The following is a 144179-nucleotide window of genomic DNA, read 5'->3' on the forward strand; positions in this document are numbered from 1 at the left end:
CAACCATCTCATCCTCCGCCATCTCCTTCTCTTCCTGCCTTCAATCTTTCCCAGAATCAGGATCTTTTCAAATGAGTCAGTTCTTCCCATCAGGTTGCCAAAGTACTGGAGCTTCAGCTTCAGCATCAGTCCTTCCAATGAACATTCAGGATTGATTTCCTTTAGGACTGACTGGTTTGATCTCCTTGCAGCCCAAGGAACTCTCAAGAGACGAAAAGTCAAGTGGCTATTTAGAAAGAAAAATAATGAGTGACATTATATTTTGACAATGATGTACTTCTACTTTTTTAAGACATGCTTTTTCCTACATTTTTCTTTTTGCTTAGAAAAAAATCATATTGTATAAAGTCAGTATAACTGGCTTAAAATAGTTAAATAATCTTTAATATTTGACTTGCAGAGTACCAAATAATTGGGCAGAATTAAACAAAAAAAAGAGCTATTTTGCAGAAAGAGATGTATACTTTTTAATTCAACAAACATTTATTTAATGCCTCCTATTTCAAAATCGGAGAAGGCAATGGCAACCCACTCCAGTACTCTTGCCTGGAAAATCCCATGGAAAATACCAGGAGCCTGGTAGGCTGCAGTCCATGGGGTCGCTGAGTCGGACACAACTGAGCGACTTCACTTTCACTTTTCACTTTCATGCATTGGAGAAGGAAATGGCAGCTCACTCCAGTGTTCTTGCCTGGAGAATCCCAGGGACGGGGGAGTCTGGTGGGCTGCCATCTATGGGGTCGCACAGAGTTGGACACGACTGAAGTGACTTAGCAGCAGCAGCAGCATTTCAAAATAATTTTGTTAGGAGTTGTGGAGTTTTTGAAGGTAGAAAATTATAGTCTCAGTACTTCCCTGGTGGTCCAGTTACTAAGACTTGGTGCTTCCACTGTAGGGACTGTTGGTTCTATCCCTGGCTGTGGAATTAAGATTCTACATACTGAGGAGTGTGGCCAAATAATTTTTTTTTAATTATAGTTTCCATTCACTATCTAGTCATTTATATTTTTTGCTATTTTCTAGACTATTTCAGGAATAATTTAGAAGAATACCAGGCAATAAGGAGCAGATTATTTTATATTTTATGGTAAGCACAATTCTCTGTGTGGTCTATTATGTTATCTCCTTATGTCAGAAGGTATATTGTCAAAGATAATGACAAAATCATTTGGAGACTCAATCAAATGTATGCACCTCAGACTTTATTTATTTTTGGCTGTGCTGGGTCTTCATTATTGCACAAGGACTTTCTCTAGTTGCAGCAACTGGGGGCTACTCTTTAGTTGTGGTGCACGGGCTTCTCATTGCAGTGGCTTCGCTTGTCTTGGAACACAGGTTCTAGACACTCGGGCTTCAGTGGTTGTCGGTCATGGGCTCTACAGCATGGGCTCAATAGTTGTGGTACATGGGCTCAGTTGTTCCTGGCATTGTGGAATCTTCCCAGACCAGGGACCAAACCCGTGTCTCTTTCATTGGCAGGTGGATTCTTATCCACTGAACCACCAGGGAAGTCCTCCACAGACTTTTTTTAATCTTTTGGCCATGCCATGGCAGCATGTGAGATCTTAGCTCCCTGACCACAGATTAAACTCATGCCCCCTGAATTGGCAGGGTGAAGTCTTAACTACTAAATCGCCTGGGAAGTCTCGTCCTCAGACATTTTTGTGGGTCAGCCTTCAGGATAGCCTCAGATGATCCTTGCCTTCAGCAGTCTTCAAACCCTTGTGTAATTCCCCTCCCACAACGAAATCAAGCCATAAGTGATTATGTATTCTAATAGAATACAGTGGAAAGGACAGTGTGTGACTTCACAGGCTAGGCCTTTAAAGAGGTGGCAGCTTCCATCTTGGTCTCTTGGATTGTGTCTAGAGTAGGGACCAGCAAATTGGGGTTTATGGGCAAAATCCAGCTTGTAGGCAGTTTTTAAAAATTTTTATTGGTGTTAGATTTGGATTCTTTATATATATACATACAAATATATGTGTATGTATATATATATATATATATATACATATATATATATGTATATATATATATATATATATATATATATATATATCATTTGTTTATTTATTTACGTCTGTGCTGGGTCTTCGTTGCTTTGAGGGTTACTCTCTAGTCGCGCTGCAAGGGCTTCTCATTGTGGTGGCTTCCCTTATTGAGGAATACCGGCTCTAGCTGTGGGATTCAGTAGTTGTGGCTCCCAGGCTCTAGAGCACAAGCTCAATAGTGGTAGAACATGAGCTTAGTTGTTCTGCAGCATGTGGCATCTTCCTGGATCAGGGATCAAACCCATATCTCCTGCAATGGCAAATGTATTCTTTATCACTGAGCCACCAAGGAAGCCCTGCAGGCAGTTTTTTTATAAACTGAGCTAAGATTGGTTCTTTGCTATGAGCACACACACACACACACACACACATACACACACACCTCTGTGGAGAAGTCAGTATGGACACGATTGCATCTAATCACTCCACTGCAACCCACTCCAGTATTCTTGCCTGGAGAATCCCATGGACAGAGGAGCCTGGCAAGCGATGGTCCTCAGAGTCACAGAGTCAAGACACAACTGAAGCAACTTAGAACACGCCAGATAACTGGCCCACGGGAACCCTAAGGGATAATAAGCCTCTGTAGGGGAGGAAGACATTTCCCTCTTTCTTTCTAGGTTCTTTCTTCTGGCTGGTCTAGAATTGAACTGATATGAGACAAAATAACAAGAGGAAATCAAATAAAAGTGAAATAATGTGTACATAGGAGAAACCCAGGAAAATTGAGTAATTCACCAAAACAGCCCAAACTTTCACCTTAAATACCACCCTCAACTAAAGACTAAAGAGAGTGTTGAGGTGGGGTGAGTCAGTTATGGAAAGTTACAGGAAAAGCACAGCAAATGAGGGTAAGGTTGTTGTGCAGATTTAAGTCAGTGCCTTCTCTATTGATAAGAGTTTCTAGAGTTAAATATTTCTTTAAAAAGGGTAACTCCTACTTGGTTTTCAGAGTTTTCCCAAGTCTACTGTTTTCTAGAAAATAACCAGTTTAAAATAATTAATATGCCAGAGACATGTTTTGGAGTGACAAATTCTGCTCCCCTACACCTCTAAGTTTGGGGGTAATTTATTGTTGCAGCAATAGTAATTAGAATATACTATATGTTTTATGAAGTTCCCAAGTAAAATACTTATTCATGTCCTTTAATTATTCTTTGGCAGAATTTAAGCATATACAAATTATTACCATATTGTATATACTGATTTCTAAGCCTTGTAAGTAGTTCCTTATAAGACCTGAGGCATCACATCCACCAGGAATTCCTTGGGGTCCAGTGGTTAGGGCATAATGCTTTCACTGCCAAGGACCTAGTTTCAATCCCTGGTCAGGTAACTAAGATCCCACAAACTGCACAGTGTGGCGGGAAAAAAAGAAGAAGAAGCCTTGAGGCCTTACATTCCAATAAATGTGTAAGGGTCAAATTATTTCCTTAGTATTCAGAAACATATCAGTTTCTTCAAGTTGCATTTGTTTTCTGCTGACACGCAAAAGCATTCATTATATCTGGTAAGACCGAGACCTCCTAAAGACAAGTTCCCTTTCCAAACCTATGAGTAATCTATCCACAGCTTTACTCCCTTGCTTATTTTCTCTGACCTCAATCCCTTTTGTCCCTTCTGACCTCAGTCCTGTGGCAACTGGAGTCAGATGACTAAACTCGCTATTGTCACTAACATTATTAATGTACTAAAATTGCTATAATAGGCATAATCATTAACGTATAAACTCAGGTTGTTTCTCCAGGGCAAAATGAGCTCGTATATTCCCAAGCTATGGATGACCTGGCCAGAGAATCTTAAATCAGAGACATCCTGACTCCCGAAATTACAATTAAGAAATGTCTCAAAAATGTCACAAGACTATGATTAATATTCATTTCTCTCTTCTTCCCCTTAAAACCTTCCCAACTCAGAGACTAAGATGGCGTGGATCTTGCTTTGTGTGTTGCAAATAAACCCTTAATTTCTTGTAAATACTCACTTTCAGAGTTTGGCTTTTTGCTCCACACATGAACCTTAGCTTGGTTATACTGGTATTGCTCAAACCACTAATTTGAGAGAAAAGTGAATTTAGAATTGTTGGCCATCAGCCAGTCAATTACCCTATCAAGCAGTTTTTTTTTTCTTTTAATAGTCTTGGAAAGCATTTATTGTTCCCTTTTTAGAGAAGGGAAAATTAAGGCTCACAGAGGTTAATGGCTACAGTCATAGAATTGATGAGTAAGAGAGTTAAGATTGAAGCCTCTCCTGACTGCACATTTAGGTGCCTATGGCTCTATGCCTTAGGTCAGTCATATCTGTCCACCTCATCATGAAATCACATGTCATTCATTAAGCTTTCATAGGCTCAAGGTGCCAAAAATTGATGCTTTTTGTTAGTATCATGGAATGGCCAACAAGCAGTGTTTTTAAAGTCTTTACCACTTGCCTATTATTGTGCCAGTATTGATTTTTAGATCTTAAGGTCCAAGTTTATGTTCATTATATAACCTTCCCAAAAAGGTATTGAGTGACACATTGTTTGGTGCTGGGTATTCATTGGAAAATAAAACCCACACCTCCACCTTTATGGATATTCCAATCTAGTCAGGGAATTATCCATCTGATATTCTTTTCTTGGTTATCAACTTACTGCTTAATTATGGCTTTATAACATTGCATGACTGAAAAACAGTAAGATACCTTGCATTTCATCAATTACTTAACCCTTAAAGTAAGGTTTCCTTTCTTCTTTCTCCAGGGCAAGATGAGCTCTAGCTTAAAGCTAAATCCCCAGAAGGAAGAACAATTAGATCAAGGTTCAGAATGACAAGGAGAAATAAGATCATTGCAAATAATATTATTCTACTTTGAAAGACTTTCTGCTGAAAGAGATTTGGCTAAAGTAGCTTAGCTGATGGCAGAAAAATCAACTATGAAATATAAGAGTTTCATCAGACTGTGACATAAATCAATTTACCCAGTCATCATACTGTCAATGGCAAAACAACTTTTTCTTTTGGCCCTTTTGTAATGCAGTAAATTATTTTGCTACCTGTGCAGATTAAAGGTCTCAATTATTAGCTATTTTGTTTTGATGATGACTTTGATTAGTTTTCATTTCCTGTGCACTGACCAACTGAAAGTGATAAGAAAGGATGGCCTGAGCCATGCTATGTGGCAAAGAAATTCACACCAGACTTCAGAAATTTGCTCCAGGAAATCGCTCCCATTAGAAAGATAAATCTTGAACTTCCCTGGTAGCGCGGTAGATAAAAGAATATGTCTGCCAATGCAGGGGACGTGGGTTTGATCCTTGTCTGGGAACTGAGATCCCACATGCCTTGGAACAACTAAGCCTGTGTGCCACAATTACTGAAGCCCATGTGCCCAGCCCGTGCTCCACCCTGTGCTCCACCACTGCAATGAGAAGCCTACGCACTGCAACTAGAGAGTAGAGATAAATAAGAGTTAGTTTATAAGCGAACAAACTTGTTTTTCAGGGCGAGAGTGACAGTGACAAGAGGCTCCACGTGTCGTTTTACTGATAAAAGGTCAGAGAGAAGTCATGATTTTTAGACCTCTTGGAGGAGGTAAGGGTTAAGTGGGGGTGGCGTGGGGAGGGGAATGGAGGAGACTTGGGAAGAGACTTAGTTATTCCTGGATATAACAGCACTTTCTCGAGCACTTACATGTGAGTCATTAGGCCGGGGTCTGGACAAAAGTATGAAACAGACATGGTAGTATTGTATTTGCCCTCAAGGCACTTATAGTCTAGTGAGCGAAACATGAGGGTAAATGGAGGAAAGTGGGCTTTCTGAGAGGGATAACAAACTCACATTTGACAAGTCAGAGAAGGTTTCCTGAAAGAATTTCCTAACGCTGAACTCAGAAACATTATTGCTTTTGTTCAGTCACTAAGTCATGTCCAACTCTTTGTGACCCCATGGACTGCAGCATGCCAGGTTTGCCTGTCGTTCACTATCTCCTGGAGTTTGCTCAAACTCATGTCCATTGAGTTGGTGATGCCATCCAACCATCTCATCCTCTGTCGCCCCCTTCTCCTTCTGAACTCAGAAGCATGACAGAGACAAAAGGAGAGAAGAGTGTTCCCAAGGAGGAAACTGCATGGATATAAAAAGCTCAGAGGCAGGAGTGGCGTCCTTGGAGTCACAAAAAGTCAGACAGGACTTGGAGACTGAAGAACAAGAGAGAGCAAGCATAGAGTATTTAAGGAAAAGAAAATAGTGTATAGGTGGAGGGTTGGGGGATAGTAATGAAAGGTAAGACTTCCCAGGTGGCTGAGTCAGAAAAGAATCCACTTGCCAAGCAGGAGACCGCCTGCAGTGCAAGAGACCTGAGTTCAATCCTGGGTCAAGAAGATCCCCTAGAGAAGGAAATGGCAACCCACTTCTTAGCTGGGAAACCCCATGGACAGAGGAGCTGGCGGGCTACAGTTCATGGAGTCGCAATGAGTTGGACATGACTTAGTGACTAAACCACCACCACCAACAGGAGGTAAGGAATCCTCTAAGTCTGGTTAAGAAGTTTGAGTGATAGCCTGAAGGGAAGAGAGTGAGGTGATTAAAAGAAAAAACTGGGCTTTTAAAAAGAAAACTCTGGGCTTCCCTAGTCCAGTGGTTAAGAATCTGCCTGCCAATGTGAGGGACACAGGTTTGATCCCTGGTTGGGGAAGATCCCATGTGCCATAGGGCAACGAAGCCCTTTGCGCCACAACTACTGAGCCTAAGTCCCACAACTACTTGCTAGAGCCCACTTGCTAGAGCCCATGATCTGCAGCAGCAGAAGCCACTGCAATGAGAAGCCTACACACCACAACTAGAGAATATCTCCTGCTTGCCACAACTAGAGAAAGCCCATGAGCAGCAACAAAGACCCAGCACAGCCAGAAATAAACAGATATTGTTTAAAAAAGAAAAACAAAAATCTGGAGAATTCCCTGGCAGTCCTATGGTTAGGACTTGTGCTGTGCAGTACAGCCAAAAAAAGAAAAAACAAAAAAGAAAACAAGCTTCAGGGGAGATGGAAAGCTTTTGTCATACAGGTAGTGGATACTTCTCTGGTGACTCAGATGGTAAAGAACCCGCCTGCAATTCAGGAGATCTAGATTTGATGCCTGGGTTGGGAAAATCCCCCAGAGAAGGGAATGGCTACCCACTCCAGTATTCTTGCCTGGAGAATTCCATGGACAGAGGAGTCTGGTGGGCTAGAGTCCATGGGATCACAAAGAGTAGGACACGACTGATTGACTAATGCTACCACCATACAGGTGAGCTCTACTGAAAAAGTTGCAGTGAGAATGAAGAGAATTAAGATCTAGTCAATAGATCTTTAAGAGAAAGAATCTGCAAGATGCTTTGATTCCTGATGGATATGAAACATGTTGACAAAGAAGGAGAAAAATTTTCTGTCATTGGCAACTAAATGGTTTGACTCACTGAAACAGGAGATTCTGGTGTAGGTGTGTAGGCAGATAGGGTGTGTTTGTGTGTGTGTGTTAGTTGCTTAGTTGCGTCCAACTCTTTGCAACCCCATAGACTGTAGCCCACCAGGACCCTCCGTCCATGGGATTCTCCAAGCAAGAACACTGGAGTGGGTTGTGGTACCCAAACAGGGCTTTCTTAACACAAGAGAAGCCACTTTTAGCCTAAGCCATTTTGTGATCTAAGTCTGGATGAAAGCTTACCCTTGAACAAGCCTCAGAAATTAATGATCTTAAGGGGACAAAAGAATGCAGGAAAAATGATTATTACCAGTCAAGAAAAGTAACAATAACAAAGATAATACATCTGTTGTAAAGACTCTTAGTTCTGTTTCAATGTTAAAAATTAGCCTAAAGCAATTTCTTGAGCTATTTTGCAGAATTTACCCCTCTGCCCCAGCACTCAACCACCAGATCTATTGGAAACTAATGGATGAAGATATTGGTTTTTACTGACCTTCCTGACTTCAATCAATGAAAATTTGGGGGACTTCCTGGTGATCCAGTGGCTAAGACTCCGTGCTTCCAATGCAAGGGGCCCAGGTTCCATCTCTGAGCAGGGAACTAGATCCCATATGCTGCAACTAAGACCTAGGGCAGCCAAATAAACAAATAAATATTTTTTTAAAAAAGCAACTTGGGACCTTCTCCTCAATTCTATGTTGAATTCTCCTCTGCTCAAACCCCTTCATGAATACGCATGTACCCTTAACTTAAAAATTCCTTAATTTTGCTGTTCAGGGAGACACTACTTTGGGAAAGACCCCAGGTGTTCTCCTAACTCACTGAAAGTAATCAATCCTTCCTTCTGATTTTTGGCTTGGTTGTATCTTTTGGTTTGATATCCACCAAGAGACAAATCCAATTTTCGGGTAACAAGAGCAGGTTGTTTGGGAGGTGTTGGAGGCTGAGATAAAGGTGCTGGAGAACATGTTAACTGGAATCTCAGAACAAGACTGGCTTAGAGGTTTGGGAGTCATCTGCACAGGAGAGAAAAGAGGAGATTCAAGAACCCTGAGAGAGGTTCCACTGAAGAGAAAGAGTGTGTAAAGGAGATTCAGATGATTGAGAGAGGAAAGAGGAAACTGAGAGAAAGTGTTATCAGGGAAACTCGGAGACAAAGACTTTCCAGAGGACGGGAGTGATCAGCAATGTTCAGCGCCATTGAGAACAGGGTGGCAGCATCAGGAAAACTCAGATTGAGGGACAGTCAACAACACAACTGACCTGTACTCTTCAAAAATGTCAATGCCAGGCTTCCCTGGTGATCCAGTGGTTAAGAGTCCACCTTGCAATGTAGAGAACACCAGTTCAATTTCTGGTCTGGGAAGATTCCACACACTGAGGAGCAACTAAGCACTTGGGGCACAACTACTGAGCCTACACTCTAGAGCCAGCAAACTGCAGCTACTGAAGCCAGCACGCTTAGAGCCTGTGCTGTGCAACAAGAGAAGCCACTGCAGTGAGAAGGCTGTACATTGCAACTAGAGAGTAGCTCCTGATCTCCACTAGATTGCCAACTAGAGAAAGTCCACATGCAGCGATGAAGACCTAGCACGATCAAAAAAAAAAAAAAACAATGCCAAGAATACAAAGAAGATGCACAAACATCTGTGTACAGAGAAACAGAGGTTAAAGGAGACTAAAGAGACATGAAAAATGACAATGCAGTTCATGATCCAGAATTTCCTTTTGTTATTTTAAAAATAATATTTAATGGTTGCACAATCAGATAATACATTTCATTCAATTATATTTGAGTTTATCATTTCTAAAATGGAGAGGAGGGGAATTAAGGAATTTTTAAGTTAAGGGTACATGCATATTCAGGAAGGGGTTTGAGCATTCCAGGGTTTCTTGAATCACACTCTATCATGCTACTTTGGAAGAGTGGTTTTTATGAGCCATATTACACAGAAAAATGTGAAAATCAAAATTGTACACTGATTATCAAAGTACAAAGCTGGAAGTAAAAGTAAAATTACAGTTGCTATGTTAGATTTGCCTGAATGTGAAGGAAAGTTCACAATTAGTTTTACTTCTAATTGTATCTATAAATTTGCCTTCAAAAGGTCACTACATCAGCCAGCTTACTTGTGGTAAGCTCAAAGTATCTGACACTGATTAGACAGTGGTATTTAAATTTTTCACAAATCTAGGACTCCTAATTTACAGGGTTCTGTATGGATGTGAGAGTTGGACTGTGAAGAAGGCTGAGCACCGAAGAATTGATGCTTTTGAACTGTGGTGTTGGAGAAGACTCTTGAGAGTCCCTTGGACTGCAAGGAGATCCAACCAGTCCATTCTGAAGGAGATCAGCCCTGGGATTTCTTTGGAAGGAATGATGCTAAAGCTGAAACTCCAGTACTCTGGCCACCTCATGCGAAGAGTTGACTCATTGGAAAAGACTCTGATGCTGGGAGGGATTGGGGACAGGAGAAGGGGACGACAGAGGATGAGATGGCTGGATGGCATCACTGACTCGATGGACATGAGTCTGGGTGAACTCCGGGAGTTGGTGATGGACAGGGAGGCCTGGGGTGCTGAGATTCATGGGGTCGCAAAGAGTGGGACACGACTGAGCGACTGAATTGAACTGAACTGACTTGAATGCAACATGTTGAAATATTAACATTCTTTTTGTTAACTTCACTACACTTTTTTTAAACATAGATATTCAGGTTTTTAAACATTTAAAACATTTTTCCTATGCCATTTCCTGTCTACCAAGCACACCAGGCTTCCCTGATAGCTCATTTGGTAAAAAACTTGCCTGCATTGCATAAGACCTCAGTTTGATTCCTGGGTCGGGAAGATCTGAGGGAGAAGGGATAGGCTACCTACTCCAGTATTCTTGGGCTTCCCTTATAGCTCAGCTGGTAAACAATCCCCACTGCAATGCGGGAAACCGGGTTTGATCCCTGGGTTGGGAGGATCCCCTAGAGAAGGGAAAGGCTACCCACCTCAGTATTCTGGCCTGGAGAATTCCACGGACTGTATAGTCCATGGGGTCGCAAAGAGTCGGACACGACCGAGCGACTTTCACTTTTAAGCACACTGATCAATAAACCTCTAGAAATCGAACAAACTACTCCTTCCAGGAACGCATCATCGACAGGGCCAATGCCCTCAGTCAAGATGCCCGTAATTGCCTTTCCCCTTTCTTCCCTGCCCTAAGTAAAGATGGTTCTGGTGACTTCCTTTCAAACCTCGCTCTTCCCATAACAAACGTGGCGCAACCGCTTCCGGTTCCAGACTGCAGCTACTGCCCGGTGGTGAGTGCAACTGGGACCTGGCGACTTTTCTGGGCTTGTTTTCTCTGCGGACTCTCGATTGAGAGGAGGTAGGGAGGGAGGGGGCTCTCCGCGAGGCATCGCGGGGATTCTCTAGGCAATTAGGACACCGTTCTTTAATAATTGGGAAGTTATGGCCGCTTTCCCGGGCAAGTTTCCAAACCCCTCCTACCCCCACCTTGCACGGCCTCTGCAGGCAACCCTTTGCGCAAGCCCCAGAATTTGCGTGCAGTGTGTCTAGATGAGCTTCGGTTCTTTTTTAAAAATAACTTTTCCAAACTATAATTCACATATTATAAAATTTGCTTATTTAAAGTGTAAAATCTCGTGGTTTTTCGTATACCCCCAGGATTGTGCATCCATCATCACAGTCTAATTTTAGAATATTTTCATCACCTCTAAGAAAAACCCTGTTATCAGTTAGCAGTCACTCTCTCTTCAGAAGGGCCTCTTTCTGAGGCCCTAGAGTCCTAGGCAATTACTAGTCTACTTTTTGTCTCTATAGGTTTGTTTGCATATTTGATATAAATGCCATCATACAACGTGTGGTCTTTCTTGAGTAGCTTCTTTCACCAAGTATAAGTATAATGTTTTAAAAGTTTGTTCTTGTGCTAGCATGTATTGGAACTTGATTCCTTTACTGCAGAAAAATATTCCTTATATTCATATGTGTGTGTTCTTGCTAAGTTGCTTCAGTGCCACCCTATGTCCCATAACCCACTAGGCTTCTCTATCAATGGGATTCTGTAGGCAAGTATAGTGGAGTGGTTTGCCATGCCCTTCTCCAAGGGATCTTCCCCACCCAGGGATTGAGTCAGCATCTCTTACATCTCCTGCATTGGTAGGCGGGTTCTTTACCACTAGTTGTTGTCCTTCAGTCGCTCAGTTGTGTCTGACTGTTTGCAACCCCGTGAACCACAGGATGCGAGGCTTGCCTGTCCTTCACTATCTCCCAGAGTTTGCTCAAACTCAAATCCATTGAGTCAGTGATACCTTCCAACTATCTCCTCCTCTGTCCTCCCCTTCTCCTGCCTTCAATGTTTCCCAGCATCAGGGTCTTTTCTAATGAGTTAGCTGTTTGCATCAGGTGGCCAAAGTACTGGAGCTTCAGCTTCAGCATCAATCCTTCCAATGAATATTCAGGGTTGATTTCCTTTAGGATTGACTGGTTTGATCTCTTTGCAGTCCAAAGAACTCTCAAGAGTCTTCTCCGACACCACAGTTCAAAAGCATCAATGCTTTGGTGCTCAGCCTTCTTTATGGTCCAACTCTCACATCCATACATGACTACTGGAAAAACCGTAGCTTTGACTAGACGGACCTTTGCCGGCAAAGTAATGTCTCTACTTTTTAATATGCTGTCTAGGTTTGTCATAGCTTTTCTTCCAAGGAAGAATGAAATTTTAATTTCATGGCTGCAGTCATCCTCCACAGTGATTTTGGAGCCCAAGAAAATAAAGTCTGTCACTGTTTCCATTGTTTCCCCATCTGTTTGTCATGAAGTGATGGGACCAGATGCCATGACCTTTTTTTGAATGTTGAGTTTTAAGCCAGCTTTTTCCCTCTCCTCTTTCATCTTCATCAAGAGGCTCTTTAATTCCTCTTTTTTTTTTTTTTTCTGCCATAAGGCATTTTACCACTAGTGCCCCCCACATTTTATTCATCCATTCATCAGTTGATGGATATTTGGATCGTTTCCCCTTTTTAGCTCTTATAAATAAAGCTGCTATGAACATCTGTGGGGGCTTCTGAGGTGGCTCATTGGTAAAGAAATCGCCTGTCAATGCAGGCGACTTAAGAGACTCAGTTTTGTTCCCTGGGTAGGGAAGATCCCCTGGAGGAGGAAATAACAACTCACTCCAGTATTCGTGCTCGGAAAGTCCCATGAGTAGAGGAGCCTGGCGGGCTACAGTCCGTGGGGTCTCAAGAGTCAAATATGACTAAGCAACTGAGCATGCATGCACACATGAACATCTGTGTACAGTTTGTGCAGACACATGTTTTTATTTCTCTTGAACATATATATTGATACCTAGGAATGGAATTGCCTGATCCAAGTGTAACTCTAACAACTGAGGAACTGCTAAACTGTTTTCCAAAGTACTTGAGCTATTTTACCTTTTTTTGTATATGGATATCCAGTTGTCTCAGTGTTGAAAAGACTGTTTTTGTCCTGTGGAATTGTCTTGGATGCTGGAGAAAATCAGTTGACCATAAATATAAAATTTTATGTCAAAACTCTCAATTTTATTACATTGACCTTTATGACTGTCCTTATTTCGATACTACAGCCTTGATTACTGAAGCTTGTAGTTGGTGGTTTGTTTGTTTGTAGTTGGTTTTGAAATCGAAAAGTATGGATACTATAACTTCGTGTTCTTTGTTTTTAAGATTGTTCGGCTTTATGGACCCCTTGCATTTCCATATGAATCTTTAAAATAGTTTTGTCAGCATCTGCAAATTTTAAAAAAAGCCAACAGATTTTGTAAGAATTGTATTCATCCATACATCAATTTGGGCAATATTGTCATTTTAAAATAGTAAGTGTTCTATTCTGTGAACATAGGATGTCTTTCCATTCACTTAGATCTTTAGTTTCTTTCAACATTTTAAAATAGTTTTCAGTGTACATGCCTTACATATTTTTCATTAAATGTATGGTGGTTTAGTTGCTAAGTTGTGTCCAACTCTTGAGACCTCATGGACTCATGGAGCCCACCAGGCTCCTCTGTCCATGGGATTCTCCAGGCAAGAATACTGGAGTGGGTTGCCATTTCCTTCTCCAGGAGTTCTTCCCAACCCAGGAAGAGAACTCAGGTCTCCTGCATTGCAGGCAGAGTCTTTACTGACTGAGCTACAGTATTTTATTCTTTTTATGCTTTTATAAATGAAATTATATTATTATTTTATTTTTATCTTTTTTACAATTTATTTTTGTTTATTTTATTTATCTTTGGCTGCACTGGGTCTTTGTTGCTTTGTTTGGGCTTTCTCTAGTTGCAATGAGTTGGGGTTAGTCTCCAGTTGCAGTGCATGGGCTTCTCGTTGTGGTGACTTCTTTTGTTGTAGAACATGGGCTCTAGAGCACAGGCTAAGTAGTTGTTATGCAAAGGCTTAGTTGCCTCGAGGCATGTGGGATCTTCTTGGACCAGGGGTCAAAGCTGTATCGCTGCATTGGCAGACAAATTCTTAACCACTGGACCACCAGGGAAGTCCTAATTTCATTTTTAGATTGTTTACTGCTAGTGTATATACATACATATGATTTTTCTGTATTGATCTTTGTATCCTGCAACCTTGATTAACTTGTTTAGTTATTCCACTAGTTTTTTTTAAGTGGATTCATTGGGACTTTCTATACATAAGATCATGCTGCTACTGCTAAGTCACTTCAGTCGTATCCGACTCTGTGTGACCCCATAGACGGCAGCCCACCAGGCTCCGCCATCCCTGGGATTCTCCAGGCAAGAGCACTGGAGTGGGTTGCCATTTCCTTCTCCAATGCATGAAAGTGAAAAGTGAAAGGGAAGTCGCTCAGTCGTGTCCAACTCTTCGCGACCCCATGGACTGCAGCCTACCAGGCTACTCCGTCCATGGGATTCTCCAGGCAAGAGTACTGGAGTGGGGTGCCGTTGCCTTCTCCGATACATAGGATCACGTCTTCTGCTAATAGAAATAGTTTTACTTTTCTTTGTCCAAGCTGGAAAATTTTTATTTTATTTCCTTGCCTAATTGTGCAGCTAAAACCTTCAGTAGAATGTTGTATAGAAATGATGAAAGCAGTTAATATTGTTGCCAATCTTAACACAAAAGCATTCAGTCTTTCACCATTAAGTTCCATGCTAGCTACAGGTTTTTCAAAAATTCCCGTTAGGAAAAAAAAAAAAAATGCCCTTTAGGACTTCCCTGGTGGTCCAGTGGCTAGGGGGTATGGGTTTGGTCCCTTGTTAGGGGAAGTTGTGCATGCTGCAATGAGTGGCCAGAAAAAAAAAAATTGCTGTTTATCAGATTGAGGACGTTCCCTTCTATTCCTAGCTTATTGAGTGTTTTGATAGCAAGTGGGTATTTGACTTTGTCAAATTATTGTGTGTGTGTGTGTGTCTGTTGTGGTTTTTGTCCCTTATTCTATTATAGTGTATTACATTGATTTGCAGATGTTAAAGTGACTTTGTATTTCTGGGGTAAGTTCTGCTTGATCACAGAGTATAATCCTTTTTATATGTTGCTAGTTTTGTCTGTATTCATAATATTTGTCTATAGTTTTCTTGTGATGTGTTTGTCTAGTTTTGGTGTTAGGATAATACTGGGCTCATAGAGTAAACTTCGAAGTGTTCCCTCCTCTTCCATTTTTTAAAACAGTTATCTACAAGAAGGAAGGATAGGTTCAGTGGGAAGAAACAGGGCTTGTTGGAAAACCTGACAGAAAGAAAGGAGGTTGGGGAACTAGACTAGACATTTCTGAGTGGTAATTAATGTTTCAGAGGAGTAAAGAAGAGGAGAAAGCCTTGGACTGATCCTTGAAGAAGTCCAGTTGGAGATGGAAGATGAACCACAGAGCAGGCAGAGATGGGATGTCAGTCCCATGAGTGGCTTCCTGAAAAGTAAAGAAAGAATGTCAGAAGAAGGAGTTTCTAAAAGTTATGGTGGAGAGACTGAGTTGGTGGACATGAGGAAATGAGCCAATTCTAGAGTCCTAAGAAGTCTGTGGAAGTAAGAGGAGATTGGCTGTAAGGAAGGCAGTTGTCAAAGGTTTTCTTTTTGCTTTACTTTCTTGACAACTTTTCATATTGATATAATTATACCCTTTCAGAAAATTGCAAGACTAGTACAAGGAACTCTCAAATAACATTTTCCAGATTCACCAATTGTCTACAGTTGCCCCATTTACTTTATCATTCTCTCTCTTATACATGTACATATATCTGGAAGTTCTCAGTTCATATTTTGTTGAAGCCTAGCTTGAAGGATTTTGAGTATTACCTTGCTAGCATGCAAAATGAATGTAATTGTGGGTAGTTTGAACATTCTTTGGCATTGTTCTTCTTTGGGATTGGAATGAAAGCTGACTTTTCCAGTCCTGTGGCCACTGCTGAGTTTTCCAAATTTGCTGGCATATTGAGTACAACACTTCAACAACATAATCTTTTAGGATTTTAAACAGCTCAGCTTGAATTCCATCACTTCCACTAACTTTGTTCATATTAATGCTTCTTAAGGCCAACTTGACTTCACACTCCAGGATATCTGACTCTAGGTGAGTGACCACACCATTGTGGTTATCCAGGCCATTAAGATCTTTTTTGTATAGTTCTGTGTATTCTTGCCACCTCTTCTAAATACCTCCTGCTTCTGTTAGGTCCTTGCCATTTCTGTCCTTTATTTTGCCCATCTTTGCATGAAATGTTCCCTTGGTATCTCTTATTTTCTTGAAGAGATCACTAGTGTTTTCCATTCTATTACTTTCCTCTGTTTCTTTGCATTGTTCACTTAAGAAAGCTTTCTTATCTCTCCTTGCTATTCTTTGGAACTCTGCATTCAGATGGGTATATCTTTTCTTTTATCCTTTGCCTTTTTACTTTCTCTTCTTTTCTCAGCTATTTGTAAGGCTCTTGAGAGTCCCTTGGATAGGGGGAGATCAAGCAGTCAATCCTAAAGGAAAGGGAGATCAAGCAAAGAGATCAAGCTAGTCAATCCTAAAGGAAAAGGAACCCTGAATATTCATTGGAAGGACTGATGCTGAAGCTGAAGCTCCAGTACTTTGGCCTCCTGATGCAAAGAGTTGATTCATTGGAAAAGACTCTGATTCTGGGAAAGATTGAGGGCAGAAGGAGAAGAGGGCAACACAGGATGAGATGGTTGGATGGCATTATGGACTCAACGGACATGAGTTTGCAAACTCATGGAGCAAACTCCAGGAGTTGGTGATGGACAGGGAAGCCTGGCATGCTGCAGTCCATGGGGTCACAAAGAGTCAGACACGTCTGACCGACTGAACAACAACAAAAATATATATGAATATGTTGCAGACATCATATTTCTCTAAAACTAAAATATTTGGGTACCATTCCAAAGAATAAGGACATTCTTTTATATACCAGTTTTTATTGAAAATGAGAGTGATTTAAAAAGTGTAAGTGAAGATCCAGTGAAACAGAAGCCAGAGAAGGGATTATCATCACTTAAGGCTTCTGGAAAGGTCCAGAGAGTTGAATCTAAAACCCAGGTATAGTTGTTGGCCTTTGCCACACAAGGGACAGCTTGGCTCAGATGGTAAAGAATCTGTCTGCAATTTAGGGGACCCAGGTTCCATCCCTAGGTCAGGAAGATTCCCTGGAGAAGGGAATGGCAACCTGCTCTAGTATTCTTGCCTGGAAAAAATCCATGGACAGAAGAGCCTTGCAAGTCCATGGGGTTGCAAAGAGCTGGACATGACTGAGCACAGATATGGGAGCCTTTATTATGTTTTGATGGAGATGAAGTTCCTCTGCTGGATTCTGTTTCCTTGTCAGTTGGGAAGTAAGATGATCTATTGTAATGAAGAGGAAGTTGTGAGAGTGATGGGGAGGGTCCAATTGAAGAAGAGTAGAGAAAACACAAGGACTTCCCTGGTGGCTCAGATGGTAAAGCATCTGTCTAAAATGAGGGAGATCCGTGTTCGATCCCTGGGTCGGGAAGATACCCTGGAGAAGGAAATGGCGACCCACTCCAGTACTATTGCCTGGAAAATCCCGTGGACGGAGGAGCCTGATAGACTATAGGCCATGGGGTTGCAAAGAGTCAGACACGACTGAGCAACTTCACTCACTCACTCAGAGAAAACCTGAAAGTGTTGAGGGACTTTCCTTTGGTCCAGTGGCTAAGGTTCTGTGCTGACAATGCACAGGGCCTGGGTTTGATCACTGGTCAGGAAACTAGATTCCACATGCAGCAACTAAAACCTGGGGCATCCAAATAAATAAATATTTTTAAAAAGCAGGGGACTGAGAGGAAGTTATGAGATAAACATCTCAGGATTTATTTGGCCAGACAGCCCATTATATGTGGGTACTCAGATAGTTAGAGTGAGTCAGTCTGCCCCCACCTGTTTGATGACTCTCATGTCCAGTAGGTAGATAGTTGAGGAAAAGACAGGATGGGCAGGGTGGGGAAGATCAGGGTATTAATAAGATTGTGGACCGTAAAATATACTGGTAAAGAATGAAAGAAGCAAGATGGCTACAGAATGGGAAATAGAGGGGCAAATGGGCTGGTGATAGTCTGGAAAGAGAGGAGCTTATGATTTGTTTTTTAATTATTACTATTTTTACTTCTTGGAGCTAGCCATTATTGAATGCAGAGACTGTACTAAGTATTTTATGTGCATACATTTTGTATAATTCTTATGACAACCATTTTTATAGATGAAGAAACTGAGGTTAAGTGACTTGCCCAGGATGACAGCTAAAAAGTGAGATCTGTCTCTTCAACTCCAGAGCACCTGCATATCTTAGGACATTTCTGAAATCTTCCTAGCTGTGTTCCCTGCTTCATGTTTACTCTCCTCTGATTCGTGCTTCACTCAGCTGACAGAGCGAGCCTTTGAAAATGCAAACTGATTATATCTTTAGCATCCCCTCAGAAGCTTTCATTATTATCAATTTTTAAATGGAAATATGTATAAAAATAAGGTGAACTGATAGAGTAATAGAGGGTTGGATAGCTGTATCTGAAAAAGAGAATCATAGTAAAATGTTAATTGTGAAATCTAGGCAGAGACCATGTGTGACAAGCCCACAGCTAAGATCAGGAACAAGACAATGATGGCTACACGTGCCACTTGTATTCAACATAGGATGGAAGTTATAGCCAGAGCAATTAGGCAAGAGAAGAAGTGAAAGGCGTCTCAATTGGAAAAGAAGTAAAACTGTCACTATTTGCAAATGACATGATATTATGAATGGAAAACCCTAAAACCTCTATCAACAAACTGTTGGAACTAATAAATTCAGCAAAGTTGTGAGATATAAAATCAACACAAAAAAATCTGTTACATAGTGAACTATTGAAAAGAGAAATTAAGACTACAATCCCATTTACAGTTGCATCAAAAAGAATAAAATACCTTGGAATAAATTTTCTTCTTAAAATTTTTTTGTTTTTACCTAGGAATAAATTTAACCAAGAAAATGAAACATCTGTATAGTGAAAACTACAAGATATTAATGAAAGAAATTAAAGAAGACACAAATACATGGAAAGATTCTGTGCTCATGGATTGAAAGAATTAATATTAAAATGTCCATGCTACCCCAAACCATATGCTTATTCAGTGCAATATCTATCAAAATCCCAATGACATTTTTCACAGTAATAAAACAACAACAAAATACTAAAATTTGTGGAACTATGAAAGATGCTGAATAGCCATAGCAATCTTGAGAATGAAGCTTCAGGTATCATGCTCCCTGATTTATATTACAAAGCTATAATAATTAAAACAGTATGGTATTGGCATAAACACATAAATCAGTAGAACAGAATAGAGAGTTCAGAAATAAGCCTATACATATATGATCAGTTAGTTTATGATAAAGGAGACAAGCATATTCAATGGGGAAAGGATAGTCTTTTCAATACATAGTGCTGGGAAAATTGGCAGCCACATGCAAAAGAATGAAACTGGACCACTATACGCAAAAATTAACTCAAATGGATTAAAGACTTGAATTTAAGACCTAAAACAGTAAAATTCCTATACCATATAGGTCTTGGCAGTGATTTTTTTAATCCAAAACCAAAACCAACTGAGCTATCAGGGAAGCCACATGTGAATACATTACATATATACATATAAAGCTTTTTTGGATTCTACATATAAGAGAGATCATAAAGTATTTGTCTTTCTCTGACTCATTTCATTTATAATGCCCTCTAGGTTCATTCACATTGCTGCAAATGGCAAGATTTACTCTTTTATATGGCAGAATATTACATTGTATATATGTGGCTTCCCTGTTAGCTCAGTTGGTTAAGAATCTGCCTGCAATGCAGGAGACCCTTGGCTGATTCCAAGGCATCTTTGTAGGCAGGCAGGATACTTGGTTGTCATTCACTGACCTGCTTGTTCCCTTCCAGAAGCCTCTAGAGCAGTGTTTGGTAAAATGAGAGCAGAAGGAGGAGCCACAGATGCCTGCAGCAGATATGTTTGCTGAAATTTCAGGCTTAGTAGGCTAATTCAGCACCTGTGGAAAGACAGGATGTTCTTACTTCTTTGGGAACCTTGATCACTCCTTTCAGAAACAATTGGCTGATGTCTTGGCTCACTGTCTGCCTGAAGGAATGTCCACAATGGCATGTGACTGGGTGCCCTCAGACAAGAATGATCTCGCCATGTCTCTGTGTTTATTTGTTTTTATACCTCCCTATTTTTGCCTGATCAGGTGGTAGCTTGGGCTGCAGTCAGGAGGCTCTGAGGCACAGAAGGCTGGCAGGTCTTAGAGCTGGGTTCATCCTAGGTTGATACTTTCTACACAGGTTTCCTTGGGTGAGTTACTCTGCTTCTGCTGTGTTTGGAAACTGACTATCTGACTGTAAATGAGGGTGATATGTAATAAAATTACCTGCCTCATAGGACTGTTGTGGAGGAAGCTCTTAGCACAGTGCCTGGCATCCAATAAGCACTCAATAAATGTTAACTTCTCATATTAGTATACTGTTCATGTTATTCTGAAATTGCTTCTGTCATTCAGACATACATCTTTTAAGTTCTGACTGTCATTTTAACAGCTGGATAGTATTCCATAGTTTGGAATACTGCCTCCTTCCAAGCCTGTGTTTCTCCTGTCTGCTCTAAGTCAATTGATAATATAGCCCCATCACTGAAGCTGTCACTCCTTGTTGACTCCTGGTTCCTCCCTTTATCCATTTAGTTATTAAGTTTGACTCTCATCTCTGTTCCTAAATATGTTCTTAACCTGCCCTCTGCTCTTGGCTGCTAGTGTCCTGCCCTCATTCACATGCTCTTCCTCCCTGGGACCACAGCAGGTGATTGAATTCCTGTTGCTTCTGAAATTGCCTGCCACTGGGCTTACTTAGGTCCTGCAAATCCGTTGCTGTTCAGCTGCCAAATCTGCAGATCTGACCATGTGTCTTCTCTTCGTGGTCCTTGATGGCCCATGACAGTCACAAGGCATAATGTTGACCTTAGTAAGGTTTACTGATGACAGCTGATGAGGCAGAGAGTAGCAGAGGGTCCATGATCTTCCCAGGCCCATAATTACTTTACAGAGAGGTGGGCAGGGCTGACAAAGAGCCTTCCAGCCCTCAGGTAGACATCAACCAGGTGGGGTAAGGGACACCTAGTTTTTAACAAGAAATGTCCAAATGGTGAACCCAGTAAGCCTCCTTTGAGGTCTTCAGAGCTCAGCTAGAGGGTGTGTGTATCCACGTTGTTGACAAGTCCAGGCCTTGCTGTCCTTCCTAGAGGTGGTAAGGAAGAGCAGAGGTCCCATGGCCATCTATCTGCAACCACAGGTTTGTCCCTCCCCGGTTAACCAATATGTGACTGTCCTTGACTCTCACTTCACACTCCCGACACCCCTTGCTACTTGGAGTGGGCCAAGCTGGTTCTTCTGGGAGCCAGCCATGGCCTGCCCCATGCCTGGGGACAGTCTCCTCCAGAAGGCCCACTGCCCCTCTCTGGGTGTCTCTCCACCTTATCATGGTGTTAGCATTGTCTGTCTCTGTGTTTGGATCATCCAAATGTAAGCAACTCAAAGGAAGTATCTATCATACTCACCTTTGTATCCTCGAGGCCTGGCATGTTAACAGTTGTCTGAAGGTTACAGAAGAAGATGCAAGTCACCTGTAATCTCACTACCCAGGAATTCAGTTCAGTTCAGTTCAGTCGCTCAGTCGTGTCTGACTCTTTGCGACCCCATGAATTGCAGCACGCCAGGCCTCCCTGTCCATCACCAACTCCCAGAGTTCACTCAGACTCACGTCCATCGAGTCAGTGATGCCATCCAGCCATCTCATCCTCTATCGTCCCCTTCTCTTCCTGCCCCCAGTCCCTCCCAGCATCAGAGTCTTTTCCAATGAGTCAGCTCTTCGCATGAGGTGGCCAAAGTACTGGAGTTTCAGCTTTAGCATCATTCCTTCCAAAGAAATCCCAGGGCTGATCTCCTTCAGAATGGACTGGTTGGGTCTCCTTGCAGTCCAAGGGACTCTCAAGAGTCTTCTCCAACACCACAGTTCAAAAGCATCAATTTTTCGGCACTCAGCCTTCTTCACAGTCCAACTCTCACATCCATACATGACCACAGGAAAAACCATAGCCTTGACTAGGCGGACCTTTGTTGGCAAAGTAATGTCTCTGCTTTTGAATATGCTATCTAGGTTGGTCATAACTTTCCTTCCAAGGAGTAAGCGTCTTTTAATTTCATGGCTGCAATCACCATCTGCAGTGATTTTGGAGCCCAAAAAAATAAAGTCCGAGACTGTTTCCACTGTTTCCCCATCTATTTCCCATGAAGTGATGGGACCAGATGCCATGATCTTTGTTTTCTGAATGTTGAGCTTTAAGCCAACTTTTTCACTCTCCACTTTCACTTTCATCCAGGAATTAAACCACTGAATTAATTATCACTGGAATTAAGATGGAGTATACTGGAGAATTCCATGGACTGAGGAGCCTGGCAGGCTACAGTCCATGGGGTCACAAAGAGTTGGACATGACTGAGCTACTAACACTTTCACTTTTACTTTTCATACCCTTCCAGACTTGTTTTTTCTAGCTATGTGGGTGTGTACATACATGCTAAGTTGCTTCAGTCATGTACCCTTCTTTGCAATTCTATCGACTGTAGCCCTCCAGGCTCTTCTGTTCATGAGATTCTCCAGGCAAGAATACTGGAGTGGGTTGCCATGCCCTCCTCCAGGGAATCTTCCCATCCCAGGGGTTGAACTAGAGTCTCTTACGTCTCCTGCTTTGAAAGGTGGGTTCTTTACCACTAGTGCCACCTGGGAAGCCCTTTCTAGCTATAGGTCTGTATATTTCATACACACGTATCTCACACATGATATTTTATAAAATCTGTAGTTTTAAAATCTTTTTACATTTACTATATCATGGACAGTTTCCCATATTGTTAAATATTTATTCAGACCTTGGATTGTACTGCTGCACCGTATTTCATCCTTATCAGACATGCAGTTCATTTTCCAGTTGAAATTATTCATGGTTTCTTTCTGTACTGAGAATTATTTATTTCTCATAATGGAGAGACATAGTGAACAAATACTGGGTCTAAAATGAAGACAAAGAAAACCATTAATAACAGGAAAGTAAATTATTCTGATTCTACTGTTGTTTGGCCTTTAAGGTGCTTTGAGCCATGGCAGTAATGGAGGCTTCTTTCATGCAATGCCTTCTATATTGAATTGTCTCATTTTTTTTCATGCAGGACTATGGCAACCCAGGAGACCACTCCAGGTAGCCAGACAGAGGAGAGCAATGCTTTGGACCTGCCATCAGCTTATGACATAAGGGATTATGTGTTGCAGAGACCCAGCCAGCAGACCAACAGTGAAGCTTTTAGTTCTGAGGAAGCTTGTTCTATTCCTTGCTCTTCTGATGTTGATCCAGGTAAGAAGCAAAGTTTAAAGCAAACTAATATTAAACAAACAAAAAACTCCTGACATACCCATATGTGATAGTTTGTTTCTCTGCCTTCCAGTGGTGGATCTCTGAGGAATCATTCCTTGTCTTGGAGAGAAAAACATCTAAGTGAAACTGTTGGGAGAGACTTCAAAGGACAGCCTCCCTGGTGAAACCAGGGCTAGGAGTGGTTTCCTTGAGGCCCTTTTGTCTGAGTCTCTTTCTGATCTCCATCCAAATACATTTAGAGGCAGGGAACACTTGGTTCAATAGGGAGAGTGGAATTGTTTTTGTTTTGTTTTGTTTTGTTCTTTTAAAATTTCAGAAAGAGGGCAGTGGGAGGGGGGTTCAAGATGGGGAACACGTGTACACCCATGGCTGATTCATGTCAATGTGTGGCAAAAACAAGGACAATATTGTAAAGTAATTGGCCTCCAATTTAAAAAAAAAAAAATTTTCAGAAAATAGCCATGTGGGCCTGTTGTATGTCATGGAGACTTTGGTGTTTCTCTTACGAAGTATACTCTGAATTTAGGTACCAACCCTTTTGTAAGTTTCCCGGACTGAATTGCTTAAAAGTGTATTATTTAAGTTTAGTGACAGTTCCTTGACCCAGTTAGTGACTATTTCTGGTTGTATGCCTGTCTCCTCCCTGTTTATTGCCTAATCCAGGCCCAGATGTTCGCAGATTCAGAGTTCTGCCACTTACTGGTTATGTGACTTAGGTCATATTTCTTAACCCCTCTGAGCTCTAGAATTGTCTACAGAATGGGAATCAGAATGCTTGCCTTATGGAGTAGGTTTAACTCAGGAAACAGTATCAGGGACCCATCGTAGTGTTTGCCATACATAGTCAGTTGCTATTATTCTGGTGCTATTATTACTGTTGTTGTTAATATTAAGAAACCCAAATAGTATTTTTTTCTAATGTGGAAAATTGCATTTATTTCCAAATATGTATTTTTAAAGAGCACTCAGGCACTGAGAAAATGTTGGCAGTAAAGATGATGAGTTCATCATCTAGCAACATCGTCCACGTTGCCAGCAAGTAAGGTGTGTGCCTGTCATTGTCTTTAAGAATTCTGTGGGGAAAAAAATACTTTTAAACTCCTTTATGTTTCTGTTCTGATTTTTTTTTTAATTAATTTATTTTTTATTGAAGGATAATTACTTTACAGAATTTTGCAGTTTTCTGTCAAACCTCAACATGAATCAGCCATAGGTATACATATATCCCCTCCCTTTTGAAGCTCCCTCCCCATCCCACCCCTCTAGGTTGATACAGAGCCCCTGTTTGAGTTTCCTGAGACATACAGCAAATTCCCATTGGCTATCTGTTTTACATATGGTAATGTAACTTTCCATGTTACTCTTTCCATTCATCTCACCCTCTCCTCCCCTCTCCCCATGTCCATTTGTCTATTTTCTATGTCTGTTTCTCCATTGTTGCCCTGTAAATAAATTCTTCAGTACCATTTTTCTAGATTCTGTATATATGTGTTAGAATACAGTATTTATCTTTATCTTTCTGATTCACTTCACTCTGTATAATAGGTTCTAGGTTTATCCACTTCATTAGAATTGACTCAAATGCATTCCTTTTTATGGCTGAGTAATATTCCATTGTGTATATGTACCACAACTTCTTTATCCACTCATTTGTTGATGGACATCTAGGTTGCTTCCATGTTCTAGCTATTGTAAATAGTGCTGCAATGAACAATGGGATATATGTGTCTCTTTCAATTTTGGTTTCCTCAGGGTATATGCCTAGGAGTGGGATTGCTGGGTCCTATGGTGGTTTTATTCCTAGTTTTTTAAGGAATCTCCATACGTCTTCCATAGCGGCTATATAAATTTACATTCCCATCAACAGTGCAAGAGCGTTCCCTTTTCTCCACACCCTGTCCTCCACATCCTCTCCAGCATTTGTTGTTTGTAGACTTTTTGATGAGGGCCATTCTGACCAGTGTGAGGTGATATCTCATTGTAATTTTCATTTACATTTCTCTAATAATGAGTGATGTTGACCATCTTTTCATGTGTTTGTTAGCCATCTGTATGTCTTCTTTGGAGAAATGTCTGTTTATCCATTTAGGTCTTTTCCCCACTTTTTGATTGGGTTGTTTGTTTTTCTGGTATTGAGTTGTATGAGCTGCTTGTATATTTTGGAATTAATCCTTTGTCAGTTGTTTCATTTACTATTATTTTCTCCCGTTCTGAGGCTTGCCTTTTCACCTTGTTTATAGTTTCTTTGGCTGTGCAAAAGTTTTTAAGTTTAATCAGGTCCCACTTGTTTACTTTTGTTTTTATTTCTGTTACTCTAGGATATGGGTCATAGAGGATCTTACTTTGATTTATGTCATCGAGTGGTCTGCCTATGTTTTCCTCTAAGAGTTTTATAGTTTCTGCTCTTACATTTAGGTCTTTAATCCATTTTGAGTTTTCTTTGTGTATGGTGTTAGGAAGTGTTCTAATTTCATTCTTTTACATGTAGCTGTCCAGTTTTCCCAACACCATTTATTGAAGATCTATTCTGATTTTTAGGACATAGTAATCGGGATCAGTCAGCCTCCTTTAGTTCTAAGCAAGAACTAACTTATTTCTTATCCTTTTTCTTCTAGGCTCAGGATTGTAGTTTATTTAACCTTTGCTCTTTCCTTCCCAACCTGCTGGCTCTGCATTACTTCTCATCCCAAAGAGAACAACTGTTAACTACTTTGAATTGAGGTGACCGTTGAAAGGTTTATATTGGATTTAAAATCTAGTCATTTCATGGAAAAAAGATTATTTTGGAAGCCGTTATAAAGGTCTGAAAATGGAAAGGAGTACTCCAATCTGAGACAACTGTTTTGCATAGCATGGGTGGTAGTGGTGCTGCATTAGACTGCCTGGTTTGAGTTCTGGTTCTGCTTTTTACTGTGGTTTGGGTACATCGTTTGGCCTCTCTGTGTAGGTTCCCTCATTTGTAAAATGGAGATAGTAATGCCTACCTTGTCATGGGGCAGCCGTAATGAGAGTCAAAGTGTATGAGGCATAATGCCTGGCACATGGTGGGCTTTGGAAACCCAGCTCTTCATGAGTTTAGCTTCTGGGCCTCTTAACACACCACCACAGAGACGAGACTCCTTTTTTTTTTATAATTTGAAGTATAGTTGACATTCAATATTATATAAGTTACAAGTACACAACATAGTGGTTCAAAATTTTTAAAGGTTATACTCTACTTACAGTTGTTATATTCCCAATTATATGGTATATCCTTATAGTGTATTTATTTTGTGCATAATAACTTATATCACTTAATCCTCTTTGCATCTTACCGCTCCTGCTCTTCTTCTCCCCACTAGTAACCACTAGTTTGTTCTCTATATCTGTGTGTCTGTTTCTTTTTTGTTATACTTACTAGTTTGTTTTATTTTTTAAATGCTATGTATATAAGTGGTCTGACATTTAACTTAGCCTGATACTCCCCAAGTCCATTCATGTTGTTGCAAATGGCAAAATTTTGTCCTTGTTTATGGGCTGAGTAGTAGTCCATGGTATATACATGCTCCCTCTTCTTTTTTCATTCACCTGTTGATGGACACTTAAGTTGCTTCCATATCTTAGCAATTACAAGTAGTGCTGCTGTGAATATTGGAGTACATATATCTTCTCGAATTACTGATTTTGTTTTTTTCAGATGTATACCCAGGAGTGGAATTTTTGGGTCATATGACAGTGCTTTAGGTTTTTGAGAAAACCCCATACTGTTTTAGTGTGGAGTGGCTAAACTCCACACATTAGTGGCTGCACCAATTTCCATTCTCATCAACAACATATAAGGGTTCCCTTTTCTCTACATCTTCATGACAAGTTCCATTTAAATTCATAATGTCCCACCTCAAGTGAAGCCTCCTTGTTGCCCATCCATCACACAAATTTTCCCCGACATGTTCACCCTCCTGGGTCACTGTGTAGTATTTTCTCCTTTCTTTGCAAATCCCCATTACCTCCTTCAACCTTTCTCTCAGCTGCTCTTGGTTTCCTATTTCATCAAGAAAACAGAAGCTCTCAGAAGAGCACACGCTCACACCCCACACCCATCAGCTTCCTTCCCTCTTCCCTCTTGTTTCTGTGGGAGACCCATCCCTGCCTATTCCTCTCTTCCTGTCTACTTTCATCTGCTCAACGTCGGCACTTCTGGTAATCTCCTGCATCATGGGTTTCTTCTCTACTGGTCATTCTCATGATTGTACAGACATGTTTTAATAGCTCCCATTTTCACTAAATAACCACCCTAGACCCCAAATTCCCCTCTAGTTACAGTCTCATTCCTCTGTTCTCTGCTACAGAAAAACCCTCAAAAGAGTCATCTACACTTGCTGTTTCCAGTTTCTCTTTTCCTTGTTTCTCCTAAAACCCTCCAACCTGGCTTCTAGCTCCATCACTCCAAGGAAATAGCTCTTGTCAAGGTCACTGTTAGATCAAAAGCCTTCTTCTTATTCTTTTTTAATATTTATTTATTTGGCTGCTCCAGGTCTTAGTTGCTGGCACATGGGACCCTTAGTTGCAGCATGTGGGATCCAGTTCTCTGACCAGGGATCAAACCCATACCGCTTGCATTGGGAGTATGGATTCTTAGTCACTAGATCACCAGGGAAGTTCCTAAGCCTTCTCCTTCTTGATCTGTCAGCAGCATTGACTTTTTTCCTTCTTGAATTCTTTCTTCATTGGGCTTTTAGGGAAGCAGCATCTTCTTACTTGTCTATTTATTTTTAGTCTCTTTTGCCTGATTCCTTCCTCTCCAGCCCTTTAGTGTTGGAGAGCCTGGGGCTGAGTTGTCAGCTCTTTGCTCTGTCATCACGCACTTCCTGAGTGATTTTATCCAGTGTCAGGGCCTTAAATGCCCTCAGTGCCCTGCTGAGTCCCACATTTCTCTCTCCAGCTTGGATCTCTTGCTTGACATTTAGACTAACTATGTACTTGACCTCATCACTTAGATTTCTATTAGAGTTTCCAAATTTGACATGAAGTGAAATGAAAGTTGCTCAGTCGTGTCTAACTCTTTACGACCCCTTGGACTATACAGTCCATGGAATTCTCCAGGCTTTCCCTTCTCCATGGGATACTTCCCAACCCTGGGATCAAACCCAGGTCTCCTGCATCACAGGCAGATTCTTTACCTGCTGAGCCACAGCACATACCCTAAATCAAATTCCTGCTTCCTCTACCCCTTCATGTATACATATATGTACCTGTTCTTTGAGATTTTCTCACCTCAAAAAAGTGCTTCCATCCTTCTGCTCACTTAGACAGAATCCTAGGAGTCATCCTCAACTTCTTTCTTTCTCTTTAATCTCATATCCAGTCCATCAGCAAATCCTGTCAATTCGCCTTCAGAGTAAATCTAGACTAAACATTTTTTGTCATTTCCAGGCTACACCTTGGTCCCTGCTACTGTCCTCTGTCTTCTGGGTTATTGTTAAATCTCCTAACTAGCTTTTCCCACATCTAATCTATCCTCCTACAGTTTCTTCTTAACACACCAGAGGATCCTTTTAATATGTAAATCATATTATGTTAGTCCTTGGTAGCTTCTTATTTGACTCAGAACTTAATCCACACTTAACAGGACTTGGGCTTCGCAGGTGACTCAGTGGTAGGCAATCCCTGTGAAATGCAGGAGACATGGGTTCTGTCCCTGGGTCAGGAAGATCCCCCGGAGAAGGAAACAGCAACCCACTCCAGTTTTCTTGCCTGGGAAATATCATGGACAGAGGAGCCTAAGTAAGTAAGTGTTAGTTGCTCAGTCGTGCCCAACTCTTTGCGACCCCATGGACTGCAGCCCACCAGGCTCCTCTGTCCATGAGATTTTCCAGGCAAGGATACTGGAGTGGGTTGCCATTTCCTTCTCCAGGGGATCTTCCTAACCCAGGGATTGAACCCAGGTGTTCTGGACTGCAGGCAGATTCTTTACTGACTGAGCTACAAGGGAAGCCCCCAAAAGTGGGTTGCCATTGCCTTCTCCAGGACATCTTCCTGACCCAGGGATTTAACCCGGTCTCCTGCACTGTAGGCAGATGCTTTACTGTCTGAGCCACCAGGGAGCCTGGTGGGCTACAATTAATGGGACAGTCCATGGGGTTGCAAAAGAGTTGGACACAACCTCCTTCCCTGGTAGGTCAGAGGGTAAAGCATCTTCCTGCAGTGCAGGAGTACCTGGGTTTGATCCCTGGGTCGGGAAGATCCCCTGGAGAAGGGAATGGCAACCCACTCCAGTATTCTTGCCTGGAGAATCCCATGGATGGGATTCTCCCATGGGGAGGAGTCTGGTAGGCTATAGTCCTGGTAGGGTCTAGTGACTAAAACCACTACAACAACAACAGCCAAGACTTACCTGGAGCCATACCCCTGGGTCCCGGGCCTGGCCTCTCTGACCTTACCTTGTACCATCCCACCCACCCCCACACTGGCCTGGGCTGCCACCCTCCAAGCTCACCCTTCAGAGAGGCCCATCCTTGCCTCTCTCCTGCCAGTGCTCCCTCATTACATCCTTCCCTTTATTCTCTATTCTTCCCTTTATGGCTTTATTCTTTTCCATAGCCCATAGTGCCTTGGGCACCCTATGTATTTTATTGTTTATTTGTCTCCCCCAACTAGAACATAAATTTCGGGATGGCAGGTTTTGAAAATAAAAACCCTCAAACAAACAAACAAACAAACCAACCAACCAGCACACACTAACAAGAAAACCCTCAAAAACAAAAATTAAAAAAAAAATGTATAAGTAAATGCTAACTGTTATTATTATGATTTCATCATGAGACAGGCCCTGTGGATTTGGTACTGAAGTTGATCATAACATAAAATGTCTCCACTCCCCTCCTCCTTCCCCCAACACACATTGCCTAAGGCTGGTTATGGATGACTTTGGAAGATTGACTGTGGATGACAGTGTGAGTGTTGGGAGTCATAGGCAACACTGAATTAGGTGAAGCTGATGCCAGTAGCTTAGCCTGTCTGTACACAAGTGCCGAATCAAACTTTAGAGACTGTTTTGGGTTAAGTAGAAAAGCGAAGTGTTATTGCTTTGCTAGGCAAAGAGGGACACAGCAGGCTCCTGCCTCAAAAACTATGTGTCCCAACCTGAGAGGATTTGATAAGGAGTTTTATAACAAAGCTTGGTGGCTCAGATGGTAAGGCATTTGCCTACAATGTGGGAGACCCAGGTTCGATCCCTGAGTTGGGAAGATCCCCTGGAGAAGGAAATGGCAACCTACTCCAGTACCCTTGCCTGGAAAACCCCATGGATGGAGGAGCCTGGTGGGATACAGTGCATGGGGTCACAGAGAGTCGGACAGACTGATCTTCACTTTTTATAACAATACTTCAGTGTTTGGTTGCTGACAGGATTCGGGTGTGTGCAGTGTCTCAGGTCTCGTAATCTTGATGAGCTTCCCTGGTCCCTTTAATCTTGCCTCAGGTGGTTTCTTGGCTGCTTCTCCTTTGAGAAAGTTCTCATCTGCTCTCTGGAAGTCAAGGAAAGTTATGGAAGTTGGAGTCTTGCCTATAAGAAATGGGGGACAGTACGCTGGGGTCCAATAGGAGGCATCCATCTGTTTGTTTAACAGCCTGCATCTAATAGTTTATGCTAAAGGGAAATAATTGGGCTCAGGTTTATCCACCACAGAAGGACTTCATTCTAACATCACTGAGGGATGCTTACATGGAAAGCTGGTTATTTTGTTGTAAACATTTCAGAGCTGCCTATTGTGAGAAGATTTTCTACAAAGTAAACTTAGGTTGTCACTGGTAGTCTGGCTGTTACCAGGCCATGAATATGAGGTGGACAGCCCCAACCTCTGGGGGAGCCACTGCTTCAAGTGCCCAGCCCGATGGGCTCTGCTCTGACCTGAGCTGTGCATTTGCTACTGATAAATTGAGTCCCTTTCCTCCCTTTGCTGCATGTTCTTGCTGGTTGTGGTTCCATAGCCCTCTGCAGACTCTGGTCCCTGTCTTGGCCCAGTACCTCTGGACCCACAGTTTGTCAGAATCTTGGCCCGTCTGCATGCCGGTATCTGTGAGTGTCCTTATGGTGTTCATCCTATCACAGCTCCTCACCACATCCGCTTCCCAAGCTGACTTCATTCTTGGTTTGCATTTTGTTTCTGTGTGTTGTTAGGAAACTGTTCTTCCAGGGACTGGTGAACGGGCAAAGGTTTCCAGTTACAGTCACCAGGGTCACCTGCGTTGGGCACACCCACCCTGCGACTCGCTCACTGTCCTTGTGAGCTGTACTTGTGTGGCTCCAGCTTGGCTCCTTCTGTAGGGACCCTGTGTCCCTGTGCAGCTGCCTTTGCTGGGGGCCTGTCACTGACCCGGCCTCTGGAGGAGGCCCTGCTCTCCCTCCTCCCACCTCACCTCACACAAGACTCTTCCTCATTCCTGGGCCATGACTTGTACCCCCACTGCTCCTGCTCACGTGCTGAAGCTAATCAGAAGGGATAGTCCTCTGCCCTTATCTCTCTTCGCCCAGCTGCCATCTCACTGCCTGTGCCCTGGGGCAGGAGGCTGGTGGCAAAGGACTGAGATTTCCAAGAAGTATTAGTCAGAAAAATTAGTATTAGAGTATTAGAAAAATCTCAAAGCCTTAGTTGTTTCCATCTGGGTAGCTAAGGCAGGTGAGGCCAGGCTCTGTGTAAATAAACAGAGATTGTCTATCATGAAGTGACCAGTGAGCCACTTCCCGTGAAGTGCTGGAGGCAAACAACAACTTGTCACCTCCACCAAAACGCCCTCCCTCTGCACTTCCTGGGGAGATCAGGCAGAAGACCCACATGTCAAGAAGGTCCTCCTGAAATACTGTTTCCTTCATGCCCTCTATTTACGTCCCCTTGAGATGTCCTGGTCCACTTTCCTGCCAGCTCCTCTCAAGGCTTCTGTACCTCCTTTTCAGAACTGTGTAGTCTGATGTCTGCAATATTTGTTCAAAGTATTTAACAACCAATTCAGCAGTATTACAGTATTTTAACAACTGGCAAGGCTGTGCAGGAACAAACCAGCTGACTACAGGCCCCTGCTGGTGCCTAACTACTCATTAACACAAGTCTGCCATTCCTGTCAGGCCTGTGTCTGTGCTAAGTCAGGCCTTAGTGCCTGAGCTACACTCTCCTCGCATGTACTCTTGTGTCCCTAGTCAGCACCAGTCCACTCCAGAGATTAAAGAATTGAACCTGTCTGTTAGCTGATGGACTTGAGCTCCCTGCCTCTTAGATACATGTTGCCTTTGTCTTTTGTTACTGGGCTCAAAGAAGGCATACAGTAAACAGGATGGAAGCCCAAATCTAATGGCAAATGGTCTTGGAGAAACCTCAAACTCAAGGTCAACAAAGACTTCCTGGAGACAGTCTTGTGTGTATCACTCTAGCTTGATAAACTCTGGGTAGCTCATGTAGCCTGTTTCCTGGAGAGCATCCACAATGCGTTCTAATGCAAGGCGCTCTGCATTTGTTGCTTTGACGTTGCAGTGTGGATGTGGGAAACTTCAGTCCTTTCCTCAACTTGAACTTCCAAGAGCAGTTGCTGAGGAAATTGGTTGAGTGTATACAGCAAGTTGAATATTAAACACAGTGTCTTTGATGATTAAAGGCCCTGCTAACGAGTGGCTATAAATTTAAAGTAAATAGTGGTTTGATGCTTCTTATTCTTCTTTTGGAATCTGTCAACATCCCAGTCTTCAAAGGCCATTTTATATCCTGTGTAGTTAGGCATTTAATCCAAGGAATTTATTAAGAGTAGATAAGTATATTTTTTTCCTGTGTACAAAATCCATTTATAATTCTTGCAAATTTTATTTCCATAAGAAGTTATAAGCTCTTAAATTTAAAATCTCAAAATAGAATTTACATAGTAATTATAGAATTCTGGATGTGGTATTATCATTTTAAACAGGAGTTGGTATATTTCAGTCATGGATATAATGTTAAAGACATTTTCTTTATAGCTGCATTAAATAGGACCCAACCTAGTGGCTAATGGCTCAGCATCCTCTAAATTGGATCTAAAATACAGTCAGGAAGGGAAGGAAGGAGACTGATGAACCAGTTCTCTGAGAAATCATAGAGCAAAATCTGAAACTTTCTATCACATGTCAAGTTGATGGGTTTTATTTGGAAGGTTTGAGTATTCTTCATGGCAGTGCATCTCTGCATTTGTTACCACTTCCTGGATTTAGTTATGCAAATTCAGCCATTTATGCTTAATTTTCAAGTTCTAAATGGGTTTTGAACTTCTTGCCCCTGTTCAGAGAGTGAAGGATGAACCATAAGTGTACACGATTAAGTCCTACAGAGTTAAAGAATAGTACAGCTTATGAGCCAGAGTACCCAAACTGTGCTCCAGGCAGCCCTTTGGGAGCTACAGGTCAGGACTGGAGACTGTAGTGAGCTTATAGGGGCCCTGGACTCTCCTCTCCTGCTCACCCATATCAGCTTCCACATAATCATTCATTGGAAGAAAGGATGTCAGGACCAACAAAAGGTTTGAAAATCAAAAAGCTTGGGACTTCCCAGTGGTCCAGTGGCTAAGACTCTGAGCTCCCAATGTCGGGGGCCCAGTTTTGATCAGGGGATTAGATCCCACAGGCTGCAGCCAAGAGTTTACATGCTACATCTAAAGATACTGCATGCCGCAGTGAAGACTGAAGGTCCTGCATGCCACTACGAAGACCCAGTGCAGCCAAATAAATAAATAAAAATAAATATATATAAAAAGAAAAACACCCACCAAGCTCTCCTAGTTGTCTTGTTTTCTGTACAGGGAACTTGAACCCCAGGATAATGATGAAAGTCACCCAAAGTCACATAGTGACCAGGCAACTCCTGTTTCCTTGGTGACCCTTGTAGAAGCTACTTCTGACTTTCTATCTCTTTTTTTTTTTTTTTAAATAAAAAGATATAGTTTTGTATTTTAACTTGCTAAATTGTAGATGCTAAAGTCAGTATAAATGATAATTGTTTGAGTATTAATAGAATTATTTTTGAGGCTCAAGAATGCTGTTTATGATCTGTGCCATCTCTCATCATCCTTACTTCTGAGTGTCAAGGACATTTGCGGGGGAGAAGAGATTTGTTTACTTCTGTGCACTCTGCCTGCAGTTACAGTTTTAAAAAACAGGCCTTGATCCTATTGAGACATGCGTTTGTATCTTCAGTTCAGCCATACATAAGTGGGCCCATGGTCTGTCACATAGCTCTCTTCAGGGGCTTTTCCGAGTGAATGTTCATTCATGACTTGTCACTCAGCTGTGTCTTCTTACAGTTTGAGGAAACAACTCAGTGGAGACGAACATACACTATTGCTAGTTGCCTTCATCGTTATGTATTTGTAGGACAGAGAAGACTGTATACAATTAAAAGGAGGCAGGAAGATCAGTAGTTTATCATTTATTTACACTTGCATTCTGGGCACTCTGCTATGCATTTTACATGCTTGGTTCCTTCTGATTCTCATAGCTACCCCAAGAAATAGAAACTGTTATGATCTCTATGTTCCCCATAAGAAAACAGAGCCATAGAAAGGTCAGTATGTAACATATTAATATGTTACCCCCCAAAATATGGAAAGTTCAGTTCAGTTCAGTTGCTCAGTTGTATCCGACTCTTTGCAACCCCATGAACTGTAGCACACCAGGCCTCCCTGTCCATCACCAACTCCCGGAGTTCACTGAGACTCATGTCCATCGAGTCAGTGATGCCATCCAGCTATCTCATTCTCTGTCATCCCCTTCTCCTCCTGCTCCCAGTCCCTCCCAGCATCAGAGTCTTTTCCAATGAGTCAGCTCTTCACATGAGGTGGCCAAAGTACTGGAGTTTCAGCTTTAGCATCATTTCTTCCAAAGAAATCCCAGGGCTGATCTCCTTCAGAATGGACTGGTTGGATCTCCTTGCAGTCCAAGGGACTCTCAAGAGTCTTCTCCAACACCACAGTTCAAAAGTATCAATTCTTCTGCGCTCAGCTTTCTTCACAGTCCAACTCTCACATCCATACATGACCACTGGAAAAACCATAGCCTTGACTAGACGGACCTTTGTTGGCAAAGTAATGTCTCTGCTTTTGAATATGCTAACTAGGTTGGTTCAATGCCATTTTAGTAGTAGAGTTTGGGGAAGAATGGGTTAAAATATTATCCCATGGTTTTAGCCAGTAAGGTTTAGGCAGCTGCTCTGGTTCTGGAGCTTGGCAGTTTGCCCAGCAAGCTCTTGCTGTGGGGCAGAGTTTGAGTCTTCTGCCCTCTAGTGGCTATTTTTTTTTTTTATGTTTCTGACCCTTGGAGAGAAAAAGAATTTAAATATACCATATATAAATAACCTACCTGTCAATGCAGGTAGACATAAAGTGACCAGGGTTTGTTCCCTGGGTCGGGAAGATCCCCTGGAGGAGGGCACCCACCCAACTCCAGTACTCTTGCCTCAGAGAAGCCTGGAGAGCTACAGTCCGTGGCCCCGCAAAGAGTTGGACACAACGGGAGCAACTTAGCATGCACGCACAGTAATGATATGTTAAGCCTTTGTAAACCTTTGTGATTCATTCTTTGCAGTTTTTTGCACCTTGAAACTTAAAGTTGTTAGAGATTATTTTACTCATTTGAAGTCTGAGAAGAAGCTGACTTGTTAATTCGGCCTGGTTAGTGCCTCTTTTCACGTCTTGATTATTCACAGAGTAGAATATGAAGAATGCTATCTGATTTTTTGTTTTGTTTTGCACATTTGCTAAGTTAAAGTTGTGTCTTTTCTGAAATGATAAAATCAAAGGATTTAAGTATGCCTTGTTGATGAAATTATAGGAGCAAAAAAAGGTAAGAAATTTAAAAAATCTGTACTCTGACAAAATGGTGTAGATCCATTTCTTCCTGCTTTTCTCTGCTAATTATAAACCCTGGAAACGCAAGTGACAACCAAAGGAGAGCATTTGCAGTGGTAAGAAGAGGATGAATTGGTCGAGGGAGGGGGGGTGGAATCCTAGGACTGAGGGAGCAGCATAGAGAAGGTGCCAGGATGGGTACACCCTGACCTACATCTAGCAACAGGAAGGGGTCACATAGGATCTTCTCTCCCCACAATTGACTCATTGTCCATCCAAAAGTATCAGGAAAACCCAGCTCCCAGCAAGGGGCCATCTATAACAGTAAATAACCAAGACAAGCACTCTCCTCTACCGGGCGCAAGATGCCCCTACCCTACTAGGCCAGACCTAGGCATCCAGGAGGCATAAACAGGGGTTCTGCTAGCACTGTAAGTGACCCAGCCTGGGAAGTCTCTTTATCTTCATGGGCTTGAGACTCCCCTCCTTCACCCACATTCACTGGAGCAGCTGGGGAGCAGTAAAGAAGGGGGCACTGGAAAGGGGAACCCTACCTCCACAAGCAGCCTGCCTGGGAAGCCTGCCACAGGGCCTGAGATCTCCCCCTGCCAAGGAACACCCGTAGGCCAGGCCAGGCCCTCAGACAATACTGGCAGGGACCTGTAATGTCCTAAGCAGCACCAGACAAACCAAAATGAAATGCAGAATCTGGAAATAAGATCACAGCCCACAGAGCAGGCCAGAACCTGCATGCTGAACCTAAAGAAAAGGGTTGTCTGCTAAAATGAAGGATTTTGAAATAGGACCAAGATTCCCTAGGGCTTCCCTGGTGGCTCAGACAGTAAAGAATCTGCCTGCAGTGCAGGAGACCAGGGTTCAATCCCTTGGTCAGGAAGATCCCCTGTAGAAGGAAATGGAGGCTTCTCTAAAAAATATTCTTTAAACATAACAGACAAAATGTTCAGGATACAACCCAAAATCACCTGTCATACCAAGAGCTGAAAAGTCACAATGACACACCAACAGTGAGATGAATCACAGATTTGGCATAAATGACAAGGGCTTTAAAGCAACCAACATAAAAATCCTTGACAATCAATTACAAGTTCTCTGGAAATAAATGAAAAATAGAAAATCTTAGCAAACAATTAGAAAAAGAAGCAAATGTAAATGGTAGAATGAAAATACAATAGCCAAAAAAATTGAACCTCATTGAAGTTAAAAGCTTTTGCTCTGTGAAAGCCCATATGAAGTGGATGAAAAGATAAGAAACACACAGGGAGAAAGTATTTGCAAGTCTGATACCTGTCAAAGGAGTATTATCTCTAGAGTACGTTAAAAAAACTCTCAAAACTCAACAGAAAAAACTAAACAATCCAATTAGAAAATGGACAAAAGAGACATTTCTCTGATGTGAAAAATATGTTCAACATCATTTGCCACAGGGAAATATAAATTAAAACCATAATGATACCTATCTGAATGCTAAGATAGAAAATAATGACAGTACCAAGTGCTGATGAGGAGGCAGAGAAACTGGGTCATTCGTGCAGTGCTGGTGGGGATGTAAAATGGTTCAGCCACTCTGGAAAATGCTTTAGCAGTTACCACATGTGCATCTTTGGATGTTTAAAAAATTCTGAAAGAAATGAAAACTTAGATTTGTGCAAAAACCCATCCCCTACAGGAATGTTCATAGCAGGTTTATTCATAATAGCTAAAAACTTGAACCACTCAGATATCCTTCAACAGGAGAATTGTTAAAAGTGTGGTGCATTCACACCATGGAACACTGCTCTGCAGTAAAGAGGAATGAACTAGCCATACGCACAACAGCTTGGGTAAATCGCCAGGGAATTAGGCTGTGTGGGAAAAACAGCTAATTCCGATACTATATTCCATTTATATAATATTTTTTGAAATATTAGTTTTAGAAATTGGAGAACAGTTTAGTGGATGACATGGAGGTTGGGGTAGACAGAGGGATATGGGCCTGGTTATAGAGGGCAACATAAGGGATCCTTGTGGTGAGGGAAGTATTCTATATCTTGACTGTGAATGGATATGTGAACTTATGCATGTGATAAAATTGTGTAGATACACATAAATGATTTGAAGGAAAACTGGGAACTATGAATAAGGTGGTTAGATTTATCCATGTCAATATACTTCATTTGAAATACGGTAGGTGAAGGAGGGTAAATGTTCACAAAATCTGTCTATATATTTCTAAGCACTGCATTTGAATCTTTAATTATCTCAGTAAAACTTACAAAGGAAAAAACCTATTGGACATCTCAAGAAACACTGATCCTTTTTCTTTTAAAATGCTTGTCAGATCACCTTTTCCTTGTGCCTTATATTTCTCTGAAAGAACTTTTAAAAACATTATGCAAATAAACAGTTCCCTATCCTTGATTATTTTCACTGTTTCTAATGTTTTGCTATTATGAAGAGCTGTGTTCAATATCCTTCTGATTAAACCCTTGTATATTCAATTATTTAATTTAATTTTTAAATTTAATTATTAAACCCTTGTATATTCAATTAAGTTACTTTTAAATTATTCTTCAAGTTACATTCCTATAAGAATTGCTGTATCACAGTAAATTTTATATATATATATATATATATATATATATATATATATATATATGGCTTATTTGTTCTCCAGAACAAAAGGGATAAAAATCTCTTTAAAAAAAAATAAGAAGATGCAATTCACAGAAGGAAAAAACCCAAATGACCAGCAAACATATAAATCAGCCCCACTAGTAATCAAGAAATTGCAAAATAAAAGAGTAACTAGATACCATTTTACATTCATTCGCTAAGCTGAAGTTAATGTCTGCTAATAGAGCTGGAGATGCAGAGGAATAAAATTCTTAGAGCTGTTGGTAGGGTCAGTTTCTATGAACCCTTGGAGAGCAAAGTGAAGATGCTCATAGTCTTTGCCCCACCTATTCAGTTTACTCTTCTCAGTAAACACTCAAGAGAGAAATCTCAGCACCTGGACTCCAGAATACATTTACAGCAACATTTATTGCAACATTGCTTAAAACAGAAGAAAAAAAAAAAAAGGACACAAAGTAGTATCTACCAGAGGAGAATGGATAAACAAATTAAGGTGAATGTATAACTGCATATGATATAGCAGTTAAGATGAATGAACAAGAGCTACCTGTGTAATTATTACACATACAGTGTCAACTTACATAAATCATTGAAAGTGAAAGTGTTAATTGCTCTGTCGTGTAGCTCTCCAGGCTTGTGTGTTCATGGGGATTCTCCAAGCAAGAATACTGGAGTTGGGTAACCGTTCCCTTCTCCAGGGGGACTTCCCGACCCAGGGATCAAACCCAGGTCTCCTGCATCGAAGGCAGATTCTTAACTGTCTGAGCTGCCAGAGAAGTCCGGTTCATTAATGGTGAGCAAAAAAAAAAACAAGTTTCAGAAGGATACAAACAGTTTGATACCACTTATCTACAGTGCTTTTGGGGCCAAAAATATCATTTTTTTCCCCAGACTTATATCAACATTAACATTACAGTTTTAAAATACTTTGATAATTTTGTCACAGGCAAAAAATGATTTCTTATTTTCCCATCCAAGTACTAATCATGCACAACCCTACTTAGCTTCCGAGATCAGATGAGATTGGCATGTTCAGGGTGGTATGGCCATAGAGGATTTCTTGTTTTAATTTGCATTTCTCTGCATTTTCTTGGACATGTTTTTTCTTCTATGAATTGTTTTCTATTAGAATTTTCATCTTTTCTTAACTAATTTATGAAAGTTCTTTATATATCAGGATGGCAGTTATTTTTTCCAGTTTTGCCTTTTAATTTTAATGTTGTTGTTCAATAGCTAAGTCATGTCTGACTCTTTGTGACCCCATGGACACCAGGTTCCTCTATCCTCCACCATCTCCTGGAGTTTGCTCAAATTCATGTCCCTTGAGTCAGTGATGCTATCTAACCATCTCATCCTCTGTTGCCGTCTTCTCTTTTTGCTTTCAAACTTTCCCAGCATCAGGGTCTTTTTCAATGAGTTGGCTCTTCACAGCAGGTGGCCAAAATATTGGAGTTTCGGCTTCAGCATCAGTCCTTCCAATGAATATTCAGGGTTGATTTCCTTTAGGATTGATTGGTTTGATCTCCTTGCAGTCCAAAGGACTCTCAAGAGTCTTCTCCAGCACCACAATTTGAAAGCACCAATTCTTCAGTGCTCAGTCTTCTATATTGTCAAACTCTGTACATGACTACTGGAAAAACCATAGCTTTGACTGGACAGATCTTTGTCTGCAAGGTGATGTCTCTGCTTTTTATTTTAATTTATTTATTTTTAATTGAAGCATAAGTGCTTTGTCTCTGCTTTTTTAATATGCTGTCTAGATTTGTCCTAACTTTCCATCCAAGGAGCAAGTATCTTTTAATTTCATGACTGCAGTCACCATCTGCAGTGAGTTTGGAGCCCAAGAAAATAAAATCTGTCACTTCTTCCGCTTTTTCCTTATCTATTTGCCATGAAGTGATGGGACTGAATGCCATGATCTTAGTTTTTTGAATTTGAGTTTCAAGCCAGCTTTTTCACTCTCCTCTTTCACCCTCATCAAGAGGCTCTTTAGTTCCTCTTTACTTTCTGTCATTTGAGTGTTATCATCTGCATATCTTTGTTGATTATTAAATGTATGTATTGATTAAAGTTTGTTTTCTCTACAGTGACCAAAATAATATATATATATGTATGTATTTTAAGTAAAATACTGCAGGCCAAAAGGAAGTAGAAATGGGACATTCTGTAGTCTCACCTTCCCCTTTCTATGTCCTAGTGGTAGTGTTGTGTGTATTCGGTTTTTGGTAGTGTACCCATAAATGTGTCTCAGTGTGGGTAAATCTATGCGTGTGAATGTATGTATTTTAGTGCAGTTGTTTATGTACAGTTTTTACCCAAAATATCTCTGACAAAAACATCGTTCTGCAACTTGTCTTTTAAAATACCGCATTCTATCACAGCCATTATTAAATGTTAATATCTCAGTCCTTTTAAGGTCTGCATAGTGTTTTGGAGTGCAAATATCCTATAATATATTAACTATCTCCCAGTTTTTTAAATTATTTATTTATTTATTTCTGGCTCTGCTGGGTGTTTGTTGCTGCACAAGGGCTTTGTCTAGTCGTGGCAAGTAGGGGCTGCTTCATCGTGGTGCACAGGCTTCTCGTTGCGGTGGCTTCTCTTGTCTGCATGGGCTCGAGGCGAGTGGGCTTCAGTAGTTCTGGCATGCGGGCTTAGTTGCCCCATAGTTTGTGGAATATTCCCAGACCAGGGATTGAACTCACGTCCCCTGCATTGACAGGGGGATTCTTAACCTCTGTACCACCAGGGAAGTTCATTAACTATCTCCCTATTAATGGCCGTTTGTTCCTCCAAATTCTGATAATTACAGATAAATACATTGTGTGTGTGTGTGTGTGTGTGTAGAGATTTTAGGTTATTATATAGTCAGGTTTATCAATCAATGCTTCTACTTTGGTAAAATATTTAGAAAATCATTCTCACTCCCAAGATTATATAATTAGATACTTCTGGTATTATTGTTATATTTATTGACTCTGCCACATGGCATGCAGGATCTTAGTTCCCCTATCAGGGATGGAACCCATGCCCCCTGCAGTGGAATCCTGGAGTCTTAACCACTGGACTGCCAGGGAAGTCCCTCCTGGCATTTTTAAGGAATAGTTTGTTTGTTTACTTTGAAATCTTGACTTTGGTGAAAGGTATGGGGCAATTCAAAATGGGAGCCAGTTGTCTTATTGCTATTTATTTACTTTTATCCTTTCCCTCTGCTTTCAAATGTTGCCCTGGCTTTTTAGAAGACTGTATTCTTCATTCTTTTATTTTGGGAGTTGAAGTAGTTTGTCTTTGACTTGCAGTTTATACCTACTTTCTGACCTTGGACAAGTTGCTCTGCTTTCCTCAATTTCCTCACTGGTAGAATGAGAATGGTTGCCTGTTTCCTATTGTCCTGAGAATTGAGTGAGGCACCTGGAGCTTATCACACTGAATAAGGCTTGCTGCCATTACTGCTGCTGCTGTTAGAACCCAGTACCGCCTCTCGGGGTGTTTCTGGACTCCCATATCTTTTTTACCGAATTCCTTTCAGGAGTAGACCAAGCCTTGTCCTTCATGTTGCTCAGTACTGAGCAAAAAGGTGATTTGTACTGGGACAGAGCCCTTACAGAGAAGTTATTAACCCTGACCCAAAGTATCTGTAGAATTACTTCCTAGCATTTGCTATTAATATATATGTTTTCTACTAACTTTGAACATATTGTTAGGCAAATCATCTAATCCTGTTCTCGTATAAACTCTTCATTTCTAATGTGATTGTCAGTGGATGCCTTCTCATTTGCAGAGTACTTTGATTAGTATTTACAGATGCTCCTAAGTAGCCTTGACAAATAATCATGATGAAGGTTCTCACTTAATTTGGGGTGGCTTTTAGCAGAGCTGAGTCTGTGAGAATATATTTTATGGCATGGTTTTTATAGGTCTAACCAGTCGAATGAAGCAGTTTTTCATATTGCATCTGTATCAAATTCTATGCTCTTAGATTGAGAGTGATATAAAATACCCAGAATAGAGGAGTCCTATACACAAAGGGTTGATGGTCCAGTTGGGAAAATAAAATATGCAAAGTTCTAAATAAAACTTAAAATAAGAGGGAACAAAACCAGGCAGTATAACTTTCATGGTTGCATGGAACATGTAGAAATGAACAAATTCATTCAAGAAAAGAACAGATGTCCTCTTACTGTCCCTTGTCAGAATCTTCTATGAAAAGATTAGCTGTAGAATCGATTACATTCTGGAGATACTAAAAAATATTACTGAAAGATTAGAACTTAGCATGTTATTTTACATTTAAAAGAACAGTAAATTAAACCAAATTAATCAGATCTTAGAGGAAAATTTTTTTATGACTTTACTAGTAGACCTGTTTTCTCAATGTGAGTACTCTTATAATTACCTGTGGAGTTTTTAATTATTTTTTAATTGCTTTGTTGGTAATAGTTATTTATAATAAGCAATTGGTAATTTCTCAGTTATGATTTAAAGTGATTCCAGCTGAGTTTTTCCTTTCATGGTACATCTCAGAAGTACCCTATAGTTTCCCACTGCTTTACCTCTGCCTATAAACTCTCAGCTAATTTCCTAAATTTGAATTTGAGTTATTTTGTGAATATGAGAAGATCATTAATCTTTGTGGCCAAGTCCATGGCTTAATCGTGATTTCAACCTTCAAAGAATGAGTGATCGAAATGTGCCATTTATCAAACTTGGAACTGATGGATGTGGATTATGTGATAACTCCCTGCAATCATCCCAAGATAGTAGCAGCCTGAGCAAAAGTAGAAATTAGCAGGGTTCCAAAATTGGGTAAAAACAAATTTGGAATTGACTATATAATGCCATAGATGAGAATTTTTAAAATATACTTAATTTTGTAGAGTCAGTATGACCTATAATAATACCAGCTGATCATACTTATTCTACACAGTGAACACAGTTGTCTTACATCATTTCCACACACTCATATTACTGTCTATTTAATGGTTTTTATTCATCCAGGAAGCACTGAAGAAGTGCATGCTCTGACTGAATAATGTGTCTTGTGTTGAATATCCAGGAGCTTTATAGAATGGTCTTCCCTGGTGGCTCAGATGGCAAAGAATCTGCCTGCAACGTAGGAGACATAGATTCGATCCCTGGGTTGGGAAGATCCCCTGGAGAAGAGAATGGCTACCCACTCCAGTATTCTTGCCTGGAGAATTCCATGGACAGAGGAGGCTGGGGGCTACAGTGCATGGGGTCGCAAAGAGTCAGACACAACTGAGTGACTATCACTTACAGAATGGTAGAAAGTAAATGTCTTTCCTTCTGCTAAATTATAGCCACCACACTTGCCACTACCTGAGGCTGTTTAAATCCATCCAGATAGAATCTTCCTGCTTATGATCTGTTTCCAGATTTAATCTAGTGAGGAGGCAACATGGTGTGTACCCACATTGTAGATACTCATTAAACATTTGCATGGTGAATTAGAACAGGGAGGTGAGTTGAAAGATACTTGGTCTCTCCCAGTATTAGACCACAAACTTACATATGACTTTTAAAATATTAACTCAACCTTCAACAGGCATGAGAAGTTGAAATTGTTTACAACTAGCCAGGAAAAGGATTATTGAGTGTCTTTCAGCATATTAAGACCTAGGAAGAAAAACAAAAACAGAATTCTGGATTGGATTCTGGGTTTTTGCTCAAAGTAGTAGCAGGAAACTTTTTCATCTGACAATATATGATGCGATTTAAAAATTTTTTAAACTAGCCTCTTGATAAAAGAAGGAAGCAGGAAGGAAGGTAGAGAGTGGAAGAAGAGAAAAGCATACTTATCTTCCAGGACTGTTTCAAGAATTAAGAATAATGTACATAAAGTACACAGTACAGTGTTCACATGTGCTGGACACACTATTGAGAGCATCTGCCATGATGATGATCATGTAAAATTGCACGTTCCAGGGAATAGTATCTGCAGACCTATCTACATTTGCTTAGCAAGTCACCTTCTACTTTACCACTCATGTACATTCGAGTACTTGATTTCACTGACATCTCTGAGATAGTTGGGAAATTTCATACTCCTAGCCTTGCAATCCTAGACTCTGCCATTGTCACAGGCTTTTCCACTCACTGTTTCCTGAGCCACTCCTTGGACTTTATGCCCTTCTCACATGTATATGTGACACTTCTGGTCTCTGTCACTAACAGTAGTTGGATCTGAGGTCATGTTTTGGTTATGTTGCTGCCCAGCTCCTCCCAAACTTAGTGGTTTGAAACCACCTTTTTATTATCTCTCATAGTTTTGTGGGTTGACTTGATTCAGATGGGTGGTTCTTATACTCCAAATAATGTTGGCTAGGATTGCAGTTATATGAGAGCTTGGATGGTCTGGTATATTCAAGATTGCTTACCCATATGACTGACAGCTGATGATGGCCATCCACTGGGAGCTCAGGTGGGCTGTCGGCTGGAGCGCCTGCACGTGGCCTCTCCATGCCCAGGCTCCTCGGGCTTCTCACAGCATGGCAGTTGAGTTCTACAGGGAGAATCCCAGCAATGAGTGTTTCAAGGCAAAAAAATCGGAAACTTCTAGTCCTCTCAAAAACTTGACTCACCTGTGTTGTGTTATTGGTCAAAGCAGTCACAGGCCAGCTCGTACTCAAGGGGGTGAAGGAGTCAGCTCCACTCTCGATTTGGGAATGGTATACAGGGCAGGGAAGAAGCTGATGAGTGGCCATGTTACAACAGGGTAAACATTACATTCCTTTAAATTTGCCTTCAGTGAGCCTGTCTTTTAAAAGGACCCTCACAGGCTCAAGGTTCATGTCCCCGAAGCAATTGTGGAAAAGGTGGTGAGACATCATTGGCCTAAACATCAGAACCTGTTCTGATTTGTTTTGGGTCCAGTTGTGTCAATATATAAACTTGATACTATGTAATCTCTTGTGAAAGAAAATTGTTATCCATTCCGTTTGTTCAGTTGCTCAGTCGTGTCCACTCTTTTTGACCGCTTGGACTGTAGCCCACCAGGGTTCCCTGTACTTTACCATCTCCCAGAGTTTGCTCAAACTCATGTCCATTGAGTCAGTGATGCCCTCCAACTGTCTCGTCCCCTATCTTAATCCCCTTCTCCTCCTGCCTTTAATCTTTCCCAGCATCAGGGCTTTTCCACTGAGTTGGCTCTTCGCATCTGGTGGCCAAAGGACTGGAGCTTCAGCTTCAGCATCAGTCCTGCCAATGAATATTCAGGGTTGATTTCCTTTAGGATTGACTGGTTTGATCTCCTTCCTGTCCAAGGGATCCAGTCTGTAGGGGAAGCTTTAAGCCTGTTTGTAACTATAACTAACACAGAAGTTCTCAACTGAAGGTGACATTGTCCCTCAGGGGATGTTTGGCAACACTTAGAGTTGTCTTTGGTTCTAAGAATGGTTTGGGGCAGTGCTCCTATAACCTAGTGAGCAGAGGCTGGAGGTGATGCTAAAGATCCTACAATGCACAGGATAGCCCTTCCTCCACAGTAAAGAATTTTCCAGCCCCAAATGTCAGTAGTTCAGAGGTTGAGAAACCCTAAAGTAGAGCAAAGATTTTCTCCATGCTCTCTTGTGAGTTCATACAGAGCACATTGCTTTTTAAAAAAAAAATTTTTTTTGTTATGTTGGGTCTTCCTGTGGTATGCAGGCTTTCTGTAGTTATGGCTCGAGGCTGGTATCTTGGGCTTTCCTGGTGGATTAAAAGTAAAGAATCTGCCTGCAACGTAGGAGACCTAGGTTTGATCCCTGAGTTGGGAAGATCCCCTGGAGAAGGAAATGGCAACCCACTCCAGTATTCTTGCCTAGGAAATCCTATGGTTGGAGGAGCCTAGTGGGCTCCAGTCCATAGAGTCGCAGAGTTGAACCAACTCATCCTGTCATCCCCTTCTCCTCCTGCCTTCAGTCTTTCCCAGCATCAGGATCTTTTCCAATGAGTCAGTTCTTTGCATCATGTGGCCAAAGTATTGGAGCTTCAGCATCAGTCCTTCCAATGAATATTCAGGACTGATTTCCTTTAGGATTGACTGGTTTGATCTCCTTATAGTTCAAGGTGTTGTGGTCTGGGCGTGAGTTGGAAAAGAATTTCCAGATGTGAGACAGAATGAGAGGGAAATAAAGTTTATTAGAGTGGGAGACGCTGTTAGAACAGCAGGCCAGCTCAAGGGAGAACTGACATTGAACAGGGGTCCTTAGTCAACTTTTATACCCAGGGTACAAGGAGTGGGATAGGGGTCTTGCAGATCATTTCCTGATGTGGCAAATACCTTCTCCTTATGGGATAGGAGGGGAAACAGGTTATACTGTTACATTAATAGTTACAACATGGGAGAGGGAAGGACGATAAAGGTCTGGTTTTTCCGTTCCTGTATTCCAAGACCCTCCTTGGTTTTATCTGCTCTTTTGTCCTTGGGTCACCACACAAGGGACTCTCAAGAGTCTTCTCCAACACCACAGTTCAAAAGCATCAATTCTTTGGCGCTCAGCTTTCTTTATGGTCCAACTCTCACATCCATACATGACTACTAGAAAAACTAGAGCTTTGACTAGACGGACCTTTGTTGGCAAAGTAATGTCTCTGCTTTTTAAAATGCTATCTAGGTTGGTCATAGCTTTTCTTCCAAGGAGCAAGTGTCTTTTAATTTCATGGCTGCAGTCACCATCTGCAGTGATTTTGGAGCCCAAGAAAATAAAGTCTGTCACTGTTTTCATTGTTTCCCTGTGTTTCATGGCAACACAGAACTTTAAAAGAAACCTCCTTTTATTTATTTTTTTTCTTTTTTTTAAATTTAAATTTATTTATTTTAATTAGAGGCTAATTACTTTACAATATTGTATTGGTTTTGCCATACATCCTTTTAAATTTGTATAGAAAAGGGAAAAAAATCTGACACTTGTAGTTTGTTTCCTCCTGCTACTTGAGAGAACTTTAAAATGTCTGACACTTGCAGCCTATTTCCTCCATTTGGAGACCTCTAGCCTTCCTGCCTGTTACTCTCTCAGGACCAGATGCCATGATCTTAGTTTTTTGAATGTTGAATTTTAAGCAAGCTCTTTCACTCTCCTCGTTCACTTCCATCAAGAGTCTCTTTAGTTCCTCTTCACTTTCTGCCATAAGGGTGATGTCATCTGCATATCTGAGGTTATTGATATTTCTTCCGGCAATCTTGATTCCAGTTTGTGCTTCATCCAAACTGGCATTTTGCATGATGTACTCTGCATTAATTTAAATAAGGGTGACAATATACAGCCTTGATGTACTCTTTTCCCATGTTTCCCATGTTCCATGTCTGGTTCTAACTGTTGCTTCTTGACCTGCATTCAGATTTTTCAGGAGGCAGGTAAGGTGATCCAGTATTCCCATATCTTTAAGAATTTTCCACAGTTTTTTGTGATCTGCACAGTCAAAGGTTTTGGTGTAGTTAATGAAGCAGAAGTAGATATTTTGCTGGAACTCTCCTGCTTTTTCTGTGACCCAGTGGATGCTGGCCATTTGATCTCTGGTTCCTCTGCCTTTTCTAAATCCAGTTTGTACATCTGGAAGTTCTCTGTTCATGTGCTGTTGAAGCCTTGCTTGGCGAATTTTGAGCATTACTTTGCTGCCATGTGAAATGAGTACAATTGTGCAGTATTTGAGCATTCTTTGGCATTGCCTTTCTTTGGGATTGGAATGAAAACTGACCTTTTCGAGTCCTGTAGCCACTGCTGAGTTTTCCAAATTTGCTGACATATTGAGTGCAGCACTTTCACAGCATCATCTTTTAGGATTTGAAATAGCTCAGTTGGAATTCCATCACTTCCACTAGCTTTGTTCATAGTTATGCTTCCTAAGGCCCCACTTGACTTCACACTTCAGGATGTCTGGCTCTAGATGAGTGATCACAGCATCATGGTTATCTGTGTCATTGAGATCTTTTTTGTATAGTTCTTCAGTGTATTCTCACCACCTCTTCTTAATATCTTCTGCTTCTGATAGGTCCATACCGTTTCTATCCTTTATTGTGCCCATCTTTGCATGAAATGTTCCCTTGGTATTGTTGCAGGAAGGGGGACCCCTTCCAGGGCCTAAAAGTGGGCTCTTGTCTAACACTCAGAAATGAATTGTCCAAGGAGACACATGTGCTGACAAAGCAAGAGATTTTATTGGGAAAGGGTGCCCGGGCAGAGAACAGTAAGTTAAGGGAACCCAGGGGAACTGCTCTGCCGCATGGCTCATAGTCTCAGGTTTTATTGTGATGGAATTAGTTTCTGGGTTGTCTTTAGCCAATCATTCTGACTCATAGTCCTTCCTGGTGGTGCACACCTTGCTCAACCAAGATGAATGCCAGCGAGAAGGCTTCGGGGAGGTGGTCAGACGTGTGGTGTCTCCTTTTGACTTTTCCCGAACTCTTCTGGTTGGTGGTGGCTTATTAGTTCTGTGTTCCTTACCAGGACCTCCTGTCGTAAAACAGCTCATGCAGATGGCTACCATGGTGCCTGGCCAGGGTGGGCAGTTTCAGTCCGTGTGCTTCCCCTAGCAGTATTTCTAATTTTCTTAAAAGATCTCTAGTCTTTCACATTCTCTTGTTTTCCTTTATTTCTTTGCTGAGGCAGGCTTTCTTATCTCCTTGCTATTCTTTGGAACTGTTTATTCAGATGGGTATATCTTTCCTTTTCTCCTTTGCTTTTAGCTTCTCTTCTTTTCTCAGCTATTTAGATCCCAAGTTCCCCCTTTTACTAGCTGAGTCCTCATTTTCTATTAACTTTCTTGACCCACCCACTATGCCTACTCTTCTTGCCCTCTCAGCTTTGAGAAGGGATGTTCCTGGTTCTCCAGGCCAAGCCTTCCTGTTGGTGGCCTCTGTCTGCATTGGGTCTGTGGAGGCAAAGGAGGTTGGGAGTGGGCCCTGGTCAGATTGTCTGTGTTTAAATCTGCCATGAACTCACTCACTCTGTGATGTTGGGCAAATTACTTCATCTTTCTGGGCCTCATTTTCCTCATTTACAAGATCTGATTAATACTAGTACACATGTTATAAGTCACTGTGAGTATTAAATGAGATGATGGTTAGAAAGGTCTTAGAATGGTGCCCAGCACTTTGTTATTACCGACTATGATCATGGCTGTCTACACTACCTCCCTTCCAAGCTCCATCCACATCTAACTCCCAGGACTCTCCCCAGAGTTTCACACACCTGGATGGTGGTCTCTTTGACATTAGTTTGTTTTGTTTTGAATTAATTTCCCAGTACTCCAGAGTCCGAGGTTATCATTTTTAGGACTGCTTTAGTGTCAGATATTTCTCACTTTTAACCCCAAAAGTTTCAAATGTCTGGTTTCCTTTTCTGAGAAGCTGGAACAGTACCTTTTTCTTCCCAACTCCCAGGGATTATGGTCTTCTTTCTTCTTTGTTTTCTTTCTTGGTTCTGTCTTTATTTTATTCTATCTTGTGATTTTGTGTGTCCTTAAAGCCACCTTCAGAACTTGATGGGGAAAAGTAGGTGTATAAATAAGTAAAGAACCACATAAATTAAATAGAGTACTTATGAAAGCACTGAAAGAAGTTCAAAGCATCATACATATGAGACATTTTTAGCCAGTAAGTGTTATCAGTGGCAGAGGTTGGAAAATCACTTTGTCATTTTGTCTGTTGAACTTAGAAATGTTCAAATCATCGTAGACTTCATGTGATATCTACAGAAAATAAAATGTTAGAAAAACATGGAAGAGATAAACTTGCTTTGGTTCTTTGAAGATAGAAGTTCTGAAATAGTTAAGTAGCAGAGTTAAGAATATACTTTTGAGACATGTAGCTGGAAGTTCTTAAAGAATTAACATAGCCATTATAATACATCTCTCACCCTCAGGAAGTGCTCACTGCAAAGGTCACACCAAAAAAAAAAAAAAGATTACAAAGGGAGTATAAAGTCACCTACAAATAGTCATCACAATAGCTGACATTTATTGTTTTCTTGGCCCTGTCTCAGGTAATCCTTCAGTAAGCAAGGGGAGAGATACTGTTTTCATCCCCATTTTAGAGATTTGTCTTTTTTGGCCAGCTGGCATGTGGGATCTTAGTTCCCCAAACAGGGATTGAACCTGTGCCCCTGCAGTAGAACCTCAGAGTCCTAACCTCTGGACTGCCAGGGAAAACCTCATCTCCATTTTAAAGCTGAGAAAACTGAGGCCCAGCTAAGTTATTTAACCAACACTCCAGACCACCTTTGTGTATGGTCGTCAATGACCACATACACAATACTGCCCAAGTGACTCTCTCAAGCAGCAGTGCTTCTCAGGGTTTCCTCTAGTGCTTACACCATCACGTTCTCTGTCACACTGCACAGCCAGGGCCAGGATAAGGGGAAATGGGTGACATTTTGCTTTGAATCCCATCTGGCTTGATCACCAGCCCTGGCCTTCTCTTCTCACTTTACTGGGCTTATTCTCATCCTCAGCATACACTCAAAAAGCCCATAAGTATCCTCAGCATGTGCTCAATAAGCCCACAACACTTGTTACTCAAGAGGGGCTGAATTTCAACACAACATTCTTAAAGACCAGAGAGGCTTGAAGACACTTATTCTTCACCTTGTTTGATTGGAGATCCCTTCAAGAATCTGAAAGATTTACAAAGATGTGGTGTGTGTATACACACACACACACACACACACACACACACACAGGAATATTACTCAGCCATTAAAAAGAATGAAATAATGCCATTTGCAGATAGGTGGATGGACCTTGAGCTTATCTAGAGTTAAGTAAGCAGATAAAGATAAATATTATATGATATCACTTAAATGTAGAATCTAAAAAATGATACAAATGAACTCATTTACAAAGAAAATAGACTCACAGACATGGAAAACAAACTTACGGTTACCAAAGGGGATAGCAAGGGTGAGGGGGGAGATAAATTAGGAATCTGGGGTTAACATATACAAACTGCTATGTATAAAATTGATAAACAACAAGAAGCTACTGTATAGCACAGGGAACTATATCCAATGTCTTGTAATAACCTACCATGGAAAAGAATCTGAAAAAGAATATATAGATGTATACACACATACACACACAGTAAATGTACATATATATATATACACATATAAAAACTTTCCTCCCAGTGGAGGAAGAGGGGGACCTCAAGTGTAAGATGCGGTTCTGGGGGAATCCCCACTAGGAACCTAGGCCTTGAATGTAACATTTAAAGGAATAAAACAATGATGACAAGAAGAGGTGGTAGTGGGCTTGCTGTTTGAGGTGGGTATGGGAGCCTATCTCCTGCCTCCTCAATCAAAAGCAAAAGCTGCCTGTCCCTATGATTTGATCATTAAAATTAATGCAAAACATTAATATAGTTCCCAGAAAGAATAATCTATCTTCCACTCAGTTTCTCGTGTTTTTTTTACATGACTTTAAGGTCCCTGCTGGCTAGCTTTGTATGTTTAGGGTCTGCCACGTCCTGTATAATCTTCTGCTATCTTGGAGCTGGTCTGGCAGAGACGGTACAGGACATTTTCATGATGGCCTCACAGGAGTTCCACCGCAGACATTGGCCTGCATGAAGGTGCCTGTCCCCTAACCCTGTAGACCGGTGCACTTGACATTTTGCTACTGGCATGGATACATGAATACATGTGCTGGTGCATCTAACCGGAATTTATGTTTAGAAGCAGGATCTTGTTCAGTTTTGTATGAGATGTTTCCTGTTGACTTGGGAAACCTGAAGTGCTTGAAGGCAGTTGGGGTAAAAGCACCAGACACCTGAAGAGATGCCATATATTGACTCTTTGGGAGTTTATTTACTAAAAAGAGTTATGTGTTGGTGGTGAATAAGTCTTTGCTCAGCCCAGGAATTCTTGTGAAGTCCAGGCAGCAGGAACCCGGGCAGTGTTCCACAGTGATCAGCTGAGAGAAAAACAAAAATCTTATAACACTAACTCCAAATGCCCCCTTTCCCTTGCAGAAGATAGTATTGTCTTGCCAGACTTAGGAAAGCTATACCTTGTCCCCAGCTCTTGGCCTAACAGTCACAAAGCTGCAGTAACATGGGTGTGTTTCCCTCGCTCACTGTCCCTCAATCAATGCCCCATCCCCCTTTTAGTTTCTTGAAATAAAGAAATTTGACCTTTCTGCAAGTGGAACATTTTTCAATTTCTTAAGATAGTGAAAAAGGTAGCCTGGGGCAGACAACAAAGTAGGAATATAAATGCTTGAGCTCTCTGCTAAATTTGTGATCAGACAGAGATGAGCCTCCTGTGGTAGGACTGACAGCTGGGCCTGGCAACCTCCTTTTCTCTGTTGAATGGGAAGAAAGGACGGCTGTTGGGGTTTAAAGGGCTTTATCACTTTTTACTGGGTGTCCTTAGGCATGTTAAGAACTTCTGAGCCTCAGTTTTTCATCTGTTCTATGTGGATAATAATACCTAACCAGTGGGGTTGAGACTCAATAAGTGTCACAAATGGCAGCCCCACCCCACACTTTAACTCTTGTTTAAGCATCAGGCTCAATGTATAGAGTTATGGATTACACATTCTTCCTCCATATTGAAATGATATTGCTTGTCTCTTTTTCTTAACCATATATCCCATATCTTGTGATGGTTAAGAGCATTGATGATTTTCCTATATTACTGTAAGAAAATAGATTATCTGCCATAAATGCTGGTGTCCATTTCCACCCTTACTAGTCAGGACTGAGTTTTTTTTTTTTTTTTTTTTTTTTTTTTTCTGATCTGCACGTATTTATACTGCAATTCATGAAGGGCAAGAAAGTTCATCTTGAAGCTGGGTCATGGAATGCTTAAAACTGAACAGACTCAAGAAACAGAATCTTCTTTGTCACAGTCAGCCGTTAGCGAACGCTGGGGCATTTCTGAAGCTCTGAAATACTCGTCTTTATGAGCTCTATAAAAACAGAAACATGAAACACTAACACACATGTACACATTTAAACTTATTAAACACTTAACGCAAATGTATACATGTGTTTGTGCACATATTAATTAACATGTGTGTACGTACATGCATTGTGTATATACACATGACATGCATGTGCATAGATACATATATGACTATATGTGTATGGGTATATACATACATATGTATATATGCTCATATTTATGACAGCAGAATGCAGTAGCCAGTACCCAGTAGCTGTGTGCCATGGGCAAGTTCTTGTCGATAAGTTTCCTTATCATCTTTCAGTTCCTTATCATAAGCCTCAGTTTTCTCATTTTACAATGAAACTAAGAAAAATGCCATCCTCAAAGGGTTGATCAAAATGTTTTTGTAACCCAGCATTAGATGACTTATTTATAACACTGTTTATGTCTTGAACTTCCCTGATACATTTTGCAAAGATTCAATTCTAAGTTCATTTACTTTGGCCATTACTTTGATATACTTGGAATGTGACTTGATTAAGAAGCATACAACCACTTTATGAGTTCTCAGAATGTAGTTCTTGTGTGAACGGAAGCATCTGAAGTTTAGCTCTGTCATCTTCAAAGTCAGGCAGCGTCACCACTGTGTGTCCAGTCTGCCTCTGGTCTAGCAGCCTAATGTCACGGTCAGTAGTGGTTACCGAACACCTTCTGTGTACCAGGAAAGACTCCACGGAATTCTGGGCAAGGCTGTCAGCGATGGTTCCATTCTTCAAGTTACCTAGATGATTTCGTTGGAAAGAGCGAGCTGGACTGAGGGTGGGTGGAACGCCGCCTCGTCATTTATTCATTGCGACTGTCTCCATTGTGGACACTAGTAGCGAGTCACAGACGCCTGTTCTTGCAGGGGAAGTCTGACACCTTGAGGACGCAAGAGGGGGTGCCGGGACCCCCGGGAGCCGGAGAGGGAGAAGCTTTGCGAGTTACTGGGTGAGGAGGGTGGAGGGCTACTTTTTCAAGTCGGGGGACCTGCCGCGCGGGGCTTGTTTACTTGGGTGGGAGCAGGGTGATCACCGGCCGGGTTCTGAAGCGAACTGAAGTCGGACAGCCTGGGGGGTGAGCCCGCCCGGAGCCTGGAGGTGTGTCTGGCTCGCCTCCAGGGTCACAGGGTGGGGTACTGGCCACAGACTGGACTGGATCACCGTTGGCTTGTGGTGAGCTCGCCTGCCCAACGGGCTGACCCCAAACATCTGGCCCCGGGGCGGCGGAGGCTCTTTCCCGGGTCCTGCCCTCGCGCCGGTCCACCTCCACCCCCGCGCAGAGCTACGCGTGGGACGCGCATCTTTCCGAGTGGTCCCCTTTGAACCCGGGCTGCGCTAGGACTGAGTTTTGATAAACTATTTCCCAAGTTCTGAAGGCATTGGGTTTAAGGCTAAAAGAAATCAAATGGTAATTTTGATGGAAATGGAACAGAGGCTTATGGTGTTGTCCCTGGAGCTATTGAGGTCACTGGCATCTGCCTCTGGCCATGGATGGAGAGATTGAGCATCACCATGTCTCTTCAGTGTGATGGTAGAATTGGCTTTCCTAGCTAGCCATCCCGGAGAAGGCAATGGCAACCCACTCCAGTACTTTTGCCTGGAGAATCCCATGGATGGAGGAGCCTGGTAGGCTGCAGTCCATGGGGTCGCGAAGAGTCAGACACGACTGAGCGACTTCACTTTCACTTTTCACTTTCATGCACTGGAGAAGGAAATGGCAACCCACTCCAGTGTTCTTGCCTGGAGAATCCCAGGGACGGGGGAGCCTGGTGGGCTGCCGTCTATGGAGTCGCACAGAGTCGGACACGGCTGAAGTGACTTAGCAGCAGCAGCAGCTAGCCATCCTGTCTGCCTGTGCTGTGCTCATCAGTTAAGCTACCAGCATTCCTTATTGGTGTCCCTGTTTTTGTTTCTGTGCATCCAGGGAATCTAAACTGAGTAACCTGAGGGTGGGAGAGGTTGCAGAGTGGCAGTGATGGTTGCCAGCCCTCTGTCCTCTCCACTGGAATGCCACACATTGCATCCTTCACTGCAAGACTTGTTTTTAGTACCTGAGAGCAAGTGGGGGTTCTGTAACCATCACCTGTAATTTTCCACCTTGACTCCTCATTGTGTGCATGAGCACACTGGCTTAGAAATCAGCTGGCTAGCAGCCAGGTGCCAGGCCAGCATGCCCTGCTCTCAGCTGGAGCGCCACAGGGCTGTGTTCTTTTTGGTCAGCCTTTGCTTTGTATTCCTTTCCTACTCTGGGCCAAGGGCAGCTCTTGGCCACATTTGATTGTGCTTGAATTGTGATTTAGAGTTGGAACAATGATATCACTTTGGTTTAGAAAAATTAAAATCCAGAAGTATAGTGTAACTTCCAACTTCTGAAAGTATTTCTGAAAATAATATCTAGGATACTTCATTATTCAAAGCAGTTTCATAATTTAGAGTCCTACTTCTGTGGAATGTTCCCAATTTGGCAAGCCAGATATCCTAAAATTATTTGAACACTGTTGAAAAAGTGGTGCCCGGGAGACTTCCTTTTTTAGACATATGGCCTTCCTTTGTCAGGCTTCAGGATTTGTGCTCCCTCGAAGCCGTTAGGGATTTCAGACAATGAGCTATAGAGAAAATCCAAAGTGTGTCTTTCTTGTAGACTTACTCCTTCATCTTTGGAGGAAGGTTCCCACTTTGGAATATGTATGATAGTTATGATACTAGTGATGAAGGTTTAGTCATCCTTTTTACAAAGTTATTAAAATAAATAGCACAGGAGGGTATGAAAGGAAAAGTCCTGTGTCTCTTCCATATTCCTCCCTAGAGATGATTGTAAATAACTTTTATGTATCTTTCTAGACATTTTCTCTGCAATTATAAACTTAAACATACATATAGTTATACATATGTATTCACAATACACATACACCACATGTATTACACATATACAAACAGCTCATATATCTATTTTTTTAGAAATGCAAATAGAATTTTACTATATATACCATTTTGTATCTTAGTCTTTTCACTTAATGCTATATTAAAGCACTTCCCATGTTAATACATATAGATCTCATATTTTTGGTGAGATTTGCATAGTATTCCATTGTGGGGTTGGACCCTAATTTACATAATGTGATGTCTGTTGTTGGATGTTTAGGTTGTCTCCACTTTTTAACTCTCACAGTTTTGTTATGGGTTTCCTCATACATATCTTACCCAATGTATTTGATGGGTGAATACTCTTGTTAGTTGGATCATATCTTGAGAACTATATTGGTTTATTTAATTAATTTATTTATTTAGATTTTTTTGATATGGACCATTTTTAAAGTCTTTATTAAATTTTTTACAACACTGCTTGTAAAAAAATTGTTTTAGTGTTTTGGTCATGAGGCATGCTTAGCTCCCTAACCTGGGATCAAACCTGCACCTCCTGCATTGGAAGGTAAAGTCCTAACCACTGGACCATCAGGGAAGTCTCATGCTTTATTTTAAAAAATTATTTGTTTATCTCTTTTACTTTTTGGTTGCACTGGGTCTTCATTGCTGCATGAGGGCTTTCTCTTCATTGAGGTCCACGGGCTTCTCATTGAGGTTGTTTCTCCTATTGAGGAGCACAGGCTCTAGGGCATGCAGGCTTCAGTAGTTACAGCACGCAGGCTCAGGATTTGCAGCTTGCAGGCTCTAGAGTGCAGACTCAGTGGTTGTGGTACATGGGTTCCATTGCTACTTGGCATGTGGAATCTTCTCCGATCACAGATCGAACCTGTGTCCCCTGCATTGGCAGGAGGATTTCTATCCACTGTACCACCAGGGAAGACTCCACTCTTTATTTTAAATATTAGTGATTTAGTAGATATTAGTGGAGAATATTTATAATGAAGCCTATGGGACCCAGAAGATCCCTTGAAAAGGAAATGGCAACCCACTCCAGTATTCTTGCCTGGAAAATTGCATGGACAGAGGATCCTAGTGGGTTACAGCCCATGGGGTCACAAAAAGAGTCAGACATGACTGAGTGTCTAACACACATACAATGACCAAAAAAATGATCCCTTTAAGAAAGTATAAGAAACACATTTACAGATGGTGGAAGGGCTAGAGAAGCCAGTTTAGTTAGATTGATCTTACTATTTTCTGGGAGTTATTTCATGGTAAAATATTTGTTTTAAAACATCAAATTAATATGCCATGAAGGAATTTAAGGGAGTAACATCTTTTAGTGAGTTTCCATAGTGGCAGATACAGAGCTGTGGCACATACATCATTAGAATGTTCTTCCAGAGGTGGAACTATGAAAGAATTTCTCATAAAAGGAAGTGAGAAATGTTGGGGTGGATTTTTCTTTCTAAGACTGTGTTCATAAGTGATTAAAGTGACAGCTTTTTAAAAAACTCACTAAAGAACTAGATGTATGAATAAATAGGAGAAAGGAGCTGAATGAACATGTTTGCACAAAAATGGGCAGCCCATTTTAATTCCATGAAATGGATACTAACTACTGTTTAAAGTAAGTCTTGATATCATTAACAGATATGCTCTCCTTAAACAGATTCCTTAGAATTAGATTCATGCAGATAAACTCAGAACAATGGGTTCACACTTAAATCCCTTTTTCCTTTTGTGGGCAAAGCCCTACTGTCTGTCTGATTAGCCGCGCCCGTGTTCCAAAAGCTGTGTACCTCGCGTGAGGTGGGTCCCCAGTGCCACAGTCCAGCTTGCTCCTGAATGGATTGCCACTCGGCCACCAAGAGTGACCCTTGGCAGCTCCAGCTCCAGGCCAGCACAGATTTTCTTCTACTATGATTCTGTGTCTTATAACAATGCGTCCATCTTCTCTCTTTTATTTAGATAACTCAAATTTTCACTCCACACCAGTGATTCTCAACCAGAGGTGATTTTTGCCCCCAGCGGACATTTGGCAGTGTTTGGCTAGTTTGCTTTCTCTTCCTCTTTCCTTCTCCTCCTTTTTTCTCCTTTTTTGAAACCCAACAGAGATTGGGCCACCTCTTTATTTTGCCAAGGAAAGATCTTAAAAACAGCATATATCAGTCACTCCACAAACTTACCATCATTTTGTGAAAAAAGGGATATTTTAATATCCCAAGTGAAAGAAAAATCTAATCCCAAAATAAAGATCCATCTTCTCCAGTCAGTAGTTTTCTCACTTGGCCATGAACTGGTGAGAATTTCATCACGGCTCAGCATGAGTTTATAGGCAACTGCTCAGGACTGTTTGATGTATACAGTGCATAAAGCACTGCCTACTGTCCCCTTATACATAATAGGGAACTGGAAAATGGTGATAAATACTATTACTAACTATATCCTAGAGGTTACTATGCATAAAATTTGAGTCCTTCCTACCATTTTAAAAAATTATAATATCTTTGAACAAGTGAATGGGTAGCTGGCTATTCTTTCCTGTCAATTAAATTTTCTCTGGTGGAGACATTTCTGTTAAGTTTGTGAATCACATTTTTAGTAGATTATACCAAGATTCAAGTTCAGTTAAACTGTTTGTCTCTCAGCTTTTAGAGCAAATCATTAGGTTAGTGAGAAGTAACTTTCCTAATGTGTATCTTTCTCACTAGGTGTTAATACCTCACCAACATGCTACGTTCTTTTCTGTTTTCTCTATATTGTATTGGGTTGTTTACTTGCACCCCTGATGACCGGATTCTTTAAAATGCAGTAGGTGGTGTTCATTCATCCAGTCAAGAAATGTTTATTGAGTGTCTGCTATGTGTCAGGCCCCGCGCTCGGCACTGGGCATACACAGTGAGCAAAATAAAGACCCAGCCTTCCAGGAGCTTTTATTCTGGCACTAGGGTCCTGGTTGGAGGGGGTACAGAAGGGATAGATACACAGTTGAACAAAGAAATAAGTACTCTATCAATTGATGCTATGAAGAAAAGGCTTGCAGCATGGGGGTGCATTTGAAACACCACAGCTAGGAAAGGCCTCTGATGTGTGATGTGTGTAGAGGCTGGAAGAATTTTGGTATTCGTGAAGTAAGTTAATGCTTTATTTTTTTTGCTTGTAAAGTTAATTCTGTGATAAAGAGTCTCTTCTATACTTTTCTTTGGAAGAGGACAAAATGCAAATATCAGATAATAGAAATTAGATAAATAGTCATATATTTATAGCACTATCTCCTCAAAGTACAAAGCAAAAAGAAGCAAATAAAAAGGACTGATGGTTGTTTTGGACTTTATACCAAGAAGTGAACCAGCTTTTTTCAAATACCTATTACTGCTTCTCATCCATGGCATCCTGGGTATCAATCCAGGAAGCATCTTTAAAGGTGTTATTTATTAATATTGGAAAAAGTAAGTCTCATCTGTGGGACCCAAGAAGCTCAAAGAAAAGTACTGAGCACTCAATGGTGGTTTATTTAGGAACATCTGTATATTTCCTGGTAAATGTTCCTGAATTTTAAATGCTTCTGAACACAGCCCTATAGAATTAATTCCTTAATTCCAAAGTCATGAAAGATTATTGAATTTTCTGTTTTTGGCTAAATGTTCAACTTTTGAGGCTGCAGTTGGTAACATCCTTTTAAATAAGTTCTGCGCTTCCAAGATTATTCTTTCTAGTTACACTCCACCAGAGGACTGGAGAAGACGTCAAGTTTGATCTAAGGTTGTTTATCACCATTCGTGCTCCTTGGGAATTTCTGTAGTTCTGAAATACATTCATCTCTGACAGGGAGCAGGCCTGGTGGGGCATTGGGCTGCTTTGTCTGCTAGCAGATGAGCTTGGTGGTTGATTTGATTGTACTAAGTGAGCCTCTTCAGCCTTGATTCTCATCATTGGCTGAGAATGATTAGTATCACCTGGGAAGGAGCTTTAATGATATTACTGATGCTTGGGACCCACTGCCAGAAGCTTTGATTTAATTGGTACAGAGGGCAGCCTGGGCAATCAAGAGTTTTTAAAACCTCCTCAGGTAGTTCCAATATGCAGCTAAACTTAAAAACCACTGCCTTTAGAGCAGTTCTTCTCTAAATGTAATGTCCATATCAGTCATCAGTCTGTTTTAAAATGTAGATTCTAATTCAGTAAAGTCTGAGGTAGAGACCAATGATGACTGAATAGGACTGTAGAGCCAGGGTTAGCAGACTATGGCCTGTAGACCAAATCTGACCCAAGGCCTGTTTTTGTACAGCCTTATGGCTTTTTACAGGAAAAATTTGCTAATCTCTGCTCTAGAAGACAGACCCTTGATAAACCTCCTTATAACCATTGAAAATTCCTTCTCAGCATTATCTTATTTTATGGCACGCCATAAGTGGTATTGCTCACTTTATGGCACTTCTTTCTCTGTACTTGGGAATTTGTTTTTATATAAAAGTAATGGCATAACAAATTCTTTAAGAAGATGGGAATACCAGACCATCTTACCTGTCTCCTGAGAAACCTGCATACAGATCAGGAAGCAACAGTTAGAATCCTGTATGGAACAACGGATTGAGAAAGGAGTACAACTGAACAACGGATTGAGAAAGGAGTACAACTGAGGTGTTTATTGTCACTCTGTTTATTTAACTTACATGCAGAACACATCATTCGAAATGCTGGGTTGGATGAGTTACAAGCTAGAATCAAGATTGCCAGGGGAGATACCAACAACTTCAGATATACAGATACTATTCTAATGGCACAAAGTGAAGAGGAAGTAAAACACCCTTTGATGAGGGTGAAGGGAGAGAGTGAAAAAGCCCACTTAAAACTCAGTATTAAAACTAAGATCATGGCATCCAGTTCCATCACTTCATGGCAAACAGAAGGGGAAAAGGTGGACGCAGTGACAGATTTCCTCTTCTTGGGCTCTGAAATCACTGTGGATGGTAACTGCAGCCATGAAATTAGAATACGATTGCTTCTTGGCAAGAAAACTATGACAAACCTAGACAGTGTGTTGAAAAACAAAGACATCACTGCCAGCCAGGGTCCATATAGTTAAGACTATGGTCTAGCCGATAGTCATGTACGGATGTGAGAGGGGATCATAAAGAAGGCTGAGTGCTGAAGAATTAATGCTTTAAAACTGTGGTGCTGGAGAAAACTCTTGAGAGTCCCTTGGAAAGCTAATAGATCAAAGCAGTTAATCTTAAAGGAAATCAACCCTGAATACTCTTTGGAAGGACTGATGCTGAAGCTGAAGCTCCAATACTTTGGCCTCCTGATGCAAACAGCTGGCACATTAGAAAAGACCCTGATGCTGGGAAAGACTGAAGGCAGAAGGAGAACAGGGCAAGAGAGGATAAGATGGTTGGATGGCATCACCCATTCAATGGACATGAACATGGGCAAACTCCAAGAGATGGTGAGGGACAGGGAAGCCTGGTGTGCTGCAGTCCATGTAGTCTCAAAGAGTCAGACATGACTTGGCAGCTGAACAGCAACAACAAAATGGCACAGCTAGTAGAATTTGAAGCTCATGGGTTTTGGGTCATGGAAAGAAAGAAAGAAAGTGAAGTCACAGTCATGTCCAACTCTTTGCAACCCCATGGACTGTAGCCTACCAGGCTCCTCCATGGGATTTTCCAGGCAAGAGTACTGGAGTGGGTTGCCATTTCCTTCTCCAGAGGATCTCCTGGACCCAGTGATCAAACCTGGGTCTCCAGCATTGTAGGCAGATGCTTTACCGTCTGAACATGGAATTGGCTACAAATAGAATATTAGTATTTTAAAAGAAATTTCTGCTCTCTAATTACATTAAAAAAAAAATTCTTAAGTGACTTTATTATAGCACCAAAAAGATACATTTTCCTTGAATCACAATTTTCTGGTTTTAAATAAGGATTTCCTGGGCAGATAGATTCCAGAACCACTGAGGATTCCTCTTTAGAAACAGAAAAGTTCTGTGCCTAGATTTGTCACACACAACCTGACTGATAATGGTTGATATATATATTTTTGACTCATTGGAAAAATTCCTGATGCTGGGAAAGATTGAGAGCAGAAGGAGAAGAGGGTGTCAGAGGATAAGATGGCTGGATAGCATCACCAATTCAATGGACATGAACTTGGGCAAACTTTGGGAGATGGTGAGGGACAGGGAAGCCTGGCGTATTGCAGTCCATGGGGTTGCAGAGTCAGACTGAACTGGGCTCTTGGACAACAACAACGCATATAATTTGGCTGTGCTATGCAGCTTATGGAATCTCAGCCAGGGATTGAAGTTGCACCCTTGGCAGTGAAAGTATGGAGTCCTAACCACTGGTCTGCCGTGGAATTCCCTAAGTATTGGTTTCAAGTGAAGTGCTGGATGAATGAATTTTTGTGCTTCAGGGATCCATTCCCTGTGGGTAAACAGGAGGCAGTGCAACTTTAAAATCAGAAAAATTGAGCAACTAATATTATTTAGGTCCACATCTTCAGTTCACAGATGAGGATCTCAGACTCCAGAAAATGCAAGTCAGGGCCTGAGTGCCATAGCAGGATAATGGTAGAAGTGGATCTGGAGCTTATTCTTCTGATTTGGTTCCTGGTTCATACTTTTTCTGTGATATCATATTCAAGATCCAATATTGTGACTGAAATGCTTGACAGTGTATAAAACTATCACAGGGATTCCTTTGTGGCTCTGTGGTAAGGAATTTGCCTCCCAATGCAGGAGACAGGTTCAATCCCTGATCTGGGAAGGAACTCACATGCTGCGGAGCAACTAAGTCTGTGTGCAACAACTACTGACTCAGCCTGCGCTTAGAACCTGGGAACCAAAACTACTGAAGCCTTCGAGTCCATGCTCCACCAGAGAAGCTGCCGCAGTGAGAAGCCCTCACCCCACAAGGAGAGAATAGTCCCCACTCATGCCAACTAAAGAAAAGCCCGTGCAGCAGTGAAGACCCAGTACAGCCAAAAATAAATAAAATTAGATATATAAAGAAGCAAAACTATCACAGATCTTCCTATTTCTTTACTCACAGTGTTCATGTTTTCCTTTAAAACCTTGAGGATATTTATAATAGCTATTTCAAGTTCTTGTCTGCTCATTCCATCATCTCTGTCCTTTCAAGATCTAGTTCTACTGATTGATTTTTCTTCTGTATATAGGTTACATTTTTCTACTTTTCAAGTCTAGTTAAGTTCTACTAGCTGCTTGGACTTCATGATATTATGTTGTTGACATCAATTTTTTTTTTTTTTTTTTTTGCAGTCTTTAAAAAGTATTGAAGTTCATTTTGGCAGACAGTTAAGTTACTTGCTCGTCAGCTTGCTGTTTTTCAGGCTTGTTTTTAAGTTCGTTAGGGAGATTTTGGTGTAGCCTTTACTCAGTCCTTAGTTTAGCTTATTACCAAGATGTGGCCTTACTGGATCACTACGGAACGGTCAGCAAGTTTTTTTCCTTATGGCTGCCAGAACATGGCAGTCTTCCAGCCCTGTGCAAGGTTTTGGACTTGTTCAGCTCAACTTCCCTGGCTCTGCCTGGCTCTATGGAGTTTCACCATAAATGTGCACAACTTAGTGCTCAGTTATTGTTGTTCAGCTGCTCAGTCTTGTCTGACTCTTTGTGACGCCATGGACAGCAGCACACCAGGCTCCCATGTTCTTCACTGTCTCCCGGAGTTTGCTCAAACTCCTGTCCATTGAGTCGGTGATGCCATCCAACAATCTCATCCTCTGATGCCCCTTCCCATCCTGCCCTCAATCTTTCCCAATGAGTAGGCTCTTAATATCAGGTGGGCAAACTATTGGAGCTTCAGCTTCAGTATCAATCTTTCCAATGAATATTCAGGGTTGATTTCCTTTAGGATTGACTGGATTGATCTTTTGCTGTCCAAAGGACTCTTGAGAGTCTTCTTGAGCACCACAATTCAAAAGTATTAATTCTTCGGTGCTCAGCTTTCATTATGGTCCAACTCTCACCTCTATACATGACTACTGAAAAAAACCATATCTTTGACTATATAGACCTTTGTTGGCAAAGTGATGTCTCTGCTTTTTAATACAGTGTTTAGGATTGTCATAAGGGCTTCCCTGGTGACTCAGACAGTAAAGCGTCTGCCTGCAATGCAGGAGACCCAGGTTCAATCCTTGGGTTGGGAAGATCCTCTGGAGAAGGAAATGTCAGTCCACTCCAGTATTCTTGCTTGGAAAATGCCATGGATGGAGGAGCCTGGTAGGCTACAGTCCATGGGGTCGCAAAGAGTCAGACACAACTGAGCGACTTCATTTTCACTTTCACTTAGGATTGTCATACCTTTTCTCCCAAAGAGCGAATGTCTTTTAATTTCATGGCTGTAGTTACTGTCCACAGTAATTTTGAAGCCCAAGAAAATAAAATATGCCCTTGTTTCCACTTTTTCCCTATATATTTGTCATGAACAGATGGGACTGGATGCCATGATCTTAGTTTTTTGAATGTTGAGTTTTAAGCCAACTTTTTCACTCTCCTCTTTCACCTTCATCAAGAGGCTCTTTAGTTTCTCTTAACTTTCTGCCATTAGAGTGATATCATCTGAATATCTGAGATTGTTGATATTTCTCCCAGCAATCTTGATTCTAGCTAAAGATTCACCCCAGCCCAGAATTTCTCATGATGTACTCTACATATAAGTTAAATAAACAGGGTGACAACATACAGCCTTGACATACTCCTTTCCCAATTTTGAACCAGTCCATTATTCCATGTCCAGTTCTAACTGTTGCTTCTTGACCTGCATACAGATTTCTCAGGAGGCAGATAAGGTGATCTGGTATTCCCATCTCTAAGAATTTTCCACAGTTTGTTGTGATCCACACAGTCAAAGGCTTTAGTGTAGTCATGAAGCAGAAGTAGATGTTTTTCTGGAATTCCCTTGCTTTTTCTATGATCCAACGGATGTTGGCAATTTGATCTCTGGTTCCTCTGCCTTTTCTAAATCCAGCTTGTACATCTGGAAGGTCTTGGTTCCCATACTTTTGAAGCCTAGCTTGAAGGATTTTGAGCCTTACTTTGTAGCATGTGAAATGAATGCAATTGTATGGTAGTTTGAACATTCTTTGGCATTGCTCTTCTTTGGGATTGGAATGAAAACTGCCCTTTTCCAGTCCTGTGGCCACTGCTGAGTTTTCCAAATTTGCTGGCATATTGAGTACAGCACTTACACAGCATCCTCTTTTAGGATTTGAAATAGCTCAACTGGAATTCCATCACCTCCTGATGTGTCCTAGGGCCCACTTGACTTCACACTCCAGGATGTCTGGCTCTAGGTGAGTGATCACACCATTCTGGTTATCCAGGTCATTAAGATCTTTTTTGCATAGTTCTTCTATGCATTTTTGTCACCTCTTCTTAATATCTTCTGCTTCTGTTAGGTCCATACCATTTCTGTCCTTCCTCATGCCCATCTTTGCATGAAATGTTCCCTTGGTATCTCTGATTTTCTTGAAGAGATCTCTAGTCTTTTCCATTGTATTGTTTTCCTCTATTTCTTTGCATTGTTCATTTAAAGAGGCCTTCTTATCTCTCCTTGCTATTCTCTGGAACTCTGCATTCGGTTGGGTATATCTTTCCCTTTCTCCTCTGCCTTTTGCTTCTCTTCTTTTCTCAGCTATTTTTAAGGCCTCCTCAGACAACCACTTTGCTTTTTTGCATTTCTTTTTCTTGGGGATGGTTTTGGTCACTGCCTCGTGTACAGTGTTATAAACCTCTCTCCATCGTTCTTCAAGCACTTTTGTTTGCCAGATCTAACCCTTGAGTCTATTCATCAACTCCAATATATAAACATAAGGGATTTGAATTAGGTAGTGATTTTTCCCTACTTTCTTAATTTAAGCTTGAATTTTGCAATAAGGAGTTCATGATCTGAGCCACAGTCAGCTCCCGGTCTTGTTTTTCTGACTGTATAGAACTTCTCCATCTTTGGGTACAAAGAATATAATCAATTGGATTTCAATATTGACCTTGTGATGTCCATGTGTGGCATCGTCTCTTGTGTTGTTGGATGTGGATTTTTGCTATGACCAGTGTATTCTGTTTACAAAACTCTGTTATCCTTTGCCCTGCCTCATTTTGTACTCCAAGGCCAAACTTGCCTGTTACTCCAGGTATCTCTTGACTTCCTACTTTTGCATTCCATTCCCCTATGATGAAAAGAACATCTTTTGTTTGTTTGTTAGTTCTACAAGGTCTTATAGGTCTTCATAGAACTGTTCAACTCTTCAGCTTCTTCAGCATTAGTGGTTGGGACAAAAACTGTGAATTACTGTGATGTTAAATGGTTTGCCTTCAAAATGAATCAAGATCATGTGCTCAGTAAAAGATGCAAAAAGACCTGTTCCAGTCTCTGGAGCTCTTTCCCTGTGTAGCTCCCTCCTCTCTAGGACTTAGCCTCACAAATTCCAAGTACCTTACACTCGTATCTGTCTCCTTATTGGGCTCTGGTTAGATCCCACTCCTGCACTGTGGTCCAGAAAATGCCTCCAGGCAGGAAACTGGGGCAGTCCTAGCGCATCTTGTTTTGTTTTCCTTTTCTCAGGGATCCTATACCTCCTGTGTCCAGTATTTGGAAAGAGTTGTTCCATACATTTTGTCCTATTTTCTGGTTATTTACAGCAGAAGGGCAAGTCTGGTACCAGATAGTGTATCATTGCCAGAGGTTTTTGTTGTTCAGTTGCTCAGTCTTGTCTGACTCTTTGCAACCCCATCCTTTACTATCTCTTAAAGTTGACTCAAACTCATGTCCATTAAGTCAATGATGCCATCCAACCATTGCATCCTCTGTTGTCCCCTTCCCCTCCTGCCCTCAATCATTCCCAGAATCAGGGTCTTTTCCAGTGAGTTGGCTCTTTGCATAAGGTGGCCAAAGTATTGAAGCTTCAGCTTCAGCATCTGTCCTTCCAGTGAATATTCAGGGATGATTTTCTTTTGGATTGACTGGTTTGATATCCTTGCAGTCCAAGGGACTCGCAGGAGTCTTCTCCAGCACCAATTTGAGAGCATCAGTTCTTTGGCGCTCAGCCTTTTTTATGTCCAACTCTCACATCTGTACATGACTACTGGAAAAACCATAGCTTTGACTATACGGACCTTTGTCAGCAAAGTGATGTCTCTGCTTTTTAGTATGCTGTCTAGGTTTGTCTAGCTTTTCTTCCAAGGAGCAAGTGTCTTTTAATTTCATGGCTTCAGTTACTGTCTGCAGTGATTTCAGAGCCTAAGAAAATAAAGTCTCACTGTTTCCACTTTTTCCCCATCTATTTGCCATGAAGTTTTGTGAGGTTATTTAGATTTTTTTCTCTACTATTTTTCCATATTAAGTAAAGGCAGAGATCTTGTCCCCACTGTATAGGTTAGATGACACAGAGTTGCCAAGAGTGATTACGAAGCTTGAGATCACATACTGAATTGGTAGGATGGCAGGAACCCTGGATCATATGACCTTGCCCTGACCTACTAAACTAGATCCTGCCTGTGAACCTAAGCATACCAGTGAGTGTTGGTAGTGGCATACCAGTGAGTATTACTGGTTCCAGTTGGCAGAGACAAAAGCAGTGGAGAAAAGAGAAAACAAAATAAAAAAAGAAAGTGGTAGAAGAACGGGGTAGGAAGAGCTCTATATCTGTACATCAGGAGAGAAAGTTGGGGCTGCTATAGTAACCCCGAGAGTTGTGTAAGATGTCATTCACTGTCACCTGTAACGATATAGAAATAATAGCTGCTGACCTGAGATCCTTCAACATATTATCTCATTTAATCTTCATTCTCTACCTAAAGAAGACACTATTACTCCTGTATTATAGATGAGGAAACTGAGGCTCAAAGGCAAAATTACCTGCCCATAACAATATTGCAGCAATGCTGAGATTTGAACAGGGCACAGCAGACTCTGAAGTTCATGCTAGTCATCGTTATGGTTCGCCAGCAGAGGGTACCTTTCCCTGATTCATTTTTGTTGACTTTCCTAGTATTTTTTACCCTTTCACCTGATTCTGCCCCTGCAGGAATATCATTTACTTTCTTCTTATTTTTAAAACCAACACATGCTAATTGTAGGAGACTTTGAAAATACAGAACATTAGAAGGACAAAAATCATCTGTATACTCACCCTTATCCATTATTTTCAATCTCAAACTTTGGTTTTTCACTGTAATGCTCACCTTTGTAACTGCTTTGTCTTCACCACATATAATGTGGTATTTATTGATGAATGTTTGTTGATTTTAGGCACCATCAGAACTCTATAGAATATTCAAAACAGCAGTTAATTTGCTAAGAAAGTCACACATTTGTTTTTATGCCTAAAGAGCTACTGGATTCCAATGGACACACATGGGGGCCTGATAGTCTTTTTCAGTTTCAGGTCTAGGCCTTGTTAACTTTCGTGGCCCTCATGGCTGAGGAGCAATGCAAGGGCATCATGCTGTACCCATAGGCGCTCAGCTGATACCTTTTGACTATAGACCTTCAGAGATAGAAAGTAAATTCAGTATATTTATTCACCAACTATTCATTGAACAAGCTCTGTGCTAGCTCCTAGGGAGGAATTGTGAGCTAGAAACAGTCTTTCCTGTCTTGGAATTTACCCTTTAGTGATAGAAAACCGATGGAATCCATTTCTGAAACATCCAGATTAGAAGACATGTTCCCACCATGATATTTTTACCAGTAAACTCAGAATTGTTTGTCATAGGTAGGTTTAAAAAGGAACAGTTGTGGAAGTCCAAGTAAAGTTCATAAAGTAAAGATGGGAACGTGTTACTTTAGGCTGATGTTAAATGATCTCTTAGCCTGCTGTCATGCTGTCTCACAGGGAAGGTTTTATGTATGTCTCCTTTGGTCTTGTCTTCTTTTCATCTCCGAGTTTGATGTATAAGCTTTAGCCAGGGACTTTGATTTACAGTGTTCTGAAGAAAGAGACTGGGGATGACAAAGCCAGCCAGGCCATCCCTAACAACCTGATATATTGTCCCAAATCAAGCTGTCTGAGAGCCATACAGAGGATTTCTGCAGCCTGCTCAGGGGGAGCCTGCTGGGAGGCAGCACCCTGAAAGCCTCATAAAATAGTGTTTCCCCATCCTACTTTGAAAGGCACAGTTTGCTTGGGTATGGCAGCAATTTGTAATCCTTTGGATCATCTTTTACCATCAGAGTGTAGTCAACCGAGAAAATAAGAAATTGTGGGTCCCTCAGTTATTGATAAGTTAAATAAAGGGCTTTAAAATTATGTGGAAGTCTGTGACCAATATATTTTTTTTTAATTTTAATTGCTTTACAATGTCATGTTAGTTTCTACTGTACAGCAACGTGAATCAGCTATAAGTATACATATATCCTTGCCCTCTTGTGGCTTGCTTCCATTTTTCCCGCATCCCATCCCTCTAGGTCATCACACAGCACTGACCTGAGCTCCCTGTGTTATATAGCAGATTCCCACTGGTTATCTTCTTTACGTATGGTAGTGTATATGTCAGTGCTACTCTCTCAATTTATACCCCCAACTCCATCCCCACTGTTGTGTCCTCAAGTCCTTTCTCTGTGTCTGCATGCGACCAACATTTTTTTAAACTCTAAAACATAGCCTGGTAAAAACTTCATTGTAGCATACTGAGTATTGAGGGAGAGTGAGTTCAGTTACCTCAGTTACCTGAGTTATCACTCAGTTTGGGAGTGATAAAAAATTACCCCCAATATTCCACAGCTTAAAACAACAAACATTCATTATCTCAGTTTCTGGGGGTCAAAAATCTGGGAGTGGCTTAGCTAGGGGTTTCTGGCTTAAGAGGTCTCATGAGGTTGCAGACAAGCCTTGACTGGCACTAGAGGATCTGCTTCCAAGAAGATTCACTCATGTGACTCCTGGCTGGAGTTTTCTCTTTTCCAGGCTCCTCCACAGGGCTGCTGAGTGTCCTCAAGACATGGCAGGTGGCTTCTCCCCAAGTGACTTGAGAGAGAGAGAGAGAGGTGGAGTGTGCTCAAAACAGAAGCCACAGTACCTTTCATAATCTAATCTTGGAAGCAACAGACTCTCACTTCTACCATATTCTACGTCTCACACGAGCCTACCCTGCTACAGCGTGGCAGGAGGCTATTCCAGAATTTCATGAACTCCAGGAGATAGAGACCTTTAGGGGTCATCTTGGAGGCTTGGCTACCATGTCGGCTGTTGATCAGGCAAAATTTCATTTAAAAGTCCATCATGTTGGGTCAGGCGAGTTGATATATACTGCTTCTGTTGCTCATCTTTTTGAGAGACACAAAGTGAAAATCCAGATCTGAGAGGTTGTGAATGTGCATGTGTGTGTCCCTAAATCCCAGCCATGAGGCCAATTCTGTAGTTTCCTGTCATCCGTCAGGCGAAAGATCTGACACTTGAGAGGCACAGATTGATCACTCGCAGACTTTTGGGATTGGATGAACGATCTCAACCTGGGCAAGACCAGGGACCCAGTACAAGGGAAAAACCCCCTCTTGTCTGTCCACTGAAGAGGACACTGACTAGGCTCCAGGTCTGGGGAATCTGAGGAGGGAACCTGTTGTCAGTGGAACATCCTGGGAACACATCAAAGCCATGGTACCTTTTAGCCCTCATTTTCCACAAAGGGAAAGAAGGATCCAGTGTTAGGCTGCTGGTAAAGCCCTTCCTTTAGTCTCCTCCTTATGAGATCCAGGTCTGGTATTGGCCAAGTCACATGCTTGCTCTAGAATTTAAATTCCTTAAATTACAAAGTGGTTGGGCTAGAAGAAAAATTTATCAGCACCTGCCTTCCTTTGAGTTCAGTCATGTTGCAACTGCTGTTTCAGCAGGTATTGACCACTGAAGAGTTACTGGGCATTCAAATGTGAAAGCTACTGGTTTCTAAGTGGCATTTTATTTCCACTCAGAGACTTATAAGTAGCCAGACTTATGGCATGCAAGTGGAGGTACCTGACAGTACCCTGGTTTCTCCAGTAACAAATAGTCAGAGGGAATCACCAAAGTCCCCCAGACATTCTGAGCAGTGTGCAAATGATGTGCTTATTTGCTTTTAAAAAAATTATACCCTCCATCCATATTTTCCCACTGAGAATATTCTTACCACATTTGCTTCATCATTCCCTCTGTTTCCATTCAATGCTGCTTTTCAGAAAGGTTGTTCTTGTTATAAGGGTAATAAGTTAACATTGTAAAATACAGACAAACTTAAAGAAGAAAGCTTAGAAGAAACTAGGATGAAAAGGGTGGGAAGAAGTTGGGATGGTCTTCAAGCACATCTAATGACTTACTTTCTTATAACTGTTCACATCACTTAACTCTGGTTCCTGGGTACATGAAGGTTTGCTATTTTTGTTTTTGTATGTTTCCTGCTTGCTTGAGTATTTCATGTATTTTTAAAAAAGCAATACTGAGAAGAAACCCTTCTCCTTTTTAAAACCTGGAGATAATCCTTAATCATTGTTACCATTTTTGTGATTTACTTATAGCTTTTTTTTTTTAACCAAATAAAAGTCACTCTCTATGTATAATTTTGCATGCAGCTTTTTTTCATTCTGTGCCTAGAAGGTAAAATTACTGCATCAAAAGGCACATGCCTTTCCAAATTTGTTACATAAGTGCTGCTAACACTCCAAACAACTGTATCAAAAATGTCTGAGAGTGACTGTGTTCCCACATCCTTGCTGACATGGGTGAAAAACAAGAATTCATTGTTCTAATTTGCTTTTCTCTGATTACTAGTAAGGTTTGAGCATCACTCTATTTAATTTTCTTAGACATTTTATTCTCCTGTGAATTATCTGTCCTTATCATTGGATTTTTTTTTAACTGGGTTATTTGCTTTTTGAAAAAATTAAACCTTCCATTCATATTCTCCCACTGAGAATATTCTTACCATATTTGCTTCATTGTTCTCTCTGTATATTATTTTTTCTGTTAATCATAACAGAAAGTTAACAGAGAGTAAGTGTAGACATGATGCTCCTTCACTCATAAATACAGTAGTACAGTGTATATTTCCTAAAAAAGGGACATTCTTTTATATAACTACAGTACAGTTATCAAAATCAGAGAAATCAACATTTATACAGAGCTTCACTGTGGATTATTCCACAGACCCGATTCAATTTTTGCACAGTACAGTTATCAAAATCAGAGAAATCAACATTTATACAGAGCTTCACTGTGGATTATTCCACAGACCCGATTCAATTTTTGCAGATGTCTATTTCCTTTAGACATGAGCCTTTTCTGATATCATTTAAATTCAAAAATAAATTTTTAATCGCTGAAAAACTCTGAATTATAGAGATATGCTATAATTTATTAGCTATCTTTGCCAGCTATCAATAATATTTTTGCTCTTACAGATAATGCCATAGAGCACATCAGTGTCCCATGTGTTTTGTGTTGCATCCTCTGACACACATCAGAGATGGCAGCTCTGAGAAGGAACATGTTTATGGTGTGTGTCGAGGTAGAACTGGATCAGCTGTTGTCATCATTGTTGTTGTTCAGTCGCTAAGTCATGTCTGACTCTGTGACCCCATGCACTGCAGCACACCAGGCTCCTCTGTCCTCCACTATCTCCTGGAGTTTGCTCAAATTCATGTCATTGAGTCACTGATGCTATCTAACCATCTCATCCTCTGTCGCCCCCTTCTCCGCCTGCCCTCAATCTTCCTAGCATCAGTGTCTTTTCCAATGAGTCAGCTCTTTCCATCAGGTGGCCAAAGTATTGGAACTTCAGCTTCAGCATCAGTCCTAATGAATATTCAGGATTGATTTCCTTTAGGTTTGGCTGGTTTAATCTTCTTGCTATCCATGTCCCAAGAGTCTTCCCCAGCACCACAATTTGAAAGCATCAATTCTTTGGCGCTCAGCCTTCTTTATGGTCCAACACTTACATCCCATACATGACTACTGGAAAAACAATATCCTTGACCATAAGGACCTTTTCCAGCAAATTTATGTCTCTGCTTTTTAATATGCTGTCTAGGTTTGTCATAGCTTTTCTTCCAAGGAGCAAGTGTCTTAATTTCATGGCTGCAGTCACCATCCAGTGATTTTGGAGCCCAGGAAAATAAAATCTGTCACAATTTCCACTTTTTCCCCATCTGCTTGCCATGAAGTGATGGGACTGGATCCTAAAAGATGATGCTGTTAAAGTACTGCACTCAATATACCAGCAAATTTGGAAAACTCAACAGTGGCCACAGGACTGGAAAAGGTCAGTTTGTATTCCAATCCTAAAGAAAGGTAGTGCCAAAGGATGTTCAAACTACTGCACAATTGCACTCATCTCACATGCTAGCAAAGTAATGCTCAAAATTCTCCAAGCCAGACTTCAATAGTATGTGAACCGTGAACTTCCAGATGTTCAAGCTGGATTTAGAAAAAGCAGAGGAACCAGAGATCAAATTGCCAACATCCATTGGATCACTGAAAAAGCAAGAGAGTTCCAAAAACACATCTTCTTCTGCTTTATTGACTACACCAAAGCCTTTGACTGTGTGAATCACAAGAAACTGTGCAAAATTCTTAAAGAGGAGGAAATACCAGACCACCTGACCTGCCTCCTGAGAAATCTGTATGTAGGTCAAGAAGCAACAGTTAGAACTGGACATGGAACAACAGACTGGTTGCAAATCGGGAAAGGAGTACATCAAGGCTGCATATTGTCACCCTGCTTATTTAACTTACATGCAGAGTACAATCATGCAAAATGCTGGGCTGGATGAAGCACAAGCTGGAATCAAGATTGTCAGGAGAAATATCAATAACCTCAGATATGTAGATGATACCACCCTTATGTCAGAAAGCGAAGAACTAAAGAGCCTCTTGATGAAAGTGAAAGAGACACTGAAAAAGTTGGCTTAAAACTCAACATTCAGAAAAGATCATGGCATCCGGTCCAATAACTTCATGGCAAATAGATGGGGAAACAATGGAAAGGAAACAGTGACAGACTTTATTTTTTTGGGCTCCAAAATCACTGCAGATGGTGACTGCAGCCATGAAATTAAAAGATGCTTGCTCCTTGGAAGAAAAGCTATTATCAACCTTGATAGCATATTAAAAAGCTGATACATTACTTTGCCAACAAAGGTCCATCTAGTCAAAGCTATGGTTTTTCCAGTAGTCATGTATGAATGTGAGAGTTAGACCGTAAAGAAAGCTGAGCACCAAAGAATTGATGCTTTTGAACTATGGTGTTGGAGAAGACTCTTGAGAGTCCCATGGGCTGCAAGGAGATCCATCCAGTCTATTCTAAAGGAAATCAGTCCTGAATATTCATTGGAAGGACTGATGTTGAAACTGAAACTCCAATACTTTGGCCACCTGATGTGCAGAACTGACTCATTAGAAAAGACCCTGATGCTGGGAAAGATTGAAGGCAGGAGGAGAAGGGGACGACAGAGGATGAGATGGTTGATGGCATCACTGACTCGATGGACATGAGTGTGAGTAAGTTCCAGGAGTTGGTGATGGACAGGGAAGCCTGGTGTGCTGCAGTCCATGGTGTTGCAGAGAGTCGGACATGACTGAGCAACTGAACTGAACTGAGTGAGACTGGATGCCATGATCTTCATTTTTTTAATGTTGAATTTCAAGCTAACTGATGGGTTCAAATTTGGAAAAGAAACACAGGACTGTATATTGTCATTTTTCTTGTTTAACTTATATACAGAGTATATCATGTGAAATGCCAGGCTGGATAAATCCCAAGCTGGAATCAAGATAGCTGGGAGAAATATCTACAGCTTCAGATATGCAAGTGACTCCACTTTAAGGACAGAAAGTGAAGAGGAACTAAAGATCTTGTTGATGAGGGTGAAAGAGGAGCATGAAAAAGCTGGGTCAACTGTCCTGATCCCTTTATAATATCCAGAGGGACCTCCCCCTTCTCTCTGCCCCACACTTTCTCCTTCCAGTTCCTCCTGCATCTGATTGCAGGATCATTTCCAATTTCTGCTCGAAAGCTCCTTTTTGCATGCCATTTTCTTTCAGCTGGACGGGTATGGGTGCTCGGCACCCTTGAGTTCTATGCTCTGTCTTGCCCACTGTGCTTTCTGTCTTCCAGATACTCCCCCAGGTTGTCATCCCTTGGTGGCACCCTTCTGGCCTTCCAGCATACAGTGAATGTGTATGTATGCACTTAGTTTCATATTCTCAGTCTGGGTACTGATGCTTCTTTAGAATAGGCTCTTGACAGGCAAACTGCAGTGTCAAAGCATTTGAGTCTCATAGCCCTCTGGGAAGATGACATTGCTTTTTCCTGGGTGACATCCACCTCTTCCATCCGTGCCCACTGCGGCTAAGTACGGGTACAAACTTCTGTCTCGTTGTTTTAATTTGGATTTCTTTGCCAGTGAAATGCAGTATTTTTTCCTGTGTGGTAAAATACACATAAAAAATTTTCCATATTAACCATTTTTTATTAATAAAATACACAGTTAAGTGGCAATATGTGTCCTGTTGTGTCATCACCACCATCCAAATCCAGAACTTTTTCTTCTTCCCAAACTGAAACTCTACCCATTAAACACTAACTCCCTATTTCCCTTACCCACCCCCGCACGCCCCCCCCCCCGCCCCCGCCCCGGCAACCACCAATCTACTTTCTACCTCTACTGGTGAAATGCAACATTTATTTTGGTCTGAATTGGCATTTCCCATTTTTCACCTATAAATTGTTTTGTAGATGTCCTTACCTACTTTCCTTATTGGAACATTAGTATTTCCCTCACTAAGTAAGAGGGGTTCACTAGGGAAACTGAGAGCAAATGGATCAAAGACTTCTAAATTTTTGAAGTGTAGCTGAAAGATTAGGGGCTTTTCTCCGCCTGGTTTTGATTCCTCAGAGATTTGCCTTCTTATGCCCTCTTCTGGCTGTAAGTTAGGTTCTCCCAGCTATTTCCTCTCCTTAAAAAAAGACGTAGCTTTTTTTTTTTTTTTTTACAACTTTATTGTGGAATAAATGACAGTAATATAATTATATATATTTAAAGTGTACAGTGTAGTGATTTGATATACACTGAAATGATTACCAAGATGAAAATAACAGATTCACTACCTCACAGAGTTAATTTAAGTTTCGTGTGTGTAGTGAGAATGCTTAACATTAAAAAAAAAATTCAGGCTTATTGTGCTTATACAAGTATGAAGCCAAAACAATAAACAACAAAATTAAAAAATTAACAGCATTAATTTAATGTTATACATTATATTGTTTTGCTGAAACTTATTGTAGCTCAGTTTACAAACTCTATAATGGGAGTCAATCACAAAAACTAAAACAAAAAGCGAGAAAGAAACAAAGAGAAAGCTTTGGGTTCGGCAGTTCTCACCTGGAGAGCTGGGCTGCCCTGTGGGCTTTGGTGCCCTCATTGGTCCATCCTGAGGCGCTTGTTTCCCTAGGTCTAAAGGAAGCAGGTTCATTTAGGCCTCTATTAAGGATTATCCCCATGAGTCATAAAGCAGCCTTGCTTCTTGCTTCTCATTTGACTGAGAAAATTTAAAGAGAAAAAGAACTTTCTCATTGTCTACCACCTGCCTCTGTCCCCAGATGCCCCAGTCTGTTACAATGACTAATTGTCTGTGTTCCTATTTAAGGCTATTCCTTCCACTCATGTGCAATTCCCATCTTATCTCTCCTGCTCACGGGCATCACACCTCCAGTTATCTCTTCTCTCCTGCATTTTTGATTTCCCCCTCTTGACTGGTTCATTCTTTGTAGCATAAAATCTCTCATCTTTAATTTGACTCCTTATTGCCCTCAACTACTGCCCCCATTTCTCTGCTTGTCTTTGTAGCAAAGGGCTATGAAAGAGGAGTCTAGCTTGTCTGACCCACTCTCTTAATTCTTCCTAATTTCTCTTCAACTCACGCAGTTGGGGCTTTTGGCTCACCTCCCCACCAGCCCTCCCCTCCCCTACCTCCACACACCACACCCCTGCTCTTCTTGTGGACTTATGGTGTCTTTTAACTCTCAAATCCTGTGGTCCATTCTCAGTCCTCATCCTGTTTAACCAAACAGCACGGTTGATGCAGCTGGTCATCCCTTTCCTGGACATCTGTTCTTCACTTGGCTTCTGGGACACCCCTTCCTCTTGCTTCTTCTCCCCTCTCATTGGCTGCTCTTTCTCAGCTTCTTTTGTTGGTTCTGGCTCTTCTTACTGCTTCTAACCCCTGGAGCATCTCAGGCTCAGACTTCAGGCCTCTCTCCTTCACCATCTGCCTCATCCCATGATGATGTCTTTTAACTCCTATGGTGCCAGCTTTCCCTGAGCCCCAGACACGTACATTCACCTACCTACTCCATAGCTCTAGATGGCCATCTAATAAGCACCTCAAACTTCAGTTCAAATCGAACTCTTGATCCCCTTCAAACAGATGAACAAACAGCTCAACCGCTCACCTAATTTTCTTCTCTTCACCCAGTTCCTCAGTCCTCAAACCTATCCTTTGTGTCCAATACAAGCTGTCCCACAGGCTCTATCTCCCAAATATGTTCCAAGTAGGGCAGCGTCTCACCACTTCCATCACTCCACCCATGCAATCCGCCATCTTACACTGACTCTGCAGTAGCTTCCTAACTAATCTCCAGTCCCTTTCTTGCCCTCCTTAATTCACTCTCCATTGGCACCCAGAGCAACCTTTTCCTAAACTGTCAGTTCTGCCACTTAACTCTCCTATTTAAACACTTCCAGTGCACTTAGGACGTAATCCAAGTATCTTCCATTGGCCTCTGGGCCCCATGTGATCTGGCCTCTCCCTGCCTGGGTATATCCCCTCCTCAGCCACTTCTCACCAGACATACACAAGCACATCCCCACCTCTCAGATTTTGCACTTTTAGGTCCTTTAGCCTGCAATGTTCTTCCACTGGAACATGTTTTGTTCCCTCATGTCCTGCAGATCTCTGCTCAAATATGACTTTCCCAGGAGCCTTGTTGGCCCACCCCCTCCATCCTGGCCTTATCATCCACATCGTTCTCTATCCCCTTCCTCTGCTTTATCTTTCTTCCTGGGGTTTATCACGGTCTCCAGTTAAAGTCTCTGCTCCTTTATTTTCTGTTTTACCAGGGGGAACATAAGCTCCATGAGAGTAAGCACTTTATTTCTCTTATTCACTGCTGAATTGTCAGTATCTAGAATTAATGCCTGACACAAAGCAGCTACTCAAGAAATTTGTGTTAAGTGATGATTGAATTAATATTCATCTTCTACCATAATTGAAGAACTATGTTTTAAACACTGCAGTAGAGATCTGGGATGAGTTATTAACCTGTGTGTCTACTTTTTTCCTTGATCTAAAGTGTCATTTCCTATATGAAGCAGTAGCAATGTAGAAATCTACAAGATTCAGCCCAAGTTACCATCTTGTGCAAGGATCTAAGGCCTACAGCCATCTACTGCCTAGTTTTGCCCTTTAGTCGAGAGAACTGGAGGTGCTGCTCTGCACAGTGGCTGTCAAATATAGTTTAAAGTGGACTGGAATTTTGACATGAATTTTACCCATGATCATGGCTTAAGTGAAATGAACCTCTTCGTGGAAAAGGAGAGGGCTTAGGGAATCAAGTGAGTTGAAAACAAGTGGTAACTGAAAGAGAAATATTACCAGTCATTGAAAAGAAATTAAAAGAAATCCGGATTCAATATTTTTAAATAGATCAGAAATATAAGAAACAGATTTAGTTAAAATTATATACATTGGTATATAAATTGACCAAGTGTGTAAGTCGCTCAGTTGTGCCCAGCTCTTTGTGACCCCATGGACTGCAGCCCACCAGGCTCCTCTGTCCATGGGATTTTCCAGGCAAACACATGCCATTTCCTTCTCCATAAATTGACCATGCTGCTGCTAAGTCGCTTCAGTCGTGTCTGATTCTGTGTGACCCCATAGACGGCAACCCACCAGGCTCCCCCTCCCTGGGATTCTCCAGGCAAGAACACTGGAGTGGGTTGCCATTTCCTTCTCCAATGCAAGAAAGTGAAAAGAGAAAGTGAAGTCACTCAGTCATGTCTGACTCTTAGCGACCCCATGGACCGCAGCCTACCAGGCTCCTCCATCCATGGGATTTTCCAAGCAAAAACACTGGAGTGGGTTGTCATTGCCTTCTCCGAAATTGACCATATCCAGCCTAAAAAAAAGATCTCTTTCCCAAACTGAGATTTTTAAGGGAATATGCACCTATAGAAGAATTTAATGATGAAATCTCCACTACAGTGTGGATTGAAGTGTGTGTTTTCGCAACTGCTGCGGTCATCAGAGACCTTATCTTCCTTTTCAAAACCACCAGATTGCTAGCGTGTTATAAATGGGGAGTCAGTGCCCCTTGTGGGGTCTTAAGAATGATGTCCACACAGCCACACTCTGAGATGCGTATGAAATGAGAGGATTTATTATACTCACAGTGCTAGAGGAGGGAGGCCCTCAGGCTGGGCAGGAGGCCATGTGGGAGGAGCACTCAGGGAGCAGACTCAGCAAGCAGGTCGGGGGCTGAGAACGAACGAGCACCCAGGGTCAGGTACGGTCTCCACACAAGTGAAAGGTGTGAAGGGATTTTATTGGTGCGTTTGAATGTCACTTGGTCACAGTCAAGGGAGGGCAAGAAGGGACCAGCCTTGTCACACTTGCATCTGGTTGCCTGGCAGGTGCTTGCAGTCTGTGCTTGGGGGTGTTGAGGCATCAGGAAAATAGGAAGGTTTAAAAATTGGCAATACAATCAACTAAACCACATCCCTGTCAAAGTCCTTTATGGAATCTCCCGTTATACCCCAAAGAGAGGGTGTCCTCCTTTAAAACAAATTAGAAGGTTGAGCCTGAAAGGATAAATATTCACGGTAGTGTAGGTTTTCTTGGCTCCTGTTAATATGAATGTATGGAACATTACTGATTAACCAGTGCCATGTGCCAACTGCCTCCTCTTGCAAGTTGAGTGTACACACAGTTGTGGCAACCTGCCTTAATGTAGAGGAAACAACCGCAGAAACGGATCGTTCTCTGCAGCCCCATCTTTCCTGTGCCTGGAACCCCACCTGAGGATGTTCAGGAAGAACAGAATAAAGGAGAGGCCCATCAGTGCTCTCAGCAGCTATAGTCTGACACCCACCGTGTGGCTGCAGGCCCCACCACGTGGCTGCAGACTGCAACAAGTTTCTAAAAACTTGTTATTGCACTCATCCTTACTATGTTGCCACCCACCGGGCAAATGCAAAGTCTGGTTAGGGAGCATTTTCTCTTCCTCTCTTTCTCCCTTAGGAAAGGAAAGTGGTTGCTGTGGAAGTTATTTGAGCAAGGATCAACTGAAGCGACTTAGCAGCAGCAGCAGCAGCAGAGTTAAGATGGTGAGATGCCATTTAAAAGAAGTCATGGGATGTGCCCTGTTACACTTCACAGAGCACTGTTGATTTCATGACCTCATCTGCTGCAGGAGACTCGAAACAAACAAATTGTTGTTGTTGTTTTAGGCGCTGAGTTGTGTCCGACTCTTGCGATCCCATAAACTGTAGCCCACCAGGCTCGACTGTCTATGGGATTTCCCAGGCAAGAATACTGAAGTGAGTTGCCATTCCCTTCTCCAGGGGATCTTCCTGACTCAGGGATTGAACCCACATTTCCTGCATTGGTAGACAGATTCTTTACCACTGGGCAACCTGGGAAGCCCTAAACAAACATTATTGACTAATATTTTCCTTACTGTATAAGTTTGTTCTGAAAAGTGGTTATCATTCATCTGAGTGTGTTGAAATCATAGTTTTCATTTTCTGGACCAGTAGGGGTTGAGATGTGAGTGCCATTGGAGGCTCCCCTGGGCTGGAGGAAGGAGGAGGCTGCCCTCAGGGCACAAGGCACACAGCCACACTGTGTGAGAGGCCCAAGGCCAGCTGGTGTGCAGGGCTTTTCTTTGCCTTCATTAGTTGTGAACTTGGCCACAGGTTATTTTTCAGATTTCTCTTTTGGTTCTCTGTTGGTGTTTGATCAAGTCATTTATTCTTTTCAGATGGTAACAAAATATAACTAAACTCTCAGTTGTTGAAGGTCCTACAGGAAAAAGTATCTAATCTTATCAACTCTAACCACAATTCTCCTTTTTCCATATTGAAATAATTATGTGATATGTGTTTTGATAATGTGAGGTTTCTTAAGAACATAAAATAATTATGGTTTTATGAGAAAACTGTTTTTTTTTTTTTTTTTTTAATGGCCGCATCACAAGGCTGGCAGGATCTCAGTTCTCTAACCAGGAATTGAACCTAGGCCCTCGGCAGTGAAAGCCCAGGATCCTAACCACTAGGCAACCAGGGAATTTCCAACTGACTGTAATTTATTTGGACATGGTCATTTTTTATTTTTTTAGGATTTCTGCCCAGGATTCTACATTGTCACTGAGGCAGAGTTCGCATAGGGTTGCAAGATTTTCTTCAGTAGCCTTACTTCAGCAGTCTACCCAGATGGCTTTCCTCAGAGTTTTTAGCACCATTGTCTTGCCTTCTCCAGGGTCTGGAATTCTGACGTGTCCTTCTCTGCCAGGCAGAGCAGTCAGTCTAGCACAGAGGTTGAGAACATGACTCTAGCACTAGACTTGCCTGGATTTAAATTCAAGCTTCACCACTTACTAGTTTGGCATGCCTTTTTAGGAAGTTCTAAGAGTTAAGTGAGCTTTGTTAGAGCCTGTGGAATCGTGCCTTGGCACATGGCAGAGTTCACATAAGTGCTATGGTCTATGGCTAGTCTGGCATCCCACCTCCCTGACTCTTCTCCGTCATCATGACCTTCCATGGTCCTCTCCTTCTGCCACAAGGTTCTCCCTCTCTGCATTTGCCTGTGATGCCTTCCTCAGTCACCTTCCAATTTCCTTGCTGCATGACTGAACTAGTTCAAGTCCTGGTGAGGAACAGATAACTCAACCCAACCAGATAATCTGAGGAAAGCTTACGAAAGCTTACTAAAGCTGTGAGCAAGGGTGACGAAACCACAGGGGAGGCACGGCCAGGGCCTGAGAGCTGTGGTAGGTGGGCTGAGTTGTGAGCTTAGAGGAGGGATGTGGTCAGCCCATGACAACCACCCAGGAAGGGAGCCAGGGAAGTGGTCCCATTTCACCTTTCTCCCTCCTTGCATCTCCTGCCAGGTCTCCCTTTGGTTCTCAACCCCAAGGCAGAGGGCAAGAGTGCCCATCTGTGCAGTCCATGTGGTCAGCCTCCTGAGGCAGAGCAGGGTGGAGCCAGCTAAAGAGTGCATCTAGACCAGAGGGTGGGTGGAAAATGTCCACATAGTGCCCTTGGTCCCTCTGCTCCACAGCTCCCACATGGCCTTGTGTCATGGTGCCTTGTTGTCTGGCCCATACCCATCTCTCCACCCATAAGCCCTCCTGTCTCTGCCCTCATACCCAGCACTCTGGTCCCCTCCCCTGCCACTTGACCAGTCTGCTGGCTGCCCATAAAACATGCCATGACCTGTGTACCATTTTTAAACTTTTCATGCTCATTCGCTTTCTCAGGAGTGCTCTTCCCTCCTCCTAGGTCTGGAGAAGTGCTGCATCTTCACTGCATCTGGCCTGGATATCCTTGCTTGTTCTCTGCAGTCTTCCCCTGCCTCCAGTTAGATTCCCTTACAGCCTCATTACAAGGGCAGTTCATGTTGTGGTGTGCAGGGTTGTTTGTGGGACCGCTTGCTCTGTAGACTTGATTTTCCACTCTTCGAAGAGAGACCGCACCATGCTCAACTCTGCATTCCTTTGTGGGACCTCCAAGTAGTTGAAATAAAAACAAGTGCTCACAGGGAACTCTGCTCAATGTTATGTGGCAGCCTGGATGGGAGGGGAGTTTTAGGGGAGAATGGATATATGTCTATGCGTGGCTGAGTCCCTTCGCTATTCACCTGAAACTATCCCAACGTTGTTAATTGGCTATCAGTTCAGTTCAGTTCAGTTCAGTCACTTAGTCGTGTCCGACTCTTTGCGACCCCATGAATCGCAGCATGCCAGGCCTCCCTGTCCATCACCAACTCCCAGAGTTCACTCAAACTCACATCCATCGAGTCGGTGATGCCATCCAGCCATCTCATCCTCTATCATCCCCTTCTCCTCCTGCCCCCAATCACTCCCAGCATCAGAGTCTTTTCCAGTGAGTCAACTCTTCACATGAGGTGGCCAAAGTACTGGAGTTTCAGCTTTAGCATCATTCCTTCCAAAGAAATCCCAGGCTGATCTCCTTCAGAATGGACTGGTTGGATCTCCTTGCAGTCCAAGGGACTCTCAAGAGTCTTCTCCAACACCACAGTTCAAAAGTATCAATTCTTCGGCGCTCAGCTTTCTTCACAGTCCAGCTCTCACATCCATACATGACCACTGGAAAAACCATAGCCTTGACTAGACGGACCTTTGTTAGCAAAGTAATGTCTCTGCTTTTGAATATGCTATCTAGGTTGGTCATAACTTTCCTTCCAAGGAGTAATCGTCTTTTAATTTCATGGCTGCAGTCACCATCTGCAGTGATTTTGGAGCCCCCCAAAATAAAGTCTGACACTGTTTCCACTGTTTCCCCATCTATTTCCCATGAAGTGATGGGACCGGATGCCATGATCTTCGTTTTCTGAATGTTGAGTTTTAAGCCAACTTTTTCACTCTCCTCTTTCACCTTCATCAAGAGGCTTTTGAGTTCCTCTTCACTTTCTGCCATAAGGGTGGTGTCATCTGCATATCTGAGATGTATAATTGGTATAATTGGCTATACCCCAAAACAAAATAAAAAGTTTTTTAAAAAGTGCTCAAAAAAATTAGTTATATTGAAATGACTAAGGGAAAGATGCAATAAATATCACCTAGATACAGATGGCATTAGTTATGAATAATGGATTTAGTATATTTATCACCTGGTTAACTATCCCATGTCATATATAACCAAGTCCATCTCCAACCCCATTTCCCTACAGTATCCAGATTTAGTTGCTGTAATATTCTCTGGGGCACCCTATATATCACTTGTTAGAATTTATCTGTGGAGTTACTTATTCCTTGTTTGCCTGGTGGGCTGCAGTCCATGGGGTCACTAAGGGTCGGACATGACTGAGCAACTTCACTTTCAGTTTTCACTTTCATGCATTGGAGAAGGAAATGGCAACCCACTCCAGTGTTCTTGACTGGAGAATCCCAGGGACGGGGGAGCCTGGTGGGCTACCGTCTGTGGGGTCGCAGAGTCGGACACGATTGAAGTGACTTAACAGCAGCTATATCTTTAGCTCCATGAGGGCTTTATCTGTGTCATTCATCGCAGAATCTCCAGGCTGTAGGACAGGGTATGGTACATAATTGATCCTTCACAAATATTTGTTGAATGAATAAACATATTGGTCACAGAACTCTGTGGCATGTTGTAATCTCAGGAGGCCAGCAGAGTAGGGATTCTAGGTGCCATGGAAGGATCCATGAAGTTCCTTTCCATACTCTTTGAGTCATTCCTCACTGCTTTAAGGGGTCATTTCCGTATGACCCCACTCTCCCATCAGTAGAGCAACCACCCTTTCTTGAATGGGAGCAGGTCTTGTACCAAGAACAAACTATTTTTTCCTTCAATATTCATAGGGATTACTGGGGGAAATTTATTTCCCTGAAATTATTCTATTTCTCATTTCTCTTATTGTGTTTGTTTGTAGTTTCATTTGTTGGTACCAAGCAAAATATATTTGATTGTTATTTGAACCATTTCAACCCTACTCAATAATACTAAAAATATGTAGTAATCATTAGCATGTCTTATAATTGAACATTGGCATCATTTTACATTATTCACTACTGTAATAGTCTAACCAGATTTTCTTACGAATGAATGACTTCAGGGAGTTCTTTTTAAAGGTCACAAGTGATGTTTGATAACCTGAAAAAGATTGATTTTTGGAAACAAGTAGCAACATGGCCTGGAAGCCTTAATTTGTTTAAGTCCTATCATTGCTCAATAATCTTGTCATCTGGTATTTTCCCAAGGTTTAATATAACAACAACAAAAAAATGTTCTGGAAAAGAAATTAAACTTGGAGTTTGAGATAATAGAGCTTATATGAAGCATATATACTGGAAATATTTTTTAAGACTCAAAAGCAAAATAAAAAGCAATTAGTTAGGAGGGACTATCTAAGTAGGACTGTCTAAAGTGAAAACCTGTAAAAATTGCACAGATGGACTTCATAAATTTTGGAATTAATAACTCTGGGCCTCCACTGTAACAGGTTTTTAGTGGTACATCTGTTGCAAACTAATTGCCTCTTTTCTGCCTGATAACTGAAGTTTAGGTTTGGGGCTTTTGCAATAGAAGCAGTTAAAAGCTCAACATTGTCATGTTTTTCCATTAATTTACCAGTGAGTGGTTGGGTTTATACAGATAATTTGATTTATTTTGAAGATAATTGTAATTATAAGTTTGCTTTACTAGACAGCTTGTCCTTTATAATATAATTTGCCTTTAACAACAGTGCAATTTCATCTGCCCTTCTTAGTTTTAACAGCCTTTTCTTTAGGAAAAAATAAGTGTCGGCAGTGTCTATGAAGATGATATTTTTAAAGTAGATGAAAATAGAGTGGTTTGAGGGCTCACCATCTTCGGTGATAGATCAGATCTGGACAGACCTGATATGAGACCCCATCATTATGGTCAGGAACAGGCCAAACCAGAGTCAGGCCCTTCACTCTCATATATGCTATGACACCTACTTTCAGGATTTCTAAAAACTGAACACTTGTATACTTGGTCACCCAGCAGTTCCGCTCTCAGATACATGTGTGTCTCATTCATTCAGAGAAACCATTGAGCTACCAAGGTGAAACCACTTCAACTTAGCTGTGATCATTCTGTAGAGAACCATGGGAATTTATCCAAATCCCCATTTCCTTTAGGAGCTGGGTCTGGAGTCCTGGTTCAGTGAATTCGTTATGGCACCTCTGACTCTGTTCTTACAAGCTCTGATTACAGCGGTCATCAGAAGAACGTGGTTTAGCTTTTATAGTGCTCTCGGTGTTGTATTTTTTTTTTTGTATCTTTCTTGACTACAAGTTTGTTGAGGACAACAGCTCCACCAGGGTCTTTTGTTTCTCTACGTAGGGTCAGGCATTTGGTGCACATTTAATAAATATTTGAGGGGAATTCCCTGGCTGTTTAGTGGTTAAGACTATGCTTCCAATGCAGGGGGTCCAGGTTCCATCCCTGATTGGGGAACTAAGATCCCACATGCCTCGGTGTACCGCCAAAAAAAAGAACACTTAGTAAATATTTGACAAATGACTGTTGTCATTGAAGAGATAGAAAGATGAACAGAGACCATGCCTGAGCCAGAGCCAGCATTTGCTTTTAAGTGATAACAGTTGTGTTGCTTCCTTTGAGTTGTCTCAATTTGATTTCTTTAATCCCTTTGATCTCTCTCTGTATAAACATTTTCTTGTTTACATGTTTACTGTAGAAGATGGAAAATATAAAAAACACAAAAAAGAAAGAAACTCTTGCTATTTTGCTATATTATCTTCTTTTGCTTTTCTTCTAATGCATTGCTTTCAAGTTTCCTGTCCTCCTGTCCCCCTATTTTTTTTTTAATTTCCTAAGAGTAATGGAAATAAGTCTAGAAGAGACTACTCTACATTTCTAAAGGATTCTTGGATAGAGTAGAAACTGCATGTGTTTCTGTTTTGGTTTTCTTTACTCTCCATGTGTGAAGGGGTAGCTTAGATGAAGTGCTGGGCCATAGAAGAGTGTGTCATGATATTTAACTCAAGCTTCTTCTTATCCACTGCTTTATTTTTGAAGTCAGCATTGCTGGTGGGTGCATTATACTCCAAATTACTGAAAAGACATAGAGTTCCAGGATAGCATTATTCTGCTTACTAAAATACTTAATAGTATTGTTCTCAGTCTCATCTTGAAAGCAGGATGAGATCTTTTAGATTTTTTAGACTTCAACATCTTTTAGCCCTTAACATCCCATTGATCCTAGTTCTCTGCTTAAGAATCTTAGAGAAGGTCTACTTCTCCAGGTTGAGGTTTCTAGGCACTTGTCTCAGTCTGTGCTGTTCTTTGTTTCTGGAACCCCTTGGTCATTGCCTTCCCTTCCCTTGTGCTGTGTGGCTGACGGTCTGTCCTCCTGCCATACCTGGAGCTCCCACTCCCCACCCGTCATCCCCTGGGTGTACGCACCATACAGTGCTCTTTGTTGTTCAGTCTCTCAGTCATGTCTGACTTTTTGAAACCCCCTGGATTGCAGCATACCAAGCTTCCCTTTCCCTCACTCTCTCTCACAGTTTGCTCAGACTTATGTCCACTGAGTCAATGGTGCCATCCAACCATCTCATTCTCTATCACCCCCTTCTCCTCCTGCCCTCAGTCTTTCCCAGCATCAGGGCTTTTCCAATGAGTCAGTTCTTCCCATCAGGTGGCCAAAGTATTGGAGCTTCAGCTTCAGCATCAGTCCTTCCAATGATTATTCAGGGTTGATTGCCTTTAGGATTGACTGGTTTGATCTCCTTGCTGTCCAAGGGACTCTCAAGATACAGTGTTTTACACTTTCTTTTTCCGCTTAAAATAGTCCTAAAAATAGACTCTTCTGCTTCAGTTTTTTTCCTCCAGATTCCTCAGAGTTTTGTCCTGAGTTTCTTTTTAGATTCTTAAAGTATTTAAATTGTACTCATTTAAATGAGATTGTTCATTGGTAAGAAAAATCACGCCTCTAACTCTGACAGACAGTTTCTTTTGACCTTTAAAATAACTTAATGGGAACATGGTTTGTTCAGCTCAGCTCTGCTTGGGGGGTTTCATGACATTTGCATCATCTCTAAGCTTCTGCTTCACCCTGTTATTATAAATGATTGTCCTGAACAGAGTCCATCTAATATGGGTCCTGTGGTGTGTGTGTGAGAGAGAGAGAGAAATACACACACACACACACACACACACACACACACAACATTATAGAAAAGTTAGTTCTTGTGGAAATAGTTACAGAAAAGAGAAAAAGGTTAAAGTTTGGATTTGCACCATTATCATTTCTGTTTTGTCTAACCCTTGACCTGAGTGGCCCTACTGTTCTTTGCCTGGAACCCCATTCACCTAAGATGTGTCTGCTATTCTTGGCACTGAGGAGACAAAACTTCACGTGTGTTTACATTTGATTCCCTTCATCTTTGTGACCCATGGAATGCAGATATCTGCTTAAGGGTGAGTTTATACATGTGGTGTTTATGCCCTCATTTTCAGGAAGGTGGTGCTCAGTTTTGGGGAAAGCAGATTGGGAGCTACTATTCAAGCCCAAGCCCTCTGGAGGCCAGAACCGAACCACCTGCCGGGAGGAAGATTTATGGTGGTGTTTTCCCTCACCCAGGATGGGTGGTTCTCCTATCCTGTATACAACTTTACAAAGTTAAGGAACAAAAATTGACAGTGAAACTAATTGTGTGTAACTTTAGAAAAGGAATCATTATCCAATTAGGTTACATTCTAATTTGACTAATACTTTTAATAAAATAGTTTTTTAACTAAAATAGTATACTGTCATTATAGAAAACAATCTACAGAATGTAGATGATGAGGAGAGCAACAATAAAGAAAATGAGAATCATTGTTTATCAGGTGTCTGGCCTGCTCTGCTTCCTTCCATCCTCCAGGTCAGACACCGTTGCACAAAGGTCTACAATAAAAAGACTTGCCTTAAAAAAAAAAAAAGACTTACCTTATGCTTTTAACACCACCACCTTGAACTTTAAGCCCCTTTTTTATGAACACTTGCTACCCTCTCTCTGGACACAGGTGGTATTCTGCAGACACAGTTTGGAAAACAAGAGAGGTTCAACTAGTCACACAGCCGGCCAGGGCCTGAGCTGGAGCCAGACACAGTTGCCTCCCTCTACCTACCACCAGCTTACCAGATTCTTTCCACTACTTGTTTTGTTGGTGTTTTGAGATTGTTCTTTAGCATTAAAATCTAGAGCAGTATATTAATACATTCTGTTTTATTCACTAAAACCATTTTCCCCAGGCTTATGTGGGGCACATGTACCACAATATCTAGGACAGTGCCTCTGTCTCTAGGGAGCCACAGTCAGATAAGAAAAGAGCTACGCACAGGCCTTCAGCAGATGTGGAAGAACCACTGGGTGCTGTATACTCGACCCTGGGGCTGTGGGGTGGGCGGGTCAGTTCTGCCTGGGAACCTGTGTGGGCTTCATAGAGGACGGAGCACAGGGACTCCAAGAAGCAGTGGAGCCTCTGGATAGAGAAAGCCAGCAAGGGGCGAGTCAAGACCGAGTTTGGCAGCCTTGTGGACAGCAGGGCTTTTAGCAGGGTGTCTGGTGGAGAAGCACAGATGGTGTTTAATGTCAGCTCTGAGTCACCCTTTGAAATTGAACAAGTTCAAGGGGAAGGATCTGGAAATTCTCCAGCACATTATTTGACCTTCCAGTCTCTCAGTAACCATTTGGTGTCCAGCGCATAAGTGGAAGTTCTCTGCAAAATCGTGTCATACAGGAAAAGTCAAAGAATAATTTCAAGAAGGTAGTTCTTATGCCTTAGTCTGTGAACCAGAGGATTTATTCACCTCCCTTAAAATACTTTTTACTAGTGCATTGCCACCACCCAGCTTTGACAAAGACCCAGGTTCTGTGGATTCTCAGTTCTTGCCCCATCTCCAGGAATGACTGAATGAAGGTTAAATAAAACTTCAAAAGCAGGGCCAGAAGATACTGAGCTTTTGAATGTGATAGTGCTTAAGATGGAAAATATATTTTCTGTCTAGTTTTTTTTGTTGTTGCCTTGGCAACTGGTTGGGTTTTTTTTTTAAGCTTTTGATTTTTCTCAAAAACGTGAGCTGCTTCCTTTGATTTAGCTCAGATGTGTGAACAGATTTATATCTCATTCAGTGTCTCTAGTGTGTTTATGAGGTATAGAGTCTCATTTTTCATAATCTTCACACAGTTGAACAGAGATAAATAATTTCACATATCTGTTAGCTTACCTGATTAACCAAACAAAGGCAAGTCCCCATGATCTTTTTTTGTCTGATGTCAAGTACTGTAAAAATGATTCAGATTCATTTTTATAAACTATAACTAAATATTTTGATATTAGGCTTTTTAATGTCTCTGACAAAGTCTATGTGAAAATTGTTTCCACAAGCTATAAATGCAGCTCGTTCTTTCTGTCTTCCTATTACTTCCCCTGCTCTAGCCACAGGGGCCTCCTGGCTGGTCCTCATCCTGGCTAATTAAACCTGCCTCTGTTTCAGGGACTCTGCACTTGCCGTTTCCTCTGTCTGAAGCCCATCTGCCCCAGATATTTGCATTACTTCCTCTCTCATTGCATGTAGGGCTCCGCAGTTAAATGCCCTCTCCTCAGAGAGGACTGTCTGGGCCTTTCCGTCTAAAACAGCATCCTCATGGCCATTTTGGAGATGAGTGGATCCATCTCTGGAAAACCTAAATGAATATCAGTCACCCTACATGAAGTCCACCAGTCTATAAGCCCTACCCATGGCAAGAGTTTCCAATTAGTATTTTAATGCCTCACCCTTAAATTATGAACTCACAGCCAAAGATTAGCAGATATTTGTGGAAATCCTCCATCATAAAATGTAGAAACCAAGATGAATAAGAAAGAAAGAACTCAGAATTTCTGACAGCGATAATAATGGAGCAGAAGAAATCTGCAAAAAAATAAAACAGAAAGTGGGGTAGAGGAAATCATCATAGAAATAATACAAAAAATTTAGGAAAGCAACAAGGAGGAGACCTGGGTCAGCAGCCATGGAGCAGGCCTGGAGCCTGAGGGTGGAGAGCTGCTGAGGCAAGTGCTCAGCAGGCTGGGGAGCTGAGGCTGTTCTGCCAGGTGGACATGTGGAAGTTACACTGAGAGGCTCTTGGGGAGTGTGGGTAGCAAAGCAAGCAAATGTAAAAGAGGAATAACAAGCACAGAAATAGTAATATTGTACAATAAAGCAGTGACAACTTTATAAAGTTATCATAACTTAAAACTCTAAATGTTGATTTAATTTTAAAACTGGGCATAATTGTATTTAGAGAACAAGGGAAGGTAAGTCTCTGCACAGGGGCATGTGTGTGATGGGGCCTAATGTCAACATATAGTGTCTTAAGACTGATAAGTTGTCATATAGGATCATGTTCATTAGACATAAAAAGATTTTAAAAACCAGAAAGAACAGCAAATAGGAATGTAGACTCTGAGCAATGGGGAGGATGCTGAAGGAGACAGGAAGTATTGTTGCTCATTGTCAGCCTCATCTGACTTTTAAAAGCTCTGAGCCTATATTACTTTTAAAAACATAAAAATTAGGAATTAAAATATAAGTTTTAAGCAGCCTTACTTCTGTGCATATGTCACTGATTCAGTCTGATGTACGTTTGATTAATGTGAATTCAGTCCAGTATCTCGCTGATGTCCTTGGCGGGTAGTCTCATTTGTTTAACCAAATCCATTTGCATTTGCACACAGAATAATTAATTCAGGCTCACTTTATTGGAAGTCATGCTGAAGATATTTATCATTTCTTTCTTTACCATGGAGATGGTATAAGACTATGGCTCATGGTTGTTGAGGCTGTATGTTCAGCAACTCCAACAAGATGGAGTGGACGTATATGATACCAAACTGAACTTTTCAATTACTTCAGATTTAATGATGTACCTTTGCCATGCACTTAATCTTCAGCAAATATTTACCCTTCCCAAACTGATTTGTAATTTATAACTTGTCATGTCAAATGAAGCATTTTCTGAATTACAGTCTTTAAAAAATAGCTGACACAGTCTCCTTTGTGGGGAACTTTCAGCATGTCCACCCTATGATTTGGAAATGACCCTTCTCACTCCTCTCAGCCTTAGTCCATACTTATTGATGTATTTATATTGGATACAGTTTAATGTTTTTATTCTGCCATCTGGGTCATTCTCATAGAGAGAAATGGGTGGGTGACTAGATGGAGAGAGAGAGAGACAGAGAGGCAGATTGACAACCTGAATTGTGCTAAGAATGTGTGGAAATAAAGTATCAGATAACAGAGAATATACCACCAGCTTTAGTCTCAGGTTTTTAGTCTCAGGCTTCCCAGGTGGCTCAGTGGTAAAGAATGCCTGCAATGCAGGAGACCCTGAGTTAGGAAGAACCCCTGAAGAAGGGAATGGCTACCCACTCCAGTATTCTTGCCTGGAGAAACCTATGGACAGAGGATCCAGGTGGGCTACAGTCCATGGGGCCGCAAAGAGACACAACTGAGCAACATTTCTTCCTCCTCCTCCCATGCCTTATTGGTCTTTGGTTCCACCTCCTGAGTTTGAATCCTGGCCCTGCCACTTACTAGCTGTGTGTCTTTGACCAAGTTTCTTGATCTCTGTGCTTCAGTTTCATTATCTATTAATTAGCCCACTTAATGCCTATTCCAGCCTCCTCCTAGCATTATCTCTTGCTTTACACAGGGTTGGAAGTTTCCATTTCTAGATCTTTCAGCTAGTATTCTGGAGTTAGATCTGCTAATCAAATACATTCCCATAAACCTCTGAATTCAGGCCTAGATTATGTGGGAAGAGAGATGGGGTCTGGACCTTCATTTCATTTCTAGCTGGTATGGGTAATGGCAGAGGCAGCGTGGTTCTGAAACCAGCTGCTATAGTAATAGCTTCCTGACTCGACAGGCAGCTTCCTGATTGAGAACTTCCAAATTGTAGCAGAAACTGAGTTTGGAGCAGCATTTGTAGCAGCAGCTTCCTGGATTTTAGGTTTCAGCAGCACCTTTGTCCAGTTCTGCTGAGTGATTTGAGGAGTAATTCCTAAAAGTTCATCTTAGAGTCTGTCTCTGCAGTTCTCCCAACAATATCATGAGCTGTGTTATACCTCTCTTTCTGTTTAAGGTAGCCAAAATGGCTTATGTTGGCTGCAACTAAAGATCAGGAACAGTCGCCTTCCCTTATAGAGTTGTAATGAGGAGCGATAAGGCATTTAATGGGCCTAAAACATAGCGTGCTTAGTTGCTCAGTTATATCTGACTCTTTGTGACCCCACGGATTGTAGCCCACCAGGCTCCTTTGTCCGTGGAATTTTCCTGGCAAGAATACTGGAGCAGGTTGCCACTTCCTTCTCCAGAAAATCTTCCCTACCAAGGGATCGAACCTGCATCCCCTACATTGCAGGTGAATTCTTTACCACTAAGCCGCCAGGGAAGCCCAAAACATGTGGCATGCCCCCCTCCCCTTTTTGACATTCTTAGAGCTTTTTCTGACTTCAATCAATGGTATACCTACAACCATGAATAACATAGATATTTATTAGTTTGTTGGTTCATACATTCATTCATATGTTTATTGAAACAGTTATTTGCTGGGTGGCTATTTTAATTAACACGTGTTCTAAGTGTCTTGGGGCAGCAGAACCCAACCAAACATTAAATGTTAAACATTAGAATCATCTGTGAATCTTTTTTAAAAAAACTTAATGTCTGTGCCACATTCAAGACTTATTGAAGACAGGGAGTGTGTGTGTGTGTAAATATTTTTTAAATTGAGTTACAATTTCTATACAGTGAAGTACATGAGTCTTTTGTGTTTCAGCTTGGTGGATTTTACATATGTAAAAAGGAAAAAAAAAATATATATATATATATATATATATATATATATATATATACCCAATTAGCTACTACCTAGGTCAAGGTATAGGAAAACAGAAATGTGCATGAAAAAATATATTGTGTGTATGGGATTTGTGGGGCTCCTTTTAAAAGGAGCTAAAGTTTCAAATACATTTGAGATTTTGCCACTCAGAGGTCAAAAAAGTAATTGTCTGGAATGACCAGTATAACGAGGTCATTTTCCTCTTTTTCCTTCTTCATTGTCGCCTCCAAATTGGTACCCCATCCTAGGTTTATGAAGAAAATTATTTCATTTATATGTGAAATGGAATAAATTTAAGAAGGACCTTAGGTAACAAAAAAATCAATAAAGCTGTAAATGTTACCACTAATAACTTGTGAGTCATAACCTTTGACTCTTTGTATCTTCTTATGGTTGGCATAATTCATTGGCTAGCTAAAAGTAAGTTTACTTTCATTAAAAAAAAATTATTTATGTATTTATTTTTGGGTGCTCTGAGTCATGGTCACTGTGCTCCGGTCTTCTCTAGTTAGGTTGAACAGAGGCTACTCTCTAGTTGCAGCGTGTGCTTGGGCTTCTCATTGCAGTGGCTTCTCTTGTTGCAGAGCATAGGCTGTGGGGTGCACAGGCCTCAGTAGTTGCTGCTGGCAGGCTCAGTAGTTGTGGCACATGGGCTTACTTGCCCCTCAGTGTGCCAGATGTTGGTTCCCTGACCAGGGATCAGACTCACGTCCCCTGCATTGGCAAGTGAATTCTTAACCACTAGACCACCAGGGAAGTACCGAAATTTTACTTTCTTAAAATTAAGCTATATTCCTGCTTTTATATGATCTCTTTAAAGAGAGTGAATATCATGAAACAGTAAAAATAATTATTTTCCTTTTTTTCTAAAAGGGTGCTTGGTCTGTAGGTCAGTGTACATTAGTATTACAATGCTGAGGGCACTAGAGTAGCAGCATGAGCTGACTTAGGAAGATCAAGTTAGTAATTTTTTAAAAAACATATGAAAACAGTTGATTAGAGAGAGAGAAAATAACATCTGTGAAACATTGTTAATAAAAGCATCTACATTTTTTAATAAAACCAACTAGAACAACTTTGAAGTGGAATGACTTTGCGTAATTAACTCATTACAGAATGAAATTTTCAGGAAACAAAATGTAGGGCCTAATAGATACAAGATAATATATTATCAAAGGCAAAAATAAAAATCCTAAAACCAGCCATAAAGAAAAGACAGATTGCTTATAAATGAATGATAATTAAGCTGACTGTTGATGTCTCAATAGCAGCAACGCAAGCAAGAAAGCAGTGGAATAATATCTTTTCTATTTAGCCTGCTTACAAAATATTGTGATTGTTAAATTTGAGAATTCATGCTTTTATCAGTTCTAAGACATTCTCACCCATTAACTCATTGTGCATTGCCTTTCCTATGTTCTCTCTATTGCCTTTTTCTGAAATTCCAATTAGAACATCTCACTTTGACTTACACATCTCTTAATTTTCTTCTGTTTTGTTTTCTCCATTTCTTTGTCTCTCTGTGCTAAATTTTTTTTAGTTTAAATTTATTTATTTTAATTAGAGGCTAATTACTTTACAATATTGTATTGGTTTTGTCATACATCAACATGAATCCACCATGGGTGTACACATGTTCCCAATCCTGAACCCCCCCTCCCACTTCCCTCCCCATACATCCCTCTGGGTCATCCCAGTGCACCTACCCCAAGCATCCTGTATCCTGCATCAAACCAGGACTGGCGATTCATTTCTTATATGATATTATACATGTTTCAATGCCATTCTCCCAAATCATCCCCCCCCCACACACACAGAGTCCAAAAGACTGTTCTATATATCTGTGTCTCTTTTGCTGTCTCGCATACAGGGTTATCATTACCATCTTTCTAAATTCCATATATATGCATTAGTATACTGTATTGGTGTTTTTCTTTCTGGCTTACTTCACTCTGTATAATCGGCTCCAGTTTCATCCACCTCATTAGAACTGATTCAAATGTATTCTTTTTAATGGCTGAGTAATACTCCATTGTGTATATGTACCATAGCTTTCTTATCCATTCATCTGCTGATGGACATCTAGGTTGCTTCCATGTCCTGGCTATTATAAACAGTGCTGCAATGAACACTGGGGTACACAGAGAAATTGTCTCTTTCAATTCTGGTTTCCTCGGTGCGTATGCCCAGCAGTGGGATTGCTGGGTTGTATGGCAGTTCTATTTCCAGTTTTTTAAGGAATCTCCACACTGTTCTCCATAGTGGCTGTGCTAGTTTGCATTTCCACCAACAGTGTAAGAGGGTTCCCTTTTCTCCACACCCTCTCTAGCATTTACTGCTTGTAGACTTTTGGATCGCAGCCATTCTGACTGGTGTGAAATGATACCTCATTGTGGTTTTGATTTGCATTTCTCTGATAATGAGTGATGTTGAGCATCTTTTCAGGTGTTTGTTAGCCATCTGTATGTCTTCTTTGGAGAAATGTCTATTTAGTTCTTTGGCCCATGTTTTGATTGGGTCGTTTATTTTTCTGGAATTGAGCTGTAGGAGTTGCTTGTGTATTTTTGAGATTAGTTGTTTGTCAGTTGCTTCATTTGCTATTATTTTCTCCCATTCTGAAGGCTGTCTTTTCACCTTGCTTATAGTTTCTTTTGTTGTGCAGAAGCTTTTAATTTTAATTAGGTCCCATTTGTTTATTTTTGCTTTTATTTCCAATATTCTGGGAGGTGGGTCATAGAGGATCCTGCTGTGATTTATGTCGGGGAGTGTTTTGCCTATGTTCTCCTCTAAGAGTTTTATAGTTTCTGGTCTTAGGTTTAGATCTTTAATCCATTTTGAGTTTGTTTTTGTGTATAGTGTTAGAAATTGTTCCAGTTTCATTCTTTTACAAGTGGTTGACCAGTTTTCCCAGCACCACTTGTTAAAGAGATTGTCTTTTCTCCATTGTGTATTCTTGCCTCCTTTGTCAAAGATAAGGTGTCCACAGGCACGTGGGTTTATCTCTGGGCTTTCTGTTTTGTTCCATTGATCTATATTTCTGTCTTTGTGCCAGTACCATACTGTCTTGATGACTGTGGCTTTGTAGTAGAGCCTGAAGTCAGGCAGGTTGATTCCTCCAGTTCCATTCTTTCTCAAGATTGCTTTGGTTATTCAAGGTTTTTTGTATTTCCATACAAATTGTGAAATTATTTGTTCTAGCTCTGTGAAAAATACTGTTGGTAGCTTGATAGGGATTGCATTGAATCTATAGATTGCTTTGGGTAGTATACTCATTTTCACTATATTGATTCTTCCGATCCATGAACATGGTATATTTCTCCATCTATTAGTGTCCTCTTTGATTTCTTTCACCAGTGTTTTATAGTTTTCTATATATAGGTCTTTAGTTTCTTTAGGTAAATATATTCCTAAGTATTTTATTCTTTTCATTGCAATGGTGAATGGGATTATTTCCTTAAATTCTGACTAATATCTTCAAATCTGATTTCCATTTTGTAATTCTCTTTCCAGCAGTGTCTAATCTTCTATTTTTACCCAGCTATTGAAGTATAAATAAATATTATTATAATTTTACATTTTTCTAAGCTTTTAAACTTCTAGTTTATCTGTTTATTTTTCACAGTCTCTTGTTTTTAGTCAAATTGCCTATTCCCTATTTTATTTCTTTAACACAAGCGTATTTATTTTATATTCTGTGCTAATTTCAGTAATCTGTTTCCATGAGTTTCATTCCAGTGCTGTTTCTTTTGTTTATTCCCTGTCAATAAAGGTGCCTTGTTTCAATATGTATTTTTTGAGTGTTGTTTTTGTTGTAAACTCATATTCCATGGAACTTTATATATGTTTCTTTTGGAGTTGAGAGTACAGTCTTATAAAAGGATTTGCATTTGCTTTCTCCAAACATATGAGTGCACTTCAGTCTGGAACCATATTAAAATACATACCTGGCTTAGAGGATTTTCACTACAAAATAGTCTCAACTCAGGCCACATAAATTTGTGAGGTCTGGCTCACAGTTATATCTCTGGCGAGATGGTTCTTTTTTTCTCTCCACTTAGAACAAAGCCAAGACAGACAAGTTTTTTTTAAGTGTAATCCTTTTCTTTATTTTTATTTTTTATTTAAAAAAGTATTTTGGCCTCACTGCGTGTCATGTGGGATCCTAGTTTCCTGACCAGGGACTGAACCCATGTCCCCTGCAGTGGAAGCTCAGAGTCTTAACTACTGGACCACCAGGGAGGTTTCTACAACCCTTTTCAAGGCATATTTTTTCCCTAGTTCATCTTTTCTCTGAGGGTGGAGCTACAGTACTCTCAGCCTTGTGCAGTGAGCTTCCTCTCAGGCCCCCATCTTGCTATGATCTAGGCTTTGTGTCCTGAATGCTGTGTGGACATTAAAACTGATGTACTAGGTTCTAGGCACCAGCTCAGGACTCACTTTCCTCTTGGAATACCCACTCTTATTTTCCTCTTGGTCTCTAAGGACTTTCTTTATTTTATCCCAACTTAGTCATGTGTTATAAGAGATTTTTTTAAAAGTTTTACCCAGCATTTTTAGATGTTTGGTCACAGGGACTATTTGCCATGTCCTTGTAAAGGTGGAAATTCAGTTCCATATTTGTACCTCCTAGTCCTTGTTGCGGAGAAGGCAATGGCACCCCACTCCAGTACTCTTGCCTGGAAAATCCCATGGACGGAGGAGCCTGGTAGGCTGCAGTCCATGGGGTCGCTAAGAGTCGGACACGACTGAGTGACTTCACTTTCACTTTTTACTTTCATGCATTGGAGAAGGAAATGGCAACCCACTCCAGTATTCTTGCCTGGAGAATCCCAGGGACGGTGGAGCCTGTTGGGCTGCCCTCTATGGGGTCGCACAGAGTCGGACACGACTGAAGCAACTTAGCAGCAGCAACAGCAGCAGTCCTTGTTGAGTTCATGTTTCCATGTTAGAAACATTTTCTACACAAATACATCCTAAACCCCCACATCCCATATTTTCTGTCATTCAGTCAGCCTCAGCTTTCTGGGGGTTTCACTTCTGTTTATAAGCATATTCTGCATAGGTTGTATATTATACTATATAAAAATTTTTGTTTATGGCTTTTTTCCTACTTCTGCTGTGTTTTCTGTGTTCTCTGAAATTATTTGTTTCAGAGAAGGCTCAAAGCTTTGCCCTTCTTAGATTTAGCTGTTAGTGGGGGAAGGAAGGAGAGAGAAGCAAACTGAGAAATATCTCTTATAATTGTTCTCACTGCATTTCCCAGTTTCATCTTCCATTTTAAAGTTTAAGTCACACTACATTTCTGAGTCAGCCGGGGGTCATTCTGTGAACTCAGATCATTTCTTCCCTAGTTTCTCAATCTTTTCTTTTTTTTTTCAAAGTAGTCTGTTTCTTTCTTCAGTGTGTTTATTAATATAAACTTTTCGCTGAAATTCTTCACTTGATCTCCCATCTAGTTCCAAAACCACCCCCCCATGAGGCTCCCTGGAGGTTGAGTCATTTCAGTCCCACCCACACTCTGGGGCTGGTGCACCTTGGGGGACAGATGAGGGCTCTAGCAGCCTGAGCTTCTGTGTGTGACATGCCCACATTCTAAGGCACCTGCTGTTCCCACCCACGATGGGATTGTGTTTGCTTTGCATAGCATGCACTTGGGACCTCTCTGTAGTCATAGTCCTACTGCTGTGAGATGGGCAATGTTCACTCTGATTCATTCCACTAATCCTGATGCCAGGATAAGGCAGTAGATAAAAGTGATATTCCTTCTAGTCCAAAATGAATGCTTGTTCATCTGGACTTTGCTTATGATATTCATTTATCACTGCAGAGAAGACCTATAGCAGCCTTTACAATTCACTTTTTAAAATCCTAGATGCTGGGACTTTGCTGGTGGTCTAGTGATTAAGACTTTGTGTGTCCAATGCAGGGAGCGTGGGTTCGATTCTACATACAGAGTGGCCAAAAAATAAAACATAACCCTAGATGCTAAATGACAAATAGCTTAATACTTACATGTAACAACTCTGCTGCTGGTATTACTCTTGTCACTGTGATAATTATAAAGTAGTCTATATTTGTTGAACACTTACAGCACACTAGGTTTTTTAAAAATTTGTTTATTTATGGCTGTGCTGGGTCTTTGTTGCTATGCATGGACTTTCTCTATTTCCAACAAATGGGGTCTACTCTTTTTCACAGTGTGCAGATTTCTCATTGTGATGGCTTCTCTTGTTGCAGAGCACAGGCTCTAGGGTTCTTGGGCTCAGTAATTGTGGCACACAAGATTAGTAGCCCCACAGCATGTGGAATCTTCCCAGACCAAGGATTGAACTCATATCCCGTTCTTTGGCAAGCGAATTCTTAACCACTGGACCACCAGGGAAGTCCCACACTAGGTTTTATACTGAAAGATTATTTAGTTCTTACAATAGTCCTATGAGGCAGGAGCTGTTCATTTCCATTTTACAGATGAGGACATGGAGATTCAGAGATGTTTAGTAATTTTCCCATGGTCACATACCCAGTAAGTGACCATGATAGGATTCAAATTCAAGTCTTCTAAATACAAAGTCCACCAGTGTCTTGTCTGTTAGGACAAAAGCATTCAGATTTCTGATTATGAGCTTTTTTTTTTTTTTTTACAATAACCAGAAATTAAAACCACATTAGTCTGTCCTTTAAGGTAGCAGATGTGAAAATATATGTACACTGAAACCATGCTGCCTTCCATTGCATAGAACTAACTTTGAAGTTCCCTTGTGGGAACTGCTTTTAGAACCAGCATGTGAAACATAAGAAAAGTAGTTTCCTTTTGGAGATAAACCTTGTTTTTTAACCCAAGCCCTGTTACCCTGCATGATCACATACACAATTTATCAGTTTTTGTTCCTAATACCTCTTGACATTTTCCAAAAAGCTAATTCTGTCCTCTGAGGATGGAGATTTGCCACTAATAAGGACATACAGAAGAAGTTTCCAGAGTAAGTAAAGACATTTTCTAAAGAAACTCCAAAATGGTCTCAGCAGCATCAACGTTTTTAAATTAAGAGCTTACCCCTGCCCCCTAAGGTGATCACTTCGAAGAGGGAACATTCAGTGATATATTTACATACATAAATATGGTCTGGTCCGTTTGCTTCCAATTCAGTCTGTCACTTCGTAGATATACTTGACTTTGATTTGATGTAGAGTGAAATATGTTTACACAAGTATTTGTTGTTGTTTAGTCATGTCCAACTCTTTGCGACCCCATCAACTATAGCTTTTCAGGTTCCTCTGTCCATGGAATTCTCCAGGCAAAAATACTGGAGTGGGTTGCCATTTCCTTCTCCAGAGGATCTTCCCAACCTAGGAATCGAACTTGTGTCTCCTGTATTGCAGGTGGATTCTTGACTGCTGAGCCACCAGGGAAGCCCTTTACATAAATATGCATCAAACACAAATACTGCTGTGTGTAGAGAAACATCAGACTTTCCTTGTCAGTCTCAGAAAGTCTTACTGGTGGTGTCAACAGTGGAACTGGCTTGGTTTTGGTAGGAATTCTGTTCCCCTTTAAATCTTACAATTAGGAAATGACTTGTGGATTTGGACAGATTGTGAGTAGGCCTGCCTTCTTCAAAGAAAACAGATCCGGTTTCTGTTCTCCAGCAGAGGAGCATGATCGTCTTACTAAGTATGTCTCCAGCAACACTTTCAGGTATCATTTTTAAAGTGCTTACTTTTTCTTACAGTGAAGGTTTAGGTTAAAGTTTCAAGCATCATCTTAATTAGCCACTCACGTTTAAATTAACTCTGCTGAAATAAACAGCTATATTCAAAATAGTAATGTTGCTGTAGCAACCTAAATCCAAATCATTTGCTTTTCCTTTCTGTTCACAATTGTTCCTTACTAGCTAGGCCTGGATAGGAAACAAATTTGCTGAAAATTCCCATGTAAATTAGGTTTTTAAAATAGTTTGGGAGGGGAAAAATACTTTAAAATGATTGCTTTAAATGATACCTTGAAGCTCATAATTCCCAAAGGTTCCTGAAGAAGCTTAGGTCCCTTGTGTGATGGCCTCACCTGGTCATCTCATCTCAGGGTTCCTGGTGCTCAGAATGTGGATGAGGTCTAGGGGTCATAGTTCTTTTTTCTTTGTGACAATACTCCTTGGAAGGAAAGTTATGACCAACTTAGACAGCATATTAAAAAAGCTCATATATGGATGTGAGAGTTGGACTATAAAGAAAGCTGAGCGCCGAAGAATTGATGCTTTTGAACTGTGGTGTTAGAGAAGACTCTTGAGAGTCCCTTGGACTGCAAGGAGATCCAACCAGTCCATCCTAAAGGAAATCAGTCCTGGGTGTTCATTAGTAGGACTGATTCTGAAGCTGAAACTCCAATCCTTTGGCCACCTGATGCGAAGAGCTGACTCATTTGAAAAGACCCTGATGCTGGGAAAGATTGAGGGCAGGAAGAGAAGGGGATGACAGAGGATGAGATGGTTGGATGGCATCACTGACTCAATGGACATGGGTTTGGGTGGACTCCGGGAGTTGGTGATGGACAGGGAGACCTGGCATGCTGTGGTTCATGGGTTCACAAAGAGTCGGACACAACTGAGCAAGTGAATTGAACTGAACTGAAAATTAAAGAATAGTTGGTTTACAATATTGTGTTAATTTCTATTGTACAGCAAAATGTTTCAGTTACACACACACACAAATATATATATATATATTTCAAAATATTCTTTTCCATAATGGCTTATCTCCTGATATTGAGTACAGGGACTTCCCTGGTGGTCCAGCGGATAAGAATCTGCCTTCCAATGAAGGGGACAAGGGTTCAATCACAGGTTGGGGAACTAAGATCCCACATGTCACGGGACAGCTAAGGCTGTGCACCACAACAAGAGAAGCCTGCATGCTGCAATGAAGACCCAATACAGTAAAAAAAAAAAAAAAAAAAGATATTGAATATAGTTCCCTGTGCCTTGTTGTTATCCATCCAATATGTAATAGTTTGCATCTGCTAACTGCAGACTTCCAGTCCATCCCTCACCCACCAGCCCTTCCTTTGGCAACCACAAGTCTGTTCTCTGTGTTTGTGGGGGCCTCAGTTCTTATTCCAGCTCTAGCTAAAATGTTCTGATCCAGAAAGTGAGGAGAGTTGAACGAGGTGACTCCCCATGGCTTTTCTAACAGTGAAAGGGTCAGGTTCTCTGTTCCAGTAACTTAATTGCTACTTAACAAAATATGATCCATTGGATCAGAGAAAAAGCAAGAGAATTCCAGAAAAACATATACTCCTGCACCATTGACTTTGTTAAAGCCTTTGACCGTGTGGCTCACAACAAACTGTGGAAAATTCTTAAAGAGATGGGAATACTGGACCATCTCACCTGGCTCCTGAGAAACTTGTATGCAGGTCAAGAAGCAACAGTTAGAACCAGACATGGAACAGACTGATTCCAAATTGGGAAAGGAGTATATCAAGGCTGTATATTGTCACCCTGCTTATTTAATTATATGCAGAATACATCATTGAAATGCTGGGCTGGAAGCACAAGCTGGAATCAAGATTTCTGGGAGAAATATCAATAACCTCAGATATGCAGATGACACCATCCTTATGGCAGAAAGTGAAGAGGAACTAAAGAGCCTCCTAATGAAGGTGAAAGAGGAGAATGAAAAAGCTGGCTTAAAACTCAACATTCAAAAACTAAAGATCATAGCATCTAGTCCTATTACTTCATGGCAAATAGATGGGGAAACAATGGAAACAGTGACAGACTTTATTTTCTTGGGCTCCAAAATCACTGCAGATGGTGACTGCAGCCATGAAATTAAAAGAGGCTTCCTCCTTGGAAGAAAAGCTATGACCATCCTAGACACCATATTAAAAAGCAGAGACATTACTTTGCTGGCAGAGGTCTGTAGAGTCAAAGCTATGGTTTTTCCAGTAGTCATGTATGGATGAAGAGTTGGACCATAAAGAAGGCTGAGTGCTGAAGAATTTATGCTTTTGAACTGTGGTGTTTGAGAAGATTCTTGAGAGTCTCTTGGACTGTGAGGAGATCAAACCAGTCAATCCTAAAGGAAATCAATCCTGAATATTCATTGGAAGGACTGATTCTGAAGCTCCAATACTTTGGCCACCTGATGTGAAGAACTGACTCATTGGAAAAGACCCTGATGCTGGGAAAGATTGAAGGCAGGAGAAGGGAACGATAGAGAGGAAGATGGTTGGTGGCATCACCGACTCAATGGACATGAGTTTGAGCAAGCTCCGGGAGATGGTGAAGGACAGGTAAGCCTTCATCCGGGGTCTACTGGGGTCTCCAAAGGGTCAGACACAACTGAGCAACTGAAAGAAAAGAAGAAAAGGCAATTCAAGCTGTTTTAAAATCAAGCTTCAGGCTAAGCCTCAGTCTCATAGTAAAGAAGAGAATTGTTAAGCATTTCTAGTATCTAAGCTTGTGGTTTCTAAATGTTGATTATGAATCATCTAGGGAGACTCTTGAACGCCCTACCTGGCTCATCATCACCATCAGTGGTCCTCATTGTGGCAAATAGTAGTTATATGAAAATGATTTTAATTAAGAAAAATAATGAGCCTGTTAGCCTTTTTTGTGTGTTCTCTTTGCCAATCCCTTCATCAAGTGACTCTGGAGACTTGGTCCTGTCTTAATTTTTCTGTCTGGAAAATGAGATTCAATAAGCTGGATGTGTCCCCGGCCCCTGGATCATGACTTTTTATTAAATGGAGTAGAAACACAGTATCACTTTTTCGTAGTGATAGACTAACACAGAGTTGTTTTGTTTGGGAAGCAGGTTTGCGGTTAAAACAAAAATAGGACTTGAGGCTTTTCGTGTCGTCTTTTTTTCATCCTCACATTTTAAAAAAAATCTCCAGTCTGGAAAAATCTGGTCTTGAGATTAATTGGAGAAAAGTCAGAAAAGATATTGTTTTCTTTTTAATTTTATAAGCCATTAAAAAGAAGATAGAAAAGAGACAAAAACTCAAAAGAAAATGGTAAAGAACATTAACAGACAGTTTACAGCAAGGAAACCCATATGAAAAGCAGCTCAGCATAGGAGTAATCAGGGAAATGTGAACCCAATAAGGTGATAGAGCTTGAAGCATCTGACAGTATCAGGGTTTGGCAAAGCTGTGGAGAAACAGGAAAAGCTAGACAGCGCTGGTGGGACTGTAAATGCTGCAACCAGTTGGGAAAGTGATTTGGCAGGATCTCGTGAAATTGAAAACGCATGTTTCCTTCAACTCAGCAGTTCCACTCCTGGATGTATTTCCAGAGAAAATCTCACAAGTACACAAGGGCTCACTAAGGCCATGTTTGTAAAAGTGAAAAATTAGACACAACCTACATGGCCTTGAAAATAAAACTGAAAAGACCATTACACATAAAGCAACACTCTATCTTGCTTATGGATACTTATATATGTAAAGCATAAAAATGGGCTGGAAGAAATCAGTTTCTATGTGGGAATTTCTACTTACATGTCAACTTTAATTGAATTGTTTAATTCTTTAATAGGGAAAAAAGATTTGAAGCAAATATGTCATAAGTAATTGTCAATCTGGAGTGGTGTGAACTTGGATATTATTGTTCTCTGTAATTTTCAGAATTTAATCTCTTTAGAAAATTTTGAATTTTAATCTCTTCAGAAAAAATTTAAAATGCCAAGATAAAAGTAAGATAGTTTATAAATCAGACAGTAGAGATTGACCTTTATTAATTGCTCTGGGCACCTACTCTTAGGGCTGTTCACCTATGACACATATTTTTTTAAAATTTTTCAGCATTCATTTTATTTCTCAGCAGTTGCCATTTAGAGGACTCTGTTCTCTGCCCTTAGCATCTGTTGGGTGATTCATCCATGCTTTTACTTTTGAAAAGATGTAAATACAGACCTAGACTGTGGTTTCAAAAGCACCTGACCACACCATCCATCCTTTGAAGTGTTAATTTGGATTAAATATCCTAATATGAGTATCTCCTTGCCTTTCCTTATGAGTATGTGGTTTATGTCCCTTAAAGAAACAGTTTGCAGATTCTAAAATGTATAAGCCATCAGGCAAAAGGAGGCTTAAGCTTATGTTTTTCTGGTCATTGATTTTATGTTACTAATGAGATGGGGAATAACAATGCTGATGCTATTCCTTGAGGGGTGGGGGATAGCCAGATGAAACCAGAAAGAGGAATCTAAGCAAGTTGCTGATAGAGTAGAGTAAACTGAAGCCCTTCACTTGCAGGGCAGTAATCAAAATTTCTTGGACAGCAAGTGAGTAGGAAAAATACCAGGTCTGAAAAAGCAAGTGTAGAAAAAGAGGATTTTCTTAGAATACAGTAGAACAAATCCACAGAAGTTTTAGTAAAAACAAAGAAACAAAAATCTGTAGGTACATTATTTATACCACAGACTGGGATTATTTCTGGCATCAAAAGTCAACCCTCCCCTACCTTGCCTCCAGGTGTGTGTGGTGGAATGTCTCACTGTTGACCAAGATATATCTGCCCCTTCCTCCAGCATCAGCTTATAAGTGTAACATGTCATGATTCATATGTTCATATAGTGGATTATGTAACCCAGGGCCCTTTTGAGAGTGAAAAAGGATACTCTTAATAAATAATTGAGACAACAGGCACAAACTGAGGTTTCCCGGGCAAACATCCCAGTCACCCTAGTGAATACTGGTTACCATAGTAATACACACATTTACATGTACCTTTGAAAGTAAAACTTATCAAATAAAACAAAACATCAAAACTTTTAAAATGTATCTACCATCTGCTTGGCCATGGTGATACAACAGATAATGAGAGTGACAAAAAACTTTGAGTAGGAGAAGATCGACAGTAAACAACGAATCATGTATTATTAAAGGCTGTTAGGTTTATATGGAAACTATAAGACAGACAAGGGAAATAGGGACAGCTAGGATCTCGGAGAAGGCGGTGGCACCCCACCCCAGTACTCTTGCCTGGAAAATCCCATGGACGGAGGAGCCTCTTGGGCTGCAGTCCATGGGGTCGCTAAGAGTCAGACACGACTGAGTGACTTCACTTTCACTTTTCACTTCCATGCATTGGAGAAGGAAATGGCAACCCACTCCAGTGTTCTTGCCTGGAGAATCCCAGGGACGGGGGAGCCTGGTGGCCTGCCGTCTCTGGGGTCGCACAGAGTCAGACATGACTGAAGCGACTTAGCAGCAGCAGCAGCAGGATCTAGGAAGTGAAAGAAATACAGTTTTAAATACTGTGCTCCAGAAAAGTGTGGCAGACTGAATTATTGTTCACCAGTAATCTCTTCCTCTCCCTATGGGAGAATTTTTCTTCCTCATTCTTTTGAAATCAGGTTTGGCCATACAACTTAACATTGGCATTGATGTGAGAACAGAAACGACAGTGCTCTCCCAGGGACTGCCCTACCATGCTGTTCCATAGTCACTAAGCAATGTTGAGGTAGTGGCCTGGGTTCTAGGGTAAGGGCAAGGATGATACAGATCTGCTAGTAGCATGACAGAGTGCAAATAGTAAGAAATAATCATTTGTTGTTTTATGAGATTTGGGATTTGCTTGTTATGTAGCATAACCTAGGCCACCCTAGGCCACTCATACAGAAGGCCTCACTGAGAAGGTAACAAATATCTGAGCGGAGAACTGATGGTGGTGTGGAAACCGATTGTGCAGATATGTGGAGCAAGCATGTTCCATGGGGAGGAATAGCAAGTGCAAAGGTTTTGAAGAGGGAACCTTCTTTTCTTTTTTAAAAAAATATTTATTTACTTATCTGGCTGCACCAGTCTTAGTTGCAGCATGCAGGATCTTTGTTGCTGACTGTGGACTCTAGTTGCAGCACATGGGATCTAGTTCCCTGGTCAGGGGTTGAACCTGGATCCCCTGCATTGGGAGCATAGAGTCTTAGCCACTGGGCCACCAGGGAAGTCCTGGTTTTGAGGCGGGAGCATTCTTGATATGCTCAAGGATCAGGAAAGAAGTCAGGATGCAGAGGTGTCAGCACCGGTTTGATTTCCCTGGGGTCTGTAGGGCTGGATGTAGGACTTGTTCTTGTTCATCCAGTGATCCTGCTCACTCCTCTGTTCCTCCAGAGTATGGAGTGAGGCAGCAAGAATAAGAGGAAAGAAGAGGATATAAAGGAAGGAAAAGCAAGTGAGGTTTGGAGCAGGAAGATGCAGCCTCACAGGGGGTGCCCCAGATCTTTGGGCCACAGCCCCTGATATACTAAAATTGGTAGGTCACCCATGTAGGGACGTTGGGAGGCCTCTGACTGCCGTCATGAAGGAGATGAGTCAGTGCATCCAAAGTGTGCTAGTGAGTGACCACCCCTCACCAGGATGTGTTCCCCTTCTCCCATTCTCCTTGTTCTCATGCCCATAAATTTTTCTTAGAGCCACACGGAACCCAGGGAGCCTCCAACAGACAAACTGAGGCAACAGAGCTACCCTTGGGAGTGCCATGCAGCACCCTGAGAAAGGGGCAGCTCCCTCCACCCCTGCCCAAGCAACATAGGAGATTATACAAACCACATATTCCTTCTTTCTTTAAATCCTGATCATTCTCCATATTTTTATTAAGTGTTGGGTTAGATTTCTGTCAGCTCTGTACATCCTTGAAGCCACAGATCCTCCCAATTAGCAGTTGCTGGTAAAAGAAACTGGACAAATAAGGCAGCTGCTGCTGCTGCTGCTAAGTCGCTTTAGTCATGTCCGACTCTGTGCGACCCCATAGACGGCAGCCCACCAGGCTCCCCCGTCCCTGGGATTTTCCAGGCAAGAGTACTGGAGTGGGTTGCCATTGCCTTCTCTGCAAGTAAGGCAGAGTAGGCGGCTATTGATGCTTCTGCATGGAGGAGGCAGAGTTCTAAATATCAAATCCATCTAAAAGAAACTTAAAAGTTGAAGGCTAAAATGTTTCACAGAGATAAAAATACCACTGTGCATTTATCAACCACAGAAGTAGTAGCCTTGGAAGATTTACTGGGAGAAACTCTCATTAAATATCTGGCTTTCTGAAGGCTAATGGCATTAATCTCAGAATACAACTATTAATCTCAAATGCTCCATGCTAATTGATTGTCTTGGATTACTAAACTCAAATAGCATCTATAACTCCTAAAGATATAAAAGTAGTTTTTAGGTCTATAAGAATCTTAAATATCTATATATTATCACTACTCTCTTTGGTCAAAGAAAATTTAACAATTTACCTCTGGTAGATAGTTGCCCTGGAAGCAATGCATGCAAAAGCATTGTGATCTCAAGCCCCATCCTTCCTGCTTTCTTCTTTCAAATCCTAAAGAAATCTATTCACCATCGAAAGCATATTGAAATAGAAAGGGAAATTCCACCCAATTTATATAATGCCAGAATTATTAGGATTGGGGCCCTCACTGAGAAAATAAAAAGGCGTCTCAAAGCCTTGGAGGGAAGGAATGCATGGTGCAAACAGGTGACCCCCTAGAAAGGCATTCACTATGCAGGTATCAATAGCAAAAATGCCTTGGAGAGCTCAAGGCAAATCAATCTGTTACAACTCTGTGGGATTCAGCATTCAGTTCCCACTCCTTCCAGAATCCTTTGAGCCAGTGTCGCTCCCTGGGAGTGTAGGGCATTACTGGGATTTGGGGAAAGGATGATTCTCTGATATATGGGATTCTTCCATGCCTTGTAGGACATTTACATCTTTGATCCCACTCACTAAATGCAAGTAACGCTTTCCAGTCACTGACACAAAAGCATCCCCAGACTGTCCCTGGAGTAGACATTTCTATCCCCAGTTGAGAGCCCTACAAGTCTGAGCTCTAGCAACAGGTAGAATAAGGTGGGGTTTGAATATAGCTGTGAGGATGCTCCACTGAGCAGGAACTGACCAAGTTATCAGATATCCATCTTCTGTCTGTGTGTAGGTACATCAGGAAAAGAAGTGGCTGGCTTTGTATACTGGTGAAGAAACAGTAATATATCCAAAAGTTCACCACAGCCACATGATTAAAGAGATGACTTTGTAGTCAGTGGTAAAGCAAATTTTTAAAGGTAATTAAAGTCGAAATGAACTAGAAGCAGTGTTCAAAAGAACTGACGTAGTAAATAACTCAATCCATATTGTCATTACTCTTCTGGAAAGGGGAAGGAGGGTCTCTTTGAAGATGAATTGCCAGCTGCTTGACATATCCCTGAAAATAGAGATGACAGGCTAGGTTTTTAGGTTCTTCCATGGACACTGAATTTCAAAAATTAAATGAAACATAAAAATGGAACACAGATGAGAAGTTTTAAATCTGCATATCCAAGTTATTGACCAGCTACTTAATAAGTACACACCCTACTACTTGGAGTGTCTCTGTGTAGCTCTCCTTCTCTCCCCACTTCTTCCCATTGACCCTCCCCAGCCCCTGGCTTCCTGCCTTTACCCCCAGGACCAGATCATCTGTGGGAAAGAAGGTGGAAAGGGACACCTCGCCCTGCCATGGTGGGATCCTTCCCTTTTCCCTTTCCCCTCACCTCTCTAATGGCAGTACATTTGTTAGGCAACTATATTTGCCAATCCCTGGACTAAGGCTTTTATGATTGTTTTAATTTTATAGTAGGCTACCCAAGACATTTTAACAATTATTCCTTCAGAGGTTTGTTTTATTTTTTTTTCCTTGAAACAATCTCAAAGTCATAGAAATTTGCAAGTATGATATAAAGGTTTTTTCTTTTTTTTCATGATTTGAGAGTAAGTTGCCAACTTGTTGCCCACCACCTCTGATTTTCCTACAAATAAGGACATTCTCCTACAAAGTCCAATGAAACCATGAAAATCAGAAAAGTAACAGTAACACCTTACTACCATCTAATCCCCAGACTCCATTCAAGGGGCCCAAGAATGTTCTGCAAAAGGAGCCAAAGGAAATCCCATGCTACATTTAGTTGTCCTGTCTCTGTAGTCTCCTTCAGTCTGGAACAGTTGCTCAGCCTTTCTTTGGTTTTCATGAACTTGGCACTTCGGAAGAGTACGGGCCATTCATTTTGTAGAACTTCTCTTGATTTGGTTTTGTCTGCCGCTTCATCATAATTGGTTCAGGTGCTGCACCTTTGGCAAGACTATCCAAGAAGTGATGCTGGGCCTTCCTGTTCACTGGATCAGGTCACACATGATTTTGATTTGTCCTGTTACTGATGTTGCTCTTAGATCCCTTGTGTATGGTGATACTTGCCATGCTTCTCCACTATATATCAAGTTATTCTTTTTCCTTTCATAACTAATAAGTATCTTATGGGGAGGTACTATGAGCTGTAAATAGCCTGTTTCTCATCAAACTTTCAATTATTTTATGGATTCATGTTCCGGGCTTATACTTCCCTATCACCAGCCTGGAATCAGCCATTCTTCAAGGTGGGTTAAGTGCTTTGCATGTATTATCTTAGTCAGTTCTCACAACATGAGAATCATTAGCTGATAACTGGTAGTATTTCCATTTTTCACATGAAGAAACTGAGTCTCAGAGATGTTAAGTAATTTACTCCGTGTTTGCACAACTTGAACTTGGCAGGGCAGGGATTTGAATTTGGGTCTACTTGACTTTGGAAACTGTGTTATGAATCACTCTGCTTTAGATGATCCCAAACTTTCCACTCTGTCTATTCACATTACCTTCCACATTATAGAACCTATTGACCTGTGTGGATAAGAAAGTTGCTATTTGAAAGTGTGTTTAGCATTCCAAGTTGGGTGGCTAGGAAGTCCTCTCCTGCTGTTTCTCTGACACCAGGACCAGAAAGAAGCCAGCTTCTGCCTCCCTCACCCTCCACCCATCCAGGAGGCTGCAGTTCATTAAGGGGCTTATTGGGGGGGAATTTAGGCAGAAGTTCTGGGCATATCAACAACAAAGGAAATTTCTTTTTCTTTTTAAAAAATTGTATTTTATTTTTTATGATTGAGGGGCCTGGGACATAGTTTTAGACTTGCTGAAATCCAGTGTAATGGATATACCATCTCTGCCACTAAATTCTTTAGAAAGCCATGGTGTCTGTTGTCTGCCCCAGGAATCTGTCTGGCCACTCTATGAATTCTCTCTCCTTCTGCCTCCATGCTGCATCTCAGGCTGCTGAAGATATAGCCAACTAGTAGAGGAGGATGTTGATGCCAGCCATGGAATTATTCAGTTTCTGCTTCTTCTTGCCACATGGCCTTGTTCACTAACCCTCCTTCTGTTTCCATGGTCTCTGATTGCTGGTCCCTTCATAATAAGACTGCATGTAACCTTCTCCAAAGAGGCACCCCTCACTGTTTCTGCTACATGCTGATCCTTCCCTAACACTGCATTTGTCCTTTGTATCCATACTGTCCCCAGTCAATATCATCCTATCTTTGTGTATTTACAACACACACACACACACACACATCCTGTGAGTATTTTTGATGTCTAGAAGTATGTCTTCTCTTTCTAATTGAGGTCCAGTTGAAATGTGAGTCTCAGGTGAAGGCCATGGTCTTCAGCATCCTCTGTGTATTTTGTAGCAACTTGTAATGAGTTACACTGTTATCATTAGATTGCTCTTAAATGTGTGTTGAATTAGTGGGTGCTTGTCCACGTGTGGCCCTGCATGTGTCTCACAGAACTTAAGTGCATGTTCTTTTTGTATACTCTAATGCTTTGGATTATACTTTTCCATTCCCTGTATTACCATGGAAGTTCTGGGAAAGAGATCATTTAGTAAAACTCTTGTTTTATGGATGAGAAAGCCAAAGCTCAGAAAGATGTCATGTCTACCTGGTAGGAAAACTAGAGTCAAAACATCAAATCCTGCCTCCTTTTTTAAACTTCACCCAGTGCGCCATTCAACTTTCTTCATCTTTAGCAAGTACAAATATTTTTATTATAACTATTAATTGAGTTAGCAAGGGTAGGGTGTGTGTGAAATTAAAGCTAGCAATTTAATAAAGCTTATGTCGTAGTGAAAAAAGGAAAATACAGTTTGATTTAAAGTATGAAATTTTAAAGAATAAAACTGCTAGCTGTATAAGGAATTCTGCAACTTGCAAATTAATTTTTTGTATAAAGTCTTTTCTAGAACACATCAATAGGAACATTGTTTCAAATGACCTAAAGGATTCCTATGTTAAGAATTAGGGTGTCCAGAGAGGAACAGGTTAGATCAAGAACTAAGATTTGTCTTTAGATCTGGTTTCTTCTTTATTATTAAATCACTTAATTTGTTACCCCTCCTTTAAAAAGCACAAAAAATGGTAACTTTAATTTAGAGGTAAAGAGTCTAAAGGATTCTTATAGGGAGTAGAAAAGAAAATGTCTGAACTGTATAAAGGCCCAAAACTGTATGTTAGGGGTCATTGCTGTGTTTGTGCCATGAATTCCTTTGGCCTCTGGTGCAGCCTCTCAACTTCTCAGAATAGTGTTTTTAAATACATGAATTAAAATATATAGGATTACTAAGGAAAAAATATTGAAAAATAGTTATTAAAACAAAGAACAAAGATATGATATTGTAATCAATATATAATGCTTTTTATTAACACTTATATAATAAGATCTAGTATCAGAAGTAATAACTATGGTGATTTCAGAGCAGTGTGTTTTCGACTACTCAGGCTGCCATAACAAAGTACCATCAACTGGGAGGCTCACACAAAAGAAATGCATATATCTTCTCACAGTTCTGGGGGCTGGAAGCCTGAGATCAGGGTGTGAGCACGGGCTTTCCTTCTTGCTTACAGAAGATCACCTTTTCATTGTGTGCTTACATGCTCACATGTCCTTTCCTTGGTTCTTGCACATGGGGGTGGGGAGGGGGTGTGAAGGGGAGAGAGGGATCTTTTCCTCTTCTTATAAGGCTTTCAAGTCCTGTCTGATTAGGGCCTCACCCTTATGACTTAATTTAACCTTAATAACCTTAAAGTCCCATCTCCAATTACAGTCACACTAGGAATTAGGCCTTCAACATATGAATTCTGGAAGGACGGTTTGGTCCATACATAGTGATAAGCATAAGTGATATTTTAAAACATCTTCAATAAAGTTTAATATGAAATAAAAATAGCTGTGATCTGTTGGTAACAGAGTCACAGATGCTGCTGCTAATAAGTTTGTTGCCTACATTCTTTATGGAAGGAAATTCTTAATTTCAGGTAGAGGTTAATGAAAATAAGGTTTTTCCCCCATTCTAGTTCATAAACATCCTGAATTTCTATATAAAGACTCCCAGGTTAAGAACCCCTGCCTGATACATGCAAGTAAGATATTCTTATTTTGAGGAAATGAGTGGCATAATCCCTAGATAGTGGGAACAGATTCTGAAATCAGGTTATTCTACTCATTGCCAGTTACTAAGGAACAGTTCAGTTCAGTTGCTGAGTTGTGTCCGACTCTTTGCAACCCCATGGATTGCAGCATGCCAGACCTCCCTGTCCATCACCATCTCCCGGAGCTTGCTCAAACTCATGTCCATTGAGTTGGTGATGCCATCCAACCATCTCATCCACTGACGTCCCCATCTCCCACTGCCTTCAACCCTTCCCAGCATCAGGGTCTTTTCCAGTGAGTCAGTTCTTCACATCAGGTGGCCAAAGTATTGGAGCTTCAGCATCAGTCCAATGAATATTCATGACTGATTTCCTTTAGGATTGGCTGGTTCGATCTCCTTGGAGTCCAAGGGACTCTCAAGAGTCTTCTCCAACACCACAGTTCAAAAGCATCAATTTTTTGGCACTCAGCTTTCTTTATGGTCCAACTCTCACATCCATACATGACTACTGGAAAAACCATAGCTTTCTACAGACCTTTGTAGGCAAAGTAATGTCTCTGCTTTTTAATATGCTGTCTAAGTTGGTCATATCTTTTCTTCCAAGGAGCAAGCGTCTTTTAATTTCATGGCTGCAGTCACCATCTGCAGTGATTTTGGAGCCCAAGAAAATAAAGTCTGTCACTGTTTCCATTGTTTCCCTATTTGCCATGAAGTGATGGGACTGGATGCCATGATTCTTCATTTTTTGAATGCTGAGTTTTAAGCCTGCTTTTTCACTGTCCTTTTTCACTTTCATCAAGAAGCTCTTTAGTTCCTCTTCGCTTTCTGCCATAAGGGTGGTGTCATTTGCGTATCTGAGGTTATTGATATTTCTCCCAGCAGTGTTGATTCCAGCTTGTGCTTCATCCAGGACCAAGGAACAGTGAGTATGTTAACTGAAAAGAAATATCATTTGCTCTTGCCTTGCTTTCTGATATTTTAAAATATGTGTTTGAAGATTGGAATGTATTTTGTCTTGCAGACAGCAGTAACCTAAATACTGAGCAAAATGATTCCTGGACCTCTGAGAACTCCTGGCTTTACCCTTCTGTGAAGGGCCAACCAGAAACCAAGGAAGAGGATGATGGACTTCGGAAATCTCTGGATAAATTCTATGAAGTATTTGGCAATCCACAGCCAGCTTCTGGAAATACACTCTCCACATCTGTTTGCCAGTGCCTGTCTCAGAAAATCAATGAACTGAAGGACCAGGAGAACCAAACGTACACCCTCCGCAGTTTTCAGATGGCCCGGGTCATCTTCAACCAGAATGGCTGCTCCATCTTACAGAAACATTCCAGGGATGCCCACTTCTACCCAGTCAGAGAAGGAAGTACGTCTCTACAGGATGAAAAGCTGACCCCAGGACTTTCAAAAGATATTATTCATTTCCTCTTGCAGCAGAACTTGATGAAAGACCAGTAACTGGTGCCTGGTGGTGAGAGCAGGTGTATGGGGGCAGGAGGAGAGTATCCCTGTGGCCAATACCATTGGTGCATCACCCAGAACCCATCAGGTCTCTTGCCAGCTTGGTGTGCCCAGCCCCCAGCTAAGTGCTTTGCAGGCCAAGGCTGGCATCTGTGATCTGGTCCTGGAGCCAGTCCAGTCCAAATGGAGAGCTGGCAGTGTCTGGTGGTTTTATTGCCTTTAGGCCATCCCTTTGACCTAAGGCCAGTGACCAAGTGGTTTGGGAGTCCAAAAGTCCACCTTCCTTCTTTCCAGGAAGGACATGCTCTGAGGCATGATTCAAGTACAAGAGCTCCCCTCCTGGTCAGGTCAAAGCTGGGGTTTCACTATCTCACCCTTTCCTGGCTCCTTCCTTTCCCTGCCCTCCTTCTCTCATTCAATTACTGGTGTCTCCTGGGAGTATTCCCATAATAAATCTCCTATACCTGAACCCTTGACTCAGAGTCTACTTCTGGAAGAACCTGACCTAAGAGAACAGGCTTCCATTTGATGAGTTTTGGGGGTTTTTTTTGGGGGGGGGGGGCACTGACTAGGGATAGAACCTGGGCCCCCTGCAGTGGAAGTATGGAGTCCTAACCACTGGAGTGCCAAACAAGTCCCTTGATGAGTTAGTTTTTTTGAAGGGTACAAAGCCTTATGCTGAATCAAATAAGAGAATTCAATCAAGTTGTAAAACTGTGACCATGTGACTGAGAACGTGTGTCCCCAAATAATTTAAATATGTTTCCAAAAGGTGCATCACATCTTAATCATACCTTTGCTTCTCCAGTGCCAGAGTTTCCTGTTTTATATTCACTGGGTATGGAAGGAACATTTGAACCATCTAAAATAAGAGCTAAGATTCACAAATTAAAAGAAAAAAAGTCTGTTCATCTCCACCAGATTCTAAATGTGAGAGGTGAGAAAAAAACAAATGTGCACCACTCACCAAAGTATGTGTAAACTCATTTATGATATGCTGAATTGATGGATGCAGCCTTGTCAACTTGTGGTGGAAGAAGAAAAGGAATCGTTTGCCCAAGTGGACTCCTTCCTCTCATTTTTGCTTCCGCCTGCCTGTTGCCCACACCCTCTGTCACCCTCTGAACAAAGGATGTCTCAACCCCTGTCCTGCCCTGCTTGGTCAGGAGCAGCTTCATTTTTTAAAAAATTTTTAATTAAAAAAAATTTTAATTAAAAAAATTTTATTGATGTATAGTTGATTTACAGTGTTGTGTTAGCTTCAAGTGTACACCAAAGTGAAGCAGTTACACATATACATATACCCACTCCTTTTTAAATTCCATATAAGCCGTTATAGAATACTGAATAGAGTTCTCTGTGCTCTACAGCAGGTCCTTATAGTTGTTTATTTTATATATAGTAGTGTATACATGTCAGTCTCAATCTTCTAATTTATCCCTCCCCCCTACCCTTCTCTATGTCTGTGCTCTATTTCTGTTTTGTAGATGAGTTCATTTGTACCCTTTTTTTAGATTCCAGATATAAGCAATATCATATGATATTTGTCTTTCTCTGTCTGACTTATTTCACTCAGCATGACAATCTCTAGGTCAACGTTGCTGCAAATGGCATTATTTTGTTCCTTTTTAAGGGGAATGGCTTTTATATAGCCCAAGCAAGCCTGTGCTGGTAGGTCCTCTGCTCTTCAGCTGCATCCTTAAGGTTTATTTGAGATTCCTTTGGTAGAAGGGCATCTCTCAGCACCGAGCTCCCTGAAATTGTAATCGAAAGCCTCATGCTAACCCCTCCCTCAAAGGTCGTTGGAACAAATTGCACTAAAGTGTTCTATCACTTGACAGGGGGTCTATGAGAAAAGCCGGCAACACTGAGTAATTAGATTTTGAGAAACTCTAGGGGAAATTTAATTAGCGTGAGACTCCATAGGTTTCCAGAAAGCAGAGTATACACATAGATCAGCTTACATGTATATATTAACAGTGAATGAGGGTGCCCTCTCAAACCAGATGTCTTGCAGATTCTTGACTGGAGAGGGAAGCCTTTTAAAAGTTTGGAATTACACACTATGGCTTCCAGTTCTGGGAGAAACAAATGTGGGAACAGTATCCACCTCAAAATACAGCACCACTGGAAGGAGACCTAACAGGAAGGAAATAGGAAATGAACAGTCCATTGAGAAAACAACTCCAGGTCTTCCTCTGACAACCAGTTATCTGCATTTTCTCCATGGGCTTCTCCTATTCAACTGGCCCCCCAATAATTGTCAAACCATGAGGACTTATAATTGAAAAACTACAGGTTGAATTTTGAAGTTGCTAGTTTTATTGTTTTTTAAATGAAGTTAATCCATAGATGCCCTTGACTGCTGTTGTTTTGTTCAGCTACTAAGTCGTGTCTGATTCTTTGTGAGCCCATGGACTGCAGCACACCAGGCTCCTCTGTCCTTCACTATCTCCCAGAGTGTGTTCAAATTCATGTCCATTGAGTTGGTGATGCTATCTAACCATCTCACCTTCTGTTACCCTCTTCTCCTTTTGCTGTCAATCTTTCCCAGCATCAGGGTCTTTTCCAGTGAGTTGGCTCTTCCCATCAGGTGGCCAAAGTATTGGAGATTCAGCTTCAGCATCAGTCCTTCCTATGAATATTCGCAGTTGGCTTCCTGTAGGATTGACTGGTTTGATCTCCTTGGAGTCCAAGAGTCTTCTCCAACACCATAATTCAAAAGCATCTGTTCTTCATCGCTCAGCCTTCTTCAGAGCTTCCCTTATAGCTCAGTTGGTAAAGAATCCACTTGCAATGCAGGAGACCCCAGTTCGATTCCTGGGTTGGGAAGATCCCCTGGAGAAGGGAAAGGCTACCCACTCCAGTAATTCTGGCCTGGAGAATTCCATGGACTGCATGGTCCATGGGGTTGCAAAGAGTCAGACACGACTGAGCAACTTTCACTTTTTAGCCTTCTTCATGGTTCAACTCTCACATCCGTACATGACTACTAGAAAAACCATAGCTTTGGCTATATGGCCCCTTGTCAGCAAAGTGATGTCTCTACTTTTTAATATGTTCTAGTTTTTAGCATATTCAGTCACTGATGGAGAAGGCAATGGCACCCCACTCCAGTACTCTTGCCTGGAAAATCCCATGGATAGAGGAGCCTGGTAGGCTGCAGTCCATGGGGTCGCTAGGAGTCGGACACAACTGAGCGACTTCACTTTCACTTTTCACTTTAATGCATTGGAGAAGGAAATGGCAACCCACTCCAGTGTTCTTGCCTGGAGAATCCCAGGGACGCGGGAGCGTGGTAGGCTGCCGTCTCTGGGGTCGCACAGAGTCAGACATGACTGAAGCGACTTAGCAGCAGCAGCAACAGTCACTGAAGTATTGGAGATTACTTTCCATGGCTATCAACAGAAGGAAACTAGATTATTTTATACTGTTTTTAAAAGACAAAAGATATAAGGTATTTGAATTTCCATACTAAGAAGTAGCCACTTCTATTTGGTGGTAAGATTTTAGTATCAGTGACTTTGTAAGCTTGATTAACATCAGTGCTGTGGGTGTTCAGAAAAAAGGTAAACTCTGAAAATAGAGAATTTAGAAATCTAAAAGCCAGAATCATTTCAGGGTTAAAAAAAAAGTGTGGTGTGTGCTTTCTTGTATCTGAGTAAGTGTTTGTGACAGGTCAGTACAAAATATTTGTTTCCCTGCAATCTCACTCCTTAATTTGATCTTCATGCTGTTAGGATGGCATTTTCCATTCATCTCTGTTTTCCTTTAATAAAGACTAAGAGATAAGGATATTAAGACTCTGGTCTCTGGTATCATTGTCTAATACTGCCCTACAGATCACTTCATTGACATCTTAGCCTATGAGCATTCTATCTAGGATATCATCTTTGGTCCATTTCAGAAGTCTATGGGAGGATGGATTTGCTTGCAGAAACCTCTGAACTCTAAGGAGGAGAAACATATTTTAATATATTTGTGTAACTGCTTTTCACTTTACTAGTCTGTTTCTTTGCATGATGTATGTATGTAATAGATCATATTACCAGTAATTAACAAAAAACAGTACAGTGATACTTTTTAAAGTTTTCAAAGTTTATTTTTTAAACTTTTTATTGGTTTTAATCATACAGAAGAGTGTTTATAAGTGAACATCTTGAAGATTTTTACAAACTGAACCTACCGGTCAACCAGCATCCCACTCAAGCAACAGATTTTACCAGCTAGCCCTGAGTGGAGATTTTCAAAGAACTAATTAGAATGGTTTGCTAAGATCAGTGTTTCTCAAACTACTGGTAGTATACAAAAGAACTTTAGGTGCTGCTAGGTGGACAATGTTTATTTTCATTGTTATCTTTTCAATTTATGTTAGAAAAATAAATCAGATCTGTACCTTCACAGATATTACATGTTGTTGTCAGTCACTAAGTTGTGTCTGACTCTTTGCGACCCCATGGACTATAGCACACCAGGCTCCTCTGTCCTCCACTATCTCCTGGAGTTTGCTAAATTCACGTCCATTGAGTTGGTGATGCTATCTAACCATCTCACCCTCTGTCACCCTCTTCTTTTGCCTTCAATCTTTCCCAGCCCCAGAGTCTTTTCCAATGAGTCAACTCTTCACATCAGGTGGCCAAAGTACTGGAGCTTCAGCTTCAGCATCACTCCTTCCAGTGAATTTTCAGGGTTGGTTTCCTTTAGGATTGACTGATTTGATCTCCCTGTAGTCCAAAACTGCATTTTTTTTTGTTTGTTTGTTTTTCAGTAGAAACTCCTGTATATCCAGGCTCCTCCCTTACCTTTTGGAACAGTTCCCCAGAGCTATCTGAGAGGCTGCCTTCCCAGGCTGTAGTCCTCAGTAAGGTCCCTGAATAAAACACAACTCGCAACTGTGAGTTGTGGGTGTGTGTGTGTTTTCCAGTGCTCAGTATGAATAGCTGCTTGATGTAAGTCATCACAGAAATGCAGTTTTTAAAAAGTGTTGCCGTTTTAGAGTCTATATGATTGGTAAGAAACTGAAAAGATCAGTCCTGTCTGGTGATAACAAAGATGTGGGGACATGGCAGTCCAGAATGAAAACACGTATCACAGTTTGCAATTGAGTAAGTAATGAAAAATTAGAAATACAGACCCAGACTTGCCACATGCCCCTTCCATGCTTCTCATTGCCCTTGGACTAGCAGCTGGTCCTGCCCATCCCATCGCTTTACCTTTGCTACAGTCACAGTGACTTCTCAGTTGCTAAACCTGGCCATCTTAACCAACAGTGTTTGGGTAAGACCGTGAATTCCTTAATAAGGCTAACCATCATTTCAAACACCCTCTTACTGGCCCCATTTTACACATGGGGAAACAGGCACAGAAAGTTAATAGATAGTGGAAGAAGTACCAGAGCCCATACCTAACCCCGAGCTATCCTTCTCAGCTCCCTGCTCCCAAATGCTAACGTTCCTCCCACCCCAGGGCCACCCACAGTGTGCCTGCCTCAGAGAAGCCTTCACACTCCCTCCACCTCCCACCACTGCTGGGAGGGGCTGCTACCTTCCATGTAGTCCTGCAGCACTGAGCATCACCTTCACAGCTTGACTTCACCAAATGAACGTAACAGTGTGCAATGCAGTACATGGCTTAAGTCTCCCCCCCACCTCCCCATCTCCCACCCCCACGAAAGGAATGAGAGCTCTATCTTGTTCACCCATGCCTAGCGTGTCCAGGCTGGCAAACAGTGATACTCATTTATATTTATAAAATAAAATGTAGAAAAACATCTCTAGTGCTTAGAGATGTGTACTGAAGAAGTCAGTAGTAAAATGTCTTAGCGGTTGTAATTTACTTTTAAATACTTAAATGGAAGCAAGATGAAGCAGATATGATCAATTTCATTTGTATACTGCTTTGTATGCTTCCAAATAAATGACAAGCCAATTTGCTTTTGTCTGCATTTTGACTTAAAACATTCTTTTTTTTTCCCATTTTCTCTCTCTGTTCCCATTCCCCCAGGTCACTTTGCAGTGGTTGACTCTCTCTGTACTCGACTTTCTTTCACAGAGGAAAACCACTTTCCCTAACTGTCAGAGAATACAATCTCCATGAGCAAGTTTGCATTCAGAGAAAGCCCCCCTTTTTTTTCCTTTAATTTTTGTTTTTTATTGGAGTATAGTTGATTTACAATCCACAGTATATATATATTTAAAACATTATATAGCTTAATAGGAAAGCAAACATACAAACCAATTTAAAAATGGGGAGAGTATATGAGTAGACATTTTTCCAAAAAAGACATGCAAACGGCCAAGAAGTACAGGAAAAGATGCTTAACATCACTAGTCATCAGTGACGTCACAGCTGCCACGCATCATTACAACTTGCATTTGTAAAATGCAAGTCAAATCTACAACAAACATCACCTCACACGTATAAGAATTGTGATTACCAATTCTGTGTGGAAAGGATGTGGAAAAAAGGGAACCCTTATGTACTACTAGCAGAAATACAAATTAGTGTAGCCACCATGGAAAACAGGTGTTTCCTCAAAAAATTAAAACTAGAACTACCATGTAACCCAGCAGTTCCACTTCTGTATCCATCCAAAGGAAATAGTAACACTATCTTGAAATATATCTGCACCCCAGTGTTCAATGCAGCACCACCCACAATAGCCAAGACATGGAATCAACAAGAGTTCATAAAGAAATGAATGGATTTTTTTAAATGTGGCATATATACAATCAAATATTACTCAGTCATAAAAAGAAGGAAGTCCTGTCATTTGTGACAACATAGATGGATCTTGAGGGCATCACACTAAGTGAAATCAGAGAAAGTAAATACCAGTACTGTATAATCTCACTTATATGTGAAATCCCCCTCCAAAAAAAGTGAAACTGAAGCCATAGAAAGAACACACTGATGGTTGCCAGAGGCAGTGGGTGAAATGCGTGAAGGTGGTCAAAAGCTACAAATGTCCAATTCTAAAATAAGTCATGGGGATGTAATGTACAGCATAGTAGTATAGTTAATAATACTGTATTATATACTCAAAAGTTTCTGATTCTGTTTTTTCAATCTTTTACTGTTAATTCTCCATTAGGATATGAAAGGTGCCAGGGAAAGGTCATGGTCAGGAATGCAGAGTGCACCCTCTTCAGTGGTACTAGCTTAGCTGCTCATGTTTATGGAAGATTTCCCTCTCTTTTTTCATTTTTAATTTTTTTCCTTTTTTTTTTTTTTAATAACCAGCTTGTGGGATCTTGGTTCCCCACTCAGCGATCAAACCTGGGCCACTGGCAGTGAAACTGTGGAGTCCTAACCACTGGGCCACCAGGGAATTCACATGTTTAAGTTCCTTGTAAGAACAGCAGTAGCTGAAAAGCACTTAAGCTGCCAGCACCATAGAAAGCCCAGCGACAATCCCTTTCTTCATATTGAAATACTAGTAATACCAGTAATAACCCCTTCAAAATGGTCCAGTAACATGTTTAGGGATGAAATCCTGGATGAGTACCCAGTGTGGCAGCTCCCCTAATTTGACATCCAGGAGCTCCTTCTCCTTCAGGGGATGACTGATGCCATCTTGGAGCCCTGGCTGTTGGCTCCAATATGAACTCTTCCATGTTAAGCAAGGTTTGAGGAGCAACTAAAGGCCTTCCCACATTCTTCATCTTCAAAGAGTTTCTCACACTATGAATTCTCTGATGCAGAGAAAAGAGATGAATGTTTTCTATATACAAACGTTTTTCTATCTCTGATTATTTTATAACTTGAATCCAAATCTGTACACCAGCTTCTTGTTTCTTCCCTCAGAACAATCCAGGATTCTTTCCCTAGCTCCAATATCACAATTATGTCTGGCTTAGAAATGCAATGGGCCCACTGAGACCAAGTTACCACATTTCTCCATCATCACATCGCAGTACCATTTCTTCTGAACAGGGTCAAGAAGTTTCCGCTCATGCTGACAGAACTCTATGGCCACATCTCTGAATGTTATTGGTCCACAGGCCATGGTTTTAGACCTGCAGGAGCTATTCAGTCCTTGGGCCTTTCTAGAAAAACACAGAGTCCAGAAAACCCAAACTGTCACTTGTGGGCTTGGGCTACCACTGCACAGTTGTTTCCATGGCAACCTATTCCAGTTTCTTGCTTGGATCCAGTGTATTAAGGAGACTCAAATGACAGCCCCTTTGGGATAAATGATTCTCCCAGCAAATAGGCTTGTGGACCAGAGTCAGGTCTGTTTACTTGCTTGCAACCCACCAGCCTTATTCTCTCATTGCTTTTTTCTTAAATAGCTGAAAGATGTGCATCGGAGAAAGTGGTTTTACCAGCAGCTGAAGTAAGAATTCTCCAAATCCACCCAAGAGAATCCTTCCCAACTCCTGTCTCACTGCATGGTGCATTCACAGAAGACTCAAGAATTAGGATCCTGCCATGGCTGTTATTTTCTCCTGGCCTCCCTCAGCATCTGCAGCTTAATGTCAGATGCCTTAAGCATACTTTATTATTTCATGAGAATGTAATTCATGTGTATTCAAGCTATGAAAGCATTCTGGTTACTTTTCAATGGGATGCCCCTGGGATCCTGATTAATGCTTGCCATGCTGACTCTCTAGAAGGTGTGTGGTCCATTTGGAATAAGGTGTGGAGTTCTCAGATGTTCTGGTTCAGGAACACCTGGGAGCTAGATTGCAGTGCCTAACCCTCCCCTGATTTTTCACATTCTCTCTCCACTGTCTTGTATCCTCAGCCCTCTTCTATGTCCTCTCCATTTTCCATCACATATTTGTAAGTTTCCTTTACCTTAAAAAAAAAATCACACACACACACATATCCATGCACAAACAACAACAACAAAACAAACAAAAAAAACCCCTTTATTTAATCATTTTATCTCTGTTCAGCTCCTCTCTTCCTTTTGGGACCCAGGAAATAGCCAAGATACAAGATGATGGAATTTGGAAACAGAGAAGACCCTGAGATGGCTGTACTGCTGTTCACCTCCAAGCATATCACTCAGCCCTGCTGGGCCTGAATTTACTTCTATGCCAATTATAGATAATAGGTGATTGTTATGTCTCGGAGTCTTTATGAGACTCATAAGTTAATGAATATTCAATATTAATATGAAATGTCCCTGAAAACCCTTTATAAATTATAGAGCACAGTGAAATTGTGAGACGGCCCCTTTTGCTCTGTGCTCACTGGTTCATTATCCCTTTCTAATCTGACCTCTATCCTACTGATGCTCAGCTGAAGCTCCTCTCAGCCAGGACTGTGAATAGCACCTACCTCCCTTGAAAATAAGGCCATTGTCAGTCACCCCCTCAAATACCAGCAGGGCCTCTAATGTCCCATTGTAAGGGACCATTAGATGGATTATGGCCTATCCACATTATGGACCAATATGCAGCTATAAAAAGAATGAGTAAGTTCTTTTCACTATAATGTGGAAATACCTCCAAACTCTATTATTAATTGGGGAAAAGAGTATATGTAGTCAATTACCATTTCTATGGGGGAAACAAAGGCAAAAGAGCAATGTTTGTGAATGCCTGAAATATCTTTGGAGACATGCAGAAGAAAAAACACCCGCTGTTTCTGTGAAGAAGAGCTGGGAGGCTGGGACATCTGTAGCCAAAAGTACATCCATTAGCTTTGTAACAAACAAAGGACTGTCAGAGGAGGAGAGGTGATGATGGAAGCAGAAGTCAGAGTGATGCCATTGCTGGAAGGAGACCACAGATAGCATTCTTTGAAAAGGCAAAGAATAAATTCTCCCCCAGAGCCTCTGGAAAGAAGGCAACCCTGCTAATACCTTGATTTTCTCTATAGATTTATTATTGGACTTCTGACCTCCAGAACAAAAGATAACATATTTGTCTTGTTTTAAGCCACTAAGGTTGTGGTAATTTATTACAGCAGCAGTCAGCAGCCAATACAGTGGCTTAAACTAAAAACATTTGCCCCAAATCCTGAAGCAACTTCCAGTTCCAGGAGAAGATGATACAGATTCATTTTTCCTGGCTCCTCCCCTCTGAAAGCAAGTAAACGTCACAGAAAGAATTCAAAAGACAATCATACTCTTAAAGACTTTTAAAGATGGAAAGAAGAAAGTGGACTGGCTGGGGACCTCATGACTTGAGGAACAACACCACGGAGAACTCCCTGGGTGTTCTTTTATCTTCCGTAGATCCTGGGTACCAGCCAGCCTGCACTTGAAACCAACAACAGATAATAGGTAAAAAAGACAAAAGCAGTAGAGAGAGAAGAAAGAGCAAAAGAAAGCAATCAAGCAAGGAAGAAAGAGATGGAAAGAAGGAAGGAAAAGGGAAGGAAAGGAGGAAGGAAGAAAAACCTGCTTTCTCTGGATAAAGGACCAGGAAAAGAGAACCATAGCAGGGCCTCAATAAGGAGATACATACTCAATGGTAACAGCAGGCCAAACCCACTCATAGCAATATCAAGAAGCAGAAATTAATTTCCAACCCATCTTCACCCCACAGTCACAGACAGCAGCAAACTGAGCTACCCATAGCAGTGGCAAAAGCAAAATGCAGGCAGGCCAACCCATTGCATACCACCCAACCCCCAGCAGCAGTGGACTCAATCTGCCCACGTCAGTGGAAACAGAGAAACTGAGGAACCAAGCTCATACACTTCCCAACACCAGGTTGGCAGGCAGGGCCCTACCTTTGCACTGGTAGTGCCAGCAGGCTGTCTCCAGACCTCCATGCAGTGGCAGAAGGTAACCCAGGGCATCTCCCTACATCTGCCTAATGACATCAAGCAGCCCAGGGAAACACCTTTACCCATACAAGTATCACATGTAGTAAGTCGGTGGGAGCTTAAGCAGAGCCAGAATAACATTGCAAGGACTCAGAAAACTAAATTGTCATTGAAATGATAGCCTACAAAAGTATGCCTTAAAGAAAAACTAAATATAGAGTGCCTACTAAAATAGATTTATATAAGATCAAGGGTCTTCTAACATTCTATGCAAAATCTCCAGAATGCTATTTTTAAAATCACTTGTCATACCAAGAAGCAGAAAAATAAAAACTTGAATGAAAAAAGATAATCAGCTGACATCAATAGTGAGATGAATCAGATGCTGGAATTATCTGGCAAAGATGTTAAAACAGTCACCATAAAATGGTTTCAGCGAGCAATTATGAAATCCCTAGAAAAATGAAAAAAAATAGAAGACCTCAGCAAAGAAATAGAAATTACAAAAAAAGAACCAAATGAAAATTATAGAACTGAAAAGTACAACCACTAAAATAAAAACTCACAGGATAGGTTTAGTGGTAGAGTGAAGATGACAAAAGATGGAATCACTGAACTTGAGAACAATTCAATTAAATTCGCTCAATCTGAGAAACAGCTAAAAGAGACTGGGGTTGGGGAAGGGACCTGCGGGGCTGTAACAAAAGCTCTTGGTTTTCTGACATCTGTGGATAGTAATAAAAGCTCTAACTAAAAGGGTGTGGGGCAGGGGGTGGTTAGTGGGATTTTTGCTTTTTTTTTTTTTTACTTAAAAGTCAAAATTCTCACACCTGCCTTCTCTCTCTCTTCACTCTGCCATCACCTGCTCCACACTTTCATCTCCTTAGGCTCTCATAGTTCTCCCTGCTGCCAGACACTCTAACAAAAGCTCACTCCTATATCATCAGGATCCCAGCAGGTGACAAGAAAGACTGTTGAACTAAATGATAATCAAAGAAATAATGGCTGAAATAAATAGTGAAAAACAGAAACCTACAGATTCAAGAGCTAAGTGAACCTGAAATAAGATAAATCTAAAAAAATTCTCATCAAACACATCATAATTAAACTTCTGAAAACTAAGAAATGTTAACAGCAACCAGAGATAAATGATGCAATAGTTACAAGCAAAACCAATTCAAATGATAGCAGATTTCTTATCTGATATCACGGAGGCCAGAATGAAGAGGCACAGCATTTTTCAAGTGCCAACAGGAGGGAACTGGCAACTACATCTCTCCCAAGTTCCTGTCCTATAGTTCTAAATTCCCATGGGACACTTTACTCAGATGTGGCCTTGTCAACTTAGACAAAATGTATAAAAAACCAGCTATATGTATCTGCTTTCCCCCAGGCTAATATTCTCATTTAATGTATCTAACTTGTCAATGGCATTAACATTTCCTAAGTCACTTGGTCAGGATGGATTCATCATGACTTTTACCTCTAATACCTTTACTTCACTACAGTGTGCAATGGTAGTGAAGAGCTGAGACCAGCAGACAGACTGACTGCCTGGGTGTGATCTTGATTTTACTGTTTATCCTTGGGCATGTGACTTAACTTTCCTTGCCTCAGTTTCTTCATCTGTAAAGCAAGAATAATAATAATACCTAATTCAGGATGTTCGGATTAGTTCAGATTTGTATGGTGTTAGAACAGCTGCTCAGAGAAGATGATGGCACCCCACTCCAGTACTCCTGACCTGGAATATCCCATGGAGGGAGGAGCCTGAAAGGCTGCAGTCCATGGGGTCGCTGAGGGTCGGACACGACTGAACGACTTCACTTTCACTTTTCACTTTCATGCATTGGAGAAGGAAATGGCAACCCACTCCTGTGTTCTTGCCTGGAGAATCCCAGGGACGGGGGAGTCTGGTGGGCTGCCGTCTATGGGGTGGCACAGAGTCAGACACGACTGAAGCGACTTAGCAGCAGCAGCAGCAGCAGAACAGCTCCTGGCATGTCACACGATTTTGGACAGGGGGTGGGAGGGTTGGCGGGGTTTTTTGTTTGTCTTTTTGTTTTTTCACTTAAAAGCCAAAATTCTCACAACTGCATTTTCTCTCTCTTCCCTCTGCCATCACCTGCTCCACACTTTCATCTCCTTAGGCCCTTTTCATGGTTCTCCTGCTGCCAGACACTTCCACACACTTAGTCTGTTTAAATCCAGCCAGTTTTGGATCTTATCCTGTTCCCCACAGAAACCTCTCAAGCTCTTTAATATCAACAGGGTGAAGCATAAACCCAGGTCCATGTGATTCTAACCCAGAGTTCTGCCCTCTCCTTGGTTCTCTGACCTCATGCCCAAGCTCCATGGCCTCTAAGACATTCTGTCCCTTCTCCCCCAGGGATCTACCCAGCTAATCCTTTATGCTTTAATCCTACACAGCAAAACCACTCTCTCTTGACATGTGTACACCTGCCTTCCCCAATAGACAGAAAGTTCCTGAAGGCCAGAGGCACAGAGCAGTGCTGGGTAGGTACTAATCATGATTTGACTTGTTCTGTAGTCACATCTCCTATTCAGCCTCCTGGTGGAGTCAGTCTTTCCTACATCTGAAAGCAGATAATTTTAAGCCAGGAGCAAAGAGCACAGGGTGGGAGGTGGATTTGTATCTTCTGAGAAACAACACGGCAGAGGGAACAATCCAATTGCAGGCACTGGAGGCAACAGCTTCGTCATTAACAAGCGAGATGTCCAGCGAGGCTCATGGAACTTCTCCGGCCCTCACTTCTGTTTACAAAATGAGGACATTTTGTAAAGCTCCAAGTTCCCCTCAGTCTCAAATGTTCTGTGACAAATCTCCATGAGGGCAGATTCAGGAAACTGATTCTTGAATTGAGTGGTATGTTCTTATTGCACGGAGAATTAAACCACTCTGCATCAATTCATTTCCTGAGTTTAGCTGATTAGCCAGAGTTTATTGGATACCATTAACTCTGCAGTACCCTGGGTTGAGTGCTGTGGAGACACAGAAATGGTATCTCACAGGATCCTTGGCCTCAAGGCATCTATTATATAATCAGTTTATTATAGTTATATAATAAAAGCTCACCAAGCTTATCATCCAGCAAATTAATTTGTTTGTTTACTAAGATTTCTGTAAAATAAAACTACATATGTTATGTAAGCTATGTGAGCTATGAATTCTGTGTATCTTTCTATATTATGTGTTATTTTTATGTGTGTGAAATACACATGTATTATACTTACATACTGTATGTTTAGATATAAATATATTTATTGACAATGTGTTTAAAATTAACATGTTGGGTTAATTTTAATAAACCAAATGATGTGGATTTTCAAATTTTCACAAAAATAGAGAGAATTGTGCTATATGCCTTTCACCTAGCTTCAACAGTCACCAGATGTTTGCAATTCTTTTTCATCTAATTCTACACCCTCACCCCTCCCTGTGTGTGCTAAATAAAGCATTTCTTCTTAAGCTATCAGTGGTTAAGAACCCTTCTGTTTAATTTCCAGTTATCATGGACCACAGGCCGTTCACCATGCAAGTTCAATGATACCCAACTGGGCTCTGCAGTGGTCAATGAGACAAGTCCTCTCATTGTTGCTTGGATGCCATGACTATGCAAAGTGTTATCACAGGTTCTTGGTCTTCCTAGATGGCGCTAGTGTTAAAGAATCTTCCAGCTAATGCAGGAGGCACAGGAGACACAGGTTTGATCCCTGGGTTGGGACGATCCCCTGGAGCAGGAAATGGCAACCCACTCAGTATATCACAGTTTCTAAACACTCATTGTCAATGTCTGCACTTATCACAAACTGGTAGCCCACAGTTGGAAAACTGGCACCGATCTGCAGACCACACTTTCAGTAATACTGTGCGAGAGTATTTCAAAGCAAGTCTAAGACATTCTTTTATTTCACATATAAATTCAGTATGTATCGCTAATGGTAAGGACTTGGGAAAAAAACATAGCACAAAACGACTAATACCCCCATGATATCATCATCAGTAACTCCTTAATATCATCTAGTACTCAGTTCATGTTCTTACAGTTTTAGTTGAATCAGGATTTAAGTAAGGATCTACCATTGCTTTTGATTGACATATCTCTTAAGCCTCTTTCAATCTATGATAGTCTCCCTTTCCTTTAAGAACTGTTTTGAACCACTCCAAATAGATTGGTTTACCGTTAACTATGGCTTCCCTGGTAGCTCAGTTGGTAAAGAGTCTGCCTGCAATGCAGGAGACCCCAGTTTGATTCCTGGGTCAGGAAGATCTGCTGGAGAAGGGACAGGCTACCCACTCCAGTATTCTTGGGCTTCTCTCATGGTTCAGCTGGTAAAGAATCTGCCTGCAGTGCAGAAGACCTAGGTTTGATCCCTGAGTTGGGAAGATCCTCTGGAGAAGGGAAAGGCTACCCATTCCAGTATTCCATGGAGAATTCCAAGGACTTTTTCCATGGGGTTGCCAAGAGTCAGACACGACTGACTGATTTTCACTTTCATTTTCATCATTAACTAAGACAGTTTCCTTGATTCATAATGTTTCAAATGGGTTTTCCCTGAAACTATTATAATGTGACCATGGGAACAGCCTAAAAACAAACAATCTCTACTCTCCCCACCAAACCCCATGACCTATGCATGTTATGACCACATTGTCCACTCTCCAGGCTACAAAAACCATTCAGATTACTGAGTATGTATAAGTGCCAGTCACTCTCCCTGTCTTATCATCTCTGATTCTTTGTCGCCAATGGGACCATTCATATAACAGACACCTGTGAACATTATTAACTGAACTGTGCATTTTCTTGGCCTTGATATGCTGCAAACATTGTTTACCAGATACAATCACCTCTTTGGGGACCTATGCATAACATGGATTTGAGATACTCTGATTATTTGATTTGGACAAGATCCATTTATGGGCTTCACATGATGGCTCCCCACCACCACCACCCCTCACCCCCACCAAGAAACCCTCTCCTTATCACTAAGGCTGCAGAATTAAATAGTTTTGAGTCTTTACTGTACAACACTTCATGAAGAATCATAGACTTTTAGAACAGGAAAGGAAACAACAATTATGCAATCAAGCTCTCTGCAGGGAAGGAGATAGGCCCCTTTGCTAGTTAACTAGACATCTAGATGCTCCTTGGACAAGAGCCAGGTCTCTGACCTACAGGGGAGACTCTGCACACATGAGAATATTGCTCTTTGTTTCCCTCAGGGTCCTGGATGGCACATAGCAGGAGTGGACACCTGCTAACTTTAGTAGAAGGATAATGGGGGCTAACAGAATTGACCAGAAGGCTGGTTAACCAGATTTTAAAGACAGGATCTGAGAGAGGCTGGGCAGGAGAAACAGCTGAGGTCATGCTGCAGGGACAGTTTGATTTGAATGCTCCCAACTCTGGCCCTGCTTGGAGAAGGCAATGGCATCCCACTCCAGCACTCTTGCCTGGGAAATCCCATGGACGGAGGAGCCTGGTAGGCTACAGTCCATGGGGTCGCTAAGAGTCAGACATGACTGTGCAACTTCACTTTCACTTTTCACTTTCATGCATTGGAGAAGGAAATGGCAACCCACTTCAGTGTTCTTGCCTGGAGAACCCCAGGGACGGCGGAGCCTGGTGGGCTTCCATCTATGGGATTGCACAGGGTTGGACACGACTAATGTGACTTAGCAGCAGCAGCAACTCTGGCCTTGCTGCCTTTCTGGCTGACGGACACCACCACAGCTGAGGCCAGCAGCCCAAGTGCCTCTGCTGCCATAGAATTCTAAGCTGTCTCTGAGTCTAAATTAAAAGTCCAGGGTAAGAATGTCTGACTTGCTGAGGCTGGATCCTATGACTGTCCTCTGGCAGACAGAGATCAGAGAAAGGACCATCTGGCTTGGCTAGCTTCTACCATATTACCCACATCATAGAGGAAAGGGTGTTAGGATGCTAATTATCCTCCCATGATAGCAGATGACCACTCTATCTTTGTGGTGGGCTTTCCCAGGTGTCTCCGTGGTAAAGAATCTGCCTGCTAATGCAGGAGACTGAGGTTCAATTCTTGGGTCAGGAAGATTGCCTGGAGGGGAAAATGGCAACCCACTCTGGTATTCTTGCCTGGAAAATCCCATGAACAGAGAAGCTTGGCAGCCCTCAGTTCATGGGGTTGCAAAGAGTCAGACACAACTTAGTGACTGAGCACCCATGCACACACTCTGTCGCTGCAATTGAACTTCTTCTAGTATAAGGACATAGACAACAATAGTTATTTTATTTCTACAAAATATGGAGCTATTTCCTACCTCCAAAAATGGACTACATCCCCAGACAAACAGCATTATTCTAAGAGCTGATTTTGCAAAGACTTTAACCTCACTGAAAGAAAAACAGTTTTAGTCTGTGTCCTAGTGGTTCAGTGATTGTCTCCTTAGGGGGGGGAACCAAAGATCAATTTATCCACCTGATTCACTCAGATGCTCAATGTGAACACAGTGGCTGACAAGGGCATTAAAATGTCTTCTACAAGGACTCCATTAGTGATTAATATGCTACATATCATATTTTTACATATCAGATTGGGACAGAGATGAGCTGGAACATAGGAGATTTGTTAAAGCAACAGCTAGGATTCTGTTACTGACCTCTCAGTGTATTTTTGATGTCTCTTTAATTTGCAATGGGAGGTGGTACTGTGTGGTTAAGTAATATGAAGCCAGAGCTGACACTGTGACAGCTGTTCCCAAAGGCAAATAATTTTTTTGTTACCAAGAAAAGATGTCTTTGAGTTTCCTGGGCTGAAGAGAGTATTGGGCAGTTCCTGTCTTCTTTGCTTTCGGATAGCCTTAACAGATCACAGTTCAGTTCAGTTCAGTTGCTCAGTCATATGCCGACTTTTTGCGACCTCCTGGATGGCAGCACGCTAGGCTTCCCTGTCCATCACCATCTCCCGGAGCTTACTCAAACCTCATGTCCACTGAGTTGGTGATGCCATTCAACCATCTCAACCTCTGTTGTCACCTTTTTCTCCCGTCTTCAATCTTTCCCAGCATCAGGGTCTTTTCCAATGAATCAGTTCTTTGCATCAGGTGGCCAAAGTATTGGAATTTCAGCTCCAGCATCAGTGCTTCCAATGAATATTCAGGACTGATTTCCTTTAGGATTGACTGGTTGGATCTCCATATAGTCCAAGGGACTCTCAAGAGTCTTCTCCAACACCACACTTCAAAGCATCAATTCTTTGGCACTCAGCTTTATGGTCCAATTCTCACATCCATACATGACTACCGGAAAAACCATAGCTTTGACTAAACAGATCTTTGTTGGCAAAGTAATGTCTCTGCTTTTTAATTATGCTGTCTAGATTGGTTGGTCATAGCTTTTCTCCCAAGGAGCAAGTACCTTTTAATTTCATGGCTGGAGTCACAATCTGCAGTGATTTTGGAGCCCCCCAAAATAAAGTCTGTCACTGTTTCCATGGTCTCCCCATCCGTTTGCCATGAAGTGATGGGACCAGATGCCTTGATCTTAGTTTTCTGGATGTTGAGTTTTAAGCCAACTTTTTCGCTCTCACTTTCATCAAGAGGCTCTTTAGTTCTTCTTCGCTTTCTGCCATAAGGGTAGTGTCATCTGCGTATCTGAGGTTATTGATATTTCTCCTGGCAATCTTGATTCCAGTTTGTGCTCCTTCCAGCCCAGCATTTCGCATGATATATTCTGCATATAAGTCAAATCAGCAGGGTGACAATATACAGACTTGACGTACCCCTTTCCAAATTTTGAACCAGTGTGTTGTTCCATGTCCAGTTCTAACTGTTGCTTCTTGACCTGCATACAGGTTTCTCAGGAAGCAGGTAAGGTGGTCTGGTATTCCCAACTCTTTACGAATTTTCCACAGTTTGGTGTGATCCACGCAGTCAAAAGCTTTGGCATAGTCAATAAAGCAGAAATAGATGTTTTTCTGGAACTCTCTTGCTTTTTCTATGATCCAACAGATGTTGGCATTTTGATCTCTGATTCCTCTGCCTTTCTAAATCCAGCTTGAACATCTGGAAGTTCATGGTATGTACTGTTAAAGCCTGGCTTGGAGAATTACTTTGCTAGCGTGTGAGATGAGTGTGATTGTGCAGTAGTTTGAACATTCTTTGCATTGCCTTTCTTTGGGAGTGGAATGAAAACTGACCTTTTCCAGTTCTGTGGCCACTGCTGAATTTTCCAAATTTGCTGGCATATTGAGTATAACACTTCCACAGCATCATCTTTTAAGATTTGAAATAGCTCAACTAGGATTCCATCATCTCTACTAGCTTTGTTTGTAGTGCTGCTTCCTAAGGCCCACTTGACTTCACATTCCAGGACGTCTGGCTCTAAGTGAGCGATCACACCATCTTGGTTATCTGGGTCATGAAGATCTTTTTTGTATAGTTCTTCTGTGTATTGTTGCCACCTCTTCTTAATATCTTCTGCTTCGGGTAGGTCCATACCATTTCAGTCCTTTATTGAGCCCATTATTGCATGAAATGTTCCCTTGGTATCTCTAATTTTCTTGAAGAGATCTCTAGTCTTTTTCACTCTATTTTTTTCCCTCTATTTCTTTTCATTGATCACTAAGGAAGGCTTTCTTATCTCTCCTTGCTATTCTTTGGAACTCTCCATTCAAATGGGTATATCTTTCCTTTTCTCCTTTGCCTTTAGCTTCTCTTCTTTTCTCAGCTATTTTTAAGGCCTCCTTCAACAACCATTTTGCCTTTTTGCATTTCTTTTTATTGGCAAGGTCTTGATCACTGCCTCCTGCACGATGTCATGAACCTCTGTCCACAGTTCTTCAGGCACTCTATCAGATCTAATCCCTTGAATCTATTTGTCACTTCCACTGTATAATCGTAAGGGACTTGATTTAGGTTATACCTGAATGGTCTTGTACTTTTCTCTACTTTCTTCAATTTAAGTCTGTGTTTGTCAATAAGGAGTCCATGATCTGAACCACAGTCAGCTCCCGGTCTTGTTTTTGCTGACTGTATAGAGTTTCTCCATCTTTGGCTACAAAGAATATAATCAATCTGATTTCTGTACTGACCATCTGGTGATGTCCATGTGTAGAGTGTTCTCTTGTGTTGTTGGAAGAGGTGTTTGCTATGGCCATTGTGTTCTCTTGGCAAAACTCTGTTATCCTTTGCCCTGCTTCATTTTGTAGAAAGGCCAAATTTACCTGTTATTCCAGGTATCTCTTGACTTCCTACTTTTGCATTCCGGTTCCCTATAATGAAAAGGACATCTTTTTTTGGTGTTAGTTCTAGAAGGTCTTGTAGGTCTTCATAGAACCGTTCAACTTCAGCTTCTTTGGCATTACTGGTTGGGGCATAAACTTCAGTATCATAGTAATATGATACTGAATGGTTTGCCTTGGAAATGAACAGAGACCATTCTGTCATTTTTGAGATTGCATCCAAGTACTGCATTTTGGACTCTCTTGTTTACTATGAGGGCTACTCCATTTCTTCAAGGGATTCTAGCCCAGAGTAGTAGATATAATGCTCATTTGAGTTAAATTTGCCCATTCCAGTCCATTTTAGTTCACTGATTCCTAAAATGTTGATGTTCACTCTCGCCATCTTCTGTTTGACCACATCCAGTTTACCTTGATTCATGGACCTAACATTCCAGGTTCCTATGCAATATTGTTCTTTACAGCATCAGACTTTACTTCCATCACCAGTCATATCCACAAATGGTTGTTGCTTTTGCTTTGGCTCCATCTCTTCATTCTTTCTGGAATAATTTCTCCATTCTTCTCCAGTAGCATTTTGGGCACCTACTGACCTGGGGTGTTCATCTTTCAGTGTCATATTTTTTTGCCTTTTCATATAGTTCATGGGGTTCTCAAGGAAAGAATACTGAATTGGTTTGCCATTCCCTTCTCCAGTGGACCACATTTTGTCAAAACTCTCCACCATGACCTGTCCATCTTGGCTGGCCCTACACGGCATGGCTCATGGTTTCATTGAGTTAGACAAGACTGTGGTCCATGCGATCTGTGATTAGTAGTCTGTGACTGTGGTTTTCATTCCACAATCTGCCCTCTGATGCCCTCAGAGTTTTTCATTCTCTCTGCCCTCTTGTTCTGATGAAGACCCAGTTTCCCTCTCAGTCAGTCTCTCCCATCGAGACACTCCCATAAGCCTCTTATCATTATCCAACAGATTACAAGAGAGGGAAAAAAAAGCCAGAGGGACTTTCAGAGCTTTTGTCCACTGCTTGTGTGAAATGGCAATCCACTCCAGTACTCTTGCCTGGAAAATCCCATGGACAGAGGAACCTGGTAGGCTGCAGTCCATGGGGTCGCAAAGAGTCGGACATGACTGAGCAACTTCACTTTCACTTTCTGTGTGTCTTAGTTTGGGTTCCCTGAGATGGCAACCCACTCCAGTATTCTTGCCTGGAGAATCCCATGGACGGAGGAGCCTGTTGGGCTACAGTCCACGGGGTTGCTAAGAGTCGGACACAACAGAGCGAGTTCACTTTCACTAGAAGTAGACTGAGATACAAATTCAAGTGCAAGTACTTTGTCTGAGTAGGGACGCAAGACAGGAGGGACAGAAGCCTGTAGGAAGCTCATGTTTAAGGAAATTGCCACCACAGACAATCGGAATTCAACCCTATTGGGGAACTTTGGGGGTCAGGACAGAATGTAAGCCTCAGTTATCCTGCACAAGGAGTTAGGGAACTGGATATAAGCACGAATTCCACAGTGTTTGGTGGAAGGTTGCAGCTGGGAAGGCACTAATTCTCCAGCACTTCAGGCCTGCTGCATGTCTGAACAGAGCAAATGCAAACCACCAGATGAAGACCTTTGGTAAACAAGCAGATGCTGGCAGTTGGAAATCTGGCTGCTGTGTGCAAAATGTCAAGGCCCAGGGTGATACCGGCAGGATAGCCTCAGCATCTGCTACACTGTGTTCTCTCATCCTCCAGACTCATGGATAACCTTTCTGTTCCCCATCCACTCAGCCCAGAGTAAATCTTCCCAGAGTCAACCAGTAGGTACTCATCCTCTGTCTACTCCAAACCAGATTTCTAATTGGTACAGATTACTTATTTCACCATTTATCGTTCAGTACATCTCCACCCATGTTACAGGGTCACTCTGCGGTTTAGTCCTTTTTCAGCCCTGCCTGGTAACATGTTAGCAGCTCAGACCCTGACCACAGCCTTGGAAAAACTGAATAAGTCTCACTGACTGACTCATTCCTACTCCCAATTCAGCAACAACCTAGGTGTTTGGAAACTCCATAGTCCACAGCCAGTGTATTTTAGACAGGTCCCTGTTAGCTTTGGTGTGACCATTCACCTAGAGCCAGACATCTTGGAGTGTGAAGTCAAGTGGGCCTTAGGAAACATCACTACAAACAAAGCTAGTGGAGGTGATGGAGTTCCAGTTGAGCTATTTAAAATCTTAAAAGACAATGCTGTGAAAGTGCTTCACTCAGTATGCCAGCAAATTTGAAAAACTCAGCAGTGGCCACAGGACTAGAAAAGGTCAGTTTTCATTCCAATCCCCAAAAAATGCAATGCCAAAGAATGTTCAAACTACCACACAATCGCACACATTTCACATGCTAGCAAAGTAATACTCAGAATTCTTCAAGCTAGGTTTCAACAGTACATAAACTGAGAACTTGCAGATGTTCAAGCTGGATTTAGAAAAGGCGGAGGAACCAGAGATCAAATTGCCAACATCAACTGGATCATAGAAAAAGCAAGAGAATTCCAGAAAGACATCTGCTTCATTGACTACCCTAAAGCCTTTGACTGTGTGGATCACAACAAACTGTGGAAAATTTTTAAAGAGATGGGAATACCAGACCACCTCACCTGCCTCCTGAGAAACCTGTACGCAGGTCAAGAAGCAACAATTAGAACCAGACATGGAACAATGGACTGCTTCAAAATTGGGAAAGGAGTATGTCAAGGCTGTGTATTGTCACCCTGCTTATTTAACTTCTATCCTGAGTACATCATGCAAAATGCTGGGCTGGATGAAGCACAAGCTGGAGTCATAATTGCTGGGAGAAATAACAATAACCTCAGATATGCAGATGACACCACCCTTATGGCAGAAAATGAAGAAGAACTAAAGAGGCTCTTGATAAAAGTGAAAGAGGAGAGTGAAAAAGTTGGCTTAAAACTCAACATTCAAAAAACAAAGATCATGGATCATGCCATCTGGTCCCATCACTTCATGGGAAATAGATGGGGAAACAATGGAAACAGTGAGAGACTATTTTCTTGGGCTCCAAAATCACTGCAGACAGTGAATGCAGCCATGAAATTAAAAGACACTTGCTTCTTGGATGAAAAGTTATGACAAACCTAGACTGTATATTCAAAAGCAGAGACATTACTTTGCTGACAAAGGTTTGTATAGTCATAGCTATGGTTTTTCCAGTAGTCATATATGGATGTGAGAGTTGGGACCATAAAGAAAGCAGAGCACTGAAGAATTGATGCTTTTAAAGTGTGGCATTGGAAAAGACTCTTGAGAGTCCCTTGGATTACAAGGAGATCAAACCAGTCAGTCCTAAATGAAATTAGTCCTGAATATTCACTGCAAGGACTGATGCTGAAGCTGAAGCTGAATCTCCAATACTTTGGCCACCTGATGTGAAGAACTGACTCACTGGAAAAGATCCTGATGCTGGTAAAGATTGAAGACAGGAGGAGAAGGGGACAACAGAGGATGAGATGGTTAAATGGCATCACCAACTCGATGGACATGAGTTTGAGCAAGCTCTGGGATTTGGTGATGGACAGGGAATCCTGGTGTGCTGCCATCCATGGGGTCACAAAGAGTTGGACGCTACTGAGCTACTGATCTGAACTAAACTGTCAGCTTTGATCTTCTGGAGAGATTTACCATTTGCCTAACATGATGATTTCGGTATGTGATCTTGAGGGGATATAGTATTTCTCATCTCCAAGGGAAAAGGTCACATTCCTTTAGGACTATAGATAGTATCAGTGTAAACTATGAGTCAGCCAGTGGTGAGTTGGCAACTTGGCAATATCTAGAAAGAAAGGCTGGGACATTGGTAAAAGCAGAAACATATACTCAGTTGTAGTCTGATGTATGAATATCTTGCCAAGATTTATTGAATGAGTTGAAAGGCCATCTGAGTCTTGCCATATGATTTTATATTAATAAACGGATAGCTTGAGTCTCATGTCTTTCTAATTTTCATCCTTTTTCTCCCTCTTTTACCCTGATTATTAACCTTTATTAAAAACTGAGTGATCTCAGAATCAGTTAGCTCTATTGAAAAGGACCTTAATAGATCGTCTGGGAAATTTCTGTCTTCAGGCAATACTGGGCTTCCCTGGTAGCTCAGCTGGTAAAGAATCCATCTGCAATGCAGGAGACCCCAGTTCAATTCCTGGGTCAGGAAGGTCCCCTGGAGAAGGGATAGACTACCTCTCCAATATTCTTAGACTTCCCCAGTGACTCAGCTGGTAAAGAATCCGCCTGCAATGCAGGAGATCTAGGTTTGATCCCTGGGTTGGGAAGATCCCCTGGAGAAGGAAAAGGCTACCCACTCCAGTATTCTGGCTTGGAGAATGGGGTCGCAAAGAATCAGACACGACTGAGCAACTTTAACTTCACTTCACTTCAGGCAACACTACACTGAACCATTCCTGAAAGGAATCTACTTACCCTTGGTCTGAAAACTCTCCCAAAAGAGGTGTGAGAAATGCCACAGCCTCCCTGATCTCAGTGTTTCTCCTTAGTAAGCTCTGGGCTTATTCTTTCTTAAATTTCAGCTTAAATTTTTTTTAACTTTTAATTTTGTATTGGGGGATAGCGATTAATGATGTTGTGATAGATTCAGGTGAATAGTGGAAGGGATTCGGCCATACATATACATATATACATACATACATATACATACATACATGTACATATATCCCCTTTAGCTTCAAATTTTTAATAAACATTATGACAACCTTCCCAATACTACAAAGATTTATTCTGCAGAACTCTCAAGTGGCCTATGACCATCACAAGTAAAATGATAGTATGTAATTATATGAAGTCAAAGCAGTTTTCAGGAATTTAGTCTTCTAGGAAATCAATTAAAAACATGTGAAGGATGTGGTTGAAATGCATCAACAAGTAAGATGGGGTGATGGATGGATAGACATGAAATAAGTTAGCACAGTAAGCATTAATGGTAAAATATAAAATATTAATGGTAAAATGTGGTGGGTATACAGCCCTTGTAAATTTGCATCAAGTTTTTTGCATGTTTGAAAATTTTCATAATAAAGTGTTGGGAAAATATATGAAGGATATTTTAAAAATGTATTTACTGTCTGCCCACATACATTTATTTATAACTCAGGGTTTTAAATTCCCATAAACTTTCCTGAAGATAATCTTTTCTTAATAGAAAGCATACATGAAATATTGAAGAGAACTTAGGTGGCTCTGAAGTGGTAGAGCTAATTAACCAATCAACAGATCACTAATGAACAGCTTCAAATTGCTTTTGGAGATATGAATATCACCTTCAAAGAACTTAAATTCAAATTGAGAAACATTTCTATTTTAATCTATCTAGATATCTATCTCATCACCTATACCTAATCTATGTCATCTGCATCATTAACATCTACATTTTCCTGCCCAGATCATAAAATTTATATTTATGCCATCTACATTGTCCATATCAAATATGTCACCTAGGGACTTCCCTGTGGTCCAGCAGTTAAAAATCTGCCTGCCAGTTCAGGGGATATGGGTTCTATCCTTGGTTTGGGAAGATTTCACATGACTTTCAGGGCAGCTAAGCCCGTGCCCCACGGCTACTGAGCCCATGTGCCAGACAGTCAATGTGCCACAACAAGACTCCACATGATGCATCAAAGATCCCACATGCCACAATTAAGACCTGACACAGCAAATAAATAAATAAAAATTTTAAAAGTACAAAAGCATCTACATCTATGTTTGCTGCTGCCAAGTCGCTTCAGTCGTGTCCGACTCTGTGCGACCCCATGGACTGCAGCCTTCCAGGCTTCTCTGTCCATGGGATTCTCCAAGCAAGAACACTGGAGTGGGTTGCCATTTCCTTCTCCAACATCTATGTTTAGACTTATATAATTTGTATCTACTCATATCATCATCTATTGCTACATCCATATTTGCATATATCAATTATCTACATTGTCTACATCACTGGTTTGCAACCCCAGAAACTTGAACCCAAAAGGCATTTGGCGGCATCCAGAAACATCATTGATTGTCACAACTTGAGAGTAGGGGAGAGAGGGCCCCTGGCATCTAGGACAGCCCCTCATAGCAAAGAATTATCCAGCTCAAAATATCAATAGTGCTACAGTTGAAAATTTTAATCTACACCCATGTTTACAGCTATGTCATGCACACCTACATCTCTAACTGATATCTATCTACATCTGTATTTATATCTAAAGAATCTACATATGCATTTACATCTATGTCATTGACAGCAACTACAGTATCTACATAAACTACATAATCTATATCAGCACCTGCACCTACATAACCTACATTTTTTAAATCTACATATACCTTTATACCTAATTAGCAGCTCAGAACATGTTTGTTACATTGGAATTAGTGATTCATTTAATCTAAAATTAAAATTTAATGTTAATTCTCCCCTTCTCTGACCATAAAGATTCTGATGAACCAATTCATGAGTTTGTTGGTGGGGGAAGGGGTTGCACTATTAAGCAATGGTAAGACAACAACTAGGAGTCTTACAAGTCAACTCAATTCTGACGTTGTCAACCCCAGAGATAGCATCAGATGCCATTGTTGAGGGCTCAGTTCCACGAGGCTGCCCTCCACTTCAGGTGCCAATCACAAGTCTAAGTTGGTATTGTTAGCAAATTCTCAAGTCCATGTGCCTGACGCACAGTGAGGCCCATCAATACTAGAGTTTGGAACAGAGAAAGATTTATTACAGATTCATACAAAGGGATGGGTGGCTCATGCTCTAAGAACCCCAAAGTTACTGAATGCTTTTTGCAAATCCTTGTAAAAGCAAAAGGTAAGGGATGGGCATGGTTAATTGCTGGGGTCCAGCCTTGGCTGATCCAGGGAGTTCGAAGCAGGGACAGCATCGGCGAGGATCAGGATACAATAGCTTCAATTAGATATTAATTAAAGATGTAAAGAGTAATAGAATGAGGATAGCTCAGTAGGAAAATTCAGTGGATAAAAGAGGCTGAGTAGCTTGGTTTACGCGGGAGACCAATAAAACTTCAAGACAAGAAGCTTGCACCACTTACGTAGGCCTCAGGCGTCCTTCCATTCTCCCGAAGGAGAGGAGACACTGAGGCCTCCCCGGTCGGATCTTAGAAGCCCAGGCAAAATTAGTAAGCTTGGTGGGTTCCGCGCTCCAGATGGAGACTCAGCCAGAGTGAGAGAGAGAGCGACATGGGGAGACCAGTATTTCGAGAAACTGATCCCAATTCTTTATTTTCCATGGTCTACTTTTTTACACTGAGATGTTATGCAAAAGTCACACGGGGTCAGCAGTCCTGACTTTTATCAAAGTCAGGTGCTTCATACAAATGTATACAGAGGTCTTAGGGGTGTTACATCATCTTCTGGCCAGGGGGCCTGCTGACAATTTATGACCCTCTCCTTGTGACAGCGGTCAGTCAACCAGGACACTTATTTCTCCAGGGGTGATTATTCTTAAAACAGACGCCACCCAAATAAAGTTACATTCCTATAGGGTGAGGGTATAGTGGGTTTTAGTTAAGGAAAGAATTTACTTAGCCTAAGGTCTAACGTGATTTATATCAAAGGTTAATACTTATTTCTTCTATATATTCATTAATGTGTGTAAGGGCAGGGGATGTGGAGACTTAGCAACAAACATTGGCTCAACAAATGAAAAACCCTTCACCAATACAATTTCTCATCAGCCCATTATACTTATACTAATAGTTTTCTAACTTTTCTAAGGAACCTGTTTTTAGAAGGTTTAAAGCATCTCGTGCCTCTCACGGTTGGGAGGCTGTAAGCAATCACATGTGGCCGGACAAGCCTGTCAAGCAGGCTAGAGAACCTTCAGAGGAGTTTGTAGGTTAAAACACTCTTGTCACTCCCAGGAGTTTTTATTAACTGGAGCTCTAAGTTAACTCCTTCTCCGAAAGAGGTGGTGGGGGACAGCCCCCTGTAAAGTCAGAGGTGAAGGTGAGAGCACAAAGTAGTAAAGTAGGCAGGCT

General features: G+C 41.3%; 1 protein-coding gene across 11 annotated transcripts; it reads left to right on the forward strand.

Annotated features, from left to right (window-relative positions):
- The first annotated feature begins 10677 nt into the window (after positions 1-10677).
- SHLD1 (shieldin complex subunit 1) lies at positions 10678-117201 on the forward strand. 11 transcript variants are annotated; one of them, XM_055544244.1, is made up of 5 exons: positions 10770-10879; positions 23273-23454; positions 81032-81117; positions 81241-81330; positions 89002-89105. In XM_055544244.1, the coding sequence occupies exons 2-4, from the start codon at positions 23277-23279 to the stop codon at positions 81280-81282; spliced, it is 306 nt and encodes a 101-aa protein (XP_055400219.1). In that variant the 5' UTR covers positions 10770-10879; positions 23273-23276; the 3' UTR covers positions 81283-81330; positions 89002-89105. The 11 variants fall into 11 exon arrangements, with proteins under 11 accessions (XP_055400216.1, XP_055400217.1, XP_055400219.1 ...); XM_055544242.1 differs by lacking the exons at positions 81241-81330; positions 89002-89105 and adding an exon at positions 83293-83741 and having other exon boundaries at positions 10767-10879; XM_055544247.1 differs by lacking the exons at positions 81032-81117; positions 81241-81330; positions 89002-89105 and adding exons at positions 65974-66061; positions 115712-115739.
- Positions 117202-144179: the final 26978 nt, after the last annotated feature.

This window comes from Bubalus kerabau, chromosome 13, assembly GCF_029407905.1.
Source record: "Bubalus kerabau isolate K-KA32 ecotype Philippines breed swamp buffalo chromosome 13, PCC_UOA_SB_1v2, whole genome shotgun sequence".
Classification (NCBI taxonomy): domain Eukaryota; kingdom Metazoa; phylum Chordata; class Mammalia; order Artiodactyla; family Bovidae; genus Bubalus; species Bubalus kerabau.

Bases quoted from the DNA above. Each gene is read 5' to 3' on its own strand.
- SHLD1 (XM_055544241.1), top strand. From the start codon at position 23,277: ATGGCAACCCAGGAGACCACTCCAGGTAGCCAGACAGAGGAGAGCAAT. The intron at 23,455-115,711 runs GTAAGAAGCAAA...TTTGTCTTGCAG, and splicing joins CTCTTCTGATGTTGATCCAG to ACAGCAGTAACCTAAATACT.